General features: G+C 48.1%; 14 protein-coding genes, 1 long non-coding RNA gene, 2 other non-coding genes and 1 pseudogene across 22 annotated transcripts; 10 read left to right on the top strand and 8 right to left on the bottom strand.

The window, feature by feature from the left end:
- Positions 1 to 13661: 13661 nt before the first annotated feature.
- On the top strand, positions 13662 to 17473 carry LOC112878949 (cysteine and histidine-rich domain-containing protein RAR1). 2 transcript variants are annotated; one of them, XM_025943227.1, is made up of 6 exons: positions 13663 to 13868; positions 14798 to 14800; positions 14877 to 14959; positions 16485 to 16636; positions 16832 to 17052; positions 17136 to 17473. In XM_025943227.1, the coding sequence occupies exons 1-6, from the start codon at positions 13743 to 13745 to the stop codon at positions 17226 to 17228; spliced, it is 678 nt and encodes a 225-aa protein (XP_025799012.1). In that variant the 5' UTR covers positions 13663 to 13742; the 3' UTR covers positions 17229 to 17473. The 2 variants fall into 2 exon arrangements, with proteins under 2 accessions (XP_025799013.1, XP_025799012.1); XM_025943228.1 differs by lacking the exon at positions 14798 to 14800 and having other exon boundaries at positions 13662 to 13868.
- Positions 17474 to 17991: 518 nt separating this feature from the next.
- Positions 17992 to 18759, bottom strand: LOC112897358 (translation initiation factor IF-2-like). The gene is made up of 2 exons (XM_025965647.1): positions 18618 to 18759; positions 17992 to 18518 (listed from the first exon to the last, which is right to left on the bottom strand). The coding sequence occupies exons 1-2, from the start codon at positions 18757 to 18759 to the stop codon at positions 17992 to 17994; spliced, it is 669 nt and encodes a 222-aa protein (XP_025821432.1).
- A 1477-nt stretch (positions 18760 to 20236) lies between these two features.
- On the top strand, positions 20237 to 20419 carry LOC112879162 (annotated as a pseudogene).
- A 532-nt stretch (positions 20420 to 20951) lies between these two features.
- Positions 20952 to 23491, top strand: LOC112900326 (protein ORANGE-LIKE, chloroplastic). The gene is made up of 8 exons (XM_025969145.1): positions 20952 to 21264; positions 21758 to 21872; positions 21972 to 22085; positions 22186 to 22272; positions 22387 to 22463; positions 22552 to 22679; positions 22860 to 22990; positions 23248 to 23491. The coding sequence occupies exons 1-8, from the start codon at positions 21050 to 21052 to the stop codon at positions 23323 to 23325; spliced, it is 945 nt and encodes a 314-aa protein (XP_025824930.1). The 5' UTR covers positions 20952 to 21049; the 3' UTR covers positions 23326 to 23491.
- A 59-nt stretch (positions 23492 to 23550) lies between these two features.
- Positions 23551 to 23630, top strand: TRNAL-UAG. Its single transcript has one exon. It is a non-coding gene; the product is annotated as a tRNA-Leu (tRNA).
- Positions 23631 to 24724: 1094 nt separating this feature from the next.
- LOC112879751 (40S ribosomal protein S14) lies at positions 24725 to 27410 on the top strand. Its single transcript, XM_025944171.1, has 6 exons — positions 24725 to 24841; positions 24945 to 25067; positions 25191 to 25236; positions 26346 to 26431; positions 26503 to 26632; positions 27065 to 27410. Exons 1-6 carry the CDS (start codon positions 24839 to 24841, stop codon positions 27130 to 27132), a joined length of 456 nt encoding a protein of 151 aa, XP_025799956.1. The 5' UTR covers positions 24725 to 24838; the 3' UTR covers positions 27133 to 27410.
- An 8484-nt stretch (positions 27411 to 35894) lies between these two features.
- LOC112891868 (beta-fructofuranosidase, cell wall isozyme-like) lies at positions 35895 to 40119 on the bottom strand. The gene is made up of 7 exons (XM_025958864.1): positions 39862 to 40119; positions 39238 to 39246; positions 37819 to 38672; positions 37550 to 37708; positions 36830 to 37074; positions 36503 to 36593; positions 35895 to 36367 (listed from the first exon to the last, which is right to left on the bottom strand). The coding sequence occupies exons 1-7, from the start codon at positions 40058 to 40060 to the stop codon at positions 36182 to 36184; spliced, it is 1743 nt and encodes a 580-aa protein (XP_025814649.1). The 5' UTR covers positions 40061 to 40119; the 3' UTR covers positions 35895 to 36181.
- A 17159-nt stretch (positions 40120 to 57278) lies between these two features.
- On the bottom strand, positions 57279 to 59391 carry LOC112892964. Of its 2 annotated transcripts, none has more exons than XR_003228736.1 (2): positions 58826 to 59391; positions 57279 to 58695 (listed from the first exon to the last, which is right to left on the bottom strand). It is a non-coding gene; the product is annotated as an uncharacterized LOC112892964 (long non-coding RNA). The 2 variants fall into 2 exon arrangements; XR_003228731.1 differs by having other exon boundaries at positions 58854 to 59391.
- A 3203-nt stretch (positions 59392 to 62594) lies between these two features.
- Positions 62595 to 63627, top strand: LOC112872839 (protein FANTASTIC FOUR 3-like). Its single transcript, XM_025935879.1, has one exon. It carries the CDS (start codon positions 62791 to 62793, stop codon positions 63457 to 63459), a length of 669 nt encoding a protein of 222 aa, XP_025791664.1. The 5' UTR covers positions 62595 to 62790; the 3' UTR covers positions 63460 to 63627.
- Positions 63628 to 63991: 364 nt separating this feature from the next.
- Positions 63992 to 68002, bottom strand: LOC112872830 (N-carbamoylputrescine amidase). The gene is made up of 9 exons (XM_025935871.1): positions 67839 to 68002; positions 65876 to 65924; positions 65615 to 65706; positions 65357 to 65508; positions 65234 to 65280; positions 65052 to 65085; positions 64767 to 64933; positions 64520 to 64616; positions 63992 to 64428 (listed from the first exon to the last, which is right to left on the bottom strand). The coding sequence occupies exons 1-9, from the start codon at positions 67928 to 67930 to the stop codon at positions 64262 to 64264; spliced, it is 897 nt and encodes a 298-aa protein (XP_025791656.1). The 5' UTR covers positions 67931 to 68002; the 3' UTR covers positions 63992 to 64261.
- Positions 68003 to 68710: 708 nt separating this feature from the next.
- LOC112893370 (uncharacterized protein At2g27730, mitochondrial-like) lies at positions 68711 to 69666 on the top strand. 2 transcript variants are annotated; one of them, XM_025960673.1, is made up of 3 exons: positions 68711 to 69039; positions 69141 to 69277; positions 69381 to 69666. In XM_025960673.1, exons 1-2 carry the CDS (start codon positions 68851 to 68853, stop codon positions 69267 to 69269), a joined length of 318 nt encoding a protein of 105 aa, XP_025816458.1. In that variant the 5' UTR covers positions 68711 to 68850; the 3' UTR covers positions 69270 to 69277; positions 69381 to 69666. The 2 variants fall into 2 exon arrangements, with proteins under 2 accessions (XP_025816458.1, XP_025816448.1); XM_025960663.1 differs by having other exon boundaries at positions 68714 to 69039; positions 69141 to 69239.
- Positions 69667 to 72061: 2395 nt separating this feature from the next.
- On the top strand, positions 72062 to 73180 carry LOC112878904 (HHIP-like protein 1). Its single transcript, XM_025943165.1, has 2 exons — positions 72062 to 72790; positions 72895 to 73180. The coding sequence occupies exons 1-2, from the start codon at positions 72083 to 72085 to the stop codon at positions 72961 to 72963; spliced, it is 777 nt and encodes a 258-aa protein (XP_025798950.1). The 5' UTR covers positions 72062 to 72082; the 3' UTR covers positions 72964 to 73180.
- An 846-nt stretch (positions 73181 to 74026) lies between these two features.
- LOC112876190 lies at positions 74027 to 75143 on the bottom strand. The gene has a single exon (XM_025940246.1). The coding sequence runs from the start codon at positions 74913 to 74915 to the stop codon at positions 74175 to 74177; it is 741 nt and encodes a 246-aa protein (XP_025796031.1). The 5' UTR covers positions 74916 to 75143; the 3' UTR covers positions 74027 to 74174.
- Positions 75144 to 91908: 16765 nt separating this feature from the next.
- Positions 91909 to 91980, top strand: TRNAC-GCA. The gene has a single exon. It is a non-coding gene; the product is annotated as a tRNA-Cys (tRNA).
- A 261-nt stretch (positions 91981 to 92241) lies between these two features.
- On the bottom strand, positions 92242 to 96061 carry LOC112884371 (alpha carbonic anhydrase 1, chloroplastic-like). The gene is made up of 7 exons (XM_025949782.1): positions 95020 to 96061; positions 94800 to 94911; positions 93823 to 94031; positions 93358 to 93464; positions 93165 to 93267; positions 92736 to 92918; positions 92242 to 92664 (listed from the first exon to the last, which is right to left on the bottom strand). The coding sequence occupies exons 2-7, from the start codon at positions 94876 to 94878 to the stop codon at positions 92518 to 92520; spliced, it is 828 nt and encodes a 275-aa protein (XP_025805567.1). The 5' UTR covers positions 94879 to 94911; positions 95020 to 96061; the 3' UTR covers positions 92242 to 92517.
- An 87-nt stretch (positions 96062 to 96148) lies between these two features.
- Positions 96149 to 98775, bottom strand: LOC112884279 (heme-binding-like protein At3g10130, chloroplastic). The gene is made up of 7 exons (XM_025949692.1): positions 98373 to 98775; positions 98192 to 98262; positions 97964 to 98065; positions 97753 to 97857; positions 97490 to 97625; positions 96645 to 96754; positions 96149 to 96550 (listed from the first exon to the last, which is right to left on the bottom strand). Exons 1-7 carry the CDS (start codon positions 98638 to 98640, stop codon positions 96470 to 96472), a joined length of 873 nt encoding a protein of 290 aa, XP_025805477.1. The 5' UTR covers positions 98641 to 98775; the 3' UTR covers positions 96149 to 96469.
- Positions 98776 to 101263: 2488 nt separating this feature from the next.
- On the top strand, positions 101264 to 106682 carry LOC112883922 (uncharacterized protein At5g03900, chloroplastic). 2 transcript variants are annotated; one of them, XM_025949302.1, is made up of 13 exons: positions 101264 to 101869; positions 101948 to 102055; positions 102148 to 102248; positions 102691 to 102762; positions 103413 to 103482; positions 103586 to 103651; positions 103773 to 103865; positions 104045 to 104110; positions 104303 to 104445; positions 104609 to 104695; positions 104788 to 104851; positions 105074 to 105217; positions 106031 to 106682. In XM_025949302.1, exons 1-13 carry the CDS (start codon positions 101279 to 101281, stop codon positions 106169 to 106171), a joined length of 1746 nt encoding a protein of 581 aa, XP_025805087.1. In that variant the 5' UTR covers positions 101264 to 101278; the 3' UTR covers positions 106172 to 106682. The 2 variants fall into 2 exon arrangements, with proteins under 2 accessions (XP_025805087.1, XP_025805010.1); XM_025949225.1 differs by having other exon boundaries at positions 102688 to 102762.
- Positions 106683 to 106814: 132 nt separating this feature from the next.
- Positions 106815 to 110235, bottom strand: LOC112884062 (glucan endo-1,3-beta-glucosidase 14-like). 2 transcript variants are annotated; one of them, XM_025949407.1, is made up of 4 exons: positions 109800 to 110235; positions 107667 to 108703; positions 107139 to 107293; positions 106815 to 107061 (listed from the first exon to the last, which is right to left on the bottom strand). In XM_025949407.1, the coding sequence occupies exons 1-3, from the start codon at positions 109909 to 109911 to the stop codon at positions 107237 to 107239; spliced, it is 1206 nt and encodes a 401-aa protein (XP_025805192.1). In that variant the 5' UTR covers positions 109912 to 110235; the 3' UTR covers positions 106815 to 107061; positions 107139 to 107236. The 2 variants fall into 2 exon arrangements, with proteins under 2 accessions (XP_025805192.1, XP_025805272.1); XM_025949487.1 differs by having other exon boundaries at positions 106815 to 107058.
- Positions 110236 to 137926: the final 27691 nt, after the last annotated feature.

Raw genomic sequence — 137926 nt, 5'->3', positions numbered from 1 at the left:
CCTTCCCACGATCCTCCAGCGCCCACGCCAATGACTGGTGGACCCGAGCCCACCGGTCATTGAGTGTGAGGGTAGGGGAAGGCAGCGCTGGCGACCGCTCGGCTTCCCCTCGGTCGCCGCGGGACACAAAGGGAGGAGCAGTCTTTTGCATAAAAGGTATGCGCCGAAGGGAACGGCTACCTTTTCGCTCTCGCCAACAACAGACGCCGTAGCGCCCCTTCGTCTCCGCATCCTTTTCCGCGATCAGCTTCCTTGCGCCCGGCACCTCTCTCTACCTTGCTCCTTCGCGATCCACCCCAACAATTTCCATGGCTTCACTTCCTTTCCCGCGCCGCTTCCAGACCCAGGATCAGCTGGACGCGGTGCGACGCCTTCTAGGGTGGACTGCGCCGGCGAATGTCGGGAAGGTCAAGGCCGGCGAGGTCCCCCTCCGCGAGCTTGCCGCGGGGGAGTTCGTCCTCTTCAACTCGTACATTATGTGCGGGTTGGTTCCTCCGATCTCCTCCTTCTTCCTCCTGCTCCTGGAGGAGTTCGGCCTCCAACTTCATCATCTCACCCCCCACTCCGTTCTCCTCGCGGCGGTCTTCGCCCATTTCATGGAGATGTTCGTGGGGGTGCGCCCCTGCACCACCATCTTCAAGCACTTCTACTCCCTGGTCGGGACCGGGAAGAAGCGCGGCGAGATCGGCGCTTACTACTTCCAACTCCGGCACGGGATGTCGGGCGCCTACATCGCCGCCTTCTCCAGCTCCAAGTGGGAGGACTGGCGTGAAGGTTGGGTCATTGCGGTGACGGACCCCCACGACCGCCTAGAACTGCCGGAAGGGGGCCCCCAGAGCGACCGGAGCACCTGGAAGGCCAGGCCGTCAATTCCGGCAGAGCTCGACCCAGTCCTGAACCGGATCAAGAAGCTGGCAAGGAGCGGCCTGACTTCTATGATGGTGCTGGGCGACTTCCTGAAGCGACGAATCGCCCCCCTGCAGCATCGGTCCCGGATGGCCTACGTGTACACGGGGCTAAACGACTGCTGCAGGATCGCGCGGGGGCCCGGCGGCGACTTCACCCGGGCGGAGCTGGAGGCGGCGATCCGGGCGATGACCGGCGAGGCGTTCGTTCCAGAGTCCCTGGTCCTCCCGAGCGGGGTGAAGGCCCTGTGCGAGGACCAGGCTCTGCGGTCAACGGTCCTGGCGTCGATGCCGACCCTGGACGAGGGCGGCCTGGCGGTCCGGCAACTGGGGAGGGACCCCAACCGCGGGCTCCAGATCCCTGGCGCCACACCGGACCGCCAGCAACGCCCCAGCGGAGGTGCCGGGGAGCCGGGACCCAGAGGTCCGGCCCCCGGCGGGAAGGGAAAAGAGAAAGCGCCGGTGCCAGAGCACCGGCAGAAAGACTGTGCGGGTGCTGCCCCGGCCCAAAGGAGCGGCGAGGCTCAGGGGGCGGCACCCGAGCGGCGCAGCCAAGCCGAAGGGAGCAAGTCCCGGAGGCTCCAGCGAGGCGACGGCTCCTTGGTGGGGGAGCCGGCGCCCAAGCGCCAGAAAACCACGGGAGTGGAGGAGCAGAGCGGTGCTGTTCCTCCTCTCCCACAGCACCGGCCTCCACCGGGACGACAGACTCCACCGCCACCACCGTCAGGGCCGCGCCCAGCGACACCACCACCGCCGCTCGAGAACAGACCTCCGTCCCCAACGCCGCCGCCAGGGTCCTCGGCAGGGAGGAAGGTTCCCCCGGCCGCCCGGGGCAGATGGGAGTGGTACGACTTCCCGTAAGTGGTCTTATCAAGGTTTTTCATTTTCTTCCTCAGCTTCTGGTGCTTAACCAAACAGGTGGTACGGCAGGCCGCAACCTTCAGATGCTCCAACTGGGGGACCCGGCCCCCAGCCAGCGCCGGAGTCCTCGGCAACGGCCCCAGCAGGGCCTCCGCCAGGAGCAGCCCCTGAAGCCTCCGGTCCCAGTGGTCCGGAGCTGGAGGCTACCATGCTGCCATGTCCAGAAGCCGCCCCCCAGGAGGAGGCGATCAGGCCCACTGCGACGGCAGATGCCCCGGCCACAGCGCCGGGCGCCGAGGTCGGGCCTTCCCCAGCCGAACCGGCAGCTGAGGGAGTCGCTGCTACGGCGGAGGCTGCTAGGCCAGAGGCAGCGGCGACGGCGGCACCGGAGGCAGCGGAGGTGGCGGCTCCGGAGGCAGCAGAGGCTGCGGCTCCGGAGGCCGCCGAAGTCGCCAGTAGCGCCGCCCCACCAGCGGAGGAGGAGGAACCGGAGGTGGTGCTGGGGAGGCCTCTCCTCCCGAGCACAGCGGAGGTCCCACTCCCCCGGCTCATAGCCAAATGCCAACAAGCTCAACTGGAGCTAGAGGCTGGCATGCGACGGGAGTGGGAGAAGCTGGAGGCGGAGCGCCAGCGGCTCTCCGACTGGGAGGTCCGCCTGGGGGACCGCATCAACACTGTCTCCGCCCGCTACGCCGAAGAGCGCGCCAAGCTCGCACAGGGACGCGAGCTCCTGCGGGAGGAGCTGGAGCAGGCGCGCTATCGAGAGGCAGCAACGCTCGAGCGGGAGAAAGCAGCCAACCGGCGGGAAAAAGAGGCCCTCGAGGCGCAAATCGTCGCGGAGAGGCTGAAGGAGGCGGCGACGGCCAGGGAGCGGGCCGCCCGGGAGCTGGCGGAGGCGGCGAGGGAGGCGTTTACAACGGCCGAGGCGCAACAGGCCTCCCTTGCAGAACAGGTGGCGGCGGCAGTGAAGAAAGAAGAAGAGCTAGCCGCCCGAGAGGCAGAGGAGGTGGCCCGGCTGCAGGAGCTCCAGAAGCGGGAAGAGGCCGTAAAGAAGGAGCTGGCAGCCGGGTACCAGAGGCTCCAGGAGCGCGAGGCAGCGCTCCAGGAGAGGGAGGCCAAGGTGGAGGGGCTCCTGGCAGAGCAGCACGCCGGCGCCAACCGATTGACAAGATGGGTTGGCACAGTGAACCCTCTGCTAGAGGCGCTCGGGGCCAACCCCATCTGGGTGCCGGAGGCCCCTTCACCTTACGGCGCCGCACTCCAGCTGCTGGACTCCACCACCAGGCGGCTACAAGATGCGGAGGCCGGCCTACAGGAGCTCCTGGAGGCAGAAGGACGAGCAGTTGCCCGGGCGATGGCGGAGTACATCCTCACCAGCTTCCGGAGCCATGATCCTGCCGTCCAGCTGACTCCCGTCCTGGTCGGGCCCCTCCAGGCAACGGTAGCCGCTGCGCGGGAAGGAGTCCAGGAGGCAGTGGACCTGGTCGCGGCCCGCCTCCGGCGACGTCCCGAACGTGCAGAGAGCGGAAGCGCCTCCGGACCACCAGAGCAGTAGTGCTAGTATCTTTTTGTTATTTCTTTTGTAATATAATTTTTGTTATTGTAAAATGACTTCGTAATGCTGTACATATTATCAGTGATGCATTTAAACATTTCGTGCGTCTACTTTTTTGAAAAACTTAGCTGTTTCCGAGTACACCGAGGTCCCCTGGCCCCCTGGGAGGTAGTCGCGATAAGTCGGGACTAGCTGCCATAGAACCGAGGTCCTGCACATAACTTACGATCGACGTTTAGTAGACATCCCCACAGGTTCTCGGTCTGGCCAGCAGAGGCCTCTTAAGTTGCGAAGCGAGTCAGAGCTCTAGGACCCATGTTTAAGGGCTAAAAGGGGTCCCGGTCCCCTGGTACATGGTTCAAGGTGCAACGGCGCTTACCCTAGGAGGGCAGGGCGTGTAGGTTTAGGGTGCGGAACCAGGCTAAGCGGCTACACAGCCTTGGACCCTAGCAAAGGGCGAGCGCGTTTCCCTGGAGCCAGTTAACAGGGGTCCGGTTCCTTTTTTCCTTTGAGACAGAGGTCCGGGGCTGGGACGGAGCCACGCAACTTAAGAAGCCGCCATGACACAGACGCGGAAAACATGTGAGGGGTTAGCGTAATCAAGAAGCGAAAAGATGTAGACTTGTATAGACTTCAAGGACACATTCGAGAACAAACTTTCCCTTAATGAATTGGTACAGAAGAGTTGTGCGATGTACGCCAGGGGCCGGGTTTACGAGGGCGGACCTCCACCGCCCTGGTCCGCACGTTAATGCTACCAATTACAAGGGAAAAATTCTTCCTCAATCGGGTCCTAGGGATAAAACTTACGGAGGTGTTCAATGTTCCACGGATTGGGTAGTTGCATTCCATCCTCCGCAGCCAAACGAACAGATCCGGGACGGCACACCTTTGTAACCTTGAAGGGCCCCTCCCAGCTGGGGGAGAGTTTGTGCATACCCTCTCGGTTCAGGATCCGCCTTAGGACTAGGTCCCCGACCCGGAGCTCCCTGTAACGCACAAACCGTTGGTGGTAGCGCCGGAGCGCTTGGTTGTACCGTGCGTTTCGGACTGCTGCTCGCCATCTGCGTTCGTCAACGAGGTCCACATCCTGGCGACGCTCCTGTTCCTGCATTTCCTCATCAAAAGACCGGACTCGCAGAGAGCCCATGGTGATCTCCGGGGGAAGGCACGCCTCGGCCCCGTAAACCAAGAAGAAAGGGGTTTCCCCTGTTGCCCGGCTAGGTGTGGTCCGGTTCCCCCATAACACACTTGGGAGTTCTTCAATCCACCTTGCGCCATGCTTCTCAAGGTCACAGTAGGTCCGGATCTTGAGCCCTCTGAGGATCTCAGCGTTGGCCCGCTCAACCTGGCCATTACTTCTGGGGTGCGCCACTGAGGCGAAACAGAGCCTAATGCCCATATCCTCACAGTACTCCTGGAAGTACTGGCTCGTGAACTGGGTCCCATTGTCTGTGATGACGCGGTTCGGGACCCCGAACCGGCACACAATTGTCCTGAGAAAAGCAGTTGCTGACGCCTTGGTGATATTGACCACTGGGGTTGCCTCCGGCCACTTAGTGAATTTGTCAATGGCAACATAGAGGTACCGGTACCCGCCAACGGCCCTAGGGAAAGGTCCCAAGATATCCAACCCCCACACCGCAAAGGGCCAAGAGGGAGGAATCATCTGCAGAGCCTGAGCTGGAGTGTGTATTTGCTTTGCGTGGAACTGACACGCTTTGCAGGACCTTACCAACTCAGCTGCATCCTGGAGTGCTGTCGGCCAGTAAAAGCCATGCCGGAAAGCTTTTCCAACCAGCGTGCGGGATGAAGAATGACTTCCGCACTCGCCTCCATGGATCTCCGCAAGCAAGTCGCGGCCCTCTTCCTGGGTGATGCACCGCATGAGGACGCCGTTGGCGCCACGGCGGTAGAGATCCCCTTCTACCACCGTGTATCGCTTAGCCATCCGGACAATGCGCTCAGCGGATGCTTGATCTTCAGGAAGGTAATTATCTTTCAGGTAGTCCCGGACCTTAGAGATCCATGCATCGGGACCTTCCTGAGGAGCTGGGCGTGGCTCCCTGAGGTCTCCGGGTCCCTCAAGGGAGCACACGACCCTTGGCGGGCACCACGGATGGAGCGCCGCCGGGACCGCCAGCTTCGAGGTGCTAGTCTGACCCCCTTCGCCCAGGTCGGCAGGCTGGGCGGAAGGCTTCAGCAGACGTCTTTGGAAGACGCCCTCCGGCACGGGTGCCTGAGTCGATGCGCTCGCGGAGAGTGCATCAGCTGCTGTGTTGCCTTCGCGTGGAACATGTTGCAGTTCCAGCACATCGAAGTCCTTCTCCAGCCTCTTCACATAAATGAGGTAAGCTGCGAGCTGGGGGTTGTTGCAGCAACACTCCCCCCGGACCTGTCTGATGATGAGTTGGGAGTCCCCTTTGACCAGGAGCTCTCGGACCCCCAGGGACAGAGCCGCCGTAAGTCCGAAGATTAAGGCCTCATACTCCGCCATGTTGTTGGTGGCCTCAAAATCAAGGTGCACCATGTACTTTAGCTGCTCGCCACGTGGGTCGATGAGGACCACACCAGCCCCGGCCCTCTTGCTGCGGGCGGACCCGTCAAAGAAGAGGGTCCAGTGAGGCCTGGTGAAGACCGGAGCCCTGTCCTCCGGACGCGGGGGGTCCGTCCCTTGGTCCGGACCCCCGGAGGCGCTCGGTGCCGGCGTCCATTCCGCGATGAAGTCAGCCAGGATCTGGCTCTTGACGGCGTGACGCGGCTGGAAGTCGAGCTGGAACCCCGCGAGCTCTGCAGCCCACTTGGCAATGTTGCCTGTGGCGTTGGAGTTGTGGAGGATGGCCCTCAATGGATAGGCGGTCACCACCACAATCCTGTGGGCCTGAAAGTAGTGGCGGAGCTTCCTGGACGCAACAAGTATAGCATAAAGGAGCTTATGTGTTTCAGGATACCTGGCCTTTGTCTCATGAAGGACCTCACTGACGTAGTAGACCGGCCTCTGGACGGTCCTGACTCTGCCAGGTGGACTGGATCCTTCAATTTGGGCTGGGGACCCTTCGGCCCCCAAGCTGCTCAGTGCTTCTCCGGGTCGGAGTCCGGCCGGACCCTCCGAAGCAGAGCCGGTTGCTGGAGTGTAGGAGGCCGGACCTCCTTCTCCCGCAGGGGGGTCCACAGGGGCCCCCTGCGAGAGAAACTCGGACCTCTCGGTGACCAGCACCATGCTGATCACTTCGGTTGTTGCTGCAAGATAAAGAAACAGCGTCTCACCTGGGTCCGGAGCGACCAGGACCGGTAAGGAGGTAAGGTACTGCTTCATCTCTTGGAAGGCACGTTGTGCCTCTTCAGTCCATACAAACGGGCCGGACCCCCTCATCAACTTGAAGAAGGGAAGCGCCCTCTCCGCCAGCCTCGAAATGAAACGGCTGAGGGCTGCAAGGGACCCCGCCAACCTCTGTACATCTTTGAGGCGTGTAGGAGGCCTCATCGCCTCGATCGCCCGGACCTTATCCGGGTTGGCCTCGATCCCCCGGTGGGAGACCAGGAAACCAAGGAGCCTTCCCGCCGATACGCCGAAGACGCACTTCTCGGGGTTAAGCTTGGTGGAAGTCGCCCGTAACTTGTCGAAGACTTGAGCTAAGTTTTCTAAGAGGGAATTCGACTCTCTAGTCTTGACAACGATGTCATCAACATACACCTCGACTATATCTCTAACCAAATCACCTAGAGTGATGTTCATCGCTCGAGCAAAGGTGGGTAGAGCATTAAGCAACCCATAAGGCATCACTATATAACAATAAAGACCATCCACTGTTACAAAAGCTGTATGCTTCCTATCATCACTAGCCATCTTGATTTGATGGAAACCAGAATAGGCATCTATGAAGGACAGCAAATCACACCCGGAGGTGGAGTCCACAATCTGATCTATACGCGGGAGTGGATAAGGGTCTTTTGGACATGCCTTGTTAAGATTGGTGTAGTCGATGCACATCCGAAGCTTCCCGTTGGCCTTTGGGACTACAACCGGCTTGGCCAACCATACAGGATGGTAGACCTCCTCGATGAAGCCAGCCTGCAGCAGCTTGCGGACCTCTTCACGGATGAAGTTTTACCGCTCGATGGACTGCTTGCGTGGCTTCTGCCGGACCGGCCTGGCGTCAGGGTGGATCCTCAGATGATGCTCAATCACCTCCCTAGGGATCCCGGGCATCTGTGACGGTTCCCAAGCGAACACGTCAACATTTGCCCGGAGGAAGGCGATGAGCGCGCTTTCCTATTTCTCTCCCAGGTTACCACCGATGCGGGTGGTCTGGGAGGTCTCCGCTCCGACCTGGACGGTCTTCACGGGTAGATCGTCCGTGTCAGACGGACGGACCTTCGGTGCTTTGGCCAGGGCCTTGGCTCGTGAGGTCGAGGGGTCGGACCCCTGGGTGCCAGCTGCAGGGGCAAGCCCCGTAGCCAGCGCATGGAGCTTTTCGACCGCTACAACAGCAGCGGCCCGATCGCTTTGGACGGTGAGGACGCCCGCCGGAGAGGGCATCTTTAGGACCAGGTACCCGTAGTGGGCAACGGCCATGAACCGGTACAGGGCCGGTCTGCCGATGATAGCGTTGAAGGGGAGGTTAACTTCCGCGACCTCGAACTGCACGTTCTCGGTACAGAAATTGTCCTCCGTCCCGAATGTAACCGGTAAGGTGATGGTCCCTACCGGGTACACGGGATCGGGGCCCACTCCTGAGAATGGGCGTGATGGAGCCAGCTTGGACTCCGGGATCTGCAGGTGCTTGAACGCCGCATAGCTGATGACGTTGAGGCCGGCGCCTCCGTCAATCAGCACATGGTGAAGGCGTACATTGGCGATGGTGGGTGCCGTGATGAGCGGCAGCACCCCTGCACCCGCCATGTTCTCTGGGCAGTCGGATGGCCCAAAGGAGATGGTGATGCCCTTCCACCGCTGGTGGGGCGCCGCCCTCGGCACCCCTGGTTTCACCGAGAGGACCTCCCGGCGAAGGGCCTTCACGTCCCGTCGGGAGACGAGCTCCGAACTGCCACCGTACATAACATACAGCTTTTTGCGGCGCTCATCCCCGCCGGACTCGGAATCGGACTGCTGGAACAGTCCCTTGAGGTCTTTATTGGGGGTTTGATACCCCAACTCCCTCTCAGTCGCAGCTGCGTCGGCATCAGAGGCTTTCTCCTTACCGGACCGCCGCGGAGGGGAGGAGCCTTCCTTGGAGGCTTGGTCACGCCTCTTGCTGAGGCGTTCCGCGAGCTTCTGGATCTCGCGGCACTCAGCGGCGCTGTGGCGAGCCCCAGGATGGACAGGGCACGACCCGGGGTCGGTGCGCTGCTGTCGTGGGCGCTTGCCGCGGGAGTTCTAGCCCCCGGTCGTTGCAGCCGCAACGGCCGGACCCCCGACCTGCGACTTGTCGAAGCCACGGTTCTTCTTGTTCTTCTTCTTGCCGCTGCCAGGGGCAGCGACACTGGGCCCACTCGTTTGAGCGGGTCCTACCTGAGTTGCAGAGTGCCACGCACGGCCTTCTGCAGCTCGGGCGCACTTGTCCGCCAGAGCGAACAGGGTGGTGACGGCTTCCACCTGGTGGGTCGCCAGCTTCTCTAGCATCTTCTCGTCTCGGACCCCCTGTCGGAAAGCCGTGATAATAGATGCATCGGAGATACGTGGGATGGTTCCACGTACCTTAGTGAAGCGGGAGATGAAGGCCCGGAGGGTTTCCCCGGGTTGCTGCCTCACGGCGTGGAGGTGGGCCTCCACGCCATGCTGCTGATACGCACTGGCAAAGTTCGCAGTGAACTGTGCGCAGAGTTCTCCCCAGGAGTGGATGGATCCCGGGGTAAGGTTCATGAGCCAGGTCCGGGCCGGCCCGGTCAAGGCTACATGAAAGTAACTTGCCATAATGGCTTCGTTACCCCCAGCCGCCGTGATGGCGGTGATGTAGACCTGCAGGAACTCCGACGGGTTGGAAGTCCCGTCATATTTTTCCGGCAGGTGAGGCCGAAACTTGGACGGCCAGGCGACTGCTCGGAGGTGGCCTGCGAGCGCTGCGCAGCCCACGCCCGAAACCGGCGCCTGGGCTAGTCCTTGCGGCCTGGCCACAGCCGCATCGAGCTCGGGTGCAAGGTCCCGACCCTCAATGTTGAGCCGTCGGTTGCGTGCTCGCTCGATGGAGATCCTAGCATCCTCTCCCGCATGCCTGCGGTTGAGCTCTGCCCGGAGGTCCTCAGTCCGTGCACTCCTCACTGATGGTGAGTGCACAGAACCGGATGCGCCGCCTTGACGACGGCGCTGCCTGGACACAGATCTCCCCGCTGAGCCTGGGGAAGCCTGTGCCAGGTAGAGGAGGCGGTCGACATCGTCACGCCATTGTCTGTGCGCGTCTGGCGACGCCGCCTCCCCAGGGGGGTTGCGGAGCAACTCCCTGGCTGCCATGAGCGGCCCGCTCGGTGGGAGCACCGATTGGGCCACGGAGTCCCGCTCCGCTGCGCGTGGTGGAGCAGCACGCGGAGCCACCCTGGAGGCGGGATGGCGCGAGGCGCGTGGCGCCGTTGACGCCACTTCTTCACCGATCAGGAGGTCATGGTGACCATTTTCCTGCGCCATCAAGGTCACGGTGGTCGACCAAACGCAAACCAAACCTAAGTCCCCTACCTGGCGCGCCAAATGTCGGAGGAATTCTCCAGCCGGGTGGCGGAATGCACCCGCCTAATCCTAGTTAAGGATGGGTTTGGAAGAGACTTAGGAGTGCTCGATCGGCGAACAGATGAACGCTGGAAGGCCACAGAGATTTAGAGTGGTTCGGGCCGCCGAAGCGTAACACCCTACGTCCACTTTGGTGTTGTCTTGCTTGAAGACTGGATGAAGCTTAGCATACAGCTTGTGCTTATGCAGCCTGGAACTTAGAACGTCTAGCGTGAGTGTTTTTGATCCCGTGTTCTAGCGAGTGCATTCTCCCTTTTATAGTCCAAGGGGGATGCTTACACTGAGCGGGACCCCGACATGTGGGTCCGGCCAACAGGAGCTTGTTCTACGAGAGATATGGAGGTCATCTCCTTGAGCTCCTCTCTGTAGTCCTCTCGATTGGGGAGTTGATGTGCGTATCCATAGTCGGGATACGGCCGTGTACAGCCTTGTCTTGTACAGTGTTCGGTGTCAGCGTTGCCCAACAGTGAAGCCGTGCTGTCACTGTTGGGATCGAACCTCCAGTCAGGGGGCGAGCCAGCGCTGACTCGTGCCATGCGCACTGTTACATCGCAAGCCTTAGCACGCCTATTACAGACCATCGTCACACGCGCAGCGCCGTGACGGGACTGCACACAGTCCGCGCACTGTGCGCGGTGATACGACGCGCCGCTTTCAGATCAGGCGGGCTTACCGTGGTGTCAGCTTACCTGCCCCGTGTGTCAGTGGCAGGCCGCACCTTTTGACCTTGGCGCGCCCAGCTCACCTACCGCATTGAATGCTGGTAGGTGGAGAGGCGACCCGTAAGGGGCCTCCGGCCGCAGGCACGCGGCGGGGTCAGCCCCGCTCCTCCCGCCGGGCAGCACATGGCGGCTCCGGACCCCTTCCCGGGGGAAAGAGGGGTCCGGGGCCCCCGTGGCCGGCCGGAGCGGGCTGACCTGTGATGGTCTGGCCATCACACGTGGCGGCCCCGGACCTCCCAGGGGAGGCCGGGTCCGCAGGGATTACCCGAGAGCTCTCCCGCCCACGTGGGTGTGCAAAGGCCCCGGACCTCACGGAGCACGGGGAGGGTCCGGAGACCGTGGTCCCAGCAGTCAGGCCCGGAGGCCGTATGCCACGTGGCCCAGAGGCGAGGGGGAGCGTGGATTATGAGAAGTCCCAGGGCCTGGACACCCTAGCAGGAGGTACCCCTATCTGTATGTACCGACAAATTCATTGACTCCTCGTAGGTACTCATATGTTTTCTTGATCTTGAATTTGTTATACGAATAATTAATATCGCTATTTTTTATGATAAGTGATATATCCGTTGATAACGAGACGCTTGTGGTGACTTTGCCAATCTTAAAATTTGATATCTTAGCCTTTCAAAAATGCTCATAAGTTTTAAAAATTGAAGTCTAGTATTACTTGTTTCAAATTTGTAGTGTTATGAGAGAGAAGTAATATGCATTCGTTTTGGAACTTGCCTATAGATCTCCTATATAACATGATACAATTTGCTCCCATGTGAGAAAAATTCTACCTGCACGAGCTGACCAACAGGCTAACCCATAGTGAGCTATTAGATTGGTTCAGGCCGAACCTAGCCGCCTGTTACCCTCACGTGTGAAAAAATAAATTGTTTAATTGAGTCTGTTAGATTCTTTTTGCCCCAAAATCACACCACATGTGCTATTGGTTGGGTCTAACCCAATGGAGCAGGGCATATATATATATATATATATATATATATATATATATATATATATATACAATTATCCACTAAGGGAGTGTTTGGGAGGGCTTCACTCCAACTTTCCTACCTCCGCTCCACAAACTCCCTGCCAAAACACGTCTAGCTCTAAAAACTCCAGTCTGGAAACTCCAAAAAAAACTTGGAGTTAGGGGCCAACTCCATATTTTTCATGAAGCTCGTCAAGGGTATAAAAAATACAGTTATAGACATCCTCATGGAGTTAGGGTAAAATTACCCGCATTGCCACTTGTTAGGCAATATACCTCTTCGCCAAAAGGCCCGTATGTTCTCCATGTGTCCCCCTTCTTCTTCCTCAGCACCCGCTACCACCCTATCCCGTTAACCCTAGCGCCCAATCCTCCACGGAGACGTCGCCGGCGGCCTCCGCTCTTAAGCAAAATGAATCCTACTGAAGATGGTCTCCCTTCCTATCTAGGTATTGTGGAGCAATTTCTTTTACATCCTCTTTAATTTTTTTCTTCTCTCTCATAATTTCTTCAAATCCATGGAAAATCACAGCACTTGCTCCTTCCTCAGGAGGCGAACCCCCTTCATCCCGCTAGCCCCGGCCGACCCTAGCGCCCTTGAAGCCAGCTAGGGGGCTGGGCGCGGCCGCAGCCAGCCAGGAGGCCATGTGCCTGGTGCTAGCCGTGGACAGCTCACGCTTGAGGCGGGATAGCGCACCGCTGTCGATAGAGATATCTCCTAGTGTGGCCGCCACCCATGAGCCTACGACGAGTAACCAAGTAATGATGGGGAGGATACGTACGTGAGGCGTGAGGATCCCTAATTGCAACAGCACTGGCTATGGATCCCCCTAGTTCCTGAAGCTTTAATCACGTCATGCTTATTCGAGTGTTCCTGTCAGAGTTCACTTGTAATCAGTCACCTAGAATTTAATGGGTACCATTACATGATAACCAGAAGATGGGTATATTTTCTTAAATAATTGACAACTCATTGAGTAAACTGATGACATCAAATCCGCCGAGCCCAAGACATGATCCTATGAAGACGGAGTGGCAGCAGGCGTTTCAGTGTTCAGCCCAGGCGGTGGCTAGACTGACGCAAAAACACTGCAGCGAGTCTTGTAGCAGGTTGGCACTGTAGAAAAAAAGGGCAAAAAAGATTATTCCCCCAAAACCTCCCTTTCCTAGAGCTGGAGTCAACCAATCAGCCAAATAGATAGAATAACTTCTTGTTTTCTTGGAGTTCGTGGAGTGAAGCTGAAAAAAATCTGAAGTTAGTGGAGTGGAGCTATTTTTCTGGAGTTAGAGTGCAATCCTAAGGTTTAAAATTTATGTCACGAAGAAATTATAATTGTAACTTTTGGACCAACTTAGAATACTATTAGATTTTAAAGTTTTGTGAACAATGAAGTACACAAATAAAAACGACAAATTAAATATCAGCAGTAATTTTCCGACATGGATGTCAATAATTTTATTACTGGTATCTCCACCTCCTTCCAGTCAAAATGAGTTCAGATTCGACTAAGGGCCTGTTTGGATCCACCCCCAAATGGCAAAAGGGCAAATGGCAAATTTTTACTCCTGTCACATCAGATGTTTGGACGCTAATTAGAAGTATTAAATATAGTTTAATTAAAAAACTAATTACATAGATGAGGACTAAATGACGAGACGAATCTATTAAACCTAATTAATCCATAATTAGCAAAATTACGGTAGCATTTGCCCTTTTGCACTTTGGGGTGTTTGGATCCAAAAGTGCAAAAAAAAGTGCAAAAGAGCAAAAATTTTGCACTTTCTCTTTCTCAATCTCTTCCCGTTCGATCCAAACAGGCCTAATACAATCGTATAGCATTGAATTCTATTCCTATTCAGATCCGTTTGCGGGCCGACGACCCTGCTCGGCTGCCCCTCGTTTTATTCCTTCCGTGGGCCGGGCGCTGCGGCAGGGTCTAGAGCGAGCGTGATCTTTCGACTTTTCCAGAGCAAGCACAGAAGGGAGGGGGGACCGGCGATGTCGACGACGACTGAGGCAGCGATGAGCGCCGCCGCTGCGCCGGTGCGGTGCCAGCGGATCGGCTGCGACGCCATGTTCACAGACGACAACAACCCCGAAGGCTCCTGCCAATACCACCCCTCCGTAAGCACTGCCTCGTGTTCTCTCCTCTTCGCCCCCCAAACCCCCGTACCTCATAAAAAAATTTCCACTGCTTCAAACCTCAAATTGATGGGGCTGGGCACCTTTCGTACCTAGTGCGGCCGGCGCTGCGGTTCCGCCCCCCTAGGCTAGGTTCCTCAGCCTTGCCTCAGGTAGCAGGGGATTCGTGTGCTAAGGTTTAGGTTGTGGCGGAGTTTAAGGGATTGCTTTGCTTCCGAAGACGAATTAGGATAAGATTTCGGTGGCTATTTGCGGAACTGGGCGCCTTTCAATGAATGATTTAACCAGAATTGTTGCTAATTGGAAGCATGGTATTGGGAAATAATGTAGAAATATACTGTAGTTTTTCTGCTCCCAAGGAGCTTTTGCTTTTCCTTCTTCTGGTTTAAGTGCAATGTTACACACCAGTTGTGTAACCATTCAAGTGGAATAAAAAAAAAGCTGCTGCCCTTTTTATGACTGCTGTAATGTTTTATTGTAAATAGCTCTACTTTGTTAGAAGCAAATAAAAATGTCTGCAACATTGGGAGAAGAATAGCTACCTGTTCCTCTAGGAACTGTTTCTCCTATCGTTTCATTCAGATTAAAATGCTCAACCAGACAGCCATAGCAACTTTGTTTCTGTGATGTTTACGCATTCATCACACTGCTTGCTGCTGCAGTTGAAGGTGCCTATGGAGTGTTAGTGCACATGTTTTTGGCATAGTAAAACTCATGCAAATAGCCAGTCATTATATTGGGAACTTACACTGTTATACATACATCCTGCTTTCCAGACCTGACCAAAATTGAACCCTGCTACTAGGGTTTTCATGAAGTGCGTTCGAAAGTATAGTTACTAGCTCAATAATTCCTTCCATTTTCACTACTAGTGTTCTGACAGCTTTCTCCATCCTTTTGTTTTTCTGCAGGCAGTAAGTTTCACCCTTGCTTGAAAGTTATTTCTGTTTAGGAAATCATCATCCGTTTTCTTAAGATATGTTATTTCAGCCTTTATTTCATGATGGCATGAAAGAGTGGAGCTGCTGCAAGCAACGAAGCCATGATTTTAGCTTATTTTTGGCGATACCAGGGTAAGGAGCGATCCCTTTCTTTCTCCCCTGGCATGCACTGGAAACATTGCAACTTGAGTATTATTGTGTATGATGTATCATGGCATGGTTAGCATCGTTTCGTGTTGACAACCAATGTAAACCAGAAAAGTGGTAATTCCAAGGAAAATGCACTTGTGATGTTTGATCCAAATCCGTAATTTGTTAACAGCAACAAATATGTAACATAGTTTTTGGTCAATCCTTGGGAGATCAAATCTCTTGCCTGCTGATCCACTCAGCGAAATTAGGCGTGCCTACAAGTTGGCCATAGTCTAAATGACACTATAGTTGCCAAATTAAGCTTCACCCATAAATTTGATTTGTCAATCTGTGGGGTCTTAAACCAAACAAATGAGAAAAATATGGTTATGTCAGCAAATGTTCTTGTCTCTGTATTACTTAAACATCCTGATGCATCATAAATTCGCAAGTTATATTTGCATGCTATTTTTGCTATATGATATGTGAACATAGTATTCAAACATAGCTTGATCACTGAGTGTCAACTGTTCCTACAGACTTTATGCTCATTTTCTTCTCTACTTCTGGAATTTAAGGAGTTTCTTACACGATAGCAAAGTAGAGGATAATTTATGAAGTTATAAGTACACACTGTTCTTTTTCCTCCCTCTAAGGCAAGTACTGCCTAAGAAGTGCAAAACCTATTTACAGTTATTTGGATTCACAGAACTCTCATGTCTGTGTTGATGTATTTCATGTGAAATTGAGACCCTTGTTGCTTTTGGATGCCTGTTTTGGTCAATCTTATCATCATCGTGCTACTCAATAAATGAAGACATGCTTCTGAATATAATGTATCATTAACAGGGCGGCCTGCCTTTTTACACAGTCAAATGTGCTAAATTTACACAAACTCTCCCTTTTGTTAGTGCTTTAGCTTCTTGACCAATCCAACATAAGAAAAATATTGGCAGATCACTAGGTGCACTAAAATATCTAATAGTTTGGCATTTGTGAATTTGCCATAATATTAATGAATATACGGATAGACATCAGAATCTGGATTATCTACTCGGATCTAATTTATGGTGTCTGACTTAACATTTAAGCTGCAGTCAGCTGCATTCATCTGAGACTGAACTAACATAACAAGGGGTGTTGTCAATTGTCGAGTATAAGTACTTGAGTTAATGGTTTTGTATCACCATTCACTCTATGAGGTGAGTTAGAACAACAGAAGTAAGAGTCAGGCAACATTTTACTAAAAGTGTTAAAGATGTTTAAGTGGCAGATTGGCAGTAGCTGATACGTTGTAACCAATGCACTTCCTCCATTCCAAATTATAGGTTGTTTTGGCTTTTCTAGATACATAGTTTTTGCTATGCATCTAGATATACGCTATGCCTAGATACACAGTAAAAATTATGTATCTAGACAAACCAAAACGATCTATAATTTGAAACGGAGGGAATATAATCTTCAATCGCCTGATATATTTTGTTAGAACCAAAAGCAACTGAATGTATGCCCTATCGTGGCGCAGATGCACAACAGGGAAGCACACGACTGAAAAACCAGTCACAAAAGCTGTTTCTGCAAACCGTCCAAAGGCAACACCAGTCCAGTCTTCTAAGCAGACTGTAGGAGACGAAGCCTGCGCAAGGTGTCGTCAGGGTTTCTTTTGTTCTGACCATGGTGAGTTTGTGTTTACAGTAACATTGTTTAGATTTAGCTTAGTAGTTTCCTATTTATGGATGCTAACAGTTACCACCCTTCACATATGTTCAGTAAAAAAACATCTTTTAACACTAACTTGGTGAATCATAATGACCATAAACTACAAAATTGAAAATGTTCACTGAATGGAGTCTGCAATCTGTACGTTTCCAGGATCACAGCCCAAGGTACAAAAACCAGCTGCTACTGATGATACAAACAAGGAACCTGTTGAGAAATCCTCGGCTCCACCTCCCAAGAAAAGGATCGATATAAATGAACCGAGAACATGTAGAAATAAAGGATGTGGTAAATCCTACAAGGAGAAGGATAACCATGATTCTGCGTGCGATTACCATCCAGGTCCTGCAGTTTTCCATGACAGGATGAGAGGGGTAAGTATCTGTTCTTATGTTGATTTGTGCTAAGTAAATTTCTCAACTTCTGCCATCCTTAAATTCTGTATCTTTTATTGCAGTGGAAATGCTGTAATATTCATGTCAAGGAGTTTGATGAGTTTATGGAGATACCTCCATGCACCAAGGGCTGGCATAATGCTGATGCCGTGTGAATTCACACCATGCCTATCTGCTTTCGTGTTGTATCTCCTAGCATGTAAGAGGCAATCTTGCTGCAGTTACTTGAGGGTTTTACTTGGAAGTGTGACAAAAGCTTTGAGGATGGGCTGCATATTAGCTTGCTCATAGTGATTGTCCCGAAATCTTACATGATTCTCCTTGTACTCTGGACCTGAACTTGAAACCATATTTCTTCGCTGCTCGATTTGAATTGAATTTGTATCAGTTCGAAGCTCAAGGTTTTTCTTTAACTGTCTGAAAGCAAGACATGCTGGCGCTTGTGGATCAGTACATCTGTTGTGTTCCGTTCGTCCCATTACCCTGGCTGTTGGTGAAGCTCTGCTCGTGTGGTGGTTTGAGCAGGCAGAACCTGGACCATGAGCAGGAGGCTGTTGACTGTCTATATTTGGAAGATAGAATTTTGTGTATGCCACTTCGCCATCTAAAAATTTCACTTCCCCTCCATCCGAAGTTTCTTTCGATGCCATTGCTTCCGTTAGATTATAAGTGTCACCCGTTAAGTCGTGCGTCTGGGAGACGGAGCTCAGGCTACCGCGGGAACGTATAATGAATTTTCTGAACGAGGATTCAACGGCACGGTTGCATGGTAAATTTGTAATGGAAACAGAACCTGCACTCGTTGATTCTGGAACAGATGGTCGCTTCCCATTATTGGTTGCTGTTACACGCGCGCGTAGAGTAACATACGATCTTGGTAAGTAGCGCTTCGGACATGGCGGTGGGCGCTCCACTCATTCAGGGGATGCCGATGATGGGGATGAACGGGAAGAAGAAGATGAGAGGCAGCCCTCCTCCCACGCCGAATGGCGGCGGGCTGGTGATGCCTCCGGCGCGCGGGGGAGCGCCCACCGGCGCCTGCATCGCCGGGGGCGCGGGCCTTGCCTCCGGCGGCACCCGCGGGGCATCCCGCTGCCGCTGCTGGTCAGGGGCGTCCATGGTCGCCGCGGCAGCAGAGCCGCCGCTAGCTGGACGGCACCTCATCGTGAAGAAGGCGAGGGGGGAGCCCAGCGCGTAGGAGGACGACGACGAGGAGGGGCCAGGCGCCCGGTCCGGGACGACGCGCGCCACCGCGAGCCCCCGCGGCGCGCAGAGCTGCTCCGTGGCGCCGAGGACCCTCGCCGCGCACGGCGTGGCCGGGGCCGATGACGACGGCGCCACTGCCGCTGGCATGGCCACGTCGAACGCGCCGCGGGCGTCCGTCTGCGCCGCGCGGAGGAGGCCCGCGCCGCCGCCGTCGGCGCATCTCACCGCGACCACCACACCTGGCACGACACGTGCGGAGCACAAAACGCACGCAAAAGCATGTCACGGCCTGCCTCCGACGGTGCGCTGCGTGCGTGTGCGTACGTAACGTAACGTACCGGAGAGGTCGTGCCCCGCGGCGCAGTCGAGGCAGGCGACGGAGCCTCGGAGGCGGGGTGCGTCGGCCTCGCCCCGCACGGCGAGGCCGAGGACGAGGAGGAGCGCCCCGACGAGGAGGGGGAGGACGCGGCGAGGTGCCATGCGCTGCCGCTCCGGTGGGCCGGGCCGGGGAGACGGATGCTTGGGGAGGAAGGCGCTGCTGCGTCGATCGAGTCACCCGTGCGTGCGCTCCTCAGTCCGCTGCGCGCTCTGCTCACGTATCGCGCGGGTGCGCGCCGCTCGTGCGTATTTGGAGTACGAGGAGGTTACATGTGGGGCCCCGGGTGGCTACGATCCACGGCCCAAAAAACGAGGGGCCACGGCGACCGCCCCGGCTAGTTGATCATCCTTAGCTGTATTTCGACGTCCTTCCAAGTTCCAAATCTTTGTCCATTTCGTTTTGAGCATGCATGAAACTTTATATTTTCGCTTGCATTGATCACCAAACAACCTCTGGACTCTGGTACCGCCAGGCACCAACCAACGAAATTGTCAGCCTCTCTCCACGGGGCGCTTGCGCCCTGGCTGGCCAGCTCGTCATGGCTTGAAGAGATGTGTACTAGCTCATGCTGCGAGTCTGTTGCATGCTTCTGCAGGGGCGGACCTACGTAGAACTCAGCAAGAGCACGGCCCACCGCTCGATTTTTTTTATTTCAATGAATTTTGGACCTTATATTTAGCTGCATACGTCAGCAGTTAGGCCAGTCCCAATGAAAGTTTCATGGAGAGTTTTATAGCATTAAATTCTATACCATATTATCAATTTTACTGACATGACGAGAAGAAAGAAGTAGAGGGTTGCACAGAACGAGAGAGGAGTATCATCTCTGTGAAACTTAGTCGACACAGTTATCTAATTCTTGGTCTTGGTAACTGTGCCGTAAAACTCCTCGGACTGGCCTTAGCATGCCACCACTTGAATATTGGGGCTGGGTCCACCCCTATGCTTCTACAGTTCTTTCTTTTTTTTTTGAGCAGCAGTTCTTTTCCTTTTAGAGACCATGCGTGCTCCCAAAACGGCAGCCGATTAATAACTAAAAAGAATTGCTGCGGAGCTCCAGGCCCAATGTAATAAAGCGCCGCCAGAAGGCATCCCCAACCAGGCCCGCAAGTTCATTGGAGGAGTTATGGGGCCGTGGAATAAAACGCGACCCAAATTTGCACCCAGCACGGTGGGGGGTTGCAGGACGTGGGAGATGGTTTTAGTTCCGCATCGGGCGGCCAACGGCGAGGCCGCGAGGGCACGCGGGAGGACGGCATAAAACACAAGGTTGTGCTTCGTTCCAACTCATATTTTTTTTATCTTATTTTTAATTATACGGTACAATTCAGACACTCGTCGTAATGCACGTACACAACTTTAAGAACGCACGTATGCAAACTCTACTTTTATGAGCATTTTCGAAGACTGAGCCGGTAAATACTTAAGATTGACGAAATCATCACAGACGCTTTACTGTAGATGGAAACATCATCTACCACTTAAAGCACAATACCGTTAAACATTAAAAAATTAGCTTCCACGGGGAGTCGAACCTACGATCTGAGGTGCTACCAAGGCTCCTGTGACACCCTTTTCACACTTTGTCGTCCTTTTGGCTAATATTAAGTGTAGTATCTGTTTTTATAAATTTAATATCTAATATGTGCGCTATGTCCATTTTGACATTAAAATTACTTTTCGTGGAAAAAGACCCACCGGTTGGGAGCGTCGCCTAGCTGTTGCACTGTTGCACTACTGGTAGGGCTTGGCCCACCCCAACCAAATCAATCTTAAAATTTAACTAATAGAAATTAATTAATAGGAATAGGAAGGGAAGTGATAACTGATCAAGATGGCAAGTAAGATGGGTTCCCTAAAGATGGCCATGCAAGCCCAAATAATGGATAGCCCATCATGATAGCACATGCAACCTCTAAAGTATTAGGATTCCGACTTTCCCAGAAAATGTTGATTTGGCAAATGGATACGCATCCTCACTTCCAAGATTGGAAGGTGGAGCACAGCCGCAGTTTCATGGAGGTAGGGCGCCGATGTCCAAACCACTTGCTTCTCGGCCTCTCGCACAGCCACTCCAGTCTGCACGGCTGGCCGGCTGCCGCTAGGACTTTTCACCGTCATTCCGCTCGCTCTTGTAGACACGCCAAGACCATCGTCACGGGTACAAGGAGGAAGGAAATTCCGATGCCGCTGTCGCGAGATGCTGCAGCTCCCCACGCTTGTCATCTACCGCGGTAATGCGGTAACGGCCCGCGAACCCGGACCCGCTACGGCCGGCGCCCGCGCCCCTATCCGAATCCGGCACCAGCCGCTTCCGTACGTCCGCCAACGGCCACGCCGCGCGGTTGGCTTAGCTGGCTGGCTTTGGAGCTCCCGGGGGTTTGGCCGGCCATGTCCTGCCTCGCCGCGCCGCCGGCGGCCCCGCCCGCGGAGAGGGTGCTCCTGCTCGTACCGGCGGCGCCCTCGCGTGCCCGTTCCCGGGGGATGCATTGCGCGGCGCGGGGGGCGGCAGGGGGAGGAGCCCGGTGCGGCCGGCGGCAGCTGGTGCTGCGGCGGTGCTCCCCGGCCGGCGAGTCCAGGGTGGCCGGGGACGGCGCCCCCTCCAGGTTGCTTTGCTTACTTAATTTCATCCTTGCAATTTCCCGGTTTCATTCGTTGGGAAACGGTCCCAGCCTCCCAGGAATGTGGGTTTTTTTGAGCTACGGGTAGTCGGGTACGATGATTCCTTGATTGGTGGTGGTAGCAGTCGCTCGTGAAATTCGAGGTTTCTGCAGAAGCTGCTTGGAAATATATACATTACAGTTAGCTTACAGCAAGGTCAGTTCCAAGAAATGCCTATTAGAGTGTTTTAATGTTAAATTGTAACATTAGAGTGGAAGTCACATCAAAGATTCACCCAGATATGTCATAAGAAAGATGTTTTTATGCTAGACCAAATCGATAGATCTGAAGTAAAATAAGCAAAGGTTATGAATTGTAAGTAGATTCGTAGAGTAATCAGCGTAGATATCTTCTTTGGAAATTTAGTCCAACAACAAGTATGCTAATCCATAGTGGCCCAGTCTCACAGGCTCAATTGATCATGCTTCTTCTCTACAGCTTTTGCATAATTGAAGGTCCGGAGACAATCGAGGACTTTGTTAAGATGCAATCGCAAGAGATTCAAGACAACATCAAGAGCCGCCGCAACAAAATTTTCCTTCTAATGGAAGAGGTTTCCGTTTTTGCGCGTTATGTGTATCAGTTGGCCAATTTTTGGTGGTCCATATGGCGAAGCTCATCACGTTACTTTATTTATGGAAAATGTTATCAGGTCAGACGATTGAGAGTGCAGCAGCGAATCCGAACTGCTGAAAGCAAAGGTGCCAGCAGTGAAGAAAATGAGATGCCTGAGATTCCATCAACTATTCCATTTATGCCTCATGCGGTGACCAACAGCTCTCAACAAACTTCTGAAAAATGATCACATTGGCATCTGAAGTTGTTCTAAGTTCTATTATCTTTTTTCTTTTGTTTGCCCAAAACAGTCAGCAAAGACAATGAAGCAACTCTATATGACATCATTCTCTGTCATATCTGGGATAATCATTTTTGGAGGCTTGATAGCCCCAGTAGTAAGTGCCAGCTTTGTTTATTTTTGTCCTCCCTGTTTTTTTTTCTTTTTTACAAGAACCTCTTCTCACTATGAGCACTGATATAGAAAGTTATCGATCTTTCTCCGGATGCAGCTTGAACTGAAATTAGGGCTTGGTGGTACATCTTATGAAGATTTTATACGGACCTTGCACTTGCCTCTTCAATTGAGGTGATTTGAAGAACCTATATCTCGATAGTGAATTCTGTAGCAGTGCTTAGGAAAGCTATTTGATACATTTTTGTTGGCTGCTGTTCAGTCAGGTAGACCCCATAGTGGCATCCTTTTCAGGTGGCGCAGTTGGTGTTATCTCAGCTTTAATGTTGGTTGAAGTGAGAAACGTCAGGCAACAAGAAAAGAAAAGATGCACATATTGTCATGGGACTGGTACAAACAATTTCCTTTTGAACTATCTGACACAAGAATAGCCTCAGCCACTCCTAACGGATGATTCATTGTCCAAATGCAAACTTTTTTTTTGAGTGGATCAAATGCAAACTTAAAGATATCTGAAACGATGTTTTGCTGCTCTGTGTTTGCTTGTCTGATCTTGCTTCTGCAATGTAGGATACTTGCCATGTGCTCGCTGTTCTGCTAGCGGGAGCGGGATGTTATTGAGTACAAAGCCCTTTTCACTAACAGGGAATAATATGTGGTCAACGAATGAAAGGTGTCAGAATTGTTCAGGGGCTAGAAAGGTATGCCGTCTATCGCCATTATACCTCACCATGCTCATGTTGATGCTGTGTAAAGATTGAATTGGAAACAATGCAAAAGTTATTATTCTTGATGTATTTTTCTTTAGGTTAAATTGCAAGGTTATAGTGCGGATTAGACAGTTCCGTTTTGCACGAAAATGTTCCTGGTCACAGAAGAGAACAGATAGGGCACTTCATATCATCTTCTAGAAATAACATGATTGCCTCCATAAACTGTCTTGATTGTTGTTTGCCAGGTGATGTGCCCGACATGCTTGTGCACAGGAATGGCGATGGCAAGCGAGCATGATCCACGGATAGATCCCTTTGATTAGTGTTGAGCAAATGGCGAGTAAACCAGTTTTCCTTTGTGTGTTACTCTGTGTTGTGCAAGACTTCATGTTATCAGATCATATACAAATAAATAATACAGCACTGGACACTCGTAACTGTGTTATGTGTTACTTGACCAATCAATATACGGATCCGAGTTCCTCGAGATGTGTTTGCTGCTAAGCCTGCATTTATATGTGTCTTTGCTCCTGCTGTTATCAACAAATGACAGTTTGGCCGAGTGGTCTAAGGCGCCAGATTTAGGCTCTGGTCCGAAAGGGCGTGGGTTCAAATCCCACAGCTGTCAATTGTGTTTTCTTTAAAATTTTCTGCACTTTCTATAATTCCCGTTGCCTCCTAACAATCAGGCTAGTGTAGCAATCTTTTCAGATCGAAATCTCCGTTAGTCTTCATTTTATTTTTGTTATGTTACTCCGTCAAAGAAATAATTTCTTTGGTTGATATAACACTTGCGTGCGGAGATTTCCCGTTGTCTCCGAACAATCTTGCTTGTATCTTCATTCTTTAGAGAAGAGTCTTCATTTTATTTTTATCATTACTCCATCACAAATTTCTTCGGTGATATAACTTGCGAGTAGACCTGATCATGTGTTAGGTCGGGTCGGATCAAATCCATATTTTTATATAATCTTCAGTTCAGGTCGAGGTTCTTTTGGATTTCGAGTAGAAAACTTTGGCTCGTGCCCGGCCCGTGTTTTAGACCAGGTTATAAATATCGCCCGAGTCCGTCTTCAAGTCCAACCCATTGATCAGATAGGATCGGCTCAGATTTCTTTCGAGTGGATCGGATCGGATTTATGAGATCGGACTACCCATGATCAGATTTACCTGCGACTTACGAATGTTTCCCTCGACAGCAGGGTTCAAAATTTGCACCGTTTGCTCTCCACCAAGCAAAATAAAGTAAGGTGCTGTTCGGATCCAAGGGCAAATGGCAAAAGGGTAAGTGGTAAAATTTTTGCTGCTGTCACATCAGATGTTTGGACGCTAATTAGAAGTATTAAATATAGTTTAATTAAAAAACTAATTACATAGATGAGGACTAAATGACGAGACGAATCTATTAAACCTAATTAATCTATAATTAGCAAAATTACGGTAGCATTTGCCCTTTTGCACTTTGGGGTATTTGGATCCAAAAGTGCAAAAAAAGTGCAAAAGAGTAAAAGTTTTGTACTTTCTCTTTCTCTTTTCATTGTATCCGAACAGGCTCTAGACCGAATAAACATGAAGCCATTCAGACTTATTGGGCCGCTTCTTTTATTTTAAAAAAGGATATATTGGGCCGCTTCACGAGAGGTGAGGCCCGGCCAAACGAGCCCGGCTTGCCCAAGCGAGGCCCACAACCACGCACGACCGAGCGCTACTTATATGGGCACCCAAAAACCGAGCCGCAGCCGCTTGAGAGCTAGGGTTTGCCGCCGCCACCTCGCCGCCGTCCTCGCTCGTGAACCCTAGCCGCGTTCCTGCTCCTCACCCGCAGCCGTCGCCACCATGGTATGCACCTGCGACAGCTCTCTCCCTCTCTGTCCTCGTTCATATCTCATGGCGCGCTATCGTTGACCGCGGTGCATTTACTGTTGTCACCGATGCTGTGCAGTCCGGGAGGAAGAAGACGCGGGAGCCCAAGGAGGAGAACGTGACGCTCGGCCCCGCCGTCCGCGAGGGAGAGTACGTCTTCGGCGTCGCCCACATCTTTGCCTCCTTCAATGACACCTTCATCGTAAGACGTAGCAATCCCCCCCCCCCAAATCCATTTCCATCCGATTCGTTTATTTGAGCGAAGGATCTAGAGAAATGAGTGAAAATTGGAAGCTTACATGTGTACTTGTGTGTGGTGTCGCAGCATGTGACGGATCTGTCTGGGAGGGAAACGCTCGTCCGCATCACTGGTATATGGCCTTCTCATGTTTCTCTCGCAAGTCCTATTGTATTGGGATTAATGTTTGATTGCAATGACATTGGTAGTTTTGCATGTCTGTTTGTGCTGTTAACTAATCCTATGTTATTCTGTGTAAAGAGATGATGATGCAGTTTCGTACTATGTAGTTTGGCTAGTCGAGCTCGACAATCCACTTGATTTGGTTGCTTCAATTGTATTTCCCCCCTGATTATGAATTCATGCCATCAGGTTTTATTAATGATAGAAGAAATGTTAGATGGTTATGCTCAGTGTTTAGCTGAAAGAACTAGTTTTATATTTGTCAAGCACGGCCCTTAAGATCGCCTCCCTTTCATTCATGTGGGAGCGTTTCGAGTCATAGCTGTGCAAGATTGATAATGAGGCATCAGAGAGTTTTTCTTTGAACCCTCTCTCTTCCTGTTTTTGTTTTAGGTGTCTTCATCTTGCTATTCTGTACCCTGTGGTGTATACTTGGTGTCAGTCAGTTGCTTTCCTGTGCTGATTGTGCTGAGTCATTCCTGCTGGGTCCATTTGCTAAATTGAATGGAGGCTCCTATATTATGGAAGTGAACATGAACATGACTTGAAGCTTAATCTCGATCATTTATCTTTTCTATTGTTGTAGTTCAGTTTCACTTTTTCTTAGCTATTTTAGGCTCCTATAACATTCTGTGTGGAGCCAAACATCAAGTACTTGCTGGAAACACAAGCTATCAATATTGAGTGTAGAATATTTGTTTTGACAGCGCACCTTTGCCTATTGTACTTATCTATATTGAGCTGCCCCTTCTGGCATTCAGCTAATGCATCTCAGTTTGGAATTTATGCATGTTCAAGAGTAGCTTTTGACCATGTAGCGTCCCCATGACTTATTGACTGCAATTTTTTTTTGTAGCCTGTTGTGTTACGAGCTTCTGAATAGCCATTAGTTAAGTAATAACTTTCTGAGTTGGATAAAAAAGTCTGGTCTTATTTAATGATCATAATTACCTGTAGTGGTTTCTTAAAAGATGGAAGTATTTTTGTAGGTACTCAGGAACCATACATTTGGTTGCATGTGTTCTATTACGGTAACTTGTCAATTGTTGCATTGTCTAGGTGGCATGAAGGTTAAAGCTGATCGTGATGAGTCATCACCTTATGCTGCTATGCTTGCCTCACAGGATGTTGCTCAAAGATGCAAGGTATTTTTCTACTGTGGCAAAACCTCTTCTGTTTTTCTGCTGGTGCACAGTTTCTTATTTCCCTTTTGCAGGAGCTTGGGATTACTGCTCTGCACATTAAGCTCCGTGCTACTGGTGGAAACAAGACCAAAACTCCAGGTCCTGGTGCTCAGTCTGCCCTTAGAGCTCTTGCTCGATCTGGCATGAAGATTGGTCGTATTGGTAAGCAGACAGGCCTGTGTTGTACCCTTTTTTTGCATCTTCCATTCATCTGGGCTAGATTCAAAAAGGTCCAAGAAGTCTTCTGCTATATATACTCAGTGAGCCAGTGATAGTTTGGTACTACTTGCAACATTACATATCTTGCTTGGCCGTGGCTAAACATGAGCTTTTATGATGAATAAATACATTATCTATTTAGTATTCTGTAGTCTGCTGAACTGGCTGGTGGCATCATTGAGCCAACCAGGCAGAAGATGATGTAACTCTTAATGCAAGTTGCACATGTACATGGTGCAGTATGTTTCCACTTAAATTTGCGTCATATATGTAATGTAGAATGTATGATGCATAGTTTTGTCTTTCGGAAAGGTATGCGACAAATCAAAATTTCCCATGCTTTCCAGTAACCTTACAAATTGTTTGTTTATTCAGAGGATGTCACCCCAGTCCCAACTGACAGCACACGCAGGAAGGGTGGCAGAAGGGGAAGGAGGCTGTAATTTCAAGTATATCGGCTGGTGTTTCCAGATGTAGCAGTTCTAGACTGTTTTCATCTCATATACTGAGCAAGTTTTGCAATATGTATTGAAGTTTTGAGGTGTCAACTCGTGGACATGTTTCTGTTTAATCCTTGTTGACGAAGTATGTGCCATTCAACGTAGCAAGACACAATTACAGGAGCTCCCACTTCTGTTAATTTATTTGCTTGTTGGCTCGATAAATAGTTGCAAAAGTGATTTCAGTTAATATCAACCTGAAATGCTCTCGGCTGTCTTTAGTCCCTGTTTTTTTTTGCACGTTGAATTGTATGCTAAGATGATAATTGGTGAAAAGGAAAGTGGCGATTCCAAATCGGTGGTAAACTATTGGAATGATAAAACAATAATTTGCATCGGAAACTATAATGGAAAGCTGGTGTTGATGAGGTTGATAACCCTTGCTTAAGGCTACAGGCCGTCAAGGATTTTACTTGCACAGCCACATTAGTTCCTGCCAGTGTAGCCAAATTTACATCAGTAATGCAGAGGTTGCACAACCCAAAAATTGAGCTTACCAACAGATTCAATCAAAACAGAAGCTGAAACTGACTCCTTCACAAAGCAGAGGCTATCACAACATTTCATCAACCCAACTGCATCAAGCACTCTAAGCATATTGAATTCAGAATTCCACTCGACCTTAATTTGATCAATAGGAGAGGAGGATGAAATTCCTGATCTCAACCAATATCCTACCGTCCAAGATGAAGACTGTTGTCGTTGATGAAGCACAAGGCCTGCTGTGCAAGGAGACCTTGCCATCCACATCGCTTGCTCAGGATGAAAAGTCAGTTTTGACATCTTGAAATTTTGATCCTCTAAGAGGCTGAAATCGACGAGTTGTATTAATACTAAAAAAATATCACGGTTTAAATGAATTGATAAAAGGGGGCTTACCAAAGAAAAGATATGTGTTTTGAGTTTTTAAATCAAACCATTTTTCATCGCTTATCCTGCCTCCAATTGGGATGACGCATGGCCTGTCCAATCCTGACTAAGATGGACAGGAATTCCGGTGTTTACAGTTTTACATATATTTTTTTTTGACCTCCACGGTTCAACAGACTCTACAACATCATCTTGACACCAAAGCACAATTAACCTGGAATTCCCCATGACAGCGGCAACATCCAGGGTGAACTGAAAAAAGAAATATCACCTAAACGGAGCACGAGAAGTCAAGAACATCGCACAGTTTCCAGGGTCACTGGAAGAGAACATTGAAATTTTAACTTGGATCAAAACGTGATTTATGCTATCTATCTATCATAATGGACATGATTCTAAGTTTATAAGGCATGCAGCTGAGATTGATCTTCTCATATCTTAAAGGAAACCCCTCTCTCTTAGTTAAGAGCTTATGATCAATACTGAGAAAACCAATATGGAGCCAAAAACACTAAATAAGCCCATCATTATGACCTAACTTTAAACTACCACTGCAAAACACAAGTTAGCCATAATGACCATTATTAATCATCAAAATTGAATTAGGGCCTAATATAATGCTTTCAACGGGCGTGGCATATCTGATTCACTGCTTGAGTTATGCTAGTCTGTGGCCGGTGTATATAAGGTTTTTGTTTGTGTAATTTCCCTCTCTCTCTCTCTCTCTCTCTCTCTCTCTCTCTCTCTCTCTCTCTCTCTCTCTCTCGTGTGACATGTACTAGCGGGTTAGGTGCTAAAGGAGAAGTGAATTTACGCCATTTCTTGATCTTAGTTTTTTTGGGTGAGTAGGTCGGTAAAGAGTAGCTCAGTACGGTATATATATATATATATATATATATATATATATATATATATATATATATATATATATATATATCAGACCGGATATCTTAAGCTGAGTTCAACTTGACGCAATTTCATAAGAAGAAACCGCTCATTTATCCATGCTTGAGGCTTGGGGAGCCACTATGCTAGGCACATATGTCAGTTAACCCACCTTGTTCTCATCAGTTTAGGCTTTTCCATGAGCTGGTTAGTGCATCTATATATAGTAAACGGGCGTGATGCAAAGCATGCAGTGAAGGTTAGAAGGAAGACCTATATGATATATACGTAAACTAGAAATAATTGGTGTAATGCGTTAGATATTGTATTGGGCCTCGACGGGAGTTTACATAGAGTACAAGGTTTGGAAGGTAAGAAGGTTGTTCTAGAGAGATGTACAGAGTTTAGTGGCATCTACTGTTGTGCCTGAGCGGAGGAATTTGAACATTTTGTACATGCTCTACGTACATATTCACTAGAATTGGAAACATAAATTTCTCTGTGAACCGAACCGATAGGAAAGCTGCCCGTTAGACTGAAAAGGAGCGAGCCCCTTGGCTCAAAACACTAATTTGGAGATGCATGTACTTGTTTTGTAGTTGGTGGCAGTGGGTCAGAGTTCTTTGCTTCCCCATCGGGTTCTACGGATTTTTGGGAGCCTCTCAATCTTTTGTGTAAAAGTGTGGATAGTATCCTGGATTATAATAGTTTTTTTTGTTTCCGCATATGGATTTTAAGTTGGATTACATAATCTGGGGGTGAAACAAATATGGCCTAGTTTCAATCTTGATATTGTTTGCCTCAGTGATGTCACCTTGTTGCAGAAGCTATACTTCTATTTTATTAGAATAATAAAGCTTAAAAAATGGTTACCCATCCTAGCAAAGTTCCAATACCCCACGGTACTCTCTAATGGTTTGGCGTTTAACCCATTCATTCTATGCAAATGCAATGCCTGCTCACAGTTGCTCTCATTACGTTTGAATCCGGCAGTGCCGGCAGATCCAGTTGCCTGCTCCAATGACCAATCTGACTCATCAAAAGAATCGAAAAGAAATCTAGAGAAAGCGCAGAAAAGGCCTCACCTACACATCCGCACTAGCTATCCTTCCTCCATGATAAGGCGCCGTATCGATCGATCTTGCCTTGCAACGCCACATTATGTGCTCCACTTCGATCCTATGATCCGTCGGCTCACCCAGAGTGGCGTCGCGTCGACCGATCCCTGCACGCGCCAATGCAACCTCGACCTGTCTTCCTCGATTGATCTGGTAGCGGCCACAGGCCGCCCCGCCCCCACTGTTCCACCGTCTCTGCGATTGCGAGAAGTTGGGCACCGCCACATGGTCTGGTGACCAGTGATCTCCATGGCAATGGCATAGTGCCTGCTTGCCTATGTTGTCGCCAGCTGCCGAATTGCCGATCGAAAAAGCGAAAGCCGGCGATGGATTGGAGGAGGCATCGAGAGGGCTTCGCTACGCTACTGTTTCTACGGGATCGTAGTGGCCGTCCATGTCTTCGATCTGAACTGAATGTTGGTGTGTGTCTGTACGTCCTGTCGTCTTCTTTGTCAGCTAAGCACGCCATGAAGTTCTCCTCCGATCCAGCTGTGGGCTAGTCTCGTCTCTTCTGATACGTTCTGTTCGGCGAACGGCGATGCGCTGCAGTTTCTAGGACGTCGCTAGCTAGCTAAGCTAGGGTTTGCGCCACCTTTTTTGGTGGGGCGTCGCCACAGATCGCACAAGTGCCACGCTTGAAGAACATGCCATGCCTTCTGACTTCTCTGAACTGTGAGCATCTGTGTCGTCGTTGGCCTATGTAACGTTCCTTTCAGAACTCAGAAGTGGCACGCATGGGTGGCTTCCGGATAGCTGCATGCGTAAGATTGGCAGCGTCTTTGATAGGGAAATGGCACTAGACTACCGAGATCATCGGAACCTTGCACTTTCTGTGAGCAAAACGGATGACACGTTCCAGGGAATCCCGGCCGGGAGCCGTGTCGTCGATCGGAACCAATGGGTTAGAGGATTCCATGATTTGTCCGAAGATAAAGGATCAAGGCGAACGGGAGGATCTCAGTTTAAGTTGACCACAGGCTGTGGAATGATGATGAAGATTATGAGAGGTGGAGTAAAACATCCAGTTCTTTCTTCTTCAGTGATGATTCAATTTGTGCACCTCACAAATCATAAGTTGATAAATGATAAGGAGATGGAAAAATATTTGTGATACTTTGTGACCTTGCACAAATCATAGTGCTCAAGTTGATTAGTTGAGTCATAGAACATGAGCACGGAGACCTTTTTTTTTCCACAAAAATTGACACACAAGTTGACTATATTAATTAAGTGCTCGCATTTTTATGAATTTATTCTAGGAATGAATGGAAGTACTCTTTCACTAATAGGCAATATGCCTGTAGAACGAGAGGTCTATGGTGACTTTGGTCAAAATTGCTACCTTGACTTGTCATTCTTCTCACAGACTTTGAAGCCTTCATGTCAATTTTTTGCGAAAGTATTATAAAAAGAGATAAATTCTCATATAATTAGAACCCTCTACTCATCAAATCTATTCTATTTTCCATTACCATGTGTGCTATTACAAAAGATATTTGAAGCAGCTCTCTAATAATTTATATCTAAATTATTATCTCTGTTATTATATAAAAGATAATTTAAAAATACCTCGTTCAATTTTCTTCTAAGTTACCTACATTTTTCATAATTAAAAATATAACAATTTACTATAAATAATATCCTGTAATATTTTTATTTTTGTTCGAAATTATCCATCAACTTTTTATATTATCAATAGAGTAAATTGCACCCACGATACAACAACTTGTATGTACGTATCATTTTAGTCCAACAAGTTGCAAAACGTGCAGAAGGATATATAAACATGTCAAATATGATGGAACGAACGAATCTTCTCAATTACATATATCTTCTTCTTTCCAATCCTAGAAAGAAATGATCGGAGAAAATCAAATTTGCATTTTGGCCATCCATCTCTTGCAGACCTTAGCTAGAACGTACATGGCTTGCGATCATAGAAAAATACGTTTGGTGGCGTACATGCACATATTTGACATGTTTATATATATGTTTGCATGTTTTGCAACTTGTTGTACTAAAGTGATACATCCTTACAAGTTGTTGTATGGTAGGTGCAATTTACTCTTATTAATATATAGAAAAGAAACTAACCCAAACTATATATACATGCATGATATGTGTTACAATAATGCAGACCATGTGTACATGTATGCAAGACGTGATGAGGTTATTGGTTTTTATGTTAAACACATAAATCAAATTAAAATAATGTTTTAACTAAACACATGTTAAACACACGTTAAGGCCCGACGCAAGGGGACTACTATAAATTAGGATAAACTAGACATAGAATAATTGATAACTAAAGTTTATCATGCATGCTCACATAAAGATTTCAAAGTGTCGGTATGAGTATTGTGCTAGACAGAATATGAACAAAAAGAAAGGTAGCACCTTTTACTTATCCCCAAACTTCCAAAACTTACATACATCTACTAAAATTACTAGCTGCTAGAGTTGATGGGCTAGCGTACATAAGTTTGCTCACGAATTAAGGTAAAATTTCCATTTTATACCACAGCAGCAGTGCTCACTTTCGGTTCAGACTATACTACAGCTTGCCACACAAATAATGTATATGCATACATGTACGTGTTGCATCGGCGCTGGTTGTTATCTTGAGCTGCCCTCTCTAGTTTTGTTTTTAAAACTTGACAGGTGTCAGTGCAAAAGATTAAACAATCAGATGTGCCTGGTTTTATGCACACAAGTCTGACCCTGCCGGATGCCAGCCTTATCCTTGTGCTCATTTCCGAGCGTAAGCTATCCCTACAGTCAACTGCAAAGATGGCTACGCTGCTTGATTGATTATTCCTTAACGCACACGGCCAGGGATCTTGTGCAAATATACTACTAATTGCGCAATAAAAAATTTAAAAAAGATTTTGCACCTAACAATGACCTATCATACGGCGCCACCTTTTTTAACTTTTGGGCATGATATTAACTACTTTAATCCCAATACGTACTTGATAGCAGGGAGGTTTGTGTTATCACTTTTTTGCGAAAAGGGTGTTTCCAACGGGTACCTGCAATAGGAACTAGTAGGACAGCCGTGCAAGGAATAGTTTAGTTACATCGAGGTCAAAGAAAAGATCCAGTTGCTCGAGTGCTGGAGGTCCACATGTGTACATGTGATCCAGTCACGGGAGTCCTGCGGCTGATGAAGTGATGATGTCCTGATCGGTCTCATTCATTGGGAAGCTGCAAGTTGGGCAGAGACTTTGACCCACTCGAAACAATCTCTCCTTTTCCAGAAAACCCCACCTACCACTATGCGCCCGGTTATCGTTTTGCCCCCTTTCGTCATTGCTTTTTTTTTCAGTTGAGTTGCAATAGCAAAAGTAAATAATAAGAGTAGAGATTCTTTATCAAAAAGTTGTTTTTTCTTCGAAACACAGCAGTGATGAAGATGCTCACCTACATACGCTCACTCCAACACCGTACATAGTTTAGACTTTCTTAGAAACGTTTTTTTTAAAAAAAAACACGAGCACTCTTAGCTTGTTGAGTCAAGAACTCTGATCCGCACAGATAGTTTCCACCGATTGCTCTCATGATCCACTCAGTCACACACCCTCCTTCGCTGCTCATCCTCCTCTTCACTGCTTCCTCTGTCTCTGTGTCGACTATAAACCAGCGAGGGCTGGATTCCTAGTCCCTACACTAGCTATCTGCACAAGCACACATGTGATTAGCGTTTTAATCTTTCTCTCTCTATAGATGTGTTTGCTGCACACGCTAGCTAGTGGTCAGCATGCAGCACTAGACGAGCTGCACACATACACATGCGTTGGTGGAGCTATTGGTAGGCGCGCGCGATCAACTGGACGAGTGTGTGCATGATCGATCATCCAAGCCCGCACAAGCTTTTTCGCGATTACACGTACTGGTGCCCCGCGCGCGCACTACTAGTCTCCAATAACACACCTAAAACAAGCGACCGCCAGCTTCTTGTTCGTGTAATAGCATGCAACATGCAAGGTACAAGGGAAAAGAAAGGTGTATGTCTTCTTGCCACATCCTAATCGAGTAGGGTCTATGAGCTATACGCACTTATCAGTATCGATTAATAAGTACCACCCTTTTTAACATGAGCTGAAACTCCATGTTCTAAGAAGTCGAATACACGTGCACATGCTCTAGTATGTCTCCTATATATGTTCGTTGTTTTCCTGTGTACCATATATATGGGTAATAAGACGCTTCATTCCTATGTTAATTCTTCCTACTTTTGAGTTTTCAATATCCAAGGCTGTTGCCCAGCAAGAAGAACTCTAAGTATATCTAGGTATAGTTTTCCAGCCTGATCATGTGGATACTAGCTATGACCACATCAACGGTATAAGAGACACAATGTTGAATAAGACTTTTTAAATTCCTATTCCTTTACACCTCACGTCTAGTGGTAATGATTCATAACTCTCTACTCCCATAGTTTCCTTATTTTCATTTGCCGCTATCATAGCTTAGCCATTTCCGATATTAGAGCATCTCCATCGGTCTCTTTTTTCACAATAAACTGTCAGTATTGGAAAAAAGATATGCTCCAGCAATTTTCCAATACCTCCCCCTTTCCCAATAATTATTGGGTCATCCCATTATTTCAGCCCAACTCCTCTCAAATAAAAAGAGAATTTTAACTCTCCTAAATATGTTAGTTGTATTAGGATGAAATTACTGGGGAATTATAAAAGTATCTCCCCGACAATCCATGAAAGTGATATTGGAATATTCATATTATCGGGAAATATTTATTAGAAGCTTGCTGCAGATGCTCTTACAAGTACCACCTCCATTAATTCTTTATCGCTTGCATTGACACCGTGCCCCAGCCTTAGCTTACTCCATCGGATTCGGCATAATGTTTCCACGTGGGCAAATCTTTCATCATGCATTTACAATGGAGTTTGTATCATGCAACTGTCAGAGAAACAGTGGAACAGCTAGCTAGTGCAATGCCGACGTGGCCATCACCCGCCCATTACATACATATTTACATATACTAGTAAGTAGCATCCTTTACGTGGCTCGATTTGCTCGTGATGATGTCCTTGGTTTACCATTGGCCGCCTCTCCCCACCTGGAGATAGCAACACACGAATATTTTTCTTTTTTCTAACAAAAAAGGAGATCGATCTCCCTACATATTAATTATTATATATAATAAGTGGCAAAGGGCACCGTCCTACGTACTACGCTGACGTGGTCATCTCACTAGCTACTAGCACACCCGCCCTCCCATGATTTCTTATCTCAGATTCCGCCCCGCCATCATTTGCGTCACCGCACGATCGATGCCCTTTTAGCGCGTAAACTCGCTATTAGACCAGTCAATAATCCAGAGAGAAAGGATTGTCCTATTGATATATTGCCACTTAGCTAAAGGTTATGGATAACTAAATTGTAAAATTATTATCATATATATGATAAGGGGTGTCTGGGGGCTTATTTTAAGCTCCGTCACATAGGATGTTTGATGCTAATTAGGAGTATCAAAAATTAAATTCCATAATCCGTAGGCTTCTTCGTGAGACGAATCTATTAAACTTAATTAGTCCGTAATTAGCCCATATGATGCTACAGTAAACATGCGCTAATCGTGAATCAATTAGGCTTGATAGATTCATCTCGTGAATAACCCCTAGGCTTATGCCGTTAGTTTTATAATTAATTTATATTTAATCTTTCTAATTGGCATTAAAATATTCAATGTGACGGGGCTTAAAATAAGCCCTAGGGAACCAAGCACCCTAAGTTGCTGGAGATAGTGAGATACATCAGAGAAGAAAATGGAATTTCATGAGAGAGAGAGAAAGGAACTATTTGTTATTTATTTGACACTGCAAAATTAGCAGCTTTTATTCATCATACAAGTTATTCATCTCATAACTCATATTGTACAAGAAGAAGCATATATAATCAATTTCTCCCTTTCCTCCACAGCTGAGTACAAAAAAAAAACACGTGTACACACACACATAAGCAGAAGAATAATCTATCAGAAGTAACGACTCAAATCAGTCACTTCTTGATCAATGAAGGACGTCAACAATAGCAATCAACTCCGAAGCAGCCGTGTCAAAGAAAACGAATAAGGTCACGGGGTAAACTCCTTAGGCGCCGTTCATCAGCGGTTTCTTCATCTCCCAGGCAGTCAGGTGCGACACCTTGACGTCCGCCTCCCCATTGTTGAAGACGTAAAGGTGAGCGTCTTTTCCGATGGCGATGGAGGGGTAGACTCTTGACAGGATGCAAGTCCTGCCTCCTGCTCCGAAGCTCTCCACCACGGATCGGTCGATCTGCGCGTGCATCACCACAAGGAAACAAGAGATGGATCAACATACACTGTGCATAGAGCCGCGTGTTTGCCAATAAAGCTACGAGCACGAGAGTCAAAGTGAGGCTGCGTGTTAGGAAGGGCATCATGGACATACCAAGCTCCTGAGAGTGATCTTCCCGCTCGAAATGTCGGTGTCGACGAAGCCCGCAAAGGTCGGCCTGTACAGATCTGGACTAAGAGACGACCTGCTCGACACGAGAAAGAAGAAATCAAAGAAAAAAGAATTAATTATGTCATCAGTAAATCGAACTTGAGGAGAAAAGTGTCTAAAATGCCACTGGGTGACATATGCTGCCCCGGACATGCATGGGGATTGGGGACTGCATGTTGTTTGTCCACATGGGCAGTGTGTTTTCTTTTGAGAAGGGGGAAGGATGCTAGGATGGTGCGAGCGAGGGAGCAGCAGCTCAGTTGGCCATACTTGGTGGGGTCGGTGCACATGAGCACCTTGGGCTTGCCGTATCCGTCCTTGAAGACCCTGAAGAAGACGGCCGTCTTCTCCTGCAGGTCGGCAGAGGCCAGCACCCACAGGCCGAAGGGCCCCACCCCGCCCCTGGCGTCGGCGCCCTTGACGCCGCACAGCTTCTGCGCGTCGTTGGCGTACGCCGGGTCGAAGGGCTCCGCCTTCTCCAGGCTCGAGACCTCGAAGCTCACCTCCACGTCAGCCTGCCATCACCGGATCGACCGGTCATCATCAACAGATTAGTCAGCGTTAACACAGTGCAAGCTAAGGAATTTCTCTTGATTAGTCGTTTCTCCGGAAGAACAGGGCGACACATTTTCAGAAAGTGATTTGGCGTTATTTCACACGTGAGTTGAAGATTAGTTTCTCTCTTGACTGACTGGTGGTTTTCGGAGTTCAAGCTGGAAAAGAAGGAACGAGAGGGTCCAAGAATCCCAGGCGCACATGTGAACCGGAGATGATGGGAGCTAGACGCGCCGCGACGGCGACGGCGACGGCGACGGCGCGCGACATGGGCGATGGCGAGGACGAACAACGACTAAGGGCGTGCGCAAGTGGCGGGGCAAGACAAGCGAGGCGCGCGTCATGTAAGGATCAACGCCGACAAGTCATGGGCCAGCGGATCTTGGCTGGACTAGAGAGAGTACCGCACGCTGGCCCTTTCTTGACTCTACTAACCTGGTAGGTTGCGAGGCCAGTGACCTCGACGTGCTCGCCGGGCCTGACGACCTTGCCGGCGACGCTGACGGGCTTGCCCCTGAGCTTCTCGACCTCCTCGACCGGCCACTGCAGCAGCTGCTTCCCGCTGGGGTCCAGCCAGATCTTCCTCGGGATCGCCTGCGCGCGGCCACGTACGAGCACGAGTCAAACAAACAAGCCGTCGTCGCTGCATTGCCACCAACGATTCAATTCAAAGCTCTGAAATTTCTAAGCTGCTAGCCACGTACATGGATGCCGGCCCAGCCCTTGGCCTTGTCGTCGGGCACGCTGTCGGACTCGTTGGCCCAGCCGAGCAGCACGCGCCGCCGCTTCGCCGGGTCGTAGAACGTCTTGGACGCGTAGAAGTTGCCGTAGTCGTAGCGGAGCCGGCGCTCGTCGCCGGCGGGGTCGTCCGGCACGTACCGGTCCTTGCGCTTGTCGTAGCTGCCGACGGTGTAGTAGTCGTACCGGGTGAGGTCCAGGCTGTTCTTGAGCACGTACTTGGCGCCGGACTCGGAGGTGTCGAGGCCGTTCTCCTGCCCGGACCCGGACACCGGGAAGAAGTCCGGGCACTCCCACATCCCCGTCAGCGCCGAGTGCAGCGGGTGCTTGGCGCGGGCCCACCGCCGGAAGTCCCGGCTCCGGTACACGAACGCCAGCCCGCGGGTGCCGCGCACGCCGCCGACGAGCATCCGCCAGTGCCCGTCGGCGTACCACGCCGTCGTCGGGTCGCGGAACTGCGTCGCGTTGATGCCGCCCTCCGGCACGGCGATCGGGTTCAGCTCCGCCGGCTTCACCCACTCCCGAAGCAGCGGGTCCGACTTGTTCTTGGGGAAGGCGATGTTCTGCACCTGGTAGTTGATGTCAGAGCGGCTGATCCCCGTGTAGGTGATCGCCGGCGTGCCGTCGGGGAGGAGCGTCGCCGAGCCGGACCAGCAGCCGTACTGGTCGGACGGGATGCTGGGGTAGATGGCGGGCTCCAGCGCGATCCAGTTGATGAGGTCGCGCGACACCGAGTGCGCCCACACGATGTTGCCCCACACCGCGCCCTTGGGGTTGTACTGGTAGAACAGGTGGTACCACCCCTTGTAGTACATCGGAGCTGCAGTTCCAAAATTCCCAAGCATGTCAGCTAGCTCTAAGTTTCTGTCACTGTGTCCTCGATCGATAGGTATTCTTTTTCTATCAAAAATTTTCAGTAACAGAATCTAGCATAGCATGCTTCTCAGTTCCTGTTTCTTTTTCTTTCTTTACTGTCTTTCAACATGTTTTAAGTCATGTGTTGAATTCTTCCTAACTAGTCAAATTCTTGCTTGTACATACACATTAAATATGTTGCTTCCATCCGGCTCATTCAGGCCATTTGGAGCCCAGAGGAAAAGGACGTCCCTATCCCTGTCCCGTGCCTTCTCATGTGGAGTCTGCGGACTGCAGGGCATCACAGGCCATGCACCATTTGAATGTCAAAATGTCCTTTGCTACTAGCTCCCTTTAAAAATATTTTTTTGCGGGTAGCTCCCTTTAAAAATATGCTATTCATCATCCCACAATTAAGAAATACAGCTGTTCATGATACTTGCAGACGTTACAGCTTAGATCTACTAGCAGGCAGCACAAGACAGAGATAACTACAAGAGATGGGCTGGAAATTATAAGCAGAGGCATACCGTTCGGATCTGGCACCGATGAGTTTCGCCACCGTCCCCATCAATCAGAACCGGCCACAAGAACAGAAGAAAAAACAAAACCATGTTAGAACCAAAATTTTACAGCAACCAGCATCAAAAGAACAAAAAAGAGCAATTAGTTTAGCACTTAAACAAAGAGCTAGCAGCTGTATTATTGTATATATAACCACCACCCGGCTTGGTTAGCTGCAGGTCTTTGTCACTGTCAGCTACTGTCAAAACTTGACAGGCTGCAGCTGAGACTTTTCTGAAAACAGGACAAAGGAAACAACTGCAGAGCTCCTTGTTAACTACCGAGGCTAGACAAGATTAATCTGATTCCTCTCCTACCATGCTGTACTTCGTTGCTGTTCCCCTAAGGCACTATAAATGATCTTATCGAGATATTAGCTTCATGAAACACACATCTTATCCCCCATGACGAGCTCAGTTTGGTATTACTGGCGTAATCCATCTCCATTCCTAGTCAGTACCATTTCTGTCCATGATCTGACTGACACACACCTCAATTGCTCCTAGTACTACCAGCATGGGGAGCTATGAATGGGTAGCTTGGAGAGAAAGAGCCGAAGCAGGGCAGTTCAAGAGAAGTTGCTACCATACCGTTGATCCAGTTCCTAGGCGGCTGGAAATGGTACCCCGTCCTGTGCAGGGGGCTGACAATGGAGGCTGGCACCGACGGTGGCGCCGCCTCGGCCTCGAGGCTCCTGTGGATGACATGGGAGGCACCGGCGAGCTGCAGCGCCACCGCCAGCAGCAGCAGCGCGCACGGCGCGAGGAGGACCCGCTGCGGAGTCCCCATCGCGTCTTGAGATTGCAGGAGGGAGAGGGAGGAGAATGGGATGGTTCTTTGTTTTGATGGGTGGCGAGAAGACCAGGCACCGGCTGTGGGTTTTTATAGAGGAAAAACTACACGTTTTAGCGCGTCTGATGACTGATTATTCGAAATAAAATATTTTTCAAAGCTGACTGCGATTGGAGCAGCGTGCATCATGTTCCAAAACCAACCACTGGGCGCCAACCAGTTACCCGAGGTCGGGTTTTTCTTCCTCTGAAACTTCTCGTAACTGAAGAAACAAATTTAACTACTGCAACTCGACTAGTAGACTTCAGAGATCGCTGCGAAGACTTCAGAGATCGCTGCAAAGACTTCAGAGAAGCTCATCAGAGAGTGTGGTCATGCGTTGGGAGTATGAAACTTGCTCGTACGAAAAGATGGGTAGTTTCCTGTGCTGATCTTGCTCCAAGGATGTACGGCCTTCAAATTTACATGCAAGAGTTGAAAGCGTACGAGAGGATAAAAAATTATGGTACGCGGTTATTAGGTACTAGTAACTTAAAACCAGTCCATTACCACGTCCCGTGGGTGAGCTAGCAAAATTAAGAAAAATGCATGGACAATAAAATTTCGTGAAATAATTATAATTTAAGATTTATAGTTGACTTTGACTAATGTACATTTCTTGGTTTTCCATTGAACAAGAGTCTCACCCAAAAGTTATTTTCTTGGTTTTCTGCACATTTACGATAATCGTTATATATTTTTGGCCGAACATCATCCAAGGACATTTTGACTGAAATTCCAGAGCAGAGAGCCCCCCCTCTCCCCCTCCCTAATTTCCTTTTAATGTGAAAACGAAACAGGGGAAGAAAGAAACGAGCAGGCACTTGTGCTCACTGTAGAACATCAACGCGGCCAACCGCCGCGTCAATGGGGGCGTGGGCAGCTAACTGTACATGTTCATACTCCGCCACGTCCGCGTCATGTCCACCATCTAGTCCAATCCAAGACATTCATTTTGCTCCAGTTGAGTTCTCCTTAGTCAGAGGCTCCGCGCAGCACGCCGCATGGTCCCGGTGGCCGTGTACATGTCACACGCCGCCACCGGCCTGTGCGAGGCAGCGGCGCTGACCGTCTCTTTGTTCCCGAGAGCCACCGGGGATGATTGCGAGCAGATCAGCAGCCACCGGACGGCCGGCCTGCTGTGCGTCGTAGCTTCAGCGTATTCTGCAGTATCCGGAGTTCGATCCTGTCTCCTCTCGCCGTCCTCGTTCCGAGTAATGAACGGAGGCAGTAGCGGCTTGTCGTCTTGCTGCGCATGCTGCGGCGCCGGTGGCCGGTGGCCGGTGACCTTATTGGGATCTCCAAGCCGTGGACCTGGCGGCTAAGAGAGATCGACTTTAAACTAAGCAAGCAGGCGACCTGTGTGGCTGTGTCATTGTTCTAATCAGTATTCCCTGTCGTTGTGCTACATGGCTTAGATCTCTCTCGATCTCTCTCTCTCTCTCTCTCTCAATGTTGACCTTGCAGCAAAACAAAAGTACGCACAGCTAAGATGCCACAAAACAAGTACTTGGCTCTTTTTTTTCATTCAACCAGTAAGAGCTTCAGAGGCATATATTAATATAAAAGGAGCAAAAAAAAACATTTACAAGAACCAAAAGGCAAACTGAAGGTCTGAAGCACCATGAAAAGAGAAAACACCAGAAGGTCCCGAGCACTTAAGGCGGCTGAATAATTTCCCCAAGTCCCTATTATTTGCCGCCCACAATGCACCACGCTCATGCTTCGTCCTTAATCATAGGCGATGATCATTTCTGTTGCGGAATGCCATCGCTGAGAAGATCAGCTCCTTCTACAAGTCCCAAGTGACTAGGAGGATCCACGATCGTAGTGTGGAGCATCAACAGAAGATCTGAGAAATTGGAAGAAGATAAGCTCAAGGCGAGCAACTGCATGCATGGCTGGCAATGGCAAGCAAAGTTTTTCTTTTCATTTGGGTTTGATCTAGTGTCAAACTGCCAATTATGCTTCTTATCTGCTCTAGTGGAAAGTGCAAATTTGACTGGATTCTTACGTGTCGTGTAGAAAATTAAACACCAAACCCCTGATGGTATGGATGAAAAAAGTGAGAGGACCAGGGGACGCCGACAAGACCAAAAGCAATGGAAATGCAAGAAAAAAATTAACATAAAAAATCATTTCTATGAACAGTGAATTAAATGAGAAAAAAGACCAAACCACAGGACTCTTACATGGCAAAGTCAACCCTTATCCGAGAAACTCCACAAGAAAGACGAAATTTCGAGTATTCAAATGTCCTTTGGCCTAGCTACCCTTCATTTTTCAAGTAGCCTTTTCTCTCTCTTTTGAAGAATATAAATATTTTGACCGTACTGCTATTCTAATTAAGCATAATCCTAAACCTGTCATGCAATATGTTTTTACTAGTTATGGAACGATTTCTGTAAGGATGTACATTAAAATAAAATAAAAACAAACACTCCCACCTCCAGCAAACAGCGGAAATGCAAAGCACGTAGGCTCTCAAGCGGCATCGTGTTTCAGTCGTGAATACTCTAGAATTGAAAATGAAAAGGCAGTGTGGAACATCCACTCAAGATCTCGCAATCATGGGAACAACGTGATGCATGGACTGGCAAGTAAAGTTTTTCTTTTCATTTTAATTTGATCCGGTGCCGATTAAGCTTCCTTTTGTGTCCTGCTAGAAAGCGGAAACTTGACTCGTTGTGTTAGGTGTCACGTGTAGAAACTTGACACCAAACCCTAGCGGTAATGGTGGAAAAAATTGAGAGGCCCCTGAAACGCCAACAAGACGAAAAACAAGAAATATGTTCCTTCCAGCAAAACCAAATCATTTTCTATAGATTGAGAAAATTAAACGCTCCACGTCATATACGGAAAAGTCAACACTTTACCCGAGCAAATCCAGGAGAAAGATAAAAAAAAATTCAGGCGTTCAAATGTCCTTTTCCCTTCCCTTCATTTTTTATGTAGTTTTTATTATCCCCTTTTTGGGGGGCCAGAATCTGTATTTTTTTCCTCCGGATAAATACCTTCCCTTTGTTTTGTAAGTGCTGCATTATTGCCTTATCTCCCCATTAATTACTTGCTAGACCAGGGGAAGAAATATTAATATCCAAGAATATTTTGCCATCCCTTGCAAGCAAAAGAAATGCTTGTGCAATACAGACTAATTCCCCCCTACAGATTGGGTACGACGACTTGATTGGTGCAGGCTTGCACGTAGTGACGCAGTACGGGTTACTGTGAGTTATTATGAATAAGAAGAAATACTTGCTCGAAGTCTACCGGCCGTTCCAATCTATAGTGGTATCTCAGTCTCTACGTTTACACATTTCAGCAAGCACAATTCGAATTACTGCTGTTTTGTTGTTTTGTGGACACTTTGGAACTTACGAAATGGTATCTGTTTTCAAGGTCAAAAATGGAGAAGTGTGGGAGTGGTGCTGCCTACGGACGATGAGGAGGTGGCGGCTGCTGATCAAGCCGTACAAGGAGGCAGAGCTGAAGCGCCTAACCGTAGAGCTGGAGAAAAGAGGAGCAAAACCGGCGAGGATCGCGTGGAGCGGCTCGACTTCATCAAGTTCGGGAGCTTCGCCGTCGGCCCGTCGCCTCAGCCCCAGCTGGGCTCCAGAGATGGGGGAGCGCCGGGGGCCAGGAGGATGTGCCTGATTCTACTGTGGATGTCGCTGAGCGTGTTCCAAGTTCTCTGTTTGTTCCTGTAACAAAGCGGGGAAGATCTTTTCTTAAAAAAGATTAAAACTTTTCTGAAACCAAGGGAGCAGAACAGGTAAGAGTTCGACAGTGCACCATCATCGTCCGGATTTACTTATTAATCTCGAGCAGGATGAGCGTATCGACACCGGTCCATCGAAGCCACGGCTCTGGTTGTAAGGTGATTTCTCGTGAGCAGACCAGGGAGGTAGAAGCGTTCAGGTTGTTAGCTGTCATGCCATCTCCGATCTGCCAGCAAAGAATCGGCGACGACGAAGCACGAAATCGGCAGGATCCGCGCTTATCCGCTTGATCTTCTGATTGTTTTTTGCTCTACCGGGATGCAGAGCAGATCAGCCACGTCATGGCTCCAGTCCACAGAGGCTTGGCTTGCCGTAGACAGCCTCTCTGCTTATTCTGACGTACGGAGCGCGATCCTGTGCAGACAAGCTTCTGCATATTTTACCGCATCCCAACAGTCCTCTCTCCTCTCGTGCTCCTCGTTCCGAATAATGAATCGAGGCAACAGCGGCCGCTTCCCCCCTTCATCGCGCCAGCAGCGCTCCCGGTTTGCTGACTGCTGCACCGGTGACGAGGTACGTCAGCACTCAGCAATGCCGTTCCGAGAGTCGACAACTTTGGATATATTCGTAATATACCGTATTTGGATGGGGCCATTGGGGAATTATGACCCCGCTAAACTTCGAAGCTTCGAAACACCAAATCCTGGTGTCCCCCTATTTATATGATTATAAGTTTGTTGGTTTTTTTAATCGATGATTGGCGTAGAGGTTACAAGTTTGAACATGCTTCTACTATCTAAAAAGACAGAATTGTGCAAGGGACTTGCAATTGTGCCACCCGTCTGAGGCTTCAGCCTTCCTATAAGAGATCAGGAGAATTGTGTAAGGGACTTGCAATTGCTGGAACATGTCATTCAGCAGTGGTCCTTAGATTGATTATAGTTTTTATTTAAGATTACACAGTACAATTCAGACACTCATAACGCACGTACACTCAGCTCCATGAGCATATTCGAAGACTGAGCCGGCAAGTCTTCGAGATTGATAAAGTCATCACACGCGTCTCAATGTCAACGAGATCGTCGCCTACCACTGAAAGTACAGCACCGTTAAATTTTAAAAATTCGATTCCACGGAGAGTCAAACCTAGAACTTAAGGTGATACCGAGACTCTTGTAACTACTAGACTATATACCTTTTCACATATTGATTATAGTTGACGGTGAGCATCACAACATGTAAAACCTATGTATGGTGATATACCGCGATTTGTCAAGCTCTATAAACGAGCCCATCCGTATTCGTGGGATTCTATTTTTTCTACATAATTTACGCAAGTGGATGATACTTGAATCGACAAACTTCAGAGTCCCTGAGACAAAGGGTCTTTATCTTTTAAGGCCTTCGATCGTGCTCCTACGGGGAGGCGGAGCATGTAAGCAAAGGGAAGTATACTTCAGAAGTTGACAAACATTGATTGATTCCAGTCATTAACGATGTAGTAATGTACTAAGCTCGATGTGGCGGCTAAGATCGTTAATAGCACCAATGGAACAATGTGAGAATTTGTTCCATGCTTGATGTGGCGTGCGTGAGCGACGACCGTCATCGCATCGCGCGCCGGCCGGTGAGTCTGCCACTGCTTTGGTTTCGTGGTAACTAGCCGTTGACCAGGCGGCTAAGGTAGCAGGATGCGCGGCCCGCGGCAACATGTACGTGGTGCGCGTATATAGTTAATAACTCTGTTTATGACAAGCTAGGAATAGTGTAGATTAGTATAGACTTTTAAGCATTGGGTCAGTAGGTAGATAGTTACGATGATGAGCAATGTAAGTGTAACACCCTAGCCTAGAATAGCAGCAATATTATTCTCAAGTATTACAGAGTAACGCTACATTTAAAACAAGAATAAAAAAATAAGAAAGAGCTAAAAAAAAGCAAGTAGAAGCAACAATTAAATTATTTATATAAATTAAATGGTACAACTTCACGTCCAAATATTATTATTACAACACATGCGTCCAAACATATGCATATAAAAGTGTGTGCACATGTACTGCTACTCCCAACTAGCGAAGCATCCTCCAACTCAAGAACTTGCGGAGAGGGAAAAAATGTGTGAGGTTTATGGAAACCACAGCGAGCAAGCAAACTGCTTCAAGCATGCTATTTAAACCATATAATATTTATATATCAATTAAAGAAGCATTATAAAGATTTATGAACAAAATAAATCAATTTATAACTTCGAGTAGCAAGAAGAATCTATACTTCACAACATAGGTTTATAATGACAATATAGAAGGTACAGTGCAATCCATGACTTCACTTCTACCCACACATCCTCAAGGAAAGAAGTGGGGCTGCAACCATATTGCTATATCTCAACGTACGTTGTTGTACCGGTACTTACCGTACCAATTCGGATACGATTTCTTCGTATGCATAACTAACATGAGAATGCAAATGCAAGATTGCAATGCGAGAATTTCATAGAAATAACTTCAAGGATAAAATTCAATTTTCAGATTGTCTTACTAGTGTAAGTACTGAAATTAAGTAGAACCAATTCCAACAACAAAATTAAAGCGTGTAAACTACAATGCTACGTTTATTTGCCTTCACCGAAGATCAAGAACGTAAGCTAAGCATGATCTGAAGGTAAACCTGTAAGACCCGGGACTACGGAACTGTGTACATAACGTAGTTCGTACAGGAATAGGGGATAGGACATGTCCTATACCTTATTTGTGTTGTACTCTACTCGCATGCGAAGTAGAACTAGTCGATACAAAAAGAAGCTACTTGAGTTGTACTCGGGTATGATTCCTAAGCTAATGTCGGACTAGGATTCATGTAACCTTATCCTCCCGGATATATAAGGGCGGGCAGGGACCCTCTCAAAACACATCAACACCCAAGGCAATACAAACCACCAAACAAGACGTAGGGTATTACGCACATCGCGGCCCAAACCTGTTTAAACCTTGTGTTGCTTGCACCTTCGAGTTCCTGATCTCGGCGACGCCCTACTTAAAACTCACCACCTCGGGTATACCCCTCGGTGGGCAGGCGGTAAAATACCGACAGCTGGTGTGCCAGGTAGGGGGGCACATTGAAGATCCACCGGGGAACTTGATGGCATCATTCAAGTTCACCAGTGCCGTGCTCCCCGAGGGCACGACACTCATTTTCGGCTCATGGGTCTACGTCGCAGACGGCGTGGGCGATTTCCGTCGATTCACCATCGACGTCATGAAGCTGAAAACTCTCGCAGCAAGTTTTCATAGCAAGCTCGATGAGTTTGTCGACAATCTTGAGGACTTGTTGACCTATGGCTCTGCCAGGAAGATCGAGGAGGATTCCGTTTTCAATGCGACTCCACCCCGTGCTGCAACAACCATGCTCGGATCGGACTTGCTCCAATCTGAGGACTTGCGTAGCCGATCACGACTTGGTCCACGCAATTCGGCCACTGAACTTCAGGAGGCCAACAATTCCGAATCCCTCTCCTCATTGGAAAAGGACTTGGACTTTTTACTCCAAATCGGGAAACCCGAAACCACGGCATGTCGGGGGGCTGCGGGTCGCCTTGGTGACGACGGTCTGATGGTCACCTCCACCTCAGAAGGTCGTTTCGTGCATTGGAAGGGCATGAAACTCTCCGATCTACTCGAAGATGAAGATCGACTCGTGACTCGTGGCACACCTCGAGCCCTTGCCTTTTCAGGAGGGCAAGCCATTAGCCACCATGGCAGAAGAATCGACTAAGCTAGTCGAAGCGAGCTCCGATAAACTCATATCATGCCAAGTGTTGATGGCAGAAGAGGGCGTGGACGATGGCATCTCACCCAACGAAACACTTGACATGATATCCGAAGACGAGGCCACAACCAACGCCGACGACGAAACGACACCGAGCGTGAGGCACGAAGGGCCAGGAACAGAGCCCGCGCAGCCCGGCGAAGGAGGGTCAATGAGCGCATACGATCTATGCATCGTGAACTGGACGCCGAATTCGCCGTGGTGAGCGAGCGGGGCTTCAGAACCCCCGTGGCTAACATCGCTAGAGTAACCGCCATACTCAAACGCAGCAATGATCCAAACCTACGCCAAGCACTTCGCTGCGCGCAGAGAGCATGAATCCAGCTTGATCAACAAAACCCGGCATCAGCCATCGGAGAAGAACACATGGGCGAAAGCCGCAGCCAGGCTAACAGTCGAACGGCAGGCGGCCGTCTCCGACATCAACTACGCAATAACAACGACAATGCTCGTGGAAGTCAGGCCACTGGCGGGAGGCAGCAGCCACCTCCAGGAGGCAACCCACGACAACCTAATCATCCCAACCATCGGAATCCTCAAAAATTACCCATTGAAGACCTGCGCCAGAAAATCAATGAAGGATGCGATGCGTGATCCATAATTGATTTCAGATGCAGAGAGCGTGAAGTAGCCGATCCAGAAGGCACCGACTGCAGAGATCGCTTTCCAGCATTCACTGCACGGTTCAACAGTTACAAGTACCCTGAGGGCTTTAAGCCAATTGGGATCACCAAGTACGACGGCAAACAAGCTCCTCAGCAATGGCTACGATATTACTCTACCTGTTAATAAATATAACTCAGCACCAACATAAATATACAAGCAAAAATAAACATATATTAAAGCATTTCTAATCCCGAACCCAACATCCTTACACAAACACACACTAATCTAGACATGACAGCAGTACTGCAGCTTATGTTTTTCGTATCCTTTAATCCTGATGGATAAAAATTTCCATCTTTTGCCATCTTTCTACAGAACCTACAACTTTCTAGTTATCCAAAATTAGAGGAAAAATCATCAATATTGGGTAATTTCGAGGTAAACCTTAATCTGACAATCTGATTGATTCTGGACAACAGTCCTACTAAAACAGTCATAACTAAAGATCCAAACTTCAGATGAATATGAACTTTACCAATCTGAAAATATTGTAAAATTATGTAGAACTCTTACATATACCAAAAATTTCAATCATGTTATTAGCTTTGCCTAGACTTCAATTTAACAAACACTGCACAGAATTATGTATCTGAAAAATAGTCAGATTCCAACTTTAATTTCTCCCTCATCTTAAATCCGATTGAGGTGTTCTTTATGACCGTTGAAAGATCTCTAATTCTTCCTCGACTCCTATAAAGGTTTAATATTTTTTTGAGATCATTAAGAATACGAAAAACTACCATAAACAGCTACTGCGCATATTGCTGGCATGCTGAGAATAGCGACGAGGGCAAAACCTTACCCTAGTCCAAAAGGCGACTAATACCGCTACCCCCACATGCTAAGAACTTCTAAAATTAGAAGGAAAACAGGTTCTATAGCAGGGGCATGTCTCATCTAGGATTTCCCCTTAACAACAACCAGTGCAAATCAAAGGCGACGACATCCACGGCGATTATGCTCCATTTCCCCTTCTTCCTTGCATCCAACCTCGTCACACTACAGCACACAAGGCTGCACCACCATGAACAGCAAGGAAAACCCATCGAGATGGGGAAAAACCAAAAGAGGAAAGGAATCCAAACCGGTTTTGGGAGGGGAATGACGAGGATTGACGATGACGTGCCCTAATTTCTCTTCTCTTCTCTTCTCTTCCTCTCCCTCTCCCCTCTCTGTTCTTTGGTGCACGGGCAAAAGGGTGGCGGCGCAGGTAGAGGCGAAGGGTTTAGGGTTTGGGAAAGAGGGGTCGGATACTGTAGCATGGGGTAATGTAGCACGCGGAAATTGTAGCGTGGGCCCATCTAATAACTAAAAAAGTGTAACCTCTTTATCTCTATTCCAAACGTGACATATAAATAGACAATCGGAAAATACTCGACGATCTCTACGCAACCACAGTGTCCGTTCATCCATCCGAGCAGCGGATCAAAAAAAATTAATTTTAGCTATCAACTTTACACATTCCCGCATAGAAAACATATTTTGGCCTTGGAAAAAGTCCATTTTACTCCCGTCATCAATTCACTTTGTCCACTTAACCCGCTAAACAAAATTTAGACTCAAGCTACTATTCCAAACTCAATCTACCTCCTAATGAGATTTCTCTTTTTTATATTATAAGTGGAATTTAAATTTTAAATTTTGTAATGTAACTTATAATATGATGCCCTATGCTAGAAAAATACATTATGATTTTTTCATAAATATTTTTCTTGCAGAATTGTATTTTTATGATAAATTTTGTGTTAAATGTTTCCAAATTATGAAAATAACAATGAAAAATTCTTAATATAACTTTTAAAATATGACATTATGTTCTCTATCCACTCACAAATTTGGAAATATCATTAGAGAGTAGATTGGACTAATTCAATTCGTACGCGGAGAAAACAATCCATGAACTTAAAATTCAATTCGTATGCGGAGAAAAAAAGAGAAATATCATTAGAGAGTAGATTGGACTAATTGGAATTTTGGGGGAGTAAATTGAGCCTAAATTTTGCTCAGGTTTAAGCGGACAAAGTGAATTGTTGGAGGGAGTAAAATGGACTTTTTCCTTTGCCCTTTATTCATTTTGGGTGCTACAGTAAGGTTGACCTGGCGGCTAAGATGCTTCTTATCTATATATGTATGGCGGCTAAGATGCTTCTTATTTATATATGTATGGTTGACCTCAGATAACATAATTCTTCTTTGGTGAGGCCGGGCATACTTTGTCGGTTGTCTCTTAGATATATATTGTTGTATGTATCGGGACTTGGGAGATAGAAACTGGTGGTGCTCGTTTTCGTGTAGTTTAGGGTCTGTTTGCTTGGGAAGGGTTTTATCAGCTCCGGCTTTATCCTCTTATTGTTTGGACTTAGCAGCTCCTATTGTGCTTAGTGCCCCATATTGCTCATGTTAAGCTGCTATTCGCAAATATTTAAAATAACGGTTTAACTGATGAAGAAGAATAACGGGATGAGAATAATGTTCTTCACTAATATGAGAAATTAATATTAATATATATCTATGTATCTTCTTTATATCTATTTTTTGACACCTCTTTGTAACTCTTGTACCATGAAATATAATGGCTAACTAAAAACTTTTAACTTTTAAAGTAAAGTTGATGTTAATATTCATATCTGCTCTAAACTTTTGGCTATTTTTTGAACTATGCGATTCATATTAGCGGCCGCTGTGATCCCTTACTATGCCTCTATACGCTATTTATTACTGTGCTCCAAGATTCTTTATATAAAACCAGGGTTGTACCTTCGAAGGTTGCTTCAAATATTTTTTTTCTTTGTAAACTGTGATTGGAAAATTCTGAAAGTGAATGTACAGCGAATGACTGACATATTGGTGTTATCAAAGAACCAGTTCTCAAGCATCATACTCGGGTAGCATTTACCACAAAATGTTGCAGAATGCATATTAATTAGGTAGATTAAACAAGTAATTAAGCATCCTTTGGCATGGCTTCAAGAGGCTTCAGCTTCTACCCTGTTACAGTAGTGGCTTGTTAAGTAAAGCCGAAACCCCGCCAAAGAGGCTCTAAATTGACAAATAATAGAAAGCCATATATAAGAACTCTCAACCACAGCCAGTAATATCTTGTAGTTTGATTGATCATTTGAACTTTTTGTTATCGCTACCAGTACAATTTTTCTGAAAGTTGTGTTCTCGAGAAGGTTTATTTTCGAGATCGAGCGTGCCTATCTTGAGATTGAAGGTATTATGGATGGCTCATAATCGATGTGCATGCTGCATTCCAGTTAAGTACTAGCATCGTTATTTTCTAAAAAGAATATGAGCACTCATCAATCTACGTCGTCAGAATGTTCTACTGCAAAGAATCTTAGCTACGTATGTTTTGTTCCCCCTCCTAACGAAGGATTTTGAGTTCACGTCGTCTTCTAGTAATTTCAGTTACTCCTGTCCATATCAGTCTTGTTTTTTTATGATCGAATCTTATCTATGCCTGGCTCAGGTGCTTAACTACCTACTGCATCAAGTAGATCAGCTCAGTGTCTTCAGCGACACGGTCAAACTTTTTTAGCAATGGAGCCTGAGAAATGATTTCTATAGGTGACTTTTTTGGCAAAAGATTGAAACGGACAACCTTTGTCGTTGGTGCTACTAAAGTTAGCATTTTATATGACCAGCAGAGATTTAGAAATCATAAAGATTTATGCATGCATCTCATGGTGGCTTTAAGAAAATATAAGGTGGAGGGACAAGTTATTTGACACTCGTGCTATTACTCGAAAAGTTACATAAAAATATTTTATTGACAAAGTCACAAAACGAGGTGCCTTTGACACTTGCTTGGACGCACATTCTCTTTTTGTGAAAGAAGAAATGTATTTCTTTTAAAGAGAGCTTTTAGGCAGCTGATTTACTTGACGGTTCAAAGTTGTATTACATGGTTGCCAGCACGAATAATGAGATGATCGAGTACAGAAGGGCCGGTTTAGCTGCTGCAAACTCTCACGCATTTAGCACGTTTGAATCCGCGTTGAGTTTCCGACTTCAACGCCATCAGGGCGGTGCCAAGTTGTCAAAGGATAACGTTCTTATAGCGGATGTGCGATGGGCATAAAAAGTTTGGTGAACGAACGAACGACGAAGTTTCTGAGAGCCCCATGTACTGTTCAGACTTCGGCCTCATGCAAAATGGTGCTGCTGCATGTAACAGGATACACATGAACCGCCTATATATGGTTGTAATAAGGCCGAACATATTTTTGACCAAATTTTGAGTTCTAGCTCGATGCATGTCATCGCCGGCCTTAGACGGCACAGAAAATCGAAAATACGGCGCACGCGAACATGTTTCTCTAACTCTCTTTGGCACGTCATGAACCTCCCCGCGATCGGGATCTGCAGTTTTTCTTACGATTTTCCAGGCTACTAACTGAAACTTAACTTTGGAGCAGCCTAACCAGCCCAACTCAACAACTAGCATGTCCAAAAGCCTGTGATGAGGCTTGGGATGAGTCCTGGCTGATCTGGCTGGGCCTGAAACGATGCTTTGTTATGTTGGACCGGAAAGGGCAAGAAGCCAGCAGGCTGTGTGAATCTCTGGACTTCTCTCTCAAAAACAAGGCCTGTAGGTTAAGAGCGAGCAAAAATGTTCGGTTCAACCGGAGTGCTAAGGATTAAATATTTGTGGTCATGTATAATCGTGATGTACCAAGAGAGCTGCGTGTTTGGACGAATAATCGCAAGCCAAGCTCCCATATGATCCGTTGCGGAATACTCAGATCCAGAATCCCTATTAGATGAACAATAGCTCCATTGGAGAGTATCAAATTGCTAATGTTATGTGTTCCTCGCAGAAAAAAAGTTCTAATGTTTTTGAACTCTCACTAAAGTGTTAAGTAATACAGGCTGTTTGTTATAGTTGGCCAGATAAATGGTCATGCTCGAATGACTTTTATCCCAGGTGGATGCATCTATCATGGAAATGATTTGGTTTTACCTGTAACTCTGAAAAAAATTAAACAGAATTAATACAAGGTCTGGACTACTTTGTAAACGTTATAGATGATACAAAAATTCTCGCAATATGCCTTGTTTTCAGCTTATACTTTATAATATATTTGCTTCATCATCTAGTAGATGTTACATGATTAATTTGGGCTCTATGTGGCTTCCTGTGGTGTGTGGAGAGTTCATTTGCTAATGGCCAACCATTTGGAAACATAAACATAATCAATCCGGTGATTCTATTTTGTTAACACAATGGCGGTATTCCTGACTTCGAATTGAATAAAGACTGGCAAGGAACTGGAGACGCAATCATTTATTTCTTTGACATCTGAATTTTGATTTGCTAGAAAATTACATAGCATTTCACTTGACATCTTCCTACTGCTGGGAATAAGAACATGGTGCAATAACACGAAGCAGTAATCAAACAGATCTAGTACACACGCAAAGCATTCTTGATTATGCATGGAAAGGAAAGAGAGCACCAAATATTGTGAGCTCATTTCATTTTCAAGGGCACATAACACCACAAAAGTGGAGCTTATGCTGATCTCCGTTCATCTAATCTACTACTAATAAAAACGGTAGTGTCAGCGTCTCCCACCCCGTGGCTCCGAGCCACGCAGCGGGGAGGACGGGGCGCGGCCGCCGCTGTCCGCTGCAGGGAGGAAGGGCGTGCGACCGCCGGCGCCCGGTGCTGGGACGAGGATAGGGACGCGGCTGACGGCGCCCGCAGCGGGGAGGAAGAGGATGCGGCGGGCGGCAGCCGCGGGAAGGCGGCACCCGCTGTGGGAGGGGAGCGGGGCGCGCGGAGGACGGTGGACGGGCGCGGCTGCCGGAGCTGGCACGCCGGGCCGAGGAGGTCGGAGCGCATGGAGGACAGGCGCAGCTGCAGGAGCTCGCACGCCGGCGCGAGGAGGCTGGACAGCGCGGAGGACGGGAGCGGCCGCAGCACGCGACGCTGGGACGCGCGGAGCGGAGCACGCCACCGCCGGAGCTATCGGGCCGACAGCCTGACAGCTCGTCGAAGTCGTCGGAGCTCTCGGCGACGGTGAGCTCGACGCCCTCGCCCGCATCCCCACCCGCGGAGAAGAACTCGTACCCGCCGCCCTCGTCCGGGTACGGGCGAACGCGGCCGAGCAGCGGGTAGAACCAGTGCGCGCGGCGGAGGCCGTGGCGTCTGGGTTCTTCGCGCGACCGCAGGGCGAGAAGGAGGAGGAGGCTCCGACGCTCGGGTACGGCAGCAAGCGGGTCGGCGTCACACAAGCCGGCGCCGTGCCCGTCGCCTACGCGTCCTCCTCGACATTGCCGTGCGTCGCCTCCGCGTCCTCCAGTAAGCATGCTCCTCCCCCGAAATCCCTAAATCCCGTAGCAATCCGCAAACCCGTTGCAACGAATTCGCAAATACCGTCGCCGCGTCGCAGGTGAGGTGCGGGGGGTTGGGAGGGGTCGGCGGCGCCCGGTATGCTCGTCGTGGAGTTCCCGCCCGGCGACGAGTACTGCACGAGCGCGTCGTACACGTACCCTGGCGACCACGAACGCGGAGGCCCCACCGGCGTCGCCGAGGATCAGCGCCGCGGAGGCGAGCGCGACGATGAGGGAGCCCGCGCCCCGCGGCCGACGACAGCAGCCGGCCCGCCACATCGGCGGGGACCAGCTCGGCTAGCCACCCCGGCCACGGCGCGGGCGAGCGAGCGGGATGAGGAAGCGGCGGGCGCGTGCTTGGAGGCCGCGGCGCACGCGAGGTGCCTGGGGACATGGCGCGGGCGGCGAGGCAGGGGGCACGGGGAGGAGAGGAAGCAGGCGGCGGCAGTGGAGGACGGGGCGGTGGCCATCTGATCGCGCTTGCGCGTGCGGGAGGGGAGCGGGGCGACCGCAGCCGCGACCTTGCTGGCTGTGGTGGAATGGGACGGACGATGAGTGCCAACCTGCAGTCCTCGTTGAGAAACACAGCATGTAGAAGGAAGAAGACGCGACGAATTGCTGGCGCTGCAGTAGCCCCTAGGCGATAGGAAGCGACGACGGAGGCACTCAGGCACAGTCTGGGTTCACGAGCGGCGGATGAAGATACCGCTGTGCCCTGCCGGAATGGAATCCCCGCCGGCCAGCCCTCGGCCATCCATTGCTCCATTGGCGCTGGAGCATGCACACAGTCGAACTCCAAACAGAGCAGCTGAGCAAAGCACGAGCACTGAGTACACGGTCCGACGTGAAGCTATTTTGTTGCTTAAAAGCTTAGTTCTTCATTTGTCTGTTCTGTGTGTTTTGTTGCTTGGTTAATTTAGGAAGCATGGTGAAAGTAAAGATGGATTAGAAGGGAAATGGTGAGGCCAATGCCAAAACAAGAGGTGCCAGTTGCGGTTTGCAAATTTTTATGGTAAATTGGACACAAAGTTACTTATCATTTCTGTTCTTGTATATTTTGGTGATGGATTTCGCCTCTCCTCAATTTTATTCCGTCCTGTTTAACATTATTTTATTTTATTTAAAAATTATGTGCATGTAGCATTGGACTTTTACCTATAACTCACTTATTAGTGGTATGCGTGGCATAAGACTCATAGGACGTTGGACGCTACATATATGAAGTTCTACAAGATTATCTTAGAAAAGTATGAATTGTTATAGTATTCTTTATTTAGGTGATTCTTAGAAAATTATATCAGAAGTTTAAGATATTTGGCATGTTGGATACACTTTCTTTCTATTATTTTAACATGTCTTTTGCTACTGAAATTTATAGTCTAGACAATATGTTTATTATTTTCTTACTGTAGTTCTTTAAAATTATTTTATTTTATTTAAAAATTATGTGCCCGTAGCATCGCACGGGCTTTTACCAAGTGTCAATAGAACTTTATAGAGATCAGGCTGGCTGTCCTGAATAAGCCCCAACCGTGCCTGGTCGATTTGATCTCGTCCAGATCAAACTCGACTACCCCAAGTGTGTGTGCTCAGGGTCGTAGAAGGTGGAGGAGGCAGGGACGCCCACACACACGTTCTTAGGGAAGAGGAAAACATTGCCACCGGTGGAAGAGGAAGCGAAAGGCGTGAATGCAATACTAGGGCACATGTATTGCGATGGATAAGGACTTGTATCAACTTTGAAAGAATGAGCTGGTTATTGGGTAAGGTTATATAGCAATTAGGGAACAGTTTGGTAGAAGTCATGGGCAAAATCAACACCTGCTACTTTTTATTAAGTTAAAAGTACGGGCCATGTTATGGCCCGTCACTATTGACCAGTCAAAGATCACGGGCCTTCTTTTTGGGCCTGGTCAGCTTAGACCCAAAGGCCTTACAAGTGACGTGTCTGGGTCTTGTTATTGCCCATCAATGTTGGGATTATTATTGGAACACGACTAATTTACGGCTGACAGTAAATTAGGCCAGCTGTACAGCCGCACTGTTTTGGGAAAGCAAATAGAGATTCGCTCTCTGTTTTTAGCACTGCCAACCCCAACGTAATTCAGAGACAATGGAACTCGTACAATGCCTAATGAGGGTAACACTATGTAGTTGTGGTACAATGTTAGTTAAGTGCAGTATTGTTACCTATTCAAGTACAATGCTATTGCCTTATGCATGATGAAAAGGCACATTATTATTGCCTAATGCATAATGTGCATTGCTGATTAATTACGTATATTATTCTTGCCTGATGAAAGTTACAAAATTGCTAAAGCATAATAAGTAAATTCCTTAATGGTAATTGAAAAAATGCTACAATGTCAAGCTATCACTCTAGAAATACAATTTACTGGACCGAAAATTGTAAAGCATAATAAGTAAACGGATTAACCATAACTAGAGAATTTCTGCACAAGGCTATAATTCCTAATCAAACGATATTACTATTGCCTAATGCAGTATACTATTTCACCTATTTGGGAACCACATTTTTGCCTAATTCAGAATATGCATATAAGTATAATATACATCTCATTTCAATGCTTTATGGCAATCCAAATTAAATGTGACCAAAATGAACATAAGACAAGTGTGTACGCAATGGTGTAATTCTGGGTCACCACTTAGTTCATTACATCCCCATATGCATGTATGGGAAGTAGCTCAAGCCAATTACTTTTGGTCCAGCCAATGACCTAGAAAAAGAAAAGAATAAAGGATACATACAAGCAACCATCTAAACACATGAAGCAGAGAAAAATGGATGATAGCATTCCTGAAAACTCCATCTCTACAACGTGGTCAGGAATAATCAATAAACTACTTAGCTTCAAATACAAGTGGCCAGGAAAAATGCTAGAAATGCTATAATGAACATGTACAATCACAAAATGGGAATGGTGAACATCATATTTTTGACATTGGTAGACATAACACTCAAATGAATAATTTGCTAGTTGATTTAGCATCTAATGATGCTGTTACAACTGTGGCGCAAGCACAACAATTTGTGCTGATGCAGCTGCTCCTACATGTGCATCAACTATCCATAATGCAATACTTTATGTTACAGCAGTTGCCATATGATGATTCATTATCTTCAGCAGCTGCAGCATGCAGAAGCCGCATGTAACCTTCCGCATAAAAAGTACCTATTGTAACCCATATTATTGCCTATCAAGAACAATGTTATTGCCTAATTCATACCAATATTATTGCCTAACTAAAGAACCAGTGATGCTTAGGATCTAGCACAATACTACCGTGACTGGAGGAAAGAAAGCCTATAATTGAGGGTAAAAACACGATGCATCATTCTGGTCAGATATGTGTGCTTGTAGATCAGAATCATATAATGATGCAGATCACACTTTATTATATCCAGTTCTACTAGTGTCTGGTAATAGCACAAAACACTAGAAACGCATTTGCTAAATCAGGAAATGTAAATTGCTTATCGGAAGCTATAAAAATGTTATAAGGAATAAGTATAATTGCTAGTGAAAAAAGTAACATACTGTTTTGACGATAGAAACTGAAAAATCTTTGTTTGGAGCACATACCACGTTGGAAGATGGAGCACATCCATGTTGCCACTTCTGTCCTCTATGCATCCTATCAAATCTCTAAAAAATTCTAAAGTGAAAATTACCAGCCAGATAAAGTGAGGTATGGTGCCTGGGTTACGGACTTACGCTTGGCATTTTAGTTCTAGGGTTACATTGTAAAAAAACTCTGAACCTGTGTCACTTAAAGAATGTGGTTCCTAAACGAGGTGAAAAAGAGATTATGGAGACACATTGGCTAAACCAGGTTAAGCAGTGCTAAAGATATGCCTACTGCCATGCGTATAAGTATGGGCTATTTGATGAACAATCTCTGCATAATAAGTTGAATAAAAGGATGCTGCATGTACTGTCAGCTAATCAGAGGCGACGGAGGGAGCACGCGGGTGCTTGGATCTGCGACGCCAGGGGGATCAGGAAGAGGAACCTGGGCATGGGAGAGGTGCCAGCTGTGAGGGAGGAACCCGGTGGGGAAGGGATAATTGTGGGAGTCTTAACGGTATTTGGCTGACAGTTCCGGTGATCCCCATCGACACCGGTGTCAAGCTCTACCCCACCGGAGCTTCGGCGCGTGCCGCCACACACCTTGCCGACCACCAGTCACGCCTTGGTCTGCGCCTCGCCTGCTGAAGGCCGTCGGGATCCCGCGCTGCCGAGGCCTTCGTCCGCATCTGCTGCCGCCCGAGGCTCCACCGCGCTCGCCACCACGGGGAGCGCCGCGCTCCCACTTGCTGGCCTGCTGTCTGGAACGAGATCCTCCATGGGGCGCTGCTCTGGATCAAGAAGGGAGAGGAGCGGAAGGGAAAGAAAATGGGGAACAGGAGAAAGATGATGGGGAATGGAAATGGAACGACGCAAAATAAATGGGATGCAGACTGGGAGTCGGAAGTCCGAACCGCACGCAATGATCCGTCGGGTAGAACCGGCCGTTCCAAATAATAAAAATACGGCTGGCTGGGATGGAGTCATCACCTGTGTGTTATGCCCCTGACGCTTTTTATATATATCACTAACGATCCATATTCATGTAGTGTACCTACTTCTATGCATCTTTCCGAGCACAAGAACTCAGCCCCAAGCCTTGGTCAAAGTAACCAGGCAAAGCAGCCAGGAAGTATCGGAGACTAATTAAGCAATGGAAAAAAGCAGTATTTCGCCTAAGTACTTCTATGGTACATGCTCCACAAGTCTTCTTATGCTATACCTATCATTAAGTCGACAAACCAAGATATTGCTTTCTAATACGTCCATCGAATGAGCTTATATGTCAAATTAATGGTTGGAGTTCTCTAGTCAAAATTACTGGTGACCGTTGAGAGTTGGACTAAAGGGTTGCTAATTTGAATGGATCTGATTGTGGCTTGTGGCTTGTGCCAAATACAGTTCACACAAAGAAATCCAAATTCTCGTTCTTTGTTGTCAATTGTGATGTCACAACTAAGCTAGTTGTTCAAATGCGGAAATAATGCCCAAGCAACGCTCCTATGATAATTTCTAGCAATGTGCAACGGCGCGCCCTGATAAACATAAAATCGAGTTTCTCTTTTGTTTTCTGTTGTATTTGTATATTTATCTAACTGTTCTAGTTGCAAACCAACGATCACTAATTTTGACTTAAGGTATAAGATTTTACTCATAAAGTATTTTAGTCGGAGGATAGAGGCAGCCATTGTCTAAGGGGGCTCATTTCCCTTCTACTTCCTTTCGTTCTTCATCCTCTTTGTTTCCTCCTCCTTCCTCCTTTCTCCTCCAAAATGGAAGGGGGCTCAATCAGGTTGGATCCGGCCCTGTTTTAACTATCCATATTAACTTTCCAAGTAGAGTAAAATATCTCTCTCACAATCGTCCCCCCCCCACCCTCTCCCCCTCCCTCTCCCCTTCTCTCTCTCCCTAACTCCGCTCTCTCTACAACGTTGGTCATAGTGCAAATAGTTACTATGCGCAATTTATTACAACTACCTATTGTATAGTAACACCACAACTAGTCTTTGCATAGTGATTCGTTAATTGAAAATCTAATATGAGAGTTTTCTTATTAGCACCTTGATGGAGGCTACACGGTTCAATAAACCACTAGTGGGGCTAGTGCCTAAGGTTAGGCATAGCAAAAAGGAACATGTGGCAGACCAAACTCCTTTTATCTCAGTAACAATTTTATCCATTCTCGGTGGACTAAGTACAGTTTAGGTAGTTAGGCTCTCTATGGTGAAATCCAGCTTCAAGGCCCATACTCGGCTACTTGTATTTTTCTTAATTTATTCCAGATGAGGCTAAGTATTCTTTTGACGGTATGTGATGTGTCCATTAGCAGCGAGACACCTCTGCAACTTTATCTCTAGAAGATTATCAACACATATTCTCTAGTAGATGATCATAGGATTGCTATGATTTGAAGATATGTCAGCTTTGCATATCATAGGTGATCATAGGGTCATTACAATTTCAAGATATGTCGGTTCAACCTCTCATGGGTTTGCATTATGTCACTGTAATTTCAAGATCTGATGATGTCTCCCATAGGTGTTTACTGCACTTCCTTAGTCCTAAGGTTCATATGTCATAGACACATCATCATCCCATCACACAACCTCTACATTAATCCTCATTACCACTGACAATAATAACCATGGGATCTATTTTATTTAAAAAAGTATCTATATCTGCCATTATGAAAATAGACTAAAGTAACCCATAAATCTTTTACTAAGTTACCCATCTATTACATTATGAAAATAATTTAAAATAAGTTTACATCTAATTACCCACCTCATTGTTACAAATAATCTAATTAAACCCCTAAAATACCTACCTATGGCATTATAGACCCTTTTTGTTTCCTTGCTAGATTATATAATCTAGCTTATAATCTGAAATAAGCATCTCCTCCATAGCTTATAGGATTATCATAATCTAGGACATGAATTATATAATCTAGATTATAATCCAAGATATTTGTTGACCATTGAGGATTATTTAAGCTCCTGTTTGTTTACCCATAGATATATCCCACGTACTCACTATATATGCTTCCACATTGCCCAATTCATATCTGACATTGTTTTTGTGGGGGGAGGGGGGTAACTAACTCAAGGTGTACATAAATGATGTACAGACCATGTATAAATGCGTGCAAAAAACCGATGGAGCAGGTGTGATGCAAAGAGGGGAAAAACTATGAATGGAAATGAAACTCTATCACAGCATGATAAAAATTACAAAGTATCACTATGAATACTACTTAGAATATAAAAAATGAGAGGGAGCTAAGATAAGCAATTCTAATTATATCGTACAATTTAAATCTGAACTTTTAACACTTGCGTCTCTAAAAATTTATAATCCGTGCAAGAGCATTGATTCTTGGGGCTAGTTTTGTCCAATTTTAGTTGTTCATCAAATAAGCAGCTCATGAGATTCATTCCCATGTTTCCCCCCTTTCCAGATAAAACCCGGCCGGTAGCCTCTGCCCGATCCCAGTCACCTCCTTCGTTATCGAAGCGCCGGTGAAGGTGAACTCTTGACTGCGGTGGCCAAAAGATCCAAAATAATTGGACGGGCATCGGTCGGGACACGCAATAATTGGCCCCCACGCGAAGCCGTGCTGCCGGGTCGCTGCTTCGCGAGTTGCTATTGGCTAGAGCAGGGCCGCACTCCACGGTCCGGCCGTGGGTGGCGGCGTTCCCTGCCCTGTGGACCTCCCCTGCCCAAAGTTCCAGCAAGGGATCCAGAAAACCCAGCATCATCGTCGCCAAAACTCCGCACTGCAACACGTAACACGCCTGAGAATCTTGGTCGCCAGAGGACATTTAGCGCGGACGTCGTTTGGCCGCCCGCGCCGCGCCCACATCGATCATCAGCTTCCTCCTCCGTCAGTTGCCGCTCGCCGTGTTGAGTTCCGATCCGTCTTTCCTTCCTTCCACGCTCATCTCACCCAGATAAATATATTTACACGCCAGATTTTCCCATCCGTTGGCGTGCCCACGACGAGGTGCCGAACCCTGACCGGCCTCCTGCAAGCGCGTGCGCTACAGCAGGATCGCGGGATTACCATCGTCATCGCTTGCTAATTCGGCATGTGCCGAGGCATCGAGCGAAATCAGGCAGCCATCAACTGGCATTCGCGGTCAAAGCAGGCGAAAATCAGGACGCGAAACGCTGCCGGTCTCCAGGACGCGATCGATCCCCATCCGCCGTAGCAGCGTTGGTTGTTGGCGCAGATAAACCGAGCGGATCTTCCAGCCCGATCTGATCCGAATCTCATCGTAACCGCGAGCGCGTCCATCCAGCCCATCCAATCCACCCGCGCCGGCCGCTGCCCCGGCCGCCACTCGGCCACCGCCCCTCTCCGGGGCGTCCCAGGGCGCGGCCACGAGTCCGGCTCCCATTCCCCATATCGCCTCGACCCCCCGGCCCCTATAATACAGGGCGCCAGACGGGCGCAGCAGGGGCCCGGCACGCCCGCAACAAGGACGAGGGCGAGTTCGCCTCACCACGCGCGCGCGCGCCCGCCCGCGTGGCGTGCATGGCCGCGACCGCGTGCGCCTACGGGTACCAGCAGCAGGGGACCCGGCCAACGCCGCCGCCGCCGCTGGCGCTGGCCGCGCCGGCGAGGTCCTCATCGCAGGTACCCGACCCGTTCCTCATCGGCTTCGATGATGATGATGCACCAACACCGCCGCCGCCGCCGCTGCCGGGCAAAAAGACGCCTCCGCCCTTCCCGTCGCGCCACCTCGGGATCTGCACCGAGGGCCTCGGCTCCGAGAGCTCCGGCGACATCGACCTCAGCGATCTCCCCGACGATGTCAGCAACGGCTACGGCGATGCCGAAGTCGGGCAGGCCCAGGTGGTGCCGTGCAAGCGGCAGCACCGCGACGGCGGTGGCGAGGGGGCGGGGAGGAGGGCGAGGGGCGGGAGGCCGGCGCCGTTCCCGCCCCCGATCTCGGTGATCGGGGCCGGCGGCAAGCCGTGGCTCTACCTCCGGCCTCACCGGGAGGACGGCCGCCTCGTGCTGCGGGAGGTCAGGATACCGACCCGGGAGCTGCTCCAGGCGCGCCGGGAGGGCGGCCGGTTCACGCTCCAGTTCGCGCAGCACCAGCCGGAGGAGGAAGAACCGGAAGATGCGCATCATCATCACCATCAATGCCAAGACCATGAACCAGCAGATGAGAAAAGGCAGGAAGGGGACGAATAGAAGAGGGTTTTAGATTATTGCTCCGAGGTTTAATCAGCACTCGTCAACAAGTTCCACACGCCTAGTGCTGTGGGTTTTTTTTTTCACTTCCAGAGAGATGTAAATATAGCGGAATTTATGTTCAGTTGTGAGTCAAATCATCCAATCCATTGCTACGGCTTGGCAATACTCTGGTGAGCATCAACAAAAGAAAGACAGTCTCGTCCAGAAAACATAACCAAGTACAGAAGCTGGACGAGCATCATGCGTGGCACTGCTACTGCAATTTTGTGCTCTCGAGCACTTTAGGGGACACAGAAAACAGGGTTCACAAGAATCCTGACTTAGTTGATGGAAAAGTAACGGGTCACATGTGAAAGTTAGCTAACAGTTGTCAGTTAACGCGATCGTGAATGGCATATGGAATCAAATATGCTGATTCTGCAGCTTCTGCAGAGTATTATCATCCTCCCACATTAGTAACCAAGCAGTCAAATAGGCTAATGCTAGCATAAATGGAAGGGTAACAAGAAAGCATTGATGGCATTACATATTAGTTGAATCTCTGATAGTTTTTTTTTCCTCAGCCAAAGCATTGCGTTGCATTGCATGACAATATTTATTCATGAAATGTGAAAATGTAGAATATCAGGAATCACACAGGTGGCTTGTACGGATGCAAGCAAAGCATATTTGGACAGGGAAAGAAGGGAAAATCTACCATCGATGTGGTGGCAACACTCGGGGAGCCTGTGCCTTCCCAATAATGTGGAGCTCAGGTCCTATTCAAGGATAGATACACGTGCTAAAGTGGAGCTTATGATTATTTCTCACCATCCAGTGTCAATAGCACTTTATATAATTCAGGGCGGCGGTCCCTGAATATCCCCCAACCATGCCTGGTTGACTTTATCTCGTCTAAGTCAAACTCTGCTACCAGCACTTCCTCATCTTTGTCGTTAGCAAGCTTCACGATTTCTCCAGTTGGTCCTGCAGAGAACCACAGATCTTCAATTAAACTCATGTTTCTAATTCTTTGATTCTTCTATCTTCCAGTATAAAGATACACAAGCTAGATTACCTGCAATGAAGGAATTCCCGTAGAAGGTTATAGTGCTCTTGCCATGCTCAGTCTCAACAGTTTCTCTGCCTATCCGGTTAGAAGCAACAAGAGGAACCTGGATAATTCAAGGTAGATCATGACATGATCAGAGAAAAGACTGTTTCACCAGTATCACTTAAAGAGGAACAGCAAACATAGAAACATCTTTATGATTCCACATGAAGCTGATAACGCATTATGAACTATATAAAACAACAAATAGTACCAAATTGGCACCAGCATGGCCTTGCATGACACGCTTCCAATGTTCACGAGAGTCCAGGTTACCATCCTGCGGTTCAGATCCAATTGCAGTGGGGTAGAAAAGTATTTCAGCCCCCTGAAGAGTCATTGCTCTTGCACACTCCGGGAACCACTGATCCCAGCAGATTCCTACAAGTTTAAGAATGATGGCATTATTTATGAGTGAGATTGTCACATTAATTGCTATTAGTGCTACTGTACATAAACTAAAAAGTGCCAGTATCACTGCAGAACACAAATAACTTACCAACACCAATTGTCGCATACTTGGTTTTGAAAGCCTGCATCAATAGCAGTAAATACATTTAAGTGAACTTTTGCTGACCACAAACACAGTTACAGTTCAAAATATATATAAATCCATATATATTTTTTGTGAGGAATATACACATAAAGTTGGGAGTGCAACCTAGAACAACAAAGAATTACCTTAAAGCCAGTGTCACCCGGGTTGAAATAAAATTTCTCTTGATAACCTGACAAAAAGTGGTAGTTAGAAGATGCGATAACCCAATCTATAGCGGAACAGGAAACTACTATGACATTTATTACCTGGTCCATCTGGAATGTGTGATTTGCGATAGAGGCCAAGATCAGTGCCATCAGCATCAATGATGGCCACTGAATTGTAATGGGCATTGTTTGCTTCTTCAAAAAAACTGACAGGTATCACAACTTCCAACTCCTTTGCAAGCTGCTGCATCCTGTTGATCAAGGGGGGTGGAGGCGCAAAGGTGTAAGTGTAAATGTTAAAGAAATTGAAGGAATACATTACTATTGACTGCTTAAAGGAACAACAACAAAGTCTACCTTATGATAGTTGTGTTGCCTTTATAAGGTTTAGCGCGACGAAAGAAATCCATCCTTTGAGCTTGACAGAAATAGTGCCCCTCAAACAATTCCTAGGACATGAAAAAAATAAATATACAGAGAATTATAAACTCAAGTAATACAAAAACAAGAATATCTACGTGAACTCCTATGTTCTTTCTGCTTTATTTTGAAAGGAGCATTGCAGTTAAGTCTTGACGAATTTTAGCTAAATATTTTATTTGTCACATATAAATTTACCTGAACGAGTACAATCTTCGCACCTTTCTTGTGCGCTTCCCTAATCAACCTGCAATACAAATGATCAGTCCCCAAGTTTTCCAACAATGATAAACCGGGGGGGGGGGGGGGGTGAGAGCTGCAAAGCATATGCTCCCTATCATTTTAAATAAAATAACTCAAATCACGGATGTCTCAATTTGCTACCAGAGCCAGAATAAATTTCAAAATCTTGAAAAAAGAAAGTTCTAAACGTGCTGAGTTTTAACACAAGAATGGAATACTAACAAAAAAAAGAGGGTTCCAAAACTGGTGAATTTTGAACACACAGAGGATGATATACTGACCAAAAAAAGTTCTAAACTGTCCAGCCGAGAATGGCATTTAAAGTAAATGAAAGCCACCCCGACACTATTGGTGAGTTCTAGATTAAAACCATCAGTATCAATTTCAAACAGATCCGGCAAGCTCATAGCTAAACAATAGCTTTGCAACCCAATCATCCAACAATGCGCTCAAATAAATATACACCTTCAAATATGCTACATGTATGAAAGAGTAGCAGGAAACAGAATAAGTTCAAGAAGTTCAAGTCAGCAAGATGAACTGTAATGTGGTTATGATGCATGAGGTGCAAGAAAATTGCTGATAGAGTTAAGACAATTTTTTTTGGAATTCATAGTTTCCTTTCACTAAAATAATAATCAATGAAATATAGCACACTGTAAACGTAGCAATCAACAATGTTATCTCCCTTTCGGAGCAGCACTGTAACTATTGGAAAATAGAGTCCTGCCCTTCAGGAAAGTGACAAAGTAACTTCCAAGGAAAGGGGGTAAAAGAGTTATCACTGCAAGGGTGTAAAACTGACTCGTTAAACATATGTTGCTAATTTACCCAAAAGGTGATCCAGAAATGTCCTCCAGTTCTAACATAGTAGCTAGAAGTTAGAACTAAACCAGTGGCTTGAAACACGTTGGTTAAAATGTGGAGAGAAGAACCAACTCTGCAGTAATTGGACATATTTTTGCAGTCCTCACTCCTCAGCATACAAAGTAGATGGATAAGCAGATGGATAACGCTTTCACTTTGCGATGCTAGAATATAAAAGATCTTGTAACATAATTAGCTAAACCTCACTCACCAAATGAACAAATTGAAAACATAGCATCAAATTTGTGATTTGAGATTTTGGAGAAGCTATCAATATAGCACAAGCAGTATACAATTGTATTAGAGAACTACTAATTTTGACTCGAAAAAATGTATATTTTCATTGCATTATCTAAAAGGACTTAATAAAAAGGTACATATCGAATCCAAACACCAAGGCAGATGCCTCAATAATTCACTGCAAGAATAAAGTAGCTGACAGAGAAAAGAATGGCAACGGAACAGGGAAGAATAAAGTAGCTGACAGGATTGTCCAATCCAAGGTAGAAGGTATAGAAATCCATTTTGCAAAAACAGGGTAGTTGAGATATAGTCATTATAGTTTTCTCTGAGGTGCATTTGTACTCAAAATTTTTGGCCACCTTAAAAGGATCCAAGTTTTAGTGGATACTAGGGATTGGGCTAGGCTACTCGTCTAGATTGCTACTGAAACTGAAGTTCTAGCAGGATAGATACTTGATGGTAAAACAAAAATGAAGTGCTAGCAGGATAGATAGTCGTCTAGATTTTGTAATGAGAGAACTAGTTGAGGCACCGTTCCCGAAAGCACACTCCTGCACGCAAATCAAGTAGTAGGAGTGCGTACTGAAGGCGGATTTCAGGACAAATCTTCACGAATCAACCCCTTCTAGGCAAAACCCACCTTGGGGCGGGAATCAGGGACGGGGTTAGCAAGGGGTTAGAGTCACAAATCATAACTTGAGCAAACTTCAACTTCCGCGAGACCGCGACCGAACTAAACAGCTAGAATTTTGGTTCCTTTGGGGCGGGGATCAGGGACGGGGTTAGCTAGGGATGCAGGCGGCCATACCTCTCGGCGGTGGCGACGTTCTCGGCCTCGACGTCGGTGCAGGCGAACTGCACGGCGGCGACCGCCACCTTCCTCCCCGCGGCCGCGGCCATCCTCGCCTCCGCTCCCGCCGCGCGCGTTCCCACTTCACCAACCCCCCTCCCCCCTCCCCTCCCCCCTCCCCCGACTCGCTCCTTCCGCTGCTTGGACTGCGGCTGCTGCTGCTGCGGCTGCTGCTTGTCGTATGAAGCAGAGGAAAATGGTCGGCATTTATGGAGAAAAACAGGAGCCGCCACGGGGCCCACCTGATACGGGGGTTGTTGAACTTGAGGCGGTTCGTTGGGCCGGCCGAGCTAGGCGACACCAGAGCCCCATGACGGACTTAGTCAGGCCAACCTAGGCCTGACAAGGCCCAGTAGAGTTTTGGGTGAGCCCGAAGCCCGCCAGGAAGAGGAAAAACTCTGCGCCGCCTTGCCGGACGCCGCTGCGCCGGCGCACCGAACTGCTCGTTTTGCCTCTCTCGTAGCCATCATCGCATGCTGCTTGCCACACCGCGCATGGAACGGAAACGGATCGACGACACCTGCTCCATGCCACTTGTCCGAAATGCCATGGCGATTGGGTCTGCATTCTTCTCTGTTATTTTTCAATTTTCTTCCACCGTTTTATCCCAAACCAATCGGATAGATACCGAATGCTGGAACGGAACGGAACGATCGATACTGGAGAACGCACTCTGTTCCGGTCGCGGTTTCGCGAAACCGTGTTCGCTGTGACGCCATCCGGGTCGTCCTTATCCACACTCCCGTGAGAATCTAGCAGGTTCGAAGCATCCGCCGGACACTGACAGAAAAGGCGAGGGCGTCCCCTACAAATAGATCGGAGCAAAGCCGATCCAGATCGGCCGCGAGTCACCGGCAACGTGTCGACGCCGTCGTGTTCTTGGGGGAGGGATAAAGAGTAAGCGGTGTGTGTTCACTGTTCAGCGTTCTTGCGGGGCGAGAAGAAGGAAGACCGTCCGTGTGAGAGGGGGATGGCTACAAGAAGGGCCGTGGGGGGAGCTCTGGTCCCTCGGCCTGCGTGGGCGGCGCTCGCGGAGGCCGTGGCGAGGAGGATGGAGGGCCTGGGCGGCGCCGGGCGCGCGCCGCGCTACTTCAGCGACAAGGCCTCCGGCAGGGTGCTCAGCGAGGAGGAGCGCGCCGCCGAGAACGTCTACATACAGGTGACGGGCGATTCGTTAGCTGAATAAGCGTTGCGATCGGGCGCGATGGCGTGCGATTTGGTCGTTGGTGCTAACTGAGCTGGGTTGATTCGATCGTGCAGAAGATGGAGCGGGAGAAGCTGGAGAAGCTGCGGAGGAAGGCGGACAAGGACAAGGCCGAGGCCGCCAAGAGGGCTGCCGCCGCCAAAGGGGACAAGAAGGTAACTGACGCGCCGGCGATTCGATCTTGAGCACTACCTTAATTGCTACGCTAGCTAGTTTCTGATTTATGTCCCAAATTCGTCGTGAACTCTGGAATCCGTGCTGATCGTGTGCGTGCGCTCTTGTTTGGTCGATTGCAGAAGGGTGGGGAGGAGGCGCATCCAAGCTGAGCGCCGCATCAGATCGATGCTCATGTGACGGCGTGGCGTGGGGTACAGCTGATCCGTACATGTAGATAGAACCTCTGCTCGTCGTACTGCGCACAGTGCCTTGTCGCTGTGTTTGTAACCCCTATCACTACTACTGCGAACTTTCTTTGGAGCGGCGATGTGCCTTGTTGGTTGCAAGTGGAGGCTTCGCTCAAGCCTCTTGCATGTACATAGTTCATCGATGATGAATAAAAGTGCAGTGTGAGAAAGAAGGTAATGCTCGATTCGACGATCTGACGGGGAGCGCAGCAGCGGCACGAGCTTGATCCTGTGTCCCCGACTGCATTTGTTCTCCCAGTCGCCTGCGCCGTGCTGCACGCGTCGCGAGGCCGTGCTAGCTTTGGCCTTTGGTAGAGGGCACCGTGGCAGCGCTTGCAACCGGTTCGCTGTCGGGCGGGGGTCCGGACCCGGGCTGAACAAGTGAACATGTCAGTCTCTATGCAAATTAACATGGGCAACGAGGCCTGTGACTAGGTTTGACGTCAGGTATTTGGGCTAAAGCTGGCTTCCACGCCCTGTTTTTCTATAGCTGAGATCGGTTTATTGACCAAACCAGCTAATAACACGTATACACACTACAAGGGAGCATATGGGCTGTGGAACCGGGCTGGGGCGGCCCGGGTCATAGATCCGTCCCTAATGAAAACGGTTATTAGCATATGGGTCGGAAATGATCGGTGAAAGGTTTTGTGTGTGTTTGCTGTGCCGTGATTTTTGGAAAAGCTACTGTAAGCTGTGGGCTGTGAAAAAGCTGCTGTGGGAAAAATAGAAAACCGTTTGATTAGAGCAGCCGTGAGCTGTGGAAAACTATGTGCTGTGGGTGAAATACATGTAATACCTCTGAAGGTTTGTGAAACTGTATATAAACCAAAATACTCGTACAAATATAATATGTTCACTATTTTGCATGTAAATATATTTTTTAAAAGAAAAATATTAAATTTTCTAAGTTTTTCATCCATATAGTCCACATCAATAGAATTGTAGCAATTACACAAGGTAAATGGCTCGTAAAATTATGATGTATGTCAACGTAACTGTCCCCCCTCGCACTAACCAAATCACCAGTGATCTTGTCACGAATGGTATTCATGGTATCTTCATTTTCTACCTCTTCACTCCCATCTTCTTGTGTCTGTGCCGTGCCACTTGTAGATGGTACCAAGCACTGCTCATCAGCATCACATCTCTTAATTTCACACCTAGACAAACGATAAGATTGGCCATAAGAATACTATAAAACTCGTAATCACGGATTTGTGCGAAATATTCACGTCGGAGCGGGTGCGGCGGTGCGGTGACAGGGTGGCCGGGGCGGCGCGGCGTCGGGGCGTGCTATCTCCAAAACGAACCTCTGCAGAATTCTTCTAGCAGCGCCTGGCAGGCTCCCGGCGCAGGGCGGAGGGGGGGGGGGCTGCAGGCGCAGCGCCTGGTAGGTTCCCGGCGGGGGGGGGGGGGGGGGTGCAAGCAGGAGGCGCTGGTGGCGCAGGAGGGGGGGCGCGGCTGACAAGCGGACGGGGATGGGAGCTGATAGAACGAACCGTTTTACTCCATAACCAATGACAGGTGGGTAATTTTTTTACCTTAAAAGTCACTGAAAGCAGGGGGGAAGTTGTTTTTGCATTTGTATTAGGGTGAAAGCTGCTTTTGGGTAAAAGCAGCTAGAGCGTTTAAACCCTTTGGTTGGCTTTTGTCTTTTGCAAAAGTAAAAACAGGTGTAAAAGCCCAACCAAATACACCCTTTATCACTTTCACTTTCATATATTTTCATCCGAAACGATATGATAATATTGAAAACGAAAACGGTATCGGTATTACGATAATTTTATAAATGAAAATATACGATCAAGTATACAATCGAGAACGAAATGATACTTAAAAAAATAATAAATATGTCAAATCACATAGCACAACTCTAACTATATAACTTATTTCATCCACAAGTATTGATGATTAAGGTGTTAATCAAGTATCCATCATGTAGGATATGTATCTCATTTTATACTATAAAAAATTTAGACATTAATTACGAGCCGCGGGAAGCCGAAGCCGACCTGGCCGGTACCTCCGCCCCTGCCCTGCATGCAGCAAGAAGCCTCGGTTAAAATTCGACCAATCTTCGACGCAGGGCAAGCCGATCTCACAGTTGCTCTGCCGATCGGTCTCTCTCAACTGGTGACGCGAGGCCGAGCCAGAGGATGAGAGCTCGAAGCCATGGAACGAGAGAGAGAGAGAGAGAGAGAGAGAGAGAGAGAGAGAGAGATGCTAGCACAGTACCTTGAGATGCAACAGTGGCGCGTGGCTGGCGGAGGGAGTGACGGGCCAGGGAGCACGAAACAGAGTGGAATGGTGTGGGAGGGAAGTAGGGAACCGGGAAGCGCGCGGGGCGGTGGTAGAAATACTGGGAGGGGGGAGGGTGGAAGAGCGGTAACGGCGGCCGGGCGGGGCGCCACGCTGGTCGCTGCGGGAAACGACACGGCGCCGCCAAATTACAGTACTGCCAAATTACACGAATTTACACGAACCTGCCATCTCCATTCGTCCTCGATCCCTCGCACGGCGGGTGATTCCTCTCCCCCGTCGCCCCTGCTCCATGCGCCGCCGCCGGCCCTTGCTCCATCCGCGACAGATCGATGTCACCGGCCTTCCCCACCTGTCTGCGCCCCGCGGGCACCGTCGATTCCGTCGTCCCCTCCCGTGAATCCCGTCCAGGCGGCGGTCGTTCCCGGCCGGGCGGCCGTCGGCGCCGTGCCACCGCTCATCCCCGCGCGGGCGGGCGTCTACTTGCCAGCGCGCCGGTCTCCATCCCCGCCGCGAGCCTACCAGGAGTCCCCGTCGATGGCCGTCGTCGCACGCCCAGCGCTGCCCATCCCCGTCCCCGGCCGCGCCCGCCTCGCGACCGGCGGGCCGAGCGTGCGGTCGTGCCGGCGTGGCCCCACCCCGGCCGCGGCCGCGCAATCTCTGGCGCCGCGCGAATCCGTGCGACTAGCGGGCCGAGCGTGCAGTCGCCGGGCGGCCGCGCACGCCGAGTGCTTGTTGGAAGTGAGTCGCTCCGCGCTGACCGAGCTGCCGCAGCTGTTGTATGCACGAGCTTGCCATGGTGGTGGTGCGCTCGCGGTACGCGGACGTGGCGCAGGAGGTGCTCAACGAGACAACGACGTCGTCGACCACATGCTGTACGGCGTCGCGGACGTGGCCGCCGACTCGTACAGCGGCGCGAGGCCGTCGAGCTGCTAGGTGTGCTAGCCATCCGTGGTGGGCTTAACCATCTCATGGCCTCGTCCGAGGACGGCGGCGAGGCTCAGAGCTTCAAGAGCAACCTCCTCAAGATGCTTCAGCTGGTGAGCGTTCGTTCACACCATCTCCCAGGCAAATTTCACTGCATTTTTCTTGCGCCACTCACATTGGTAATTGTTAAGCATATTTCGATTATAACGATCTGCAGATGAATGAGAAGTATAACCAAAGCTTGAACGAGATCCAGAGCACGACTGTCAAAAGTTCAAGGCACTGATGCTTTCGGGCTCCACCGGCGTTAGCAACGGCAGCATCTACGCGCCGTGACGGTGGTGTACTCTGGGAGGAGGCGGATTGCCGGCGAGATCATGGCGGCGGCGAGCTGGGCGTTGAGCTGCAGCATCAGGTTCACGTTTACGTGCATTGGTGGCAAGTAGTGTTGTATTCATGCACTTTGTATGTCTTTGTGAGTAATGTTAAGCAACAGTGTGATCAAGTTGAAGTTCATGTGTATTGGTGGGAAATAGTGTTGCATTTGGTGGCAAAAAGAAAGAAAAGCACCAAGAGCATATAAGGGATGTATGAACTAAAAATTCATAAAATCTGATTCTAGAATCCAAGAATCCAAACAACAATATTTAGATTCTAGTCATAATCCAGATTTTGCAAATCCATCCAAAATCCAACGTGTCCTCCAGACGGGGCCTTTACATACGTGAACTATTTCCCTTTATCAAAGCTCGACTAACATTTTTATTGCTTGACCATCAAAAGTCCGAGAAAGAGGAGCAAGCACTAGGCAAGATGGCAAGTTCCATGGCACTTACAGCAGGGAATGCCACGAATACAATCAATTAGGACAATACTCTACGAGGACATTCCCCACAAACAGCGGCTGCTCGGCGACAAAAAGCTCCGGATTGAACAAATAGCCTTAGGGCCTGTTTAGTTCACTTTGCATTTTTGCAAAATTTTACTGTAGCAAAGTAATCTTGCTAATTTGAAGTACTAAATGAAGTCTATTTGCAAAACTTTTTGCATGGATGGGTTGTAAATCAACTGTAGCATCACTGTTGCAAAACATGGATTAAGTAGGCTCATTAGATTCGTCTCGCGATTTACAACCCATCCATGCAAAAAGTTTTGCAAATAGACTTCATTTAGTACTTCAAATTAGCAAGATTCCTTTGCTACAGTAAAATTTTGCAAAAATGCAAAGTGAACTAAACATGCCCCTACTCAGCAATGTGAACCCAGAAAGAGCAAGGTGCCTTCGGCTCTGACCCACTACGCATGACACATGCTAAGAGACTCGACAGTGAAGCTGTGGAGAGGCAGAATGGCGCATGACGAAGTTTAAATTCAAATTGAACACCTGGTGAAGGCCCCATGTACAGGAAAGGCACGAGCTGCTCCGGCCAACCATGAGCGGAGCAGAGACAACCCAGAGCTAACTAGAGAAGACGAAAACTTCCATGTGGCCGACACCTACTCCACCGATCGATCTGATGATCCGAGGCCCCGATGCCACGTCCGCATCCAGCACAGGCGGTGACGGGTGGCGCCGCCACCGCCGAACCAATGGCTAGTCGGCTTCGCTCCCCCTGGACATCCTCTAGCGCCGGCCGTTCCAGCAGCAGCAGGAAGTGAGTCGGCCGCCAGCCACGCCCACCACCGGCGGCCACCGCCGACCCCCTCAGCCGCGGCCCGCGGCTGCGACCGGACGCCGCCGAGGCAGGACACCTTGGGCGAGCCCGGCTCTGCCAGGCGGTCCGCGGTCGCCTCCCCGGCCGCGAACACCCTGGCGCGTTCGCCGAGGCGGCACGGGGAGCGGCGCCGCCTGCCGTGCTCCCGCGCGGCCTTGCCCCCCGCGGCGGGCGCCAGGCCGCCGATGACCACGGCCACCGCCCTCGGCGCCGGCGGGGTGGACGACGACAGCGAGCTCCTCGCGGCGGCGGCGGCGGCCACGCTCCGGCGCGCGGCGCACTTGGGGTTGGCGCCGGCGCCCTTGGTGGAGTCGTCCCGCTCCAGCACCGCCCCGCCGCCGACGTCGCTCCAGTCGATGTCCTCGCCGATCCTCAGCCGGAGGGACTGCGGGGGGGCGTACGGGTCGTCGTCGTCGTCGTCGTCGCGCTCCTCGGCGTCGGAGCCGTCGTCGAACAGCGCGGTGTCGCAACCGCACGCGGCCTTCAACTCCTCGCCGCCGCCGCCGAGGTCGAGCGGTGGCATCCCCGCGGCTCAACGTGGCTTACGACTCTCTGTGGCTGCGCGGTGTGTGTGTGTGCGCGCGCGCAAGCACAGGCAGCAGGGCAGACAGCTGGGTACGGTTTTGAAGAGGTGGTGTCGTGTCGTGGCGAGGCGGCAAGGGGCAGAAGGGGTATCTTGCTCCAGGCTGCCGGGGATCGGAGGCGCCAATGGTTTGGAGGTGTGGGGATTTGAAAAGGCGACATGGCCGGGGTTGGGTGGGGGCGGCTTATCATAATCCGGGGGGTTGGCCGGTCGCTTTGGAGTAATTTAAACCGGCGCTTGGACTGTGCTCCCGAGAAGAAAACCCTGCCGCGTGCTCTTGCGCTTGTCCTGTCCGAGCTAAGCTAATCGAGTTTGGTTAACTCAGCCGCACGACAGCACGAGCAGCGCCTACCCGTACCAGACGCTACCTAGCTAATGAGGTTTAGTGGTGGTGCATGGGATGGGTCCCGGGCGCGCGGGAGGGCTGAGGAGTGCTTGGTGCTTGGCGCCACCAGCCGCGGTGGATCGAGATGAGGATCGACGAGTAGAAGCTTCTCTTGCCTTTTGGACGCGCCGTTTCCATTCGAGGTGGTTTGCTTTGAATCGGCCTGGTGCTTCGTGCATACGTTGTTTCCACGTTTTTCTATTGAGGTACTTGGTACTTCTTTTGGACAAACAACTGGAAGTTTGTGCAGGATAAATCTCATAGACAATGGAATCTCGAAGTTTATGCAGGACATTATTTTTTTAGTGTTAGGGCACCCACAACGGGCCCTCGGTCGCGGTTGATCGATCAACGGGTCCGATAGCATGTCAGGCTGGACCGGCACGATAAATAGGCCGGCGGGCCGTGCTCATGCTTGCCTTGCAGCCTGTGGTACGGCCCGACCTGGCACAATACTGTTGTTGTCAGGTCAAGTCGTGTCTGATCGAGTGGTGCCTGTGCCAGGTCAGGCCGGGCCGCCCAAATGGCCAACTACAGGTGCAGCTGGGCAAGGCCATTCTCTTTTAGCTAAAGTGATTTTTTCGTAGTTTTTATATAATACACAGGTAATGGATGGTTCATAATAATGATGAATCTGCACAACATGGACACCAGATAGATAGATGGATAGATAGATATACACACAACATTTCAGCCACAACAAAGATGTATGTTGCTCCAGCCGAACAAGGATGTATACACCACTACCACACAATCATCCCATTAGTCAGTTTGTTGCCTCATGTGTCCCAAAACAACCTGATATTCAGTCACAAGCCATCAATCATGAGTTACGCTAGATTGATGCCAAACGCTATAGTACAAGCAGCTGCTGATGGTCTCAATACTTACCACAGAATAGGTTAAGGAACCGCTTGAATGGATTGCCCTGTGCTCTGCTCACACTGCTCATGCAACTATTTTATGAAGCTGGCACATAAAAGAAAATACTGGAAGGACTTCCATTCAACACTCTGAATTTGACTGTGCAGTCGAACAAAGTTGGCAGTGATAGCGCGGTAGCGCCTACTTGCTCCAACTGCATCAAGTATAATTATCCGGAAGCAAAATACCTTGGAGCGCATGCAACTCAAAAGATATGAAGCTTGTCGTATGCGAGGTTAGCCCTGACAAATTTCAGAAGGGCAATAGAGTGCATGTAACCACCGAAAACCTTCAGTTTTTGAGTGGGTGCAAAAACAACTATGTGCATGTCACTGTCATACATATCAGGTCAAAGCAATTTGCAAATCATCCATTATACTACGTCTCTACTAAATTGCAAGGAACCAAGATGCAAATAAGACTTGACGCCCAAATGAAATCAATGTAAAAGAAAAAAAAAGAAGTGCTCTGAAGCAATCTACCACTCTCTTGGCTAAGTTCTTCATCTCGTTTCCAAAGTTTCTGCAAAAAGAGCACTATTCTTTGTAAATAACAAAGGTAAGAGTCTCTGCAACTACTATTCTTCAGAACATGATGAGATGTAGCAAACCCTCAACATTATATATTTTTGCTTGTAGGATCCCTTGCATGAAAGCATCTAAATGCTTTAAAATTACCTGTGCAATTCAGTGATGTCGGTTTCCATCAAGGTTTTAAATAGCCAGCTATAGCTGCCGCTATATCCGGCTATAGCTGCTACGAAGGGCAACCGCTATGGCATTTGGGCCGGCGATTTAAAACCATGGTTTCCATGTGATCCAAAAAAATTGTTGCCAATCAGAACTCGGATGTTTGCTTGTAAGATTTTTGTTAGTACTGATTAAGTGTCATGGTACCGCTGGTTGCCTAACCGAATGGAGCCAGGTCTCATACCAAAACCTGCGCGATTATTAAGAGGAAACAACAGAGAAATGGAGTAAGAGGAAGCAGCAGAGAAATTGACGAGCACGCAGAAAGTTCTGATGAAAGGCGGCAGTAAAATTGAACCGCATAGGCTCTGCATTGGTACGGTGTTGCTGCTCCTGGGTAACCAGCAGGTCGAGTAGATCGGTGATGCGGCTTATTGAATCGCGATGGAGGACGGGATCAATAAGTCTCGGAAATGCATCGGGACGTATGGTACGAATAATTGACGAGGGAACACACCGGCCAAAATCATCATCAACTACCAGCGCCAGTTGCTGCACGTGTGGCCGTCGTTCTCGTCGGGGGTGATGGGGGTCGTCGCGACGGCGGCGAACGACGACCCAACAAGCGGTTGGCCGATCTGGTCGCGACGTGCAAACGATGCGGCGGCTAGGAACCTAGGGTGCGCGCGGGGCAGAAGCAGGTGACCCTGGTGGGGTCGGCGGCGTGAACGAGAACAACACACGAGGGAGAGACAGTTTGGGCGGCGCGATCGTGGACGGCGCGCGGCATCGCGAGCGGTGATCGCGGATCGTTTGTTTTTGTTTCCATAAAGTGAGCATGCATGCAGGCGGAGCGGGACAGCTATTCTTCAAAGTTCACCTTAATTTGGCACATATACCATGCACCACAATACCACATATAATATGTTCATTCATATTATCCGATCCACACAGTGATCATACATACACGGGTTACGTATTACATGACCATATAAGAGCAACTCCAACAAATTAGCTAAATGGACTTGGTTAGGTAAAAAAATAAAAAACCTGGTGAAAAGGCCATCCAATGGACTCGCTTTCATCCTCACCAAGGTACTGCGCTCGGCATCCCCAGACCTCCGCTGGCTATCTTTGCCAAGCGCACGCGCCTCGCCATCCGCTCTGCGCATGCCTCTTTCTCCTCCCGCGCTTCTCTTCTCGCGCTTCTTTCACCTCCCGCGCGGCCTCTTGTCACCGCGGCGCCCGCGCTCGCGCAAGAGTGCCGCCGGCCGCCATGGCAGCCCCATGGCTGAGCTCCATCCCCTTCCCAAATTCACCCTACCAAAGCCACCATCCTCCGATTGCTTGCACCAGCAGCTAGCCTGTGAGCTCCCCAACCTCCCTAACCCACCAGCCATGCCAGCCAAGCGCCGAAGGAGCTCCCGCCAATGAATTCTAGACCACCAGACCGCCACCTTGACCTCCACGGTGAGAATCTACCTCCCGACCTCCTCTATATGAGCTAACCACAAAAATGGATTCGCCTCGTCATCCTACTCTACATGGGGCGGAGGCGGGCGGGGCAGGGAGGCGCCAGGGCGGGGGCCGCGGGGCAGCGGGCGGGGCGGGGCGGGGCGGGGCGGGGCGGGAGGCTTTCTGGGCCGAGGATGACATTGGAGGATGACATTGAGGAGGATTTGGGCGGCCGTGAGGAGACGAATGAAGAGGAAGAAGACGATGTGCCCGCAGTCGACACACCCACGGATAAAGAAGAAGATGATGAGGATGATGAGTGATGGCTATGGCAGGGTCTCTCTTTTTTTGCGCTTGATGCCAATGGGGGAGTAAGCTCACTATAGGCCATATGTGGATGTTGGGCTTTATCTATCTATTTAGCATTAGTAGTTTTGAACCTTGAAATCTTGTGCTTGTGGACATGTGAGAAACTTGTATGTGTTATGTGTGGTGTGCTAATTGAAAATTTTAATTTGTAAGACTTATTCATGACTTGCTATGCTAGTGTGATCTTAGAACTCATTGCTTATGTGATGATCATGACTTGATGGTTGTTTATTTCCACTTTGTTGTTGTGATATCTTGTCATATGCATCACGTTGATATTTATCACACTTTGCACCCTATGAATGCAATGACATAGGGGGAGCTCCTTTAATATAAGCAAATGGCATTTGAGGCTGTTTTTTATTTCATCTTGAAAAATGCATATATTAAGGGGGAGCTCAACTATATGATTGGATTCAAAATGATTCGATATATTATTTGTGAGCCTTAATTGTGTTGTCATCAATCGAAAGTGCATTTGGTCCCCTAACTGGATTTTGGTGTTGATGACATGCATGACTAAGATGCTAATGTGTTTATCGAGCTATGAACAGATTAAAATTCAATGAGATAAGTTATATGCATGAAAAGAGGCTAATTTACTTGAGAGACGGTGATGGAGCTCAAAAGAAAATCTTTATTTATTTTCTATTTTGAATTTGAGTATAGGAAACACTGTACTATTAAGAGGGATGCGAATGGATAGATTGAAGATGTCAAAGTGCTTAATTGAGATGCTAACTACCTAAGAGAGACACAAAATCCATAGTTTTCTTACTGACTCAGTGTATGTTGGAAGTTCCGACCATGGGTCGGAACTTCCGACCCCTATCGGAAGTTGGTTAATAGTTCCGACAGGAGGTTCTCGGCCAGCTATTTTTAATGGGGTCGGAAGTACCGACCCTATGTTGGAAGTTCCGACAATCACTTATTCTGCACACTAACGGCTTATTTTTGGGGCTCGGGTATTTATACCCTCTCAGCCCCTCCTTCATTTGCTGCTGACCTAACCTGAGACAAACACCTCCAAGAGCATTCACTACTCCTCCCCAATCTTCCCAAACTAATCCTTTGGTTGATTTGAGCTAGGGCTTGGGTGAGAGCTAGAGTCAGGTGTGAGGCTTGAGCTTTTGAGTAAGAAGGCAGCCACGTTCATCTCAAGAGCATTTGGAGCATCTTTATCCATCGATTCACGTTTGTTACTTTTGAAGCTTGCTTCTAGATGGTTTGGTGTCGCCCGGTCGAGCGTCCTCTCGTGTGTGCGCGCCCCGAGAAGTTTGTATTACCCATCCTTTGTGGATTTCATAGTAAGTGACTCAATGATACTTTGTGGTTGATTGAGTGAGGTAAAGGGTTAGTGGAAGACCTAGCTCTTTGTGAGCTACTCAACGGAGACGTAGCTTTCTTAGTGGGAGAAACTTCAGGAACAAATCTCTTGTGTCTTGTGCTTATTACATTTATTTAGTTCTTGTTGACCTAGAGTCTATTTTGTGTCAATCTATGTACTCGAGTTGTTGTGCTTGCAAAGGTCACCTGCAGAAGTCTCCTAATATCATTGCGTAACTTTTGATTCAGCCAGGTTTCGTTGTTTCAAGTTTAATTTTGTATTTCGTATAAGAACTTTCTTTTTGTCGGAAGTTCCGATCCAGTGTCGGAAGTTCCGACCCATCGGAACTTCCTACACAGTGTCAGAAGTTCCAACAGATTTAATTGCTGCGAAGAATTTTTCAGATACGCCTATTCACCACCACCCCCTCTAGGCATCACCAAGATCATTCATCTAGTCAGAGTTGATTCCGACTAGTTGTCGACGGTGTGAAGTGTAACCCGACTAGTTTCTAGTCGAGACAAGTAGTCGAGGTCGGCGGAAGCGGCGCGGCGATGTCACGGCACGAGCTGCAGTGGAGCCACGTAGCCAGGATCGTCGCTGCAACGCGGGCTAGAGTCGAGTTGAGGTTGTCGGCAGAGCTCGTGGATTTAATCAAATCAGAGAGTTGAATCTTGTCGAGATCTTCGATGAGGTCGTTGATGTCGCGATAGGGTGTTGGTGCAGATGCCTTCGGCTTCCGGGTGTCGATGAGGTGTCGACGGAAGTCGCCTGCGCTGTTGGCGACGCAGACCCAGGAGCTGAAGATGAAAGTCACACCCTACTCAAGCACAACGGTGGTGAAGTTGAATGATGCCATCAAGTTCTCCAGGGGATCTTCGATGAACACCCCTACCTGGCTCGCCAGCTATCGGTGTTTTACCGCAAAGTCCACCGAGGGATACCCCATGGTGGTAGGTTATAGGTAGGGTGTCGTCAAGATCAGGAACTCGAAGGTACAAGCAACACAAGGTTTAGATAGGTTCGGGCCGCGATGTGCGTAATACCCTACGTCCTGTATAGTGGTTTATATTGCCTTATATGTAGATTGGTTTGGAAGGGGTCCCTGCCCGCCTTTATATACTCTAGGGGGATAGGATTATATGGAATTCTAGACCGATACTTAGCTTAGGAGTCCTACCCAAGTACTAACCGGGTAGTTTCCTTACGTACCGACTAGTTCTACTTAATATAAGGTACGAGATATGCTCCATCCCTTATCGTTGAATATTTTATGCCATGTGCGCAGTATTGTGGCCCCGGATCTGACAAGAGCTTCAAAATAAGATCGCACATAACTATGTTTCAATGATAAATTTTTTGTGTAAAAAAATACTTTTTACTGTATTCTAATTTACTTATGAATTTTGTAAAAGTTGCTTATGGTTTTACAAGATGTCGCTTGATTCGTCTAAGTTTAGTTAAGTGGATATTGATATTAATATTTAGAAGATAGATTGGAAGGTGTGATTAGATGATGATGGCAAACAATTGTGTTAGGGTAGGTGGATGTTTATTGTATCATCATAGGCAACTTTGGCAAATCAATTGAGCATTTTTACTAATTTATATTGGTATTTTTCTAGTCTACGTAAGCAGTTTACATTTCTTTGAATAATATTTTTGAAATATACACAAGCGACTCCTTGTTTTGAAGGTCTTTTCAAAAGAAATACAGTTATGCTATCAGAATTTGAATTTGATGGTCGGTTCAAGAACTACAACTTTTAAAATTTTGAAATTGCTTGCATATGCCGCTGTGGGAGATAAAAAAGGTGTGTAGTTATTGATAAAATTATGGCCGGCTGTAATAAAATCATTACCTTATTATTATTTACTATTATTAATGGCTTGCATGGAATGATAGAAAGATACAACTGTCAGACCCGGGGCCACGGGGCTGTGTACATAATATAGTTTAAAGAGGTTTAAGAGATTAAGTTCATCTTATCTCTTATTTATCTCATTTATCTCTTATTTATCCCGTTTAAGTAGGAGATAGAGCTAACCGATACAGAAGGAATCTACCCGAGACATGTTCTGGTACGATTACTTAGCTGGTGTCGGTTAGTATCTTTGTAACCCTGGCCTCCTGGATATATAAGGGAGGGCAGAGACCCCTCTCAAAATAAGATCTCTAGATCAATCTACACCTAAGGGAATACAAACCATCATACAGGACGTAGGGTATTACGCACCTCGCGGCCCGAACCTGTCTAAATCTTGTGTTCCTTGCACCTTCGAGTTCCTGATCTCGGCGTCTCCTCACCTAAACTTACCACCTTGGGTATACCCCTCGGTGGGCAGCCGGTAAAACACCGACAGCTAGCGCACCAGGTAGGGGAGCGTGTCGAAGATCCACCGGCGAGCTCGATGGCATCTTTCCAGTTCACCAGTCGGAATCAACTCCGACTAGTCGAGCTTCATCAACAAACCGTCGCAGAGCGCTAGGAGGCACAACTGGTGACTCAGCAACAGCAGATGACAGATGGGTCACCGGGCACATACTACACGGATTGAACAGGGAAGATTCCTTTTCTATTTTTCCTATATTGGATACAATCCGTGGCTGTTACTAGCAAGGATTATTATACTGATCTATCTTTGCTAATGTGATCTTTGCATGGTATTCTCATCCGTGCGGAGCTTGCTAGGGAGCTCACACAGACAAGGATGGCACGAGGCTGTTGGTTGCAGCGAGGAAGTTGCATAGCAAACTGACCCAACGCTGCGTCGTGACTCTGCGAAGGAATTCCGCCGCAACTGGAGCTGGTTAGGAGCGAGTGCCAACTGGTTTGCCTCATCAGACGCACTATCGCCAACCTCGACTACTCGGCTCGACTTCACCTCGCGCTGCAACGTCGATGCACCACGGCCGTCGACCTCGACGACCCGGTTCAACTTCGGCTTGTGCCGCAATATCCGCGCGTAGCTACGACGAGTTCAACTACTTCGACTTCGCGAGGACGATCGACAGCCTGCCGATGACTACTTCAACTACTCGTCTCGACTCGAAAACTAGTCGGAATCGACTCCGACTAGTCGAGCTTCATCAACAAACCGTCGCAGCTCCATCAACGAGCTCCACGGGTTCGATATTCGTCCACGAATCAAGCTAAGTGATTTATACCTTTTCCGACTTATTCTTCACAGGATCAGCTACCTTTTCGGGTGCGCCTCTCGACGGGCATGAAACCATCGGAGGCTATGCCCTGATCGACTACTCTTGGGATGCTAGACTGACAGCCACAGCTTTGGTGCACCAAGTACTGGAGGCTCTGCCACAGACTTAATGCACCGAGTGCTGGCGGCTTTGCCACGGTCTTAGGACACTGACTACGGAGGCTACGCCACAAGGTTGTGTTCTGAGTGCTAGAGGCTTCATGGGACTACACCCTATGGAAGTATAGATCTTTGCGTGTTGCCACACACGCTCTCGCCGACTACTTATGCGTGTATGTCTCTCGATGGGTACGAAACCCTCTAGAGCTACACATCGCCGACTACTTTATGCGCATCGCGCATCCTCTTTGTCGCATGACGACTTCTTTATCTTCTATTAACGGTTGCTAAAGTACTCGGGTAGCAAACACCTTAATCCGTGAAACCTCGACTCTTTTGTAAGCCTATGCTCCTACGTGTGCATGCGGCTAAGCTCCTTATGCTATGGTCTACGGCCATCAGAGATCAGGTGCTTAAACGTAACAGGCTAACTGCCCGGGGAGATTACATGGCCTAGCAAGAGCGAAACGCGAAATTTTTACACCGAATAAATTTTGGTTCCTTCATATTATTACTGAGTACTACTCGGTATCTTCGCATTATGCTACATAATGTATGCATTATCTTTTTTCAGATCAAGCTTCGGCAACAACCCTCCAGGCAGCATGGCGTGCCATCACAGTTCTGCTAGTTCCCAGGCTTGGGGGCTGGGCGATGCGCACTACTCGACATGGCTCCTTTGGCTCTCCTGGCTCGTAAGCTCGGGGGCTGGACGCCGCAAAACTACTCGAAGACGACTCATATGAAGACTGAGAGTGCAGAAGAAACCTTAAGTCACCGCGCGGTTAAATAAACCAGCGGGAGGCTTAATTTCACTATGCAGAAGATGAAGAGTTTTTCTCGGGATTTCAGAGTAACACCAATGCCACGATTCTTGGATCCTTTTTTCCAAATTTGAGAGATTTGGATTCAAGGCTCGGGGGCTGCGGGATACGTGTCATCGACTACTTATTTTTCAAATTTGAAAAGTAAGGAGGATTACAGACTAATGTGACCCTCAGCCTGATTCTTGGATTCAATCTAAGGCTCGAGGGCTACTCCATATGGAGTGCGATTTTTCAATCGCACACCATAACAGAAATATAATTCGGGGCATAAGCACCTCATAGCTTCGATGCAGCCAAGTAAGTACTCGAAGAAGGACTTCAAGACGGAGCTTCAAAAGAAGCCGAAGACTACTTCGAAAGTACTCGATAAGCCTGCAGTACTCAGCTACGAAGAGCTCGGGGGCTTGTCAGACCTAGGGCCACGGGGCTGTGTACATAATATAGTTTAAAGAGGTTTAAGAGATTAAGTTCGTCTTATCTCTTATTTATCTCGTTTATCTCTTATTTATTTATCTCGTTTATCTCTTATTTATCTCGTTTAAGTAGGAGATAGAGCTAACCGATACAGAAGAAATCTACCCGAGATATGTTCTGGTACGATTTCTTAGCTGGTGTCTGTTAGTATCTTTGTAACCCTGACCTCCCAGATATATAAGGGAGGGCAGGGACCCCTTTCCAAACAAGATCTCTAGATCAATCTACACCCAAGGGAATACAAACTACCATACAGGACGTAGGGTATTACGCACCTCGCGGCCCGAACCTGTCTAAATCTTGTGTTCCTTGCACTGTCGAGTTCCTGATCTTGGCGTCTCCTCACCTAAACTTACCACCTTGGGTATACCCCTCAATGGGCAGCCGGTAAAACACCGACAACAACTTTGGCTCGGTATCCAAGACTTGATCTTAGGATTAAACTTTAATTTTGGAAGCAATGATGCATGCATAGGATATATAGGCTGTGTTTGGTTCTGCTTCCGTAGGCTGCTTCTGAACCACTAAAATAGATGACCCAAGTATCCGACCAAAGGAAAGAATTCCGATTAATACCAACCATCCCATTGTACTGGGATGCCTCTCTCGGGAACGATAGTGTAGGCCTCTCTCCATCCCTCCGGATGAGGGATGCCTCTCTAAATACCAAGTACATAGAATCTCTGGTTTTCTGGTCCTCCGCAGGTACTTGTGGATTCAAAAGCTCGACGGAATCAAAAAGACATATCTGGTAGAATCGTAACCATAGAATACGGAAAAAGCAACACCAAAGATTTGGGACCAAAAGCGGAGATAAGATAAGAAATAAAAGGGTAACGAGCTAAGAAAGCAAGCACAACGAGTTTTGAATCCACACCAAAAAGGTCGAAACTGTACCTGCTTTTTCCACCGCAGGCTGCTTCCACCGCTACAAATCGCACAGCAGCCGGGCACCTGCTTTTGCTGCATTAGGGCAATCAGAAGTTGCAAAAATTACCCACTGCCACTCCTTATGAAGTACCGATTCGTTTCTTTTCTTCTCCCCTTCGTTCTTTTCCCCTTCTCCACCTCACGCATGACCAGAAGCTCCCCCCGGCGCCGCCACTCCCCCGGTGCCGCCCCTCCACCCGGTGGTGCCCCCCCCGGCGCCGCCCTTCCCCCCGGCGGTGCCCCCCTGGCGCGGCCCCGCCCCCGGCTCCGCCCCTCCCCCCGGCGGTGCCCCCCCCCCGCCCCCCCGGAGCGGCCCCGCCCCGGCGCCGCCCGTCCCCCCACGCCGCCCTACCCCGGCGCCGCCTGTCCTCCGCGCCGCTCGTCCCCGGCACGGCCCCCCCCCCCCCCCCCCCCCGGCGCGGCCCGTCCCCGGCGCCGCCCCTCCTCACCGGCTTCCCTGTTCCACACCGGCAAGCGGCAAGGTACCTTCCCACAGTAAACCAGATACTACTCAGAGGTCGTGCAGATGCTAAGAACATTATGGTTTTGGAGATGGCCAAAGGTGATATGATTTGTGCTTATGAATCGCCAAATCAGTAAAAAGTTGAGCCGTTCCTCTGAGTTTACTAATACAGATAGGAAGGGATTATGAATGGCCATCAGTTGGAGTTATGGAATGGGAAATGTTTGCTTTCCTAACAAGATTGAGAAAATTGGTGTTCGAATAGAGTGGCCATCATAATGATGGTTTGTCTGAATAGGGTGGTCTTGTAGTTGTCATTGGCACACTAAGGCATGAACATGACTGGTTCATGCCTAGGCTTTGACACCAACCCAGCCTCTTTCAACCACAATAAACAACAAGGACGGTAGATGCTATAGACAAAACAAATTGGAATATAAACACAGGAATGAAATAAAGATTGGTTCCATATAAAGCTGATCCAAAACAGCAAGCACTAGCTACTTATTTACCATTTAGAGTTTTGTATATTTGTCAAGGTTAGATAATTGATTCCTTTGCTTGTTTACATGTGATCACAAATTCTTATTAGATTACATAGACTATAAAATGATAACCATGTAATTATACATATAAGTTTGGATAGAGGAAATATTTTTTGGTAAAGTTATATAGTGCGCTGATGAAGCTAGAAAAATAATATTTGTACCTTCTAATGCAACTATTGTTTATCTTTACTAAAGTATGGCTGAGAAGGCAGTTTGGGACAATGCAAATGTGAAGCACTTGATTGATATTTGTAAGGAGGAGATTTTAGCTGGGAATAGGCCTGGAGGTTGTTTCACTATAAATGGTTGGAAGAATATGGAGGAAAAGTTTTTAGCAAGGTGTGGAGTGAAATTAGTAAAGACACAATTGAAGAATAAATTGGATAATTTGAAAAAAGATTACACACGGTTCATGAAATTGAAGAATGCTGCCACTAGGCTTGGATGGAATGAGGCAAATCAAACGGTTGATTGCTCGGACATATGGTGGAATGAACACCTTGAGATAAGATAAGATGTTATTTCAGTATAATACAAAATGCACTCATAATATGTTTGACTGAACTTTACATTTTTTTTAGAGATGCAACAACAGTGAGAGAGGTGTGAAGTGCAATCATGTGAGATTTCAGAAACGTGGTCCAAAATACCTTGATGATTTGCATTTCTTGTTTGATAAGATGCATATCATTGGAGCTATTGCGTTCTGTCCGGGAGATATTTCCTCAGGTGATTCCTCAAGTGACGCTGTGTTAGAGGTTGCATAAAAAAATGATGATAGTTCTGCAATCAAGCTGTCTGCTTTGAAGAAATCAAAAGCAGCCGAAAAGAAGCGCAAATAAACATGCGGAGCAGCTGAAGACAAGGAGGAGAAAAGTCCATTTTTTAGAATGTATAAGAACACGTGCCTAAAAATTGATGGTGTAGTTGACAAGATCGGCTCAAATGTTGAAGCATCATCAGCTCCTTCTCCATCAAGCCCTATCCCTACTATTGCAGATGCTATGAAGTTGGTCAAGCAGTGTGGTGTGCAAGAAAAAAACTTCTATGATGCACACAGCTGCCTTGTTGATCATGAAGCCAGAATTTAGGCAGATCCTTTTCTTACTTGAAACGAATGAAGGCCGATATGATTTTATTGAGAGAGAGCACAAGAAGGAGATGAAGAAGGCTGCATGAAGGCATCTGAACTATTATTTTCTTCTAATAATTATGTTGTGAGCTATTCTTTGCTTTGAACCATTAGTTGATTTGAACCATCAGGTTCTGTACCACTATTTGCTTGAAATCACTGTTTTCTTTGAACCATTAGTATCATGTGTAATAATATATATGTCTCTTATGTATTTTTCACTTTCTGTTTAGATGGATGCAAGCATGGAAGACTTAGCAAAAAAAGAGCAGCAGTCTGTACTATTTCTATCTCAATTATCTGAACTATCACATCATACTGCAGTTCTTGGAAATTTGGGCAGTCTGTACCATGAGCGATATTTGCACAAAGGTGAATACAGAGATAAAGATGCTCCAGAAACTTGATATCAATGGGTTATGAGGTACTTCAATCGTCCAAGATATTTTTATAAGATGTTTCGGATGAGCCCTGATGTTTTTATGGCACTTCATGATTTATTGGTCTCTTCATATGATCTGAAATCCACTCATAATGTTACATCAATAGAGTCATTGGCAATGTTTCTATGGATTGTTGGAGGTCCCCAATCATTTTCACAAGCTGAGAACAGGTTTGTACGATTAACATGGACCGTTCATATGAAGTTCAATGAGGTTCTCAAATGTTTGTGTAAGTTGGGGAAAGAAAACGTCAAACCTAAGGATCCAACATTTAGCACTGAACATAAAAAGGTTAGAGAAGAACGTTTTTGGCCTCATTTCAAAGGTGCTATAGATGGTTCTCATGTCCAGGTCATAGTTCTCAATGATGAGGTGGTTAACCACACATGTCGACATAGATATACATCACAGAACATACTTGCAATATGTGACTTTGATATGAGATTCACATTTGCGGTTGCCGGATGGCCGGGTTCAGCACATGATACAAGAATCCTTAATCATACATTGTCAAATTTTGATTCCTTTCCTGTCCCACCAAAAGGTACAGATATGAGAAAATTTTCTTCTATAGATATCACTTTCTATGTTAATACTAATTATATTTTTTTACAGATAAGTATTATCTTGTGAACTCTGACTATCCCAACAAAATTGGATATCTTGCTTCTTTCAAGGGGAGCACATACCATCTACCGGAATTTCGTCATCGTCGTGGTCGTCCACCGCAAGGAAAGTACGAGATATTCAACTACTTGCACTCGTCCCTTCGTAATGTAATTGAGCGATCATTTGGGGTTCTAAAGCAAAAATAGCGTATATTAAAAGCTATGCCACGTTTCTCAACTCGAAAACAAGCAAAAATCATCATAGCTTATATTGCATTGCACAATCTCATTCGTGATAGCCATTTGAGCGATAAAAAGTTTGATAGATGTGATGCAAATGAGGAGTACATGCCTCGAGCAGCACATCCTGCAACAGCAGCAGCAGCAGCACAACAAGGTGATGAGGTAGAGGGACATAACGAGGTTACCATGAACACCATCCGTAAGAAGATAGCTGATGGCTTGGTTAGTCAATAAGTAGCATAGAGGTATGTCTCATGTTTTAGTTATTTTTTTTGAACTTCAAATTAGTCACTGAGAAGTCATGCAAAACGAACAATCTATGTACTGCGATTATTTTGAGTATAAATATAGTATATCAGGGTTTCAAGGTATTACAACAGCTTTCTCAAAGCAGGGTGAACCAAACGACTTTTAGCTTTTTCACAGCTATCAGCCCACAGCAGCTTTTATACAGCAAACAGTTCACAGCAGCTTTTTCACAGCTCACAGCTAAACCAACGCACCCATAATAGTATCATCCTAAAGATACAACTTGGGCTGGATATCCAAAACTATAGCTTACATTTAAATTTTAATTGTAGAAGCATGCATATGCATCGACTTACGATCGATATTCAAGCCGATATTCAAGCAAAGGATTTGCACCACATATTAATTAATTAATTAATTAATTAATGTATGAATACTCATTTCCTATCCAAGAGCTTATTACTGTATTTTAAATTTAATTGTAGAAGCATGTTTATTAGGATAATAGTGTTTTATTATCCTGAAGATACATAGATCTCGGGCTCGGTGTGTCAAGGTTAGAGCTTATTAGGTTCAAAAATAAATTTAGTTGTGCATATAGAGTTTATATATATATATATATATCGACTCACAATTGATGGATATCCAAGCGGAGGATTTGCCCCACTTATTAATATGTCTATATATCATCACCTTATTCTTACTCTCTCCGTCTTGAATTATAATTTATTTTGATTCTTTTATATATAGTTTTTATTATGTATATAGATATAATGTACATGTATATAGTAAAATATATTTATCTAGAGAAATCAAAATAAATTGTAATTTAGAATGGAGGCAATACCTAGCAAAGCTGGATATGTCCCATCTCTTTTCTTACATTAATGTCACTTTGCAGACATGCACAGGTTCGTTCCCGTTAGTATGGCCTTACCTTTAATTGTTTGATATCAGTAATAACGTACATACGTATTAAGGCCAGTATTAATGTGGGTTTTATGGAGAGTTTAATGGCATTAAATTCTATACTACATCATCAATTTTGCTAATATGATGAGAAGAGAGAAGAAGAGAGTTTTATGGGATGAGAGAGGAGTTTTGTCCCTACAGTTACGCAGTTCTCAGTTTTGATAACTGTGCTATAAAAGTATGAACTGAAACTACCCTAAAAATAAGTACGAGGGCCACATGCATCTGATGAGCTCCCTAGCCAGTCAGTCAAGATGATCAAGACTGATGCACACAGCAAATCGATCTGATTGCATTGCATTGACGACAGAGATTTCTTCCTTACCAGTACAAGCTAAGCTATACTTAGCTAATAGTAGCAGTAAGCTTGTGTTATTTATTGCTGCCAACTTCATATTATAATCATGATTAAAATTAATTAATCATGCAGTGATTCGAAGGGGTTCTCCATTCCCAGCATTTGCTCCTGTATGAGCTTGGCGACGTTGGCTCGTTGGACGACGTCGCGGACCTCCTTCCCGACCGCCTTCTTGAGCTCGGCCCAGTTCCTGACCTGGTCCCAGCATCCGACGGCCGCGTCCCGCAGCCTGTCCACGCAGCCGAAGTAGTACTGTGCCGACGGCCAGCCGCCGTCGGCCTCCACCTCGGCGGCATCGTACCGCGACACCAGGCGGCGGCAGTCGGGCACCGTGCGCGCCATGTCGTCGTAGTCCACCCGGCAGTACTGGAGGCTGCGCTCCGTGTCCGCGCCGCCGCGGCCAAGATCGCGGCGTCCGCGGCCGCCGCCGGATCGGAGGCCCTGACGAGGTCAACGGCCACCAGCGCCAGGTCGCGCAGGTCCCTGGCCGCGGCGCTCCGCTCGTCCGACCGGAGCGCCGACACGCAAGAGTCCTTGCTCAGCTGCAGGCGGCAGAAGTGCCGCGCCGCGTTCGTGCACGCCTGGGACACCAGGTCGGCGCTGGGCGGCGAGGACGACGACGGCCGCCGCGAAGAGGAGGAGCGCCGAGGAGGTCGTCCTTGCAGCGGCCATGCCACCAGCTCGACCTACTAGCTACCTAGTAGGATTACTATATACGTTGTGAGTACGTATAGCTAGTGTATGTGCAGGGTGAGTTAGTTGCGCGCCGATACATCAGAATCACATCGATTTATATAGTACGTGCAGGCAGCCTCCATGGATAGATATGCATCATCCATTAATTTAATTATTTTATTTTAGCACTGATTAATGCATGTGAGGCACGACATATCCAATCGAGGATTCCCACGAACTAGTGTGCATAATAACATGTGGGCTTTGGCCAATATTACATGCTTAGTTATTTAGTGATGGAGGTTTCTGATCCGTCCGTCAAGGTCTATCTATCTATCTATCTATCTCAGGGTTCTCGGATTCAAAACGCGAAATATTTTGGTTGCCACTGAAATGGGTGAATTTTTAATGGGATTCACTTGTTTGACCGTTCAATAAATTTTTTTTAAATAAAATTTGGATAGAACTCGATGTAAATTTAGGCATAGACCATTCCGGTAGAAGATGGGGAATTGAATTGGGAATATAACCTAACACGCAAGGGTCCATAGCTCAGTGGTAGAGCAATCGACTGCAGATCGATAGGTCTCCGGTTCGAACCCGGATGGGCCCTTTAGTTGTTGGTTTTTTGCTTTTGTTGAGCCGAGCTATCCACTTTCTTCAACTTTTTGAACTTTATTTCTCCAATGGGCCATGGTTTAATTATCTTCTCTTTGCATTTACTGCTCTCGGCCATAATGCTCCACAACAAAATCAAATTAAACTGGTAATTTGGTTTAATTTTTTTTGGAATGGACTGGGCACCGGGCAGGAGCTCTACTTTTCAATTAATAGGGACAGAGTGAGTTAAAATACAGAGTCAAAAGGAGAAAAGTGGACCACAAACCCCGGCCAAACAGCCCAAGAAAAAGTACTTTGGTTTAATGTAACAGAGCACTTTTGAATAGGCATCAAATCAATGAACTTCGCACTAACAAGTGCCAAGACTGACTGCTGAAAATAGAACTAATGGCGGAACAGAGGATTAAATGATGACAATGGCGGTTACAGGTTACAGGCTTCCAGCCAATCATGTTGATTTACACGTTATTTGGTGTTCAGGGTTTGCAACGAACCAATGCATTATCATTAGTAGATCCGGCTGCAGAGGCTACATCACTTTTCGGATTTTCAGAGACTTGTCATAGAGCTGAACCATGCGACCATTCAGTGGCTGTAAGGGTCTGGAGTTGTGCCTGTAACTCCCCTCCAAAGGGGCCATCAGATCAGCAGCTTGTTCCTTGCTCATTTCTCTTACCTGTAAGTGTGAAGGCATCCGTAATTTTCAGAGCATAAATTCTCTTCACAGGTCTACAGGACATGGGTTACCTCAGCAAGGACGTTCCAGATCACATTCTCGATGCATGGAGGTGCAGAGAGGGATCCAACATATCTGTAGTATCTATCTCCACCCTGCTTCAGTTCTGTCATGTCCACCACTCCAACAGGGAAAGGATCGCCTTTCTCAGCCTTGCAGCCCTCCGCATGTAATTCAGCCAGCTGCTCCTTTATCTGAGTCACACAAAATATATCATCTAACACCAATCATGCAACTACACCAAAAGCTCATCCAGTTCAGATGCAAATGGTAAATCATTTACAAGCTAGTCCACCACATGATGGAAATAATATATTGCTCCTACTCAGGTAAATGCTCAGATTAGTCTCCCCTTTACTACAGTTTATACTCTCACTATTTGATATCCTGCAAGATGATAAATGATATAGCCAGTCCATGTTCCTATCACAAAGATTTACCTGGAAAAGGAAAGGGTCTGGTTTGCCATATCGATAAAGGATTGCAATAACAGTAATGTTGCCGTCTTCAGTGAAGTGAACCATGTGGAGCTCCATTGCAAACCTATCATGGACTCAGAGTAAGGCATGGGTGCATACACTTAGGACAGCAGATAATCCACAATGTACAACTCCATCAGGGTGTAAATGCAACCTTTCGCCATTGATGGTGTGCTCTGAGGGTGAATGCCAATGCAATTGCTTCAGCTTATACTTTATCCCACCCACCTTCACGGTCTCAGCAGTGTCATTGTAACGCAGCTGCATCATTCAACTTACGTGCATCAAATGATTCAAATTGAAAAATCCACAATATAGAATTGACAAATGACATGTACAAAGGTGAACAAATCCTATCGCAATTTCTTGTCTATTGGTTTTGAAGATATAGTTTTTCCTAACGTATGTAAAAGACTACAGTTCCTCAGTGGAGATCAAATCCTTATGCGCTACTGAGAAGAAAACACAATAACATGCAGAAGGAATAGCACAAAGGGATATCGATATCAACCACAAAACTAAAATAATATGTTTCCATAGTAAGGATTCACCAATGGTTGTGTGTATGTATTTTAGTTTGTTGACACAATTAAAAATAACAATTTGGTTCAGAACAAACCGCAATGTTGAAGACATTGTCAACAATAGTTGCATTTGTAGCAGTATAATCCCTTTCAAGCGGCTCCAGCTGTGGGTTGTAGACGGCTTCGTGTTTCACAATGTCAATCGGAGATTGGTTGATTCCTTTTGAGCAAAGTGTGAAATTAGGGCTTAAGCTCCCCCAATAGTTTGGACCAGTACTCCCACTGTAACCAAATCTCAAACTATCTGCTTCAAGTCAAAAAATAGTCTCTCATCAGATATCAACCGCAACAACTCGTTAGGTTCTTAGGCTTTTCATGCAAATTCTATGAGCACAAGTGAGAAACATGCTCTTCTGATTTTTATAGTTTTCTCCTATTTTTCTGATCTGTGTGAATTTACTTTTACCAACCATTTTTATTGGCTATCATCACTATGGGGTAGATAACGATCCAGTTCAACTTTTTCTCAAGCTTTCCTTGAATTTTGTTATTTTTATTTATTGTAGTTTCCTGTATTGTTTGACACCCAACATCAAACTGAACCTAATGAGCGGAGCCTGAAGTGACTTCCACTCAAAATCAGCTAACTTTGATTTTGAAAGAAAAACGAATGTAGTGGAGCAATTTCAAAATGAGCCACCAAGCTCTTTCTCCCCCTCTTTTGAGTTCTTTTAGTTAAATTATTGTTCTTAATGATTTCCTCTGAAAATGTCCCTATGAAATGAAAAGGGATGAAACTACAAACAGTAGCAAGGACGGTTGCAGCTTTAACATTGAACATTGCACATGATCACTCAACAAGGTCGCCAAGATTACCATAAAGGCAGATGAACACTAGAACGACTAGCTAGCTTTAAAAAAAACAACGCGGTATGAGACTTGTGCTGCTGTCACATGGATTATTCACAATATATCAAGCACTATACCACAGATAAATAATGGACTATCTGCAAAATGACACTTTTTTGTTATGATGCTGTTTATGAGAATGCAGGACAAATAGAGCACGTACCATGGTCACATGCATGGTTCAGAAGGAAGCAAGCGCACACCAAGGCAACATAGAAAGCACTTTTCTGGGCAGTCGCCATCTATCCCTTTGTCCTCTGTTAACTCCTGGTATCCTACCAATAGATGCAGAGAACCATAAAACAACAAGCACTCCAACCACAAGCAGAGCGCACAAATATATAGGAAGCTTAATAGAGTTGTATATGCCAGCTTCCTCCTACCTGTTGATATAATAAGTGGACCAATTCAATGGCTTGATGTTTTGGCACCAACAAAGTGCTGTCGCCCTTTGCTTAGTTGAAATAGCAAGATACATCTTGTAGCATCTCAGATGATTTACATAAATTTCTCAGGCTAGTCTAACGTCAGCTTAATCAGAAGGTAACTTTCCACCAGACATAAAAACAAGACAATCTTAGTAGCTATAAATATACCACTATGCAATGATGAAAACAATGAAGGCATATTTTGCTTGCTTAGAAATTGATATCAACAATGTTGACAGCTACACCACATTATGCTCTCACATACAAACAAACAAAAAGGAAGTGGTCACAACTCAAACTACGAGAGTATCATACACATGACTGATATTTCCGGAGAGAAAAGCATCCTAAGTGTACTAATGACTGGTGAAGGCAAAACTGCTGACAAATGCATCTACAAAACCAATCTGAGATATTTGATGAATGTTCTTAATAGATATAGCAAAGTGGGCAATGTTCTCAATAGATATGCCACACACCTATGTAATAAGAAGTTGAAAGGAGAAGACAATTCAGTGACATCATAAAGAGATAAAATTGGAAAACATCATTATGTGAGGATGACTGGTGGGACCTGGGATCAGATGAGATTTTCAAATTGGATAGCAATTTCCAATGAACTTTGCAGCTGTACTGAGCAATATTCGCTAAAAAAAGATAGGCCACACACAGATTGCCTAAAAAGAATATAAGCTACATATAGTCCCTGTCAGGCAATGTATAAATCAGGCCCTTGTAAAAACTTAAAAGCAGAGTTATCTTTCCCTGTTGACAGGAAAGCAGAAATTCAGTGTAAAAAACTAACAAGGTTAAACTTGAAAGCATTTATCATTCTCCTTAATCACAGGATGATTTAAAAACAAGAAACCTATAAATCATTCAACAGTTAGAATGTATCCCCTTTGCACCCAGTGCTGCACAAAGATCAGATCTATATAAGATCCAGAGTTTGGATCAAAGAAGCAACATACAGACATCGAAGAGCTGCATACTGATACGGGCAATTTCATGGACACCCTTATTAAATCTGGTGAAAAAGTTACTCCACGTCAATATAATGTCAAAGGCATGACACATGGAGAAAGAAAAGGACAAGCCCATATTTTAGCCGGATGTCCAGAAAAAGGCTTTTGTTTACAATTCAAAATTTGCCTTATGGCAAGGATCATAAGATAGGCCACTTCTGCACTGATGCTACCATACCACTAATAAATTAAGAGACCAGAGTTAAAATAAACTTAGAAGATCCTTTCAATTTACAATTCTGTATGATATGCATGTGATAAACAATATGTCTACATATATACAAAATAGGGAACATAGACATGGTATATATATACATCAGGGACAATGGACATTTGCATATACTCTCAAATTCTAACAATTTGTTTGTTAATCTAGGACATCAGGAGGATATATCATTCCTCTTAACCTCCAATGCTATTTCATTACGCCTTGTGAATGGAAGTGTGAAAGGAGGATTATACTGCAATTCATAAAACTGGGAATCAGGCTCTGATAACATTCCTCGTATAAGCTTTGGGTCAAAATAAGGCTCATAACAATATTAGAAGCTATACCTGTGCAACTTCCACCACCGAACCGTCTTTCACTCTAAATTCAGTATCTTTCTGAAGAGATTCGCGCAATTTGGACTCTCTCTTGCTTATGTCATCATCCGTAACCAAACCTGTTTCAACAGAAAAGCAGTATGGATCATGACAGTGGCAGCATGGTTTATAAAGATTGCATTGCCGTATAGTTACGAATTACGAGTTTGCAAGTGATGATATCCTAAAAATCAACAAAGGTTAAAAGGGATATGTACTCATTTAGGAGAGTGTGTCCATATTTTAGCTTCAGAACATTAAAAAACAAATCGAGGTGCTTATGGCCGTGAAGACTTTCTCTAGTGAAGTAATTTGAAGGTAAAATGGTAGAGTTGAGTGTGCTTTTATTATATTTTGAACAAAAACACATTACAGAGTCTCAGGTAAAAACAATGGTAAATAGGGAGACCTCATTTTGATCTGAAAACTTTTTTTTAAAAAAAAGAACTGGTTGTTTTTGTGTTACCATGAAAGGAAATCCATCATACAGATCATTTTAGTGTTCTCGAATGTGAGGGAACATCACAACTTCTATGTTCTAGCATTCTATATCACTTCCTGATTGAATAAAAGCATATGGTTAGTGATAATGCAAGGCACCACAGACATGTTTGGCTGATTCATTATTTAACAATATGATTTCTCCAGCAAAAGATCTTCAGTATTCAGCAGAAGGAAAGGTTCATAGAACATCTTTACATTACCTGCTCAATTCTGAATTTAAATTAGAAAGCTTCTCAATCAACCAGAGCACAAGTAAAATCTACAATCATGAAATGGATTGTGGATATGAAAAGGGAGTACTAAATACGGACCTGAAAATGCTGCAACTGCTACGATTTTGCTGGGCACCTCTTTGATGGTCACAGAAGGATCTTTTGGGCGAGGCAAGTTGGAACCATACTTCGCTGGCATCACAAATGACATCTTCCATTTATTTTCACCAGCTGACTGCAGGTGGAAAAAAATTAAAGGAAAGGTAAACTTCATCAATTTCTAACCAATAATAAATAACCCTGAATCACCAAACAAATACAACTCAAAAACAAAGGCACATGTAAAAGCATACAGCGCACACCTTCTTTGTTATCACCGGGGTTGTCATTTCCATCGTTTCACTGCTGGGCTCACCCTTCCGAGTAATAACAGGAGTAGTCATTTCCATTTGCTCAGAAGCTACGTTCTGCAAGCAAGCATCCCAACAAAAAACCTTGTGTATTTTCCCCTATAATTCAGACTAACCAATAGAACAAGGAACTTCTGACCTACGGTGGAAACGTGGCAAATACCTTACCGAATAAATAAGACGCCAGCACGTTGAATGACTGAGATGATCCGTTGAAATCAAACCCAAATCTTCCAGGCATCGTTGTTTCAGCAACGAAGTATGACTGATCAAAGTTCAGAACAAAAGAGAGTGCTACTCAGGGGACCTGATACTGTCATATCACAGTGGGTTCCTTTTCCACTCATGCACAATTTTTAACCATTGGGTGAAAACTGATAACAACAATTACCTCCACTTCTCTAATCTCATAGTCCGCCTCGCGCTTCAGGACACGGAACGGGACCGTCTCGAGATCGGGAACTGCAGAAGGCACATGCATCTCACTCAGTAATCGAGCCCTAAACCACTAGCGACTTGGCCATTTTGGGAGCAGAAGGTGTCGCGCTGTTGATTTTGCATTAATCACTGACCAGACATGAGGGCCTCCTCGAGGGTGCGCGGCTCGAAGCGGCGGGACGGGAAGGCGTATTTGGCGGCCTCGGCGGCGAGGTCGGCGGCGCGGCGCTGCGACGCGGCGAGCGCCTGCGAGGCCAGGGCCAGCACCAGCGACGCGCGGGCCTCGGCGCCGCTGGCGCGGGCGCCCGCGGCCACGGCGACCGTCCGCGGCGGGCGCGCGCCGCGGCGAGGCTGGCCTGGGGCTTCGAGCGGCCGCGGGGAAGCGGAGCACAGCGGCGCCATTTGATTTCTCGTTGTCGGCGCGGTGTCCGCGAGCTGTGCCGGTGGGCTCGTAGCCGGTTGCGCTGCGTCCCGGTGTTTCCTCTGCTGCGGGCTGCGGCAGATTTTTACGCTGGGCTTCTGGTGTTCTGGCCTTTCTGGGGCGGGAGCGCGAGGTGGCCAGGTGGGTTTTGGCCTCTTGCCTTTTGGCAAGCGCTCGGCGATAGGACACCCGCGCCCGCCGACGTGGGTGGCGTCAACCCACAGGACATGAATTTGAAACAAGTACAATTTGCCGGTTGCATTTTTCTTTTGGGCGAAAACCGTTGAAACAAGTATAATTTTAACAACACCATAAAATCTGACTTTTAAAATATCAGATTCTAAGAACACTGCAACAAAAAAGATTCTAACTATGCCAACTTTATTAGACCATTCTTCGACTTTCAACCTCTACCGTGTCACTTCTTATTTATTAGAGATATTTTTTTCAAAACCATTGTGCATAGCAAAGTGCTTAAGTTCTTTTTCAAAATACATATCATTTGAAACATTGTCACGATTGATTAGTTGAAGCTTTGACCAATATTTTTTTATAAAACTATGATGCTTTCAGATAATGATAACTAAATATGTTGAAATGAATCTAGTAATATTTCTCTATTGATCGCATTCATGAGAAAAGTGTATTATTTTTATCTCCAATTAGAAGGGAAAGAGACTTTATAATTTAAAGCAAAACACCCCCGTATCCGCAATACTAGATATATATTTTAACTTTTTTAAAAGCATAATTTGCATGTGAACACAATAGATGCACCATGTAAGTAAGATTTAAATTCCTATTAGATTTTGACTTCTGTTGAAATGCTCAAGCTAAGCCAACTCCAACATTTCTTAGTAAAAGCACTATCATTTTGGATGTGCAACAGCAAAAGGAATACTAGTACAAGTAAATTTCTTATATGGCCCTGAAAGAAATGGCTGTCCCTTCTTTGGCCCTGAAAAGTTCAAACTCTTTCCTTTAGCTCTATTTTTATTTTATATTCCTTCTTTGATTCTACCATGACATCCATTCGACCATTTCGTTAGGTTCCCGGTGGTACGTGAGAAATAGGATTTTTGATCAAAATGCCCCCTAGAAGTGGCATCCTACCCCTAGAAGTTCCCCGCCCCCCATCCCACACCCTCATCCCCATCGACAGCGAGCCCCTAGGACGCGCCGAGCCGAACCGAGCAGGCGACGGCAGAGCACATGCGGGCGGGCGGCGGCGATAAGACTCGCATGGGTGGCGGGCCCCGCAGCGGGACGCGCGGGCGGGCGGCGGCCCCCGTAGCAGGACTTGGCGGTGGTGGAGCACCTAACCCAGCGACGTCGGCCCTCGCAGCTGTGGGCTTAGGGGCACGGTGGCGGCCCTCAAGGACACGGGCTGAGGGGCGCAACGGGCCTTCACGGCTATCGGCTAAGTGAGCAACGCTGAACATCATTGTCAAGGGTTAGTCCTATGTATGCACAGCATATTTACATGTATTTTTTAGTTTTCCAGAATATTAGGAGATGGAATAGTATTGCCCATGCATGTAGGATGATTTAAGTCACAGGATGGATCCAAAATTAACTTATTTATTGAAAATTAAAGTTCTTGGCAATAGAAAAAAAAGCTAGGAAGGATGTCTGTTGTTTTTGTTTGACAAGGTTGTTGACAGTGACAAGTAGAAAAGGTATATCAAATTCTGGTGGCTCAATCAGGTAATATGTGCTTTCTAATTTTTCTTCAATCAGTCTTGTTCTATTTTATCATTCTTGATCATTTTTATTTGTTATGCATGTATAGGTGCCAGTCAGTAGGTAGTACAAACCAGCCTGAGCCTATTAGCACTGAGTTTTCCATGTCTAAGGGCTCAAATCCACTTATTGTAACCAAAGCAAAAGGAAAGAAGCTAGCTAAACAGGCTAAAGAGAAAAGAAAGCTCCTGAAGCCTAAAGGTAAGAAGCAAACTAAAGAGAAGGGAAAGAAGAATGAAGTGTTATTTGAAAGCCCTGCAATGGGCACAAGAATAAAAAAAAGTTGATCCTTGCAGCTCTACAATGAGCATAAGAAGTAAAATAAAGCTCAGTTTGTGATTTATCATGTTCTGGACTAGTTGTGCTTATGTCTTAACTCGTTTTTGGACCTGTATGTAAACATTCATGTTATGCACTCCAAAATCTAGTATATGTTAACTCGCATGTTAGAAATATACTGTTGAATTTATTAGAGATCTTAACTTATTATTATATTGAACTTACTATATGTAAATCTTTATATTGTTGTGCATGATTTCTCTGACGTGTTCAAAATGTGGAGAATTTGGTTTATAATATTCTACTGTTACAAACAGAATACATGTTAAATGTGATTTGTACATAGCATCAAATATCTATTCTCTATGAGATGTCAACATCTGTTGTTTGTGCTAGGAAAGACCGTGAGATCATGGTAGGGCCAAGGAAGACATACAAGATAAAAACGGGTTCAAAGAAGGAAATTTAAAATTTTCAAGACTAAAGAAGAGACTGCTATTTCTTTCGGTGCAGAAATTTACCCTAGCTAGTAGCCTACTAGGCGAACACGCTGACCGGCCTCTACCTCTGGTTCTCTACCCGCGGAATTCTCTCGGGATGGACCCAAGCCGGAGCCAACATCCGGTTCGGACCCCGGTGGCTTCTTCGACCAAATCCGATCTCGTGGCCACGGCCAGCACACACGGCCACCTCTTCCTCGTCCCCTTCCACAGCCACTCCTCCGTCCTCCCCGCAGAATGCCCACCACCGCCGCCTAAACCCAGCCCCCAACCCACGCCGGCGTCCGCCATGGCCGCCGCCGCCTCCATCTCGCTATCCCTCCTCCTCCGTCTGCGCCCGCCCCTCCCTCCTCCCCGCAGGGCCCCGCGCCATGCCGCCTTCCTCCTCCCCACCCCTTGTCCCCTTCCCCAACGCCTCCGCGTCGCCCCGGGCCGGTCCCCGCCGCGCCCCGACGTGCGGGCGCGCGCCGGGAGCACCATCGGGGCGCCGCCCGGGCTCGCGCGCCCCGGCGGCGCCGTGGAGACGGACCGCCTCCCCTCCGACGTGCGGGACCGCGCCATGGAGGCGGTCGACCACTTCGGCGGCCGCGTCACCATCGGCGACGTCGCATCCCGCGCCGGGCTGCAGCTCGCGCAGGCCGAGCGCGCTCTCCAGGCTCTCGCCGCCGACACCGAAGGATTCCTGGAGGTGCGGCGCTGTTAGCATCCTTGTCTCCTCCGCAGCTTACCTTCCGGTGTTCGGTGATAATCGTTGCGAACGGTGTAGGTGTCGGAGGATGGGGAGGTTCTGTACGTCTTCCCAAAAGATTACAGGACAAAGCTTGCCGGCAAGTCATTTAGGATGAGGGTCGAGCCTCTGGTGGATAAAGCTAAGGTATTTGGATAAGGAAAGGTGTAAAGGATGCTCTTGATTACTTGGAGTTCTGCTGATACTGGTTTGTGGTGGTGCTCGTTTTCACTTTTCAGGAAGTGGGTGCTTATTTGGTACGGGTTTCATTCGGGACAGCACTTATTGCCTCCATTGTCTTAGTGTACACTACCATAATTGCCATTCTCTCAAGCTCAAGGTATGTTTGCTATTAGAGGATGGAGTTTGTGTGTACTAATTACTGTATGTTTATTGACTGAGTGCCAAAGCTATCCTGGCACAATGTCTTCATCTTTGGCATAATGTTCAATTCCCTGAAGTGATCATTCTGTCTATATCTTAGTCATCAATGACTAAACCACATGCTGAGAATGAACCACATGCTGAAAATGAAGAGTAGTTTTAACCAATATGTCTAAACTACACGCCGAGAATGAGGAGTAGTTTTAATCAATATGTCTACCTCTTCTTGTGATGTTTGACTATATCTAGAGGTGCTCTTGTCGTATTTTGATTCATAAAGTGTAAAGTAAAATAAATCTCAAAGATTTCTCATGAGTATTATTATGGGAACTTTAGCTAGGTACTGTTATTTAACTCAACGTGCGTTTGATTGATAGCACTTCCTCTTCTACTAGCAGTGATGAAGATAGTCGTGGTAGGCGGCGGAGATCTTATGGTTCAACTATCATCATCCCGACAGATATGTTTTGGTAAGTTTCATGTGATTTTTATATGGTGTTTCGAAACTGCTGGATTACCCAATTATATTCTTGCCTTAAAAGGGTCAAAAAAGACAACCCCCTTTACCCTTGGGCTTGTGGAGCTACTCAACCTGTCACTACATCACTTATTACAGTACATGTCAAGTTGGATATTGCCAGTGCTTTGCATGCGTAGTGTTCTAGAATATCATGTTCAAATAAACCATCCTACTAGGGGGAAAGGGGGAAAAAGCCAAAGAAAGTTCCCTTTGAAATGTTGCTTGTTGGCAAAGCAGTAATAGAAACCACATTGAGTTGAAGTGCTTTCTTGTTATAAATGTTTTTCTTGGAATGTGTCATTAAACTCTTCATGGAAACCATCTAATGATGTTGGCATGATAATGTTCCTGGTGGAATATTCATGAGGGCAATTCTAACTACAGTAGCAATAATTTGAAGCTATCCAACCATTCAGCTGTTAGACGAATCTGTATTCCGGTGCTGCGAGGTCCAATGTTATACCTCATACCGGTTCCTGTTACTGTGACTACTATAAAATGGGACATAAACCTACACATATCATTTGGAATTGCAACTTTGTACCTGAACAGAAATGATCATGTACATTCTTATTATTCACACTATTCATGGGCCTGCAGGTACTTGGATGCAGATTATTACAGAAGGCGTCGAGTAGAAAAAGAGGACGGGATGAACTTTATTGAATCTGTAATCTAAAAGGGTTTGACTTGATTGTTTATTCTCACTGTGTAATGATGGAATGTGTCGGTAGCTGAAACTGTATGTAATGTTGATTAAATCAATTCCGTAGGTATTTTCATTTGTGTTTGGGGATGGTGATCCAAACGATGGGCTTGAAGAGAAGCGGTGGAAGATGGTATTTTCCTTTTCTTTTGAGAAAATATTGTAGATTCTTCTATTTAAAATTGCCATGGTCATCTATCATACATTCACTATTGCTATTACAGATTTCTAATAGCTCCTTGAATAATTCACAGATTGGGCAGTATATTTCATCAAATGGTGGAGTTGTTACAGCTGAAGAATTGGCACCATTTCTTGATGTGCCGCCACCATCAGAAGAGTCCAAGGCATGGAAACTCTGGCCCAAAGTGCTCACATGTAGTATTACTTGTTTTGTTAGACTTGATTAAGTTGTCTACTCTTGGCACCTTCAAAAGCATTGGCACCTTCAAAAGCAACACACTATTCCTTTGAATATTAAATTGAGGCGAGGCTTATCATATTCATATAATCTCTTAAATTGCAGGATGATGAATCATTTATTCTTCCAGTTCTTTTACGCTTCCAGGGACATCCGGAGGTTGATGAGCAGGTCCAACTTTATTCTCTCTAATACTTAAGATTCTATTCGAGAATTGCCATTGCCTAATGTGGCCTAAACTTTCAACCCGGCTACATACTAAAGATGGCTTTCTCAACATAATTGCCAATGTACTTCAACAACACATCTTGCTTGAGGCGTTCAACTTTTAAATAACTTAATGGTTTTGTTTTTCTTACTTAGGGGAACATTCTTTATCGATTCCCATCACTGCAACGTACTGCTTCATCAAAAAGTGGTGGGAGTAGGGAATATGTGGGTACCAAATGGTCTGCTATGTTTGGTGGAGTTGAAAAGTACTTAGAGGAGAAACTGTGGAAATTCAGGTCAGTATATATCATCCATACCAACATTGAATTAGCCTAGATGCAATTATACCCTCAGAAACAGAAAAACCTGACCCAATTGTATTTTTTCCCATCATCTCTAAATTTGCTATTTTGATCTATTTTATGTATTTTTCATTCCGGCCACCTGTTGATTCTGCAGTAAAGCAAGTGCATCAGAGAAGGCAATGGTTGCTGGTTTGGGAGGACTCAATCTTTTTGGTGTCATCATTCTTGGAAACTTGTTGAAGTAAGTATTATTATAATTCTGGACCCAAGTATCATTGAATTGTGATTCCTTTTAGGCTTTTACTAACATATGTATTAAAATTTACCTTGAAGGCAAATGACAGTGACTCCTGGTGGACTTATCTCATTTGCTGCACAATTATATCCTTTACTTCAGGTATGACTGGTCTTGAAATGCCAGTTTAGTTCTCTATAAAGTGGCCTTTCGATTCATTTGCCAGTTCAATTAGGCATATGGCCTGACAGGAACCGCTAACCCTTCTTCTGTTTAGGGAAACTTCTGAATGTTGCGAATTGTTGATTGGTGGAATTACATTGTGTACTCATGAATTAAGAATATTATCAATAATATGTACTGATACAATGTGGTCACTTGTAGATATATGCCGGCTCCTTTTTTGCAATACCATTATTTAGATGGCTTCTGCTACGCAAAACCAACAATGATATTAGAAAGAGGAATAAGGCCAGAGAACAGCGAGCTCAGGAACTTCTGTCACCAGATTCGTCTCTCAGAAGAAAGGTAATCAATTGAAGTTCTGCACAACTCTATGTAATTTTTTTTTACTCACACGTAGATCTGCTCAGAACACCTTAGGATTGTTGGAAATCACTGAATATCTTAGTGTTTATCACAAACACAAACTAGCGTTCTCTCTTGTGGACACACACACACACAAGGCACAAAACAAAAGAAGTTTTGGTTGATGCGGCCACACTGCCCTCATCATTTTCTCACGTATAGATTGCTAATACAAGGCTGCACATCTGTCCATGATATCCTCATAATTAACGTAGCCAGTGCCCACATGATTTGTGTATAATTCTCTTTTAACTAGAAGTTGAAATCTAGCTAGCACTAATAGCAATGAATGTAGACATTAGCTGAACCTGGACACAACTATCTAGTAACAAGATTAATGCTAACAAGGATGGGTTCGGTCATTCACGTAAACCTTATATGCCATCCTTGGTTGTGATAGGTAACAACTTTCTTGTTCCTTGTATCAGAAGCTTCTAGAAAGAAACCACTGGAGAGGTGCTTAACCTGTAACGAGTGATATTATTCATTTATTATGCAGCTTGGACCATCTGTTGTCAATAGCTGCTTCATAATTTGCTATTTGTATACAATGAAAATGGATGGTCAACATAAAAGTTTTCACTGTGCACATCTTTATTGCATTCTTCAATATTAGTCAATTTATCTTGGTGTCTAACCCATTTTAAATACTAATTGATGATACTTGGCTTCATACCTTCACCAAGTGATAGTTTTTTTTAATACGAACTTTTGAAGTACCATAAATTTGTCTTGTGCTTTCCTTTCTTTCAGTTACTCAGTGCACGCGACATGGCACAACGGAAAGTAATTACACCAGAGGAGATTGTCTACACTACCCAAAAGGATCTGTTAGAGCAGGATTATGAAGTCAAGGAGTGGGAGAGGAGATTTAAGGAGCTTGAGTCAGAGTGATGGGCACGATGGATACACTTGACACTCATAGTAGGTCTACATGGTCTTTTGGCCTGGCTGGATGATAACTTTTTAATCTGCATCCAAGTGAATGGAAGATCTGACTGAACCATTCAACCAAGTGAAATCTGATGGTTCTGGACCCCACTGACAGGCATACAGCGTACCACCAGTCCACCACTCTGCCATGCAAGTTTTGTGGAAGTTGTGTTGGTTTAATTGAAAGACCATGATTTGCAAGCTGATGTACATACATGTGTCATTGATCTGCACATTTGTATAGGTAGTTCCATTCACAGGGTTGGACATCAAATTCAGAATTTGGCACGAAAACCAGGGCTATGATGTTACTCGGTTTGAATGGAGCCCCAGCAGAACATGTAAAAGGAACACGTCCGTAAATAGGGCCATCGGACTTGGGCATTGATGTAAAAAACTATGTCTAGAGATAGGCACATACTGTTGTAGCCTTCTGGGAATTGATTCATGATTGAAGTGACAATTTCTAGCATTGACCTGTAACGTGTATCTCCTGTCTGTTGCTTGTCTTTGCGAGCGAAGGCTAAGCATTCAATCAAATAACAATGTGTTCAGTTTCCTAACTCCATACATGCAGAATAGAAACAAGGGAGATCTACCAAGCTGGAAAAGAATAGTATTGCATGGTATTGATATCAATTATCCACCAATTCATAGTAGCGGTCAATGCAGCCGTTGCTACTGTTCCTACCTTTCTGGGTCAAAAGGTAAGCTCTGATGAGTCTATCATGCACAAGCTTCAGTCAGTTCTAACCTAATGTCAGTATGAATCCAATAAGGGGCTCCTGAACGCCATCAGAAATCCAGAGTACACCCAGGTTTTGATAACCAGATCACTCAGTAAGTTCCTGCTGAACATGCAGCTTTGTTAGTTGTCTTGACATACAGAGGAAACATGATGTACGATCATAACTTCAAACTGATTTACCTTGCGAGTTGCAGCAGGAAAGAAACCCTGTCAGCACGAGATGCTCAGCTCACATTCCCTGGCTGCAGCTGTTAGTACTCCGTCGGTAGCTTATGCTGTCAGGACAAGACGAAAGTGACGGACGCGATGGTCACCAGTGTAAACAAATGAATCACCTGCCAAGCACACAAGTGCACGAGGGAATAGTTGTGAGAAATAATGCTGGAACAATGCTTTCGCCCATCATTTCAGACACATGCATTTGTTTGTGTGTTTGTGCCAACGCAACTACCGATTGCCTCGGTGGAGAACTCTATCCTTTCCTAACCTGGCAATGGCCACTTTAGCTGCCACTCAGCATCTCCCAGCTCCACTAAAACGTGACTAGGGCGGAACAATCCGGGGATGGCATCGACGACAAAGTGGTGAGGCTGTAAGCAAAAGGTAGGCAGCAAGAGCCGTTGCTATCCAAAACCACCCAATCCACGCACATGTCGAAATTTTGCAAGAAACGTGCAGAAAAAGTGCTAAACAATTTCTGGCTACTACCTGTCGCGCTGCGTTGGAGACGACGAGCATCGGCGGGAGGTAGCCGTGCACGCCGGCGTTGTAGACGGGCGAGCCGTCGGGGTAGAAGAGGCCGTAGTTGCGCTCCGACGCCGGGCCGGGCTTGAGGTTCTCGTTGAAGAGCGCGAAGACGTAGACGTCGACGGGCGCGGCGGGGCGCAGCGGCGTGCCCTGCTTCGCCTCGATCCGCTGCAGGAGGTTGCGGATGTAGGTGCCGGCGTTCTCGGGCGTGGCGCCGGGCTCGTCGGGGTCGCCCCGCGACGGCCACCCGGTCTCGGAGACCACCACCTCGACGTCCGTGTGGCCCAGCGCCTGGATGGCCGCGTACACGGCGTCCACCTGCGCGTACAGCATGTTGTCGTAGCGGAGCCCCGTGTGGGGGTCGGCGACGCCGGCGTTGGGCTGGAACAGCACGTACTCCAGCGGCACCCGCGCCGGGTCGTCCTTGTAGGCGAAGTAGGGGTAGCAGTTGATGAGGAACGGCGCGCGCGTGGCGGAGAGGAAGCCCAGGAACGGCTGCAGGTGCGGCAGCGCCGCCGGGTGGAACACCCCCGCGGACGGCGGGAAGGAGACGCCCATGATGTCCAGCGAGTGCGCCGTGGTGACGTTGACGCGGCCCTGCAGGCCCAGCGCGCCCAGCGCGCGGTGCACGGACTCCATGGCGGGGAGCACCGCCGCCTGGAGCGCCGTGTCGTTGCCCTTGAACACCTCGTTGCCGACGGTGACGCAAGTGACGCGCGCCCCGGCGCGGAGGTGCGGCACCAGGTGCTGCTGCAGCCACGCCTGCGCCGCCGCGGGGCTCACCATCGCCGGGACGGCCTCGTTGCCTATGCCCACCACGAACTCGACGCCGGTGCCCAGGAACGCGCGCAGGACGTTGGGGTCCGCGTCGTAGAGCTTCACCTTGCTGATGCGCATCGAGCGCAGCAGCCACGACACCCGCGCCGGCGACGGGAGGTTGTTGGCGATCTGCCCGTAGTTGACCCCGATCGACAGCGCATCGGCCACCGCCACCTCCTCTGCAAATCAATTACCCATCAGTTCGCTCGTCCGTTGTTTCCTGTTTGCATCATCCAGGACGTGTGAAAATTCATGCTAATAGATATGATCTCGTTGCACATTTCTGCCAAGTTTCAGCGATCGATCGATCATTATCCTTGATCCGTGAACAACTGGACTGAAACAACCGAACAAGCGCAGTTTCGAATCTTGTGCTCTAGTTTGACCATTGTAGCAGCACTAACTTCGAAACCACGGCAGTGTCGACGAGCATTGCATCGAATACGCTATCACTTGTAATAAGAAACCTATGTACTAGTAGAATATATACAGATACACAGGTATAACAGTACGGAGTACGCGATCCAATGTAAGCAAGATCTCAGTGGACCACATGGGCATGTGGTTCGGTTCTGCCTGCCAGACTGCCACTGTGAGCTACCCAAGAACCCCCAGAAAACTGCTCATAAATTGGCCCACCTATTCCAAAACCACGCGGAATGCCGAATCGCAAGTTGCATACTATGATACTGCACGGGATGGGGTCGTAGCTGGCGACTGCATGCAACTTTGTGGAGAAGGGGAGGGGCATACAGCTCATCAGGGGCAGATGAGATAATCCAGGCGGGGGAGAACGGGGGTGCTGGGGCGAGTAAACTAATAAGGCGGCCACTGGGCATTCCGAGCTTGGAAAGAGATGTGAAAAGGGATATGGTGATTCGGCGCTGAGATATGTCGCCGTAGTGGGCGGCGGCTTACGCCATGGCGCACCTGGGGCGAGCTAGAGAACGTTCCATTCCACCTCGCCTGCTTGAAACGGTGAAGTGCTGGAAGATGAGCAAACGCGCATTCCGGCTGTGGAGTCTCAAGCCGGGGTCGAGTTAAGATCATCGATTCGTGCTCCAAGATTGGCGAGGCAACACAAGAACGGGGTCAAAGATTGGAGGGACTGACAAGAAGGTGCACTGCAAAGGAGCACCGTGCGCATATCCTGTCAGCTACCGCAAATGGCATTTGGGATTTGGTCATATATCCTATCAGAATTGGCATTTGGCAAGCTGATCCTTCTATAGACTATAAACGATGGCACATGGAGATTCAGCTGGTCGAACTCACCTGTGAGGAGGATGGGGAGGAGCAGGGCGAAGAAGCAGGCGGTAATAAGCTTGGAGGGTAACGGAGCCGGCGGCGCGGTTCTCGACGGCCTCCCCCTCCCGGCTGCTGCCATCCACTCCCACCCGAATCCGCCGCTCTTCCCCGGACAGAGAACGCGCGCGGGCCACGCGGAGGACCGGAGGAGAAGCGACCTAGCAACTCCAATCAGACGCACAGATCGAGCTAGCGGCCTAGCGCTAGCCAAGGCTGCTGCAGCTTTGCTGGGCACCGAGTCCTGTTGTGCGCTTGCGTTGCGTTTACTCGGCAGAGGGGCTTGGCTAGCTTGGTGGCTGTGATGGCTATAAAGGCCGCGGAGTGGCTGCAATGGTAGCAGTGGTTGCAGGTGAGGCTGAAAGGGTCTCACGTCTGCCTGCCCTGATCCGGGTGGCGGTGGCGAGAGTGCGAGGAAGGGAGACGGGGTTGCCCTCCCAGCGGAGCGGCACCTGCCAACTTCGCGTCGTTTTGTATGTTTGTGCACGGACCAGTGTTTTAACACAGTATAATAGCCTAGTACTATCTCAAGCTCTGTTTGTTTCCACCTAAATTATATAATCTAGCTATAATCTATGATACGAAACAAACATACTATAGATTATAGCTAGTTCATTTTAATTTATATGCTAGATTATTATAATCCAATAAATTACTCTCCTCTAACTTATAGATTATAATCTACTGGGTGGAAACAAACAGGGCCTTAGTAGGTTGTAGTGGTGCTATACAGGCTCCGGAGAGGTACCGCAACCATGACTGTAGCAGAAATGGTTTGCTAAAATGAAGCGTTAGAGACTAGAGAAGCAGTACAGTGCTTACCATGTAGCACGCTATTTAAAAATACTGGTGGTAAGCATCGCGCTTTGTAAATCTAATGAAGAATAGCAGTAGATGTATGTTGAGTGGAAGTACCATGAAACACGAACTTAGCACGATAGACAGTAAAAAAATATTTGGAAATTTGACAGTAAAAGACAACCAGTGAATATTCTGGCTGTGAAGGCAAAAGAGCGAAGGCCCCGCACGCACGTGTCTCCATTGCCGGATCTTCTTGAAGCAAAAGCTTGAAGATTCTCTCGTTCCAGAGTAAACGAGCTAACCCTGGAAGGTCTGCTGACCTGCCTTCATGCAAAGAAGTGGAGTGAAGCCTGCTAATGCAACCGTCTAATCGAAACGGGGACAGGAGAAACAAACGCAAAGAGAGATCTGCAAATCACGCGTAAAAACGCTTTCCAGCTGCGGCTCGAAGCAACTTTTCAAATCCGATTCACCGGGGAGGCTTCTCTTCTTCAGGTTCTGGTTCTGGTTGGTGCCGCAGCCTCGCGCTCGGAGTCAACCAACAACCGTCGCCACTCACACGTGACACGTCCCTGACACTCTGCCTCCACTGACACCGTGGCCCGGCGGGCTGCGCGTCGGCCGCCGACCCGGCCGCGGAGGCGGGGAGGGCGAGCGTCGGTGCGCTCTGCGTCTGCCGGGCCGGAGCGGGAGACGCGGATCCGAGTCACCACTCCTCCCGGCTCGGCGGCACGTGCGCGCGCGCTCCGCTGCCCGCTGGATGCTGGGCGGCGACCGATCGGTAGGTGGGGCTCGCGTCCAGATCGCAGACCCAAACCGGCCACGCGTTCCGCGTGATCCGTCCCCGCTCCGCCGGATCGCATCGCGTTTGCTGCGCTCGCGCCGCCTGGTCTGATCCGCACGCCGGCCGGAAGGGAAGCTGCCGCGCTCGCAGCGACGGGCCTGGCTCGTCGGCACGCCGGCGCCCGGCGGGAACCCCTCGGGGCTGGTGCCACGCGGCATCCTCCTCTCGACCTCACGTCACGGGGGCACTGTATGATCCCCCCTGGCTGCGACATAATTTCACCGGACGAAATACTGATATGACTGGCCTTAATTAGTCCTAACCTCGCTGATTCAGTTCGCATCGGTGGAAATTCAACTTCTTGAGTTGTACGCTCGACGTGGAAACGGATTTGTGTAGCGACTGAATGACTTCTTCACATGATGAAACAAAAGTACAGGAAAAATGAAAACGCTATAGTTTTTTTTTAGCATCACAAAATTTTTCATTAATTCGAGGCAGGATTATAGTCAGCGGCTGCTAATCACAATAGCCACTTTGGAATATAGTCAAGCCAAAACTTGGATGGTTCAGAGACCGATCCCGTGCTAGCACAACTATGAGCTACTGGCTTTGCATCTCTACTCGCCCAAGCAACTCTGAACATATCAAAACTCCAGCCTAACTCTGTGATATCGAAACAAAGCCCGTCTATCGGCGATCTCAATGCCACCAGCTGACTCTAGTACCGACTTCAAAGCGCTGCAGTCTATTTCAAGGATAGCTTTTCCAAAACCACGCTCAACAGCCAGCAGACTCTTCTTCGCCGCCATCACCTCAGCAGTTAGTGCATCCGGCACCGAGTCAAGCCATCTGGTTGCTACTGCCATCACCAATCCGTTGTGGTCCGGATCACCACCCCAGCGCCGCCCGTACAAGACTCAGCGTCGAACGCTGCATCGGTGTTCACCTTCATCCAGCCCACATCTGGACATCTCCACACCGATGGGATGCTTGCTCCCTGCTGCTTGATCGGCAATTTCAACGACGCTATATCCTCCAGCAGAGAAGATATATATTGTACCGTTGCACCTGGTTCCCACACGTTCTGGCCATGACGCCGTGCGTTCCTTCCAAACCACAAAGTCCAGGCACCACACACCACCATAGCAGCTGCACTTAGCGAGCACACATCTGCATGAAGCACATCAAACGCCCAAGTACTAGTATGGAGGTTTGGAATGGTCACCCCCAGAACTTTTTAACTTCAGCCCAGAATCTCTTAGCAACCGGGCATTGGAGGACCACATGAATTAAATTCTCTTCCGGATCACTACACATGTCGCAGTGGCGCAATATGTCTCCGCTTCAGCTCCATTTTTTGATGGCAAGAAATTGTGTAACACTCGCCACCAGAACACCCGCACCTTCGGAGGCACATTCATCTTCCACACCAAGGACCAGACTCGGTCCTCCCTCGACGCCCTTGCTTCACCAGTCGCATCCATAGACTTCGCTGCTTGCTCATCCTTCAACATTCTGTACGCCGAGTGTACCGAGTAAATGCCATTTTTTCTCAAAAGCCCAAGCCACCACATCAGTAGGCATATTAATGCTCGGTTTGATCTTTAGCACTTTCTCTGCTTCCAGCAAAAAGAAGGAATTTCTCACAACTTCCTCATCCCACACACGGGTACCAGGGATGTAAAGGTCGCTCACCCATTCTGCAAGTACTTCAGGCCGACGAACGGCGTTAGGGTCTGCAACCTAGGGATCCAATTTTCAGTCCATATATTGATCTCTCCAGGACCAACTCTTTTAATCAAGCCTTTCAGTAAAGCATCTCTTCCATAAAGGATGGATCTCTACGTCTCGGATCTCCGCCTTTTCCTGGTGGCTGAAAGAAAGTCACCGTTAGGATAATATTTCCCTCGCAGCACCTTAACACATAGCGAATCCGGACTTACAATCAATCTCCAATCTTGTTTCCCCAACATCACCTAATTAAAAAGAGTGAAATCTCGGAAAATCATACCCCCTTGGTGTTTCGACCGAGTCAGCTTCTCCAAACTTTGCCAATGAATCTTGTGGCTGCCCCACCAATAGTTTGAACCAGTCAAAGTGATCTTGTGGCACACCACTGGAGGTAATTTAAAGCAAGACATTGGGTATGTTGGGATAGATTGAGCATTGGCTTTAAGTAGAACTTCCGTAGCCGCATAGGTGAGAGATTTCCCTGCTTATCCACCAACAAAACCTCGCTGGCACATATTTAAAAGCATTAGACTGACCCCTTTCTGTCAGACCCTGGTACACGGGACTGTATACGTGGCATACTTCTCCTAGGATACTTGATGGGACATGACTCACGCCCTACATCTGTTGTAACTACTCGTAGTGCAATAGTACTACTCATACCATAGTGAAACTAGTCGGACAAGGTAGGAAACTACCCGAGAAGTAATCGAGTAGGACTCCTGGGCTTGTACCCGACTAGAACTTCCATGTAAACCTGTCCTCCCAGGCTATATACGGGCGGACAGGGACCCCCTCAGGGACAATCATCATCAAATGCAATACAAACCACACAGGACGTAGGGTATTACGCTCTCGGCGGTCCGAATCTGTCTAAACCTTGTGTTCCATTGCACCTTCGAGTTCCTGATCTCGGCGACACCCTACCTTCAAATTCACCACCTCGGGGGTATCCCTCGGTGGGCGTGGCGGTAAAGCACCGATAGCTGGCGCGCCAGATAGGGCTGTTCATCGAGCATCCACCGGAGAATTCGATGGCATCTTTCAACTTCACCAGCACTGTGCTTGACAAGGGCACAACTTTCATCTTCGGCTCCTAGATCTGCGTCGCCAACGGTTTGGGTGGATTCAACAGCCACCTAGCTAACTCCAAGGAGTCGGAGGCCTCTTCATCAACTCCAAGCAGCAATCTCGATGAGTTCATCGACAACCTTGACGATCTGTTGCTTCCCGATCTGGCTCACCAGATCAAAAAGATGTCCGTTTTCGATGCGATTTCCACTCATGACACACTAGAGCTAGTCGGGTCGGATTCAAACTGATCTGAAAAGACCACACGATCTAAATCCCTCTCCGACTTGGACGAGGATTTGGATCTGCTGCTCAAGATCAAGGACATGGGAGCCACCGCTTGCCGGGGGCCCCCCGTTTTCGACATCTACTCGGACTCCAACAAAGAGTACTCCCCGCGCAGTTCTGCACCTTCAAGCCAGTCCCGAGAAGGACTCGGAGATGAGGGAGCCACCGCCCTTGAAATCCACTCGCAACTCGATGGCCACACCGAATCATTTTCGGGCAGCCATATGGGTTTAACCATAACATCAACGCCGTAAGGCCGTTTCGTGTACTGGAAGGGCTTTGAGCCCTCCGAACTACTCGATTACGAGTCCCGCCTTATGGCCTTTACGCAGGAACTACCCTTCCAGGAGAGTAGACCTCTCTCTCCCATCGCGGAAGAGGGAGAAAGTAGCACAGAGCTACTCGAGTATAGTCTTCTGACTAACCACTCACCGGATCGTCAAGTCTGCATGGCCTCCCTTTGCAACGTGGAGGACGACGAGCTGGACCCCCAGTACGACAACGAGCAACTCACGGACGTCTCAGCCGATGAGCCCACAGCTGATGCTCCCCAAGATGAAGATGAGGAGCACCGAAGGATCCAGCGGGTAAAGAGCGCCAAGCGCACCCAACGCAGGTGCAATGCGCAGAATCACGCCCGCGAACCACGGGATCTAAACAACACTTTCGCAGCAGTCGTGGATCGGAAGTACCGTACGCTGATTGGCGCCATTGCAGAAGCAGCCATCTTAGCTCAACAATTCCCACCCAATCCTCAGATACAAAGGCTACAGTATCTGACCCAGCGCGCGCTCATGCAACTCGATAGGCAACATCCACTGTCTTCCACTCGAAATTAGCCCTCGAGGTCTGAGCGCCATGGTGATACCACGCTGGTTAGTCACACCCCCGGAGGAGACCCTGGTAGCCGGAGGAACGATAACCGCCAGCGCAATAAGGGCCACCCGTTCGTGCGTGGCAACAATGAACAAGAAGTACAACAACCCACTCGCAACCAGCGTGGTGCAAGGCATCAAGACAAAAATCCACTCGAGGCCAACCTTCATGACGCTCCCACGATCGACCTCAGGTAGAGGATAAATGAAGGCTGCGACGCGCAGCGTGTTATTGAAGCAAGGAGAAGGGATCGTACCGGCAGGTGCCACGACCACGATGACAACAATCGTTTCCCCGCTTTCACCACCAGCATCACCAACAAGTCCTATCCAAAGAAGTTCAAACCAGTCAGAATCCCGAAGTATGATGGTAAGTAAGACCCGCGCCAGTGGATTCGATGCTACTCCATCGCTATTGAAGTTTCAGGGTGATCCAACTCCACAAAAGCTCTCTACTTTCAGGTAGCTTTGGAGTCCCCACCCCTCACGTGGCTTCAAAGCCTCAAGCCAAACTCCATCGACTCGTGGGAGGACCTCAAGCGGGCTTTCATCGACAACTTCTAAGGATCCATGATCAGGGTGGGCACTCGCCACGATCTATCCCAGGTGAAGCAAGAGATGAACGAGACCCTCAGGTCCTACACCTAGTGTTTCTTCGAGACGCACGCCACCATCATCAACATCACCGACGAAGACGTCATCCGCTGCTTCCAGAACGGGCTCTTCTCGAAGCACACGTACCACAACTTTAGATGCAATCGCCCAACTACTGCCATGGCTCTATCTCTTATTTATCTTGTTTATCTCTTATTTATCCCGTTTAAGTAGGAGATAGAGCTAACCGATACAGAGGGAATCTACTCGAGATATATTTTGGTACGATTCCTTAGCTAGTGTTGGTTAGTATCTTTGTAACCCTGGCCTCTTGGATATATAAGGGAGGACAGGGACCCCTCTCAAAACATGATCTCTAGGTCATTCTACACCTAAGACAATACAAACCACCATACAGGACGTAGGGTATTACGCGCTCTGCGGCCCGAACCTGTCTAAGCTTTGTGTTCCTTGCACCTTCGAGTTCTTGATCTCGGCGTCTCCTCACCCGAAACTTACCACCTTGGGTATATCTCTCGGTGGGCAGCCGGTTAAACACCGACACAAGCCAGACCAAGAAGTCGCGGCCGTTGAGCGCAATCCGCGTGGCAAGAAGTTAGGGAACAACCAGACACAATATGAGCAAGTCATGCACAAACAGTGCCCGATACACCCAAAGTCGCGACACATGCACTCCGAGTGCGTCACCATCCGCAAGTCACTCAATGCACCACCCCTCCTTCCAGGAGGAATGCGAAAGGCCCATGAAGATGACGAGGGCGGTGACAAGTCGGGGGCTCAAGACTTCCAGGATCCGAAGAACGTCGTCAACGTCATCTTCGGTGGAGATGGTGGATTCCTCTCCAAGCGCGTGCAGAAGTTGGCCCTGCACGAAATACTCTTTGTGGAGCCAGCCACGACAAGGCCTCTAAGATACAGCAAGGTCCCGATCTCCTTTTCTACGGACGATCAATGGACCAGCTTCTCTGAGCCGAGAAAATTCCCGCTTGTCCTCGACCCTGTCGTGGCAGGCTCACAGCTAACCCGAGTACTCATCGATGGCGGGAGCGGCCTGTAACACCCTGAAAATTTTCGCCCGAAGTTTTCACGCTAAATTCTTCGTTTCGCCGAAATCCTTAACCCCCCGAAACCCTAACCTTCCCGAGACCCGAAACCGGCAACCGAATCCATCCGCAGTCACGCCATCTTTTCCTCGTTCCGCGCGCAAGCGCGCATGGCCGACCGGCCGCGGTCACCGCCGCGAGTTCCGCCGCGCGGTCGCCACCGTGAATTCCGCCGGCGCGCGCGTCTTTTCTTTCCCTTTCTTTTCTCCCCATTCTTTTTCTCTCCCTCTTTCTCTCTTTTTCCTATTCTTTTTCTTCTTTTTCCTTTTCCCTTTTTCCTTTTTCCTTTCCTCCTCCCTTCTCCTTTCTTCCTCCCTGTTCCCCTGCTCCCGAGCCCCACTGCCGCACCGGCCACCTGCACGCCACCGCACGCACGCCACCTGCTCCTGTGCGCGCACGCCGCCGTACACGGCCGCGCCGCCGGACCGCGCGCGCACGCGCTCCACGCGCACGCGCACTCGCGCACGCCACCGCCGCTGGCGCCCCAGCCTCGCCGCGCCCCCCCCCCGCCGCTGTGCCGCTGCCGCGCCCCGCCTTGCCGCCCGCGCCTCCCCTGTGCCGCCTCGCCGCTCGCGCCCCCCCTCTGTGCCGCACACCGCCGCCCGGCCCCCCCCACGTGCACGAATGAGCCCCGGGCGCCATTAATGGCCGCCCGAGGAGCAGCCCGCCGGCCACCGCCTTCCCCCTACCGCCGGCCGCCTATAAATAGGCCCGGCCGCAGCCCCCGCCCCTCCACAAGCTGTGCCGCCCCTGCCTGCCTCCTCTCCCGCGCCCAGACCGCCGCCACCCGAGCCGCACGGCCGCCGCCGCCTGCCCCGCGCCGGCCCGCCGCTACGCGCCGCCCCCGCCCAAGGAGAGGGTAGGAACGGGATCCCCTCGCTCCCCTCTCCCTTTTCCCCCATGCGCCCGAGCCGATTAGGCCCTAGGGCCGCCGGATTTGGGGCCGGCCGAGCCTCCCCATCCCTCCTCTGTTTCACGTGGTGAGGGGAGGAAGAAGAAGGGCAGTTTTGCCCAAAACCCCCTCCCTTCTCCTCTATTTAGTTAAAAGCCCCTCCACCCTTTGACACCTTTGCGAAAAGAACCTATTCCTTTTGCTATTTCCAAAACTAGACCCCCCCCGTGATATAAATTTAATTTCAAGTAGATCCCTCGCACTTTTTGTTATGCCTCCTATATTTCCAAGATTTACAAAAAGGCCCTTCTGTTTCTAGAAAGTTTACGAGCAAGCCCCTGGACCCCCGTTTAAGCCCTGAAACCACCTTTAGCACGTCATTTTATGTGCGAAACGACCTCCGATTGACCCGAAACTTTACCACGCCCTTTCTAGTATAGTTTTAGCCATGCCATTAAGAAACCACCCAGAGATATTGCCCCTAACTCCGTAACTAAATTATTTCCGATTCAAGCCTATCGGTAAAAGCTTTTAGTTCTTTCGCTTGATTGTGTGTCTGTTTGTTTGCGTCGTAGGACACGGAGTGAACGACGAGGTTCCCGACCGCGACCAAGCAACTGAGGGCCAGTTCTGCGACCCCGAACCCGAAGGACAGTGCTTCGATCAGGACTTCCCGCAAGGGTTTGACGATGGCAAGTTCAATTCCGCCCTTTGATGCATATTTTTGTCCTAGTTTTTATAAACACAACCCAGTGGCCTGTTTTATGAAATTGCATGGTTTTGCGTGCCGTAAACATGGTAGGGTAGCCACCCTTGTTGTGATAACCATACCTTGAACACCTGATTTTATAAAGGAAATGCGTGTGTGTGTGGGAAGGGATAAAATGTGGTTTTGAAAAGTGAGTTAGACGGGATGGATGGCATTTCTGTGTGGATTGCCGCTGGTGTGCTCGTACCTGTGTGGTAGGGCAAGGAAGGGAGATGTCCGTCCTGTCACCCCTAAGGACCGAGTTGTTGTGACATCTCACCTAGCTTTCTGTCGTGCAAACCACTTGACCGTTGTATGGGCAACGGCTTGGCCTAACCCCACTAGTTAGTCTGATAGCCATCAGGAGAGCTGGGAGCAACGGGTGATCAAGGAGACGGGATAAGCTCTGTGTGACTTATGCCCCGGTTAGACCTCGGTGTTAGGTCAAATGACCCCTTGACAGATCCCGTGGTGGCTGGTCAGGTCTAGCTAAGGTGGGTAAGGGCTTCGATGGGATCTGCACCGGCATTAAGGTGTTCGTGCTGTGGTACCCCGCCTGTGGGTAAAGTTGCACACCTCTGCAGAGTTAAAATCTATTCGAATAGCCGTGCCCACGGTATTGGGCAAGTTACGGTGTGGTCACATAACTAGTGTCTTCTCTCCGGAAATGGTTGAACTGGTGTGAGTTGTTTGAAAAGTATCCGGCAATGATGCTGTGTGCTACGATGGACGGGGAGTCCGGTAGCGGCTTGAAACTTGGATCCGTGAGGATCGACATTGTGCGTTCTTAGACACTTGAAAACTTGTTTTGAAAAAAAAATGCTTTTAAAACGAACCCTTGCATATAATTGTGTTTCCGCAAAAGAACCGTAACTTTATCCTTGGATTATCCTGAGCATCTAATTCTGTTATAACCCCCCCGTGGGTGTGATTGGACTTGCTGAGTACGTTTGTACTCACCCCGTTTTTACTTTACAGTGGAGGATCCCGACTACATCCCAGAGAACGACGAGTAGGGTCCCGTCCTGCACCCAGTCTTGCCTGTGGGTGAGGTCACCGTTGGAGCTCCGCATGGCGCAAGACTCTGATGATCCTTTGTTCGTAGCTAGTGTAGTTGTGTGGGTTCTGGTTGTAATCCTCGCGATAGTGGCGCTTCACTGCCCATTACCGCGTAGAGTTGTACGGTGATGTACCATCTGATGTAATAAAAGTGTTATCAGCCTCCTGGGACTGATAAAGTGACACTTTTAAGTCTTCCCTGATGGAGGACGCTTCAGGTGGTATCAGAGCCGTAGGCTGGCCGTAGGATGTGACCCTAGGAGCGAAACCCTTTTTAAGCCCTAGGATTTGCGCTGGCTTAGCTCTTTTCTCACACAAACACTCACCACTGGTTTTTACCCTGTTCCAGATGGCTGACAATGGATGGGTCAACGGAGTCTGCTACGCAGAGCCTGGCCTTCCTAAGTTATTGTTGCTCAGCCTGGAACGCGTTGGGGTTATGGAAACGCCGGAGTACGCCTACCGAGAATACATCTCCGGTGGCACCCTTCGGTGCGACACGATGATTTTTTGTGGATAGAAGCACCCGCTATCCTGATGTGGACCCTTGGTTCATCTCCACCACTGGCTTTCGCTTCCCCGACACGTACCGAAAAGCCACTCGTAAAGCCCTGCGACGGCTGCGTGTGCTCTACAAGCACCACCTTCAGCGGACCCCTATGGGATTTTTCCCACCCGCTGAAAGAAGAGGGCGCACTTGGATTGCCCGAATGAGGGGACTTGGACGAGAAGAAGAAGACCTGGAAGATACGGTTTCCCACCTGTCCATCTACCTCACTGGCTTAGATGCACTCTGCAACGAGCAGGCGGCTCAACTGAAGAAATTAATCCATGGAGTTGAAAAGATAACCCAGGAGCTGGAGGAACAACGGACAAGAGCTGCAACCGCCGAGTATTCCTTAGCCGCCCTCCAAGCCCAGATGCAAGAATACGAGACCCGCAACGGGATAGGTGGATGGATCGAAGAAGAAGAAGAAGAACCCATGGAGACTCATTGGGACAAGGGTACTCAGACCGAAAACGAGATGGATCAGTTCCTTCCAATAAAGAAGCGCTCTATCAGGACCGAGGAAGAATCCCCGTAATAGAATTAGCACCCCTAGCAAAAGCCCTACCCTAATGACCACGTATCCATGAAAACTGTACCACCCTTGTTGTAATAATAAATATCATCTGCTCGCTTTTGCACCTGTACCAGGTTGTTTACCCTACTTCTGTTTCAGATGGCTGAGGAAGGATGGACCCAGGGCGATTGCCAAGCTGCACCTGGATTCCCCAGCCTCTTGATCAACACCCTGGAAGACCTTGGCGTTACGGAGCGCCCAAGGTACTACAGCCGAGAGTACGAGCACCATGGTACCCTCCGCTGCAGGGTGATCCTGGTCATTGCCAGGAGCAACCGCTACCCCGACATCCAGCCCTGGCGGGCGACCGCCACAGGGTTTAGACACCAAGACACCTACCCCTTGGCCATCAGAAAAGCACTCCGTTACTTGTGCCGGATTTTTGAAGAACACCTCGCCCCTACACCAGCGAAGTTCTTCCCACCGGCCATCAGAACCCCAGTCTGGGAAGCACGCATGAGAAACCTGGAGCGACGTCGCCACGAAGAAGGCCCCCTGTACCAAGTAGCGACTTACCTAGCCGCCCTGGACCAACTTTTTGATGAGCAAGCCAATCTTCTAAGGGAGCAGACCCATCGAGCCGAGCAAGCAGAGCTCGCGGTGAGGATACAGCAGATCCGAACCGCCCATGCCGAGGCGAGAGCCGCAGCCGCGGTCAGTAGCGAAGCAGTCGCCCAAGAGAGCCTCAGGCAGGCCCGAGACCGGCATATGCAAGATTGGACCCAAAGTGGAACACCAGTCCCGGCGATAGGGGAAGACCACGTTTTACTGGGGACACCCATCATAGGGTGGGGATCACTCTTCGGGAGCACACGAGCCCCACCCGAGAATCCTGGAAGTTCTGCCGCCACCGACGAAGGGGATGCGGCAATGCAACCCCTGACCGATGGGAACCCAGAAGACGCGAGCGAGAACCTCTCACCCTGTCCGCCCCGGAAGAAGACACACCACGCAAGTAGAATGATCGACGCTAACCCAGTGATGCCCCAGCCTTTCTGTTTAAGACGTGCCCTTTTGCAAGACCCTGGCCGAGTAGCACGATACTTAGTCCTATCCCTAGGTTGTACCCTCCCTGCTTAATAAAATACTTGGTGATTGTTACTTGTGATGTCGTGTGCTGATTAGTTGTATAGATATCGGCAGAAGGTAGATTCTGCCTTATATATACGAATTAAACAACTTAAACATCACATAACCGTAACCCCAATTTACCCAATCAACAGGTGACTCCCCGGAACATCGCGAGGGCCTCCCGCGGCCGGAACCCCGTAGCCGCTAGTGTCGGAGCACATCCCGTTGAACAAGATCTTCCCCAAGGGGAACAAGAAGTAAGCCAGAACCGAGGTGGAAGTCAAGAAGGGGAACAACTACCACCACCCCCACCCCTCGGAGACCTGGCGCAGATCATCCATAACCAGACCCTCATACTGGAGACTCTGGCAAACGCCCTCATGAACCGGCAACCGCGAGGGCAGAATATGAACGATAAGCTGACGGCCTTTCTAAGGACCAAGCCACCAACCTTCGCCGGATCCTGCAACCCGTTGGATGCTGACGACTGGTTGCGAGTAATCCAGAGGAAGCTCGAACCATTCGAATGCCAGGACCGGGATAAAGTCCTACTGGCAGCCCACCAGCTCACCGGAACGGCATTATCCTGGTGGGAAAACTATTGTGCCGCAGCCGAAGATGCCTCCACCATTACCTGGGGAGAATTTGTAAGGGAGTTCCGCCGCTACCACATCCCTTCGGCCACTATGAAGCGCAAGGCGGATGAATTCCGCGCCCTACAACAAGGGAATATGACGGTGGAAGAATACACCCACCGGTTCATAGAACTGGCCCGATATGCGCCGGAAGAGGTGAACGACGACGACAAAAAGCAAGACATGTTCAAGAAGGGGCTAAGCCCAGAGCTCCGGACCTTGCTTACTCCTCAGATCTATCCGGACTTCAACACCCTAATGAACAAGGCCATCCTCACGGAAAGGGCCAAGGCCGAAGAAAGAAAGGACAACAAACGCAAGTTCTTGGAAAGTAAGGCTCGCCAACAAGACCGTTTCCAGAAGCCGAGAAATTCCAGCTATACTGCACCAGGAACTCAGGCCCCAATGCAGTATAGAACTCAGTCCCAGGTGACAGGGTCACAGGCCCCGCCTAGAAGCCAGAATACCTCGAGGGCCCCGCAAAGCAATGCAAGTCAGGCCACCCCCGACAACAACAATGTTAGGGCTTGTTTCAACTGCCGAGAGACAGGGCACTTCATCGCCAATTGCCCCTACGCCAAGAATAAGCCGGCAACGTCGACCTTCTCCAACACAGTGAATGGGCCCAGACCAGCCCTGACCGGTGCCAACCGAGTGCCCGTCCGCAACAACGACAACAGCCAGCAGGTGAAGCAGCAATCATTTGGACGAGCCCGCGTCAATCACATCGACGCGCAGGAGGCTCAAGAAGCTCAGGGCGTAGTGCTCGGTGAGTACTTAGTCAACTCAGCTCTGGCGACAGTATTATTTGATTCTGGAGCATCGCACTCGTTTATATCCTCGAGCTATGTGGAGAAACACAAAATGCCTACAGTACTACTAAAAACACCCCTATTAACCCGGACGCCTGGAGGCGACATCAAGTGTCAACTAGGTTGTCCACGGGTAAGGATCAATTTAAGTGGGGTAGACTTTCTAGCAGATTTGGTAGTACTTAAGCCTGGGGGAATAGACGTGATCCTTGGGATGGATTGGTTAAGCCGACACAATGGTCTCATAGGCTGCACCGACAAAGTGGTACACCTAACAAACCACGAAGGAATACAAGTGATCTGCCGAACCCGAGATAGTAAGTTTGGTCCAATGGTATTTAGCATGGAAGCCAAGCCGTTAGAAGGAGTCCCGGTAGTAAGCGAATACCCAGATGTATTCCCCGAAGAACTTCCTGGCATGCCGCCAGAAAGAGATATAGAGTTCGTCATAGACCTCATCCCCGGAACATCCCCTATAGCCAAGAGACCCTATAGGATGGCGGCCTCGGAATTGACGGAATTAAAGAAGCAACTAGAAGAACTGCAACGGATTGGTTTCATCAGACCAAGCTCGTCGCCTTGGGGAGCCCCAGTCCTGTTTGTCAAAAAGAAAGATGGGAGTATGAGGATGTGTGTGGATTACCGGGCACTGAATGAAGTTACCATTAAGAATAAGTACCCCCTCCCTAGAATTGATGACCTTTTCGATCAGCTAAAAGGAGCTAAGTACTTTTCCAAGATCGATCTAAGGTCAGGGTACTTCCAGCTCAAGATTAGAGAAAGTGACATCCCCAAAACAGCTTTTGTCACCCGCTACGGGCAGTTTGAGTTCACCGTAATGTCCTTCGGACTAACCAATGCCCCTGCCTATTTTATGAACCTCATGAACAAAGTGTTTATGGACGAGCTGGATAAGTTTGTCGTAGTCTTTATCGACGACATACTTATCTACTCTAAGAGTATTCAGGAACATGAGCAACATCTGCGGGTAGTATTGGAAAAGCTGAGGGCACATAGGTTATATGCCAAGTTCAGCAAGTGCGACTTCTGGCTGGAGAGAGTAGCTTTTCTTGGTCACATTCTGACTGCGGAAGGCGTAGCAGTGGACCCAGAGAAGGTCGAAGCCGTTTCCAATTGGCAGCGACCAACTAACGTCAGTGAAATCAGGAGCTTCCTTGGGTTAGCCGGGTACTATCGGAGATTTATCGAGGGATCCTCTAAGATAGCTCGACCCATGACAGAACTCCTTAAAAAGGAGAAGAAGTTCGCTTGGACGGAATCTTGTGAGAGAAGCTTTCAGGAACTAAAGCAGAAGTTGACAACCGCCCCAGTGTTAACCCTACCGGACATTCATCGGGATTTTGTCATTTATTGTGACGCATCCCGACAAGGATTAGGGTGTGTTCTGATGCAAGATGGGAAAGTCGTTGCGTATGCTTCCCGCCAACTCAGGACTCATGAGCAGAATTACCCGACCCATGACTTGGAATTAGCAGCCGTAGTACATGCTCTCAAGATTTGGAGGCATTACTTGATTGGAAATAAGTGTGAGGTTTACACCGACCACAAGAGCCTAAAGTACATCTTCACTCAGCCGGATCTAAACCTAAGGCAAAGAAGATGGCTGGAATTGGTCAAAGACTACAATTTGGAAATTCAGTATCACCCTGGGAAAGCCAACGTAGTAGCCGACGCCTTAAGCCGGAAGTCCTATGGACCCAAGAATGACAACCTGCGCGAGGAAATGGCACGATTAAATGTGCACATTGCCCCTCAAGGTTCCAGCCATGTGTTAAGCGTCCAATCAACCCTAGAGGATAGAATTAGAGAGGCTCAAAGCTCGGATCAGGAGTTAGTAAAAATCTGCAGGCAAACTGGAGAAAACAAAGCGCCAGGTTTCAGAGTGGACGAAAGGGGAACATTATGGTACGAGGATAGAATTTGTGTACCCCAGAATGGAGATTTCCGGCAATTGATCATGGACGAAGCCCATAACTCGGCCTACTCTATCCACCCAGGATCCACCAAAATGTATATGGACATAAAGCAAAAATATTGGTGGAATGGGATGAAGGCGGATATTGCAAGATTCGTGGCTCATTGTGACACTTGTCAAAGGATAAAGGCCGAACACCAAAAGCCGGCAGGATTATTGCAACCCTTGCCTATTCCAGTGTGGAAATGGGATGAGATAGGCATGGACTTTGTAGTGGGACTGCCCAGAACACAGAAAGGGCACGATTCCATATGGGTAATAGTGGATCGACTCACTAAGTCGGCACATTTCATACCCGTGAGAGCCACTTATGGTGGAGAAAAGCTGGCAAAACTTTACGTGGAAAATATAGTAAAGTTACATGGAGTGCCTAGCAGGATTGTCTCGGATAGAGGGACCCAATTTACATCTAGGTTTTGGAAAAGCCTGCACAAAGCCATGGGCACGAAGTTAGATTTTAGCTCCGCATACCACCCACAGACGGATGGTCAAACCGAGAGGGTGAATCAGATCATGGAAGATATGCTGAGGGCATGTGTACTAACCTATGGGAATGATTGGGAACAGAGTCTGCCCTACGCGGAATTCTCGTACAATAATAGTTACCAAGCCAGCCTGGGTATGTCGCCATTCGAAGCCCTCTACGGAAGAAAGTGCAAAACTCCCTTGATGTGGTCGGAAGTTGGAGAACGTACACTAGAAGGACCCGACTTTATAAAAGAGGCAGAAGAAAAAGTAGCGGAGATCCGCGAGAAATTGAAAGCAGCTCAATCCCGACAGAAGAGCTACGCAGATAAGAGAAGGAGAGAAATAAGTTTCAATCCGGGAGAATTTGTTTATCTCAAAGTCTCACCCATTCGGGGGACACGAAGATTTCAAGTGCAAGGAAAATTGGCCCCTCGATACATAGGGCCGTATCAAGTCCTAAAGAAAGTCGGAGCCGTACCATATCGATTGCAATTACCAGAAGAAATGTCAGATATACACCCAGTATTTCATGTCTCGCAATTAAGGAGGTGTTTAAGAGTACCCGAGGGAGAACATGTGCCTGCGGAAACGATCGATCTACAGCCGGATCTGCGATACCAGGAAGTACCGGTCAAAACCCTGGACACTGTCACAAGGAGGACACGAAACTCCGAGGTACGGATATGTAGAGTACAATGGAGCAGACACGGAGAAGAGGAAGCCACCTGGGAACGCGAAGAGGCTCTAAAGAAAGAATTTCCCCATCTATTTAGGAGCCAGCCGAATCTCGAGGACGAGATTCATTTAAGTGGGGTAGGTTTGTAACACCCTGAAAATTTTCGCCCGAAGTTTTCACGCTAAATTCTTCGTTTCGCCGAAATCCTTAACCCCCCGAAACCCTAACCTTCCCGAGACCCGAAACCGGCAACCGAATCCATCCGCAGTCACGCCATCTTTTCCTCGTTCCGCGCGCAAGCGCGCATGGCCGACCGGCCGCGGTCACCGCCGCGAGTTCCGCCGCGCGGTCGCCACCGTGAATTCCGCCGGCGCGCGCGTCTTTTCTTTCCCTTTCTTTTCTCCCCATTCTTTTTCTCTCCCTCTTTCTCTCTTTTTCCTATTCTTTTTCTTCTTTTTCCTTTTCCCTTTTTCCTTTTTCCTTTCCTCCTCCCTTCTCCTTTCTTCCTCCCTGTTCCCCTGCTCCCGAGCCCCACTGCCGCACCGGCCACCTGCACGCCACCGCACGCACGCCACCTGCTCCTGTGCGCGCACGCCGCCGTACACGGCCGCGCCGCCGGACCGCGCGCGCACGCGCTCCACGCGCACGCGCACTCGCGCACGCCACCGCCGCTGGCGCCCCGGCCTCGCCGCGCCCCCCCCCGCCGCTGTGCCGCTGCCGCGCCCCGCCTTGCCGCCCGCGCCTCCCCTGTGCCGCCTCGCCGCTCGCGCCCCCCCTCTGTGCCGCACACCGCCGCCCGGCCCCCCCCACGTGCACGACTGAGCCCCGGGCGCCATTAATGGCCGCCCGAGGAGCAGCCCGCCGGCCACCGCCTTCCCCCTACCGCCGGCCGCCTATAAATAGGCCCGGCCGCAGCCCCCGCCCCTCCACAAGCTGTGCCGCCCCTGCCTGCCTCCTCTCCCGCGCCCAGACCGCCGCCACCCGAGCCGCACGGCCGCCGCCGCCTGCCCCGCGCCGGCCCGCCGCTACGCGCCGCCCCCGCCCAAGGAGAGGGTAGGAACGGGATCCCCTCGCTCCCCTCTCCCTTTTCCCCCATGCGCCCGAGCCGATTAGGCCCTAGGGCCGCCGGATTTGGGGCCGGCCGAGCCTCCCCATCCCTCCTCTGTTTCACGTGGTGAGGGGAGGAAGAAGAAGGGCAGTTTTGCCCAAAACCCCCTCCCTTCTCCTCTATTTAGTTAAAAGCCCCTCCACCCTTTGACACCTTTGCGAAAAGAACCTATTCCTTTTGCTATTTCCAAAACTAGACCCCCCCCCGTGATATAAATTTAATTTCAAGTAGATCCCTCGCACTTTTTGTTATGCCTCCTATATTTCCAAGATTTACAAAAAGGCCCTTCTGTTTCTAGAAAGTTTACGAGCAAGCCCCTGGACCCCCGTTTAAGCCCTGAAACCACCTTTAGCACGTCATTTTATGTGCGAAACGACCTCCGATTGACCCGAAACTTTACCACGCCCTTTCTAGTATAGTTTTAGCCATGCCATTAAGAAACCACCCAGAGATATTGCCCCTAACTCCGTAACTAAATTATTTCCGATTCAAGCCTATCGGTAAAAGCTTTTAGTTCTTTCGCTTGATTGTGTGTCTGTTTGTTTGCGTCGTAGGACACGGAGTGAACGACGAGGTTCCCGACCGCGACCAAGCAACTGAGGGCCAGTTCTGCGACCCCGAACCCGAAGGACAGTGCTTCGATCAGGACTTCCCGCAAGGGTTTGACGATGGCAAGTTCAATTCCGCCCTTTGATGCATATTTTTGTCCTAGTTTTTATAAACACAACCCAGTGGCCTGTTTTATGAAATTGCATGGTTTTGCGTGCCGTAAACATGGTAGGGTAGCCACCCTTGTTGTGATAACCATACCTTGAACACCTGATTTTATAAAGGAAATGCGTGTGTGTGTGGGAAGGGATAAAATGTGGTTTTGAAAAGTGAGTTAGACGGGATGGATGGCATTTCTGTGTGGATTGCCGCTGGTGTGCTCGTACCTGTGTGGTAGGGCAAGGAAGGGAGATGTCCGTCCTGTCACCCCTAAGGACCGAGTTGTTGTGACATCTCACCTAGCTTTCTGTCGTGCAAACCACTTGACCGTTGTATGGGCAACGGCTTGGCCTAACCCCACTAGTTAGTCTGATAGCCATCAGGAGAGCTGGGAGCAACGGGTGATCAAGGAGACGGGATAAGCTCTGTGTGACTTATGCCCCGGTTAGACCTCGGTGTTAGGTCAAATGACCCCTTGACAGATCCCGTGGTGGCTGGTCAGGTCTAGCTAAGGTGGGTAAGGGCTTCGATGGGATCTGCACCGGCATTAAGGTGTTCGTGCTGTGGTACCCCGCCTGTGGGTAAAGTTGCACACCTCTGCAGAGTTAAAATCTATTCGAATAGCCGTGCCCACGGTATTGGGCAAGTTACGGTGTGGTCACATAACTAGTGTCTTCTCTCCGGAAATGGTTGAACTGGTGTGAGTTGTTTGAAAAGTATCCGGCAATGATGCTGTGTGCTACGACGGACGGGGAGTCCGGTAGCGGCTTGAAACTTGGATCCGTGAGGATCGACATTGTGCGTTCTTAGACACTTGAAAACTTGTTTTGAAAAAAAAATGCTTTTAAAACGAACCCTTGCATATAATTGTGTTTCCGCAAAAGAACCGTAACTTTATCCTTGGATTATCCTGAGCATCTAATTCTGTTATAACCCCCCCGTGGGTGTGATTGGACTTGCTGAGTACGTTTGTACTCACCCCGTTTTTACTTTACAGTGGAGGATCCCGACTACATCCCAGAGAACGACGAGTAGGGTCCCGTCCTGCACCCAGTCTTGCCTGTGGGTGAGGTCACCGTTGGAGCTCCGCATGGCGCAAGACTCTGATGATCCTTTGTTCGTAGCTAGTGTAGTTGTGTGGGTTCTGGTTGTAATCCTCGCGATAGTGGCGCTTCACTGCCCATTACCGCGTAGAGTTGTACGGTGATGTACCATCTGATGTAATAAAAGTGTTATCAGCCTCCTGGGACTGATAAAGTGACACTTTTAAGTCTTCCCTGATGGGAGGACGCTTCACGGCCTCAACCTGCTTTTCGCGAGTACTATAAAAAAGATGGGCCTGGATATCTCCAAGATGCTCAGCCCTAGCAAAGCTCCTTTCTACGGCATTGTACCGGGTAACACGGCTACACCGCTCGGATCAGTGGTCCTGCCAGTCACCTTTGGGATGAAAGACAACTTCCGCACCAAGTACATCAAGTTTGAGGTGACGAATTTTGACTAGTCATACCATGCCATCCTTGGCAGACTGGTACTAGGCAAATTTATGGTCGTGCCCCACTACATCTACCTGCTACTTAACATGCCAAGCAACAAAGGCGTACTCACACTCCGTGGCGACCTGAAGAAGTTGTACAACTGCGACTAGAAGGCGATCGAGTACACCACGACATCACGCGTGCCAGAGCCCTCTGAAGAAGTACTCGCAGCCGTGCAGAAGCTGACCAACTCAGAGATGGAGATCTCCAACCAGCGGCCTAGCCAGTCGAGGGTTAAACCAAACTCCAGCGACGTCGACATCAAGACCATTCAGCTGCAAGAAGGCGACCCACCCAAGACTACTTTGATCAGGGGTGGATTAGGTGATAGATAGGAAGGCGCTCTCATCAGCTTCCTCAGGGCCAACCGTGACATATTCGCATGGAAACCAGCTGATATGCCAGGGGTGCCTAAGGAGTTGATCGAGCACTGCCTAAAAGTCGACCCTAAAGCGACGTTCATCACCCCCTTTGGAGCATACGTATATACTACAATGTCATTTGGGTTGAAGAATGCAGGAGCCACTACCAACGGGCCATCCAACTACGCCTTGTGGACCAGCTACACCACAATGTTGAACCTTACGTGGATGATGTGGTCATCAAGACCAGATCCCACGATGATTTCATCACTGATCTCGAGGGAACATTCAACGGCTTGCGATGGTTTCGATGAAAGATTAACCCGACGAAGTGCGTCTTTTTCGTGCCACAAGAAAAACTACTCGGGCTCATTATTAGTCATCGAGAAATTAAAGCAAATCCGGAGAAGATTAACGCCATCACAGCCATGGACGCCCTAAGGACGATCAAGAACATTTAGAAGCTCACAAGCTGCACGGTGGCTTTGAATCGATTCATCTCCCAACTTGGAGAAAGAGGACTACCCTTCTTCAAATTGCTCAAGCTCCATGACAATTTTCAATGGACCGAGGAGGCAAACCAGGCGCTGCAAGATCTCAAGCACCATTTGCAGTCACCACCCATCCTGACGGCTCCCCAACCAGGCAAGAATCTGCTACTCTACATCGCCACGACTACTCACGTTGTCAGTACGGCAATCATGTTGGAACGACACGAAGAAGACCATGCCTTCAGGGTGCAACAACCAGTCTACTTCATAAGTGAAGTCCTCTCTGAATCTAAGGTTCGTTACCCGACAATTCAGAAACTACTCTATGGTATACTCATCACTTCTAGGAAGCTCCGCCACTACTTCAACACATACAATATCCAGGTGGTCTCTGACTTCCCATTGGCGGATATCCTCCACAATCGGGACGCTACCTGGCACATCTCCAAGTGGGCCGTGGAGCTGGGAGCCCTCACACTCGACTTCAAGCTTCGGACAGCCATCAAGTCGCAGACACTAGTCGATTTCATGGCGGAGTGGCGAGAAAACCAAGTGGAAGCCCCAACCAACTAGCCAAAACATTGGGTCATGTACTTTGACGGCTCACTCAAGCTCGAAGGTGGTGGTGTGGGAGTAGTTTTCATCAGCCCGAGAGGAGAACAACTCAAGTACGTGTTTCGAATACTATTCGAGATCTCTAACAATGAGGCCAAGTACGAGGCATTATTGCACGGGCTACGCCTAGCAATCTCCCTGGGAATCAAGCGACTACTCGTCTACGGTGATTCCTTACTGGTGGTTCAACAAGTCAACAAGAAGTGGCACATCAACAAGAGCACCATGGACGCCTACGTTACGGAAATACGCAAGCTCGAGAACAAGTTCTCATGGTTGGAAATTCACCATGTGATCCGCGATAACAATGTGGGCGCGGATGTGCTCTCCAAACTGGGTTCTGATCGAGCTAATGTCCCACCAAGAGTTTTCGTTCATGAGTTGCATCACCCTTCCATCAGGGCATCAGACTCAAGTTCCATCGCTTAGGGTCCCAAGAAACCCGACCAAGAGGTCTTGATGATCTAGGTCGACTGGAGGGTGGCCTTCATCGACTATATCCGGGAGCACAAACTACTTCCTAGTGTCGACCCAAAAAGCGCTGAAGCTACTCGCATTCTACGGCGCAGCAAAGACTATGTTCTAGTTGGGGGTAACCTGTACAAGCGTGGATCAACATCAGGCATACTCATGAAGTGTTTTAGCACGGAGGAGGGCAAAGAGATACTCCAAGAGATTCATGAAGGTCTGTGCGGGAACCACGCGGCTTCTCGCACACTAGTTGGCAAGACGTTTCGATCTGATTTCGACTGGCCGACTGCTTTAGCAGATGCCGAAGCACTTGTTCGCCGGTGTACCAACTGCCAATTCTTTGGCAAACAGCCCCATGTCCCGGCCCATAACCTCATCACCATACCACCTTCATAGCCGTTTGCATGCTGGGGTGTGGACATGATAGGGCCCTTAACAACTGTGCTAGGAGGTTTCACACACGTGTTCATGGCCATCGACAAGTTTACCAAGTGGAACGAGTACAAGGAAATCGCAACGCTCTCTGCGGATCGAGTGGTTACTTTCATCTGCGACATCTTACACCGCTTCGGCTTCCCCAACACTATCATTACAGATCTATGATCCAATTTCCACTCGCATCAGTTCTGGAACTTCTATGAACGCAGTTCCATTGAAGTCAAATATATTTCAGTGGCTCACCCGCGGACCAAACGGCCATGTTGAGCGCGCCAACGGCTTGATTCTTATGGATTGAAGAAATGACTCTATGACAAGAACAGCAAAAAGGGCGGCAAGTGGATCAATGAGATCTCATCGGTAGTCTGGTGGCTTCGCACACAACTAAGCAAAGCCACAGGACAATTAGCTTTCTTTCTCGTATACGGGTCTGAAGCTATATTAACAGCTGACGTGATGTGAAAGTCTCCACGATCGGACATGTTTGAAGAAGGTGAGGTTGACACTGCAAGACATCTCGAGCTTGACTCAGCTGAGGAAATCCGATGCAATGTGTTGTTCTAGTAGGCTCGCTACTTACAAGGAGTTCGTCGTTACCATGACAAGAACGTTCAACGACGCTCTTTCAACGTTGGAGATATGGTTCTTCGACGAATTCAGAATGATGCCGGGCTTCACAAGCTTAACTCACGATGGGAAGGATCTTTTATTGTGCACAAGGTTACAGGCTCTGGATCTTATCGCTTACGGTACCCTGATGGCCAGGAGGTAACAAATTCTTGAAATATTGAGCATCTACGTCCTTTTCATCCTTGATTGACTGGGGATGTCTTCTATTGGTGCAAGGAGATTGATACTTCTAGTACAACTCCGTTTTACTAGATGACTGGTATTACGCTCAAGTTTGCTGAACGGGCCTCTTTTCCATCTTTCCAGTAACTAATTACTAGTTTCCGACTAGTCTCTTGGGTTACTGAAGGGGCCTTGTGCTCATACTTCCAGTTAACTCCGTTTTACTAGTTCACGACTGGTATTACGCGCAAGTTTGCTGACTGGATCTCACTCCCATATTTCCAGTAACTAATTACTAGTTTCCGACTAGTATCTTTGGTTACTGAAGGGGCCTTGCGCTCATATTTCCAGTACAACGACGTTCTACTAGTTTACAACTGGTAGTACACATAAGTTTGCTGAAGGGACCTCGCTCCCTTATTTTCCAGTAACATATTACTTGTTTTTGACTTGTACACTTTGTTATTGAAGGGGGCTTCGCTCCCATGAAAAGAAGTTTACAAGTTTACGACTAGTTCTACACATGTTCGACTACTCATCTTGACTACAATCCTAGTTGGGATCAACTCATCTTGATGGCTTCATCGACTATTCAAGACTCAGCGCTACTTGCCCAATGCCTGGTCTCGAGGGCTAGCGCCACCGTTCTGCTACGTCTACTTTATGCTTATCATCTGGCTCCTGGCTCGGGGGCTTGATGGGAGAAGGCACTCAGCGTGCCTCAAGGGACAGCTCTCATTGCTTACATGCTGGACGCGGTAAAACTACCGATCCAAGAGGCTTTTTAAGATTTATCCTGAGCAGAAGTTTGTTAACCATTATTTCAGGGATGTTATTTTAAAATAAGGGGTTTGTTCAAATTATTACCTAGAGGTCTTATTTAGTCATTGGCTCCGGGCACAAAGATTGATTTGAGAGGTAATTTTGGGTGTTTGCTGGGGATGTTATTTGTTTCACCATTTTTTCATGGAATTCATCCGAAAAAAGAGATTTTCAAATTTACTACACCAATTACAGATGTTCACCATCAAATATTTATTGTCATATATTGCATGCCACATCAAATTTTACTGTCATATATTGCATACCACGATTCTTTGGATCCTTTATTGCAAAATTTGAGATTTGGATTCAAGACTCGGGGACTGCGGGACATGTGTCATCAGCGACTTATTTTGAGAATAGAAGATTCAAGATTAAATTGACCCTCAGTATGATTCTACGAGTCAACCTAAAACTCGGGGGCTACTCTATATGGAATACGAGTTTAATCGCACCCCATATAAAGAAGACTAGACAACTATTCGGAGTATAAGCACTTCACAGTCTCGACGCAGCCAAGGAAGTACTCGGAGGGCACCTTCAAGACGAAATTCGCAAGAACTCGAAGACGCCTTCAGAAGTACTCAGACGCCTGCAATACTCGGCTACGAAGAGCTCAGGGGCTTGTCAGACCCGGGTACACGTGGCATACTTCTTCTAGGAATACAGGATGGGACATGGCCCACGCCCTACATCTGTTGTAACTACTCGTAGTGCAATAGGACTACTCATACGGTAGTGAAACTAGTCGGACACGGTAGGAAACTATTCGAGAAGTACTCGGATAGGACTCCTGGGCTTGTACCCAACTAGGACTTCTTTGAAAACCTATCCTCCCAAGCTATATAAGGGTGGACAGGGACCCCCTCGGCGACAATCATCATCAAAGGCAATACAAACCACACAGGACATAGGGTATTACGCTCTTGGCGGCTCGAACCTGTCTAAACCTTGTGTTTCTTTGCACATTCGAGTTCCTGATCTCGGCGACACCCTACCTACAAACTCACCACCTCGGAGGTATCCTTCGGTGAACGTGGTGGTAAAACACCGACACTTCCGGCAGTACTAGGGAGGCCCAAGTACCTCTCCCCAAAGGTCTCATATGTAATCTGCAGACTAGAGTGGACTTCGGCTTTCACCTCTTGCTGGCAAGAAGAACTAAAGAAAATCGCCGATTTGTTCTTGTTCACCAGTTAGCCCGAGCCTTTGTTGTACTCATCCAAAATGGATGCTACTCGATCAGCACCTCTCCTACAAGCTTGAGTAAAAATCAGACAATCATCAGCAAAAAGGAGATGTGAAATTTAAGAAGCATTCCTACTAACCCGTACTCCTCTTGATATGTATCGAGGCCCAATATTTTTCAGCATGCAAGAGAGGCCTTCCGAGCAAAGCAAAAAGAGATATGGTGAAATTGGATCGCCCTGTCTTATGCCTCGAGATGGAGTGAAGCTCTCTAAGAACACCCCATTAACTCTGATACAGAACGAAATCGAAGAAACACACTTCATGATCAAAGAACACCACCTAACTGGGAACCCCAACTTCTTCATAATCGCCCTCGGAAATCTCCACTCGACTCTGTCATAAGTTTTTGCCATGTCGAGTTTTATCGCACATCCTCCCATTTTTCCTTTCATATTCCTCAAATAATGAATGCATTCATGCGCAATAAGCATATTATTGGTGATTAAACGCTCCGGTACAAAAGCACTTTGTTCTTCAGATATAATCTCATCAAGAATCACCCTCAATCTGTTTGCCATCGTTTTGGAACGCAGCTTGTACAAAACATTGCACAAAGAACGATACTGTGACAAATTTTGCGGGTTGCTGACCTTTGGTATGAGAGCCGGAATTGTTTTATTCACCTCCTCCGGTAGATCCCCTCCATTAAGAAAGCCCAACACAGCATTCACCACCCAGGGCTTGACGAGTTGCCAGTGAGTTTGGAAGAAACCTGCATCGAAGCCGTCAGCACTCGGAGCCTTGTTTGACGCCATATGAAAAAGCGCCTGTTCTACCTCCTGCTCTGTAAAGGGTCTTAAAGTGCATTAAAGAAGTCTGTCAACGTTAGCGAGATTATGTATATGTACCTCCTTATCACGGAAGAATTCCGCGCCCATCCGGCGTTCCGCACACCGTCACTCGACGCGTGTCTTTGGCGTTGCGTTGGTGCTCAATCACACCGTCGCATGCTGCTAGGGCAGGCTCGCTCGCCGCGTTGAGCTGGGTGTCCCAGTCGTGGGCCCAGCCAACAACGTTGTCAATGTGAGGTAAACGAATCCATCTTTTCTTACGGGCTGTTTGATCCCCGACTAAAATTTAGTTCCATCACTGTAACTATATTATATTTAATATTATAGTTAGTGTCCAAACATCCAATACGATAGGGATTAAAGTTTAGAGGGTGTTTAGATCTAGGATCTAATTTTTAGTCCGGGTCATACCAGATGTTTGTATGCCAATTAGAGTAACTAAACATGAGCTAACTATAAAACGAATTGTATAAATGGAGCCTAATTCATAAGGTGAATTTGTTAATCCTAATTAATCCATCATTAGATATGTTAATGTAGCACAACATGGTCAAATCATGGACTAAATATGCTTAATATATTCGTCTCACAAATTAGCCTCTATTTATACAATGAGTTTTATAATTAACTTATATTTAATATTTTTAATTAGAATTTAAACATCTGATGTGATGAGATTAAAATTTAAAGTTTAATCGGGAGGAACGAGCACCCTCTCAGTCCTTCGGATCCAAATAAACTCTTATCGTTCTCCTGCGCTCTTCTTCTCCCTTGTCGGTGCCTTCGTCGCTCCACCTTGCTATCGATATGGCGCTTGCTACGGCTAGGGGCTACGGAGGCTCAAATCCATGGCCCATCCACAGGCGCGGCGAAGCGTGCTTTCCTACCTAGTTGTTGGGTCTGTTTGGGACAGCTTCTGAACCAGCTTATGAGCAATTTTAAGCCGTGGGCTGGCCAAACGCTCCGCTTCTTAACCGCTTCCCCCACCAACGCTTGCGGACCTCCTTCAGGAAACGCGCGTGGAATGAGCAACGGGAGCGGACCAGCTTCTGCAGCTTCTGCGGTCTAACTCCCCTCAAAGTTCATCAAAATTACCTGCGTTTGCCATCATACAAATAGCGCTGCCTCCCTCTCCACCCGTCTCTCTTCCCCAATCCAATTTCTCCCGTGCCCGTGACCGAAGATGGCGATGAGCTAGGGTTGGGAGAACCCAGGCGGCCTGACCCCGCGCCGGCCTCCGGCGAGTTCCCGGCGGACCACCTGCGAGCTGCCGAGCCCGCGCTGCCCCCCGCTCCGGCCTGCGCCGGGCCCGCACTGCCCCTGCGACGGCCTGCGCTGAGCCACGCGCCGCCCCTGCGACGCTCTGCGCCGAGCCACGCACCGCCCCTGCGACGGCCTGCGCCGAGCCACGCGCCGCCCCTGCGACGATCTTCGACGCTGCAGCCTCCTGTGCTCCTCCCTCAACCGATCTGTGTGAAGGTATTGGCCCTATTGAATGCATACATGCTATCTCCGATCTTTTTTTGGAAATACCGAGTATTTTTATTCGAGGTGGAAAATTAGTAGAAGACAATCCGTGTCTCAAATAGCTAGGCCTTTACACCTTGCTCTGCCTGTTCTAACCAATAATCAATTCTCTTGCAACGTATTTGGTTGGAGGTAATAAAATATAGGAATAGGAGTTTAGATATGTGAACTTTAAACTGTGTTGTTTGGTTTATGAGTATGGGAATCTTTTAGAACATTCATGGAATTTGAGGGCTCAATTCCTGCTATTCTAACCTCAAAGAGCTGTATATAATTTGTATATAGTGAGCTTGAATGTTGGTAACTCCATATCTGGTTATCATACAATGTGGAGTGACTGTTGCATTTGCATTGTCGAGTAAATCTATTGAGTGGCAAGATTTTCTTTGCATTTCTTTGTTTCGGACTTTTGGCTGGCTGTCATATTGCAG

Source organism: Panicum hallii, chromosome 1 (assembly GCF_002211085.1).
Source record: "Panicum hallii strain FIL2 chromosome 1, PHallii_v3.1, whole genome shotgun sequence".
Classification (NCBI taxonomy): Eukaryota; Viridiplantae; Streptophyta; class Magnoliopsida; order Poales; family Poaceae; genus Panicum; species Panicum hallii.
The sequence above is the reverse complement of the archived record's forward strand: the minus strand, read 5'-3'. Positions and strand labels throughout refer to the sequence as shown.

Excerpts from the sequence above, each read along its gene's own strand:
- LOC112878949 (XM_025943227.1), top strand. The coding sequence starts at position 13,743 with ATGTCGACGACGACTGAGGCAGCGATGAGCGCCGCCGCTGCGCCGGTG. Across the intron at positions 14,960-16,484 it reads TTATTTTTGGCGATACCAGG|ATGCACAACAGGGAAGCACA; the intron begins GTAAGGAGCGAT and ends ATCGTGGCGCAG. Across the intron at positions 17,053-17,135 it reads TCCATGACAGGATGAGAGGG|TGGAAATGCTGTAATATTCA; the intron begins GTAAGTATCTGT and ends CTTTTATTGCAG.
- LOC112897358 (XM_025965647.1), bottom strand. The coding sequence starts at position 18,759 with ATGGCACCTCGCCGCGTCCTCCCCCTCCTCGTCGGGGCGCTCCTCCTC. Across the intron at positions 18,519-18,617 it reads CGCGGGGCACGACCTCTCCG|GTGTGGTGGTCGCGGTGAGA; the intron begins GTACGTTACGTT and ends GTGTCGTGCCAG.
- LOC112900326 (XM_025969145.1), top strand. The coding sequence starts at position 21,050 with ATGTCCTGCCTCGCCGCGCCGCCGGCGGCCCCGCCCGCGGAGAGGGTG. Across the intron at positions 21,873-21,971 it reads TTTTCCTTCTAATGGAAGAG|GTCAGACGATTGAGAGTGCA; the intron begins GTTTCCGTTTTT and ends AAATGTTATCAG. Across the intron at positions 22,991-23,247 it reads ATTGTTCAGGGGCTAGAAAG|GTGATGTGCCCGACATGCTT; the intron begins GTATGCCGTCTA and ends GTTGTTTGCCAG.
- LOC112879751 (XM_025944171.1), top strand. Across the intron at positions 25,068-25,190 it reads CCTTCAATGACACCTTCATC|CATGTGACGGATCTGTCTGG; the intron begins GTAAGACGTAGC and ends GTGGTGTCGCAG. Across the intron at positions 26,432-26,502 it reads ATGTTGCTCAAAGATGCAAG|GAGCTTGGGATTACTGCTCT; the intron begins GTATTTTTCTAC and ends TCCCTTTTGCAG.
- LOC112891868 (XM_025958864.1), bottom strand. The coding sequence starts at position 40,060 with ATGGGGACTCCGCAGCGGGTCCTCCTCGCGCCGTGCGCGCTGCTGCTG. Across the intron at positions 37,709-37,818 it reads AGGGCTGGGCCGGCATCCAT|GCGATCCCGAGGAAGATCTG; the intron begins GTACGTGGCTAG and ends GGCCGCGCGCAG. Across the intron at positions 37,075-37,549 it reads CTGGCCTCGCAACCTACCAG|GCTGACGTGGAGGTGAGCTT; the intron begins GTTAGTAGAGTC and ends CGGTGATGGCAG.
- LOC112872839 (XM_025935879.1), top strand. The coding sequence starts at position 62,791 with ATGGCCGCGACCGCGTGCGCCTACGGGTACCAGCAGCAGGGGACCCGG.
- LOC112872830 (XM_025935871.1), bottom strand. The coding sequence starts at position 67,930 with ATGGCCGCGGCCGCGGGGAGGAAGGTGGCGGTCGCCGCCGTGCAGTTC. Across the intron at positions 64,934-65,051 it reads GTATGCGACAATTGGTGTTG|GAATCTGCTGGGATCAGTGG; the intron begins GTAAGTTATTTG and ends TTAAACTTGTAG. Across the intron at positions 64,429-64,519 it reads CGGGAATTCCTTCATTGCAG|GACCAACTGGAGAAATCGTG; the intron begins GTAATCTAGCTT and ends GGTTCTCTGCAG.
- LOC112893370 (XM_025960673.1), top strand. The coding sequence starts at position 68,851 with ATGGCTACAAGAAGGGCCGTGGGGGGAGCTCTGGTCCCTCGGCCTGCG. Across the intron at positions 69,040-69,140 it reads CCGAGAACGTCTACATACAG|AAGATGGAGCGGGAGAAGCT; the intron begins GTGACGGGCGAT and ends TCGATCGTGCAG.
- LOC112878904 (XM_025943165.1), top strand. The coding sequence starts at position 72,083 with ATGTCACCGGCCTTCCCCACCTGTCTGCGCCCCGCGGGCACCGTCGAT. Across the intron at positions 72,791-72,894 it reads TCCTCAAGATGCTTCAGCTG|ATGAATGAGAAGTATAACCA; the intron begins GTGAGCGTTCGT and ends AACGATCTGCAG.
- LOC112876190 (XM_025940246.1), bottom strand. The coding sequence starts at position 74,915 with ATGCCACCGCTCGACCTCGGCGGCGGCGGCGAGGAGTTGAAGGCCGCG.
- LOC112884371 (XM_025949782.1), bottom strand. The coding sequence starts at position 94,878 with ATGGCGACTGCCCAGAAAAGTGCTTTCTATGTTGCCTTGGTGTGCGCT. Across the intron at positions 93,465-93,822 it reads ACAATGTCTTCAACATTGCG|CTGCGTTACAATGACACTGC; the intron begins GTTTGTTCTGAA and ends TGAATGATGCAG. Across the intron at positions 93,268-93,357 it reads CACACCATCAATGGCGAAAG|GTTTGCAATGGAGCTCCACA; the intron begins GTTGCATTTACA and ends AGTCCATGATAG.
- LOC112884279 (XM_025949692.1), bottom strand. The coding sequence starts at position 98,640 with ATGGCGCCGCTGTGCTCCGCTTCCCCGCGGCCGCTCGAAGCCCCAGGC. Across the intron at positions 98,263-98,372 it reads CGAGGAGGCCCTCATGTCTG|TTCCCGATCTCGAGACGGTC; the intron begins GTCAGTGATTAA and ends TGCCTTCTGCAG. Across the intron at positions 98,066-98,191 it reads ATGAGATTAGAGAAGTGGAG|TCATACTTCGTTGCTGAAAC; the intron begins GTAATTGTTGTT and ends AACTTTGATCAG.
- LOC112883922 (XM_025949225.1), top strand. The coding sequence starts at position 101,279 with ATGGACCCAAGCCGGAGCCAACATCCGGTTCGGACCCCGGTGGCTTCT. Across the intron at positions 103,652-103,772 it reads AAGAGAAGCGGTGGAAGATG|ATTGGGCAGTATATTTCATC; the intron begins GTATTTTCCTTT and ends AATAATTCACAG. Across the intron at positions 105,218-106,030 it reads ATTCGTCTCTCAGAAGAAAG|TTACTCAGTGCACGCGACAT; the intron begins GTAATCAATTGA and ends CCTTTCTTTCAG.
- LOC112884062 (XM_025949407.1), bottom strand. The coding sequence starts at position 109,911 with ATGGCAGCAGCCGGGAGGGGGAGGCCGTCGAGAACCGCGCCGCCGGCT. Across the intron at positions 108,704-109,799 it reads CCTCCCCATCCTCCTCACAG|AGGAGGTGGCGGTGGCCGAT; the intron begins GTGAGTTCGACC and ends ATTGATTTGCAG. Across the intron at positions 107,294-107,666 it reads TCTCCAACGCAGCGCGACAG|GTGATTCATTTGTTTACACT; the intron begins GTAGTAGCCAGA and ends TGTGCTTGGCAG.